The 144,179-nt window shown below is 42.6% G+C and overlaps 2 protein-coding genes, 1 long non-coding RNA gene and 1 pseudogene across 6 annotated transcripts; 3 read left to right on the forward strand and 1 right to left on the reverse strand.

The window, feature by feature from the left end:
- Nucleotides 1–9,760: 9,760 nt before the first annotated feature.
- Nucleotides 9,761–77,237, forward strand: ATF7IP2 (activating transcription factor 7 interacting protein 2). Its single transcript, XM_081132286.1, has 11 exons — nt 9,761–9,817; nt 35,771–36,621; nt 37,801–37,925; nt 42,723–42,857; nt 43,977–44,075; nt 50,627–50,787; nt 63,211–63,281; nt 64,572–64,633; nt 64,985–65,054; nt 75,038–75,123; nt 75,742–77,237. The coding sequence occupies exons 2-11, from the start codon at nt 35,781–35,783 to the stop codon at nt 76,153–76,155; spliced, it is 2,064 nt and encodes a 687-aa protein (XP_080988412.1). The 5' UTR covers nt 9,761–9,817; nt 35,771–35,780; the 3' UTR covers nt 76,156–77,237.
- LOC308554498 (cofilin-1 pseudogene) lies at nt 28,314–28,744 on the forward strand (annotated as a pseudogene). Its single transcript has one exon. The product of its transcript is annotated as a cofilin-1 pseudogene (transcript).
- Nucleotides 77,238–98,254: 21,017 nt separating the features above from the next.
- Nucleotides 98,255–131,999, reverse strand: EMP2 (epithelial membrane protein 2). 2 transcript variants are annotated; one of them, XR_013998375.1, is made up of 6 exons: nt 131,696–131,999; nt 111,895–112,034; nt 109,370–109,466; nt 105,277–105,423; nt 100,084–101,717; nt 98,255–99,658 (listed from the first exon to the last, which is right to left on the reverse strand). XR_013998375.1 is itself a non-coding variant. In XM_081131263.1 (5 exons), the coding sequence occupies exons 2-5, from the start codon at nt 111,970–111,972 to the stop codon at nt 101,530–101,532; spliced, it is 510 nt and encodes a 169-aa protein (XP_080987389.1). In that variant the 5' UTR covers nt 111,973–112,034; nt 131,696–131,999; the 3' UTR covers nt 98,255–101,529. The 2 variants fall into 2 exon arrangements, 1 of the variants encoding a protein (XP_080987389.1); XM_081131263.1 differs by having other exon boundaries at nt 98,255–101,717.
- On the forward strand, nt 131,898–137,299 carry LOC308554252. 2 transcript variants are annotated; one of them, XR_013998377.1, is made up of 5 exons: nt 131,943–132,146; nt 134,902–135,010; nt 135,797–135,918; nt 136,040–136,135; nt 136,778–137,299. It is a non-coding gene; the product is annotated as an uncharacterized lncRNA (long non-coding RNA). The 2 variants fall into 2 exon arrangements; XR_013998376.1 differs by lacking the exon at nt 135,797–135,918 and having other exon boundaries at nt 131,898–132,146; nt 136,778–137,296.
- The last annotated feature ends 6,880 nt before the right edge of the window (nt 137,300–144,179 follow it).

Consider the following 144,179-nt stretch of genomic DNA (forward strand, 5'->3'; position numbering starts at 1 on the left):
GCACTGGCCAGTGTGGCTCAGTTGGTTGGAGGCTCGTCCTGTACACCGAAAAGTTGCCAGTTCAAATCCTGGTCAGGGCACATACACAGTTTGCGAGTTTGTACTCTGAGTGGGCATGTACAGGAGGCAACTGATCAATGTTTCTCTCATACATCAATGTTTCTCTTTCTCTCTCTCTCTCTCTCTCTCTCTCTCTCTCTCTCTCTCTCTCTCACATACACACACATACCCCTTATCTCTAAAACATCAGTAAAGTACATACTCAGGTGAGGATTAAAAAACAAAGCAAAACAAAAAAACCTCTCAAGAATATTCAAACACATGGAGGCTAAGTAGTATGTTATTAAACAATAAATGGGTTACTAATGAGATGAAGAAAGAAATCAAAATTTTCCTGAAAACAAATGAAAATAAACACACAACAACCCCAAATCTATGGAACACAGTAAAAGGAGTCCTGAGAGGGAAGTTCATAGCATTACAGACCTACCTCAAGAAGCAAGAAAAATTTTAAACAAACAATCTAACCCTAAAACTAAAAGAACTAGAAAAAGAACAAGAAAAGCCCAGAGTAAGTAGAAGAAAGGAAATAATAAAGATCAGCATAGAAATAAATGACATAGAGTCTAAAAATCAAACAAACAAAAGATCAATGAAACCAACAGCTAGTTCTCTGAAAAGATAAAGAAGATTGATGTACCTTTAGCCAGACTCATCAAGAAACAGAGAGAGAGGACCCAAATAAAATAAAAAATGAAAGAGAAGTAACAACTGACATCATAGAAATATAGAGGATTGTAAGAAAATACTATGAACAACTATATGCCAACAAATTGGACAACCTGTGCTAAATGGACAAATTTCTAGAAACATACAACATTCAAAAACTCAATCAGAAAGAATCAGAAAACATAAATAGACCAGTAACATCTAATGAAATTGAAGCAGTAATTAAAAACTCCCAGCAAACAAAAGTCCTGGACTGGATGGCTTCATAGGCAAATTTTACCAAACAGTCAAAGAACATACCACCTATCCTCCTCAAACTATTCAAAAAAATTAAAGAGAAAAGAGGATTTCCAAGCTCTTTTTACAAGGCCAGTATTATCCTAACTCCAGAAACAGATAAAGACACTAGAAAGAAAGAAAATTATAGGTCGATATCTCTGATGAACATAGATGCTAAAATCCTCAACAAAATATTAGCAAATCGGAACCAGCAATACATTAAAAAGGTCATACACCACTACCAAGTGGGATTTATTCCAGGGATCCAAGGCTGGTATAATATTTGCAAATCAATAAATGTGATACATCACATAAACAGATGAAGGATAAAAATCACATGGTCATATCAATAGACGCAGAAAAAGCATTCTATAAAGTCCAGCACCCATTTTTGATAAAAACTCTCAGTAAAGTGGGAATAGAGGGACCATAGCGCAACATAACAAAGGCCATATATGACAAACCTACAGCCAACATCATACTCAATCAACAAAAACTAAAAGTGTTTCCTTTCAGGTCAGGAACAAGACAGAGATGTCCGCTTTCACCACTCTTATTCAACATAGTACCGGAAGTCCTAGCCACAGCCATCAGACAAGAAGAAAAAGCAAAAGGCATCCAAATTGGATAGGCAGAAGTAAAACTGTCATTATTTGCAGATGACATGATATTGTACATAGTAAACCCTAAAGGCTCCACCAAAAAACTACTAGATCTAATAAATGAATTTGGCAGAAGTAGCAGGATACAAAATTAATATCCAGAAATTGATGGCATTTTTATACACTAATAATGAACTTTCAGAAAGAAAACTAAGAAAACAATCCCATTTGCCATTGCAACAAAAAAATAAGGTACCTAGGAATAAACATAACCAAATTGGTAAAAGACCTGCACTGGGAAAACTGTATGACATTGAAGAAAGCAATAGAGGAAACCCTGGCCAGGTGGCTCAGTTGGTTGGAACATGTTCCCTTACACCAAAAGTGTGGGGTTTCAATTTCCACTCAGGGCACATAACCAGGTTGCATGTTCGATCCCCAGTTGGGGCACATACAGGAGGCAACTGATCAATGTTTCTCTCTCACATCAATCTCTCTCCTCCCTTCCTCTCTCTCTAAAAAATAAATAAATAATATAATTTTAAAAATAAGAATTGGTGTTAATTCTTCTTTAAATAACTGATAGAATTCATCATTGAAGTTATCTGGCCCTGGTCTTTTCTTTGTTGAGAGATTTTTGATTACTGACTAATTTCTTTTTTAGTTCTTATAGGCCTGTTCAAATTTTCTATTTCTTCATGAGTCAGTTTTGGTAGTTTATGGGCCTCTCTGAAGTCCATTTCATCTAGGTTATGTAATTTGTTGGTGTCCAATTTTTCATAGTGTCCTCTAATAATCCTTTTTGTTTCTGTAAGAACAATAGTAATGTCCCCACAATCTTTCCCAATTTTAGTAATTTCAGTCTTCTCTATTATTCCTTTGGTCAATGTAGCTAAAGATTTGTGAATGTTGTTGATCTTTCCAAAGAACTAATTTTTTTGTTCTGTTGATTTTCTCTATTTTCTGTTCTCTATTTCATCTATCTCTGTTCCAATTTTTATTATTTTCTTCCTTCTTTTGTCTTTTGGTTTGTTTTGGGAACTTTCTCTAGTTCCTAAGGTATAATGTTTGTTTCGTTATTTATTTGAGATCTTTCTTTTCTTTCAATGTAGGCATTACAGCTACAGATTTCTCAGAGCACTGTTTTTGCTACAGCCCATAAGTTTTGGTATATTGTTTCATTTCCATTTGTCTTAAAGTATTTTATCCTTTCCCTTGTGATTTCTTTGGCCCACTGACTGGTTTAGAACATGTTGTTTAAGTTCACATATGCATGAATTTTCCAGTTCTCTTTCTGTTACTGATTTCTAATTTCATTACATTGTGGCCAGAGTAGATACTTCATGATTTCAATCTTATTTTTAAATTTTTATTATTATTCTAGAGAGAGGAAGGGAAGAAGAGGCAGTGGGGTGGCAAGAGAGATGTGAGAGAGAAACATCGATCGGTTGCCTCCTGCTTCAGTGCCCCAACCCGGGATTGAACCAGCAACCTAGGTATATGCTCTGACCAGGCATTAAACCTGCCACCCTTTGGTATAGGGGATGACGCTCCAGCCAGCTGAGCAACACTGGCTAGGGCTGATTGCAATCTTTTAAAATGTTTTGAGACTTGTATTATGGCTTAAAATATGGTCTATTCTGGAGAATTATTCCATGTGCACTTGAGAAAAATGTCTCTTTCTGCTGTTTTGGTATGGAATGTCCTGTATATGTCTATTAGGCCTGTATAATTTATACTGTTGTTCAAGTCCTCTATTTCTTAATTGATTTTTCTCTTTAGTTGTTCTATCTATTGTTGAAAATGGGGTATTAAAGTTTCCAATGATTGTTGTAGGATTCCCTATTCTTCCTTTCAATACTGTCCATTTTTTCTTTGTGTACTTTTTAGCCCTGTTGTTAGGTGTGAATATGTTTATAATCATTATATCTTTTTAATGGATTGACCTTTAATCAACATGCAATGTTCTTGTCTCATGTAACCATTTTTTATTAAAAATCTATTTTGTCTGATATTAGTATTAGTATAGCCACCTTACCTCTTTTTTTGTCACTACTTGCATGGAATATCTATTTTTATCTGTTTATTTTCAACCTACTTATGTCTTTGGGTCTAAAGTGTCTTTGGATCTAATGTCTCTTATAACATGGTAGGATCACTTTTTAAATCTGTCAGTTTCTCTCTGTTTCTAATAGCAGAGTTTAGTCCATTTACATTTAAAGTAGTTACTGATAAGATAGGCCTTATTTTTGTTATTTTGCTATTTATTTTTTCTCTTTTTATTCCTTATTCCTCAATTTTCCATTACCTCTTTCTTTTGTGTTTACATGGTATTTAATATGCACCATTTTTATTTCTATATCATTCCTCTTCTGTGAAGAATTTAAAAGTTATTTTCTTAGTGGTTACCCTAGGGGATTATAATTAGACTCTTAAGCTTATAACAATCTACTTCGTATTAATCCCATCTTAACTTCAGTAGTATACAGAAACTTCTCTTATATAGCTCCTTCCCTCCCTCTGTATGCATAAATTTTATCTTTACACATTGCCTTTACTTTATTTAAAGTCAACTGAAAAAATAAAAAATAAAAAAATTTAAAAAATAAAGTCAACTGATTTGTAACTGTTAATCACATCTACAAAACCTTCGCAGTAACATCTACAATAGCGTCTGACCAAACAGCTGGACACCATAGCCTTGACAAATTGGCACATAAAATTTAACCATCACAATAATCATACCCAAAAAAGTTCTTCAAGATAATATTTTTATTCTATAATTTAATGTTGCATTCATAATCAGTAATTATGTTATCTATAATTATCCCTTAAGTAAAATCTAGCCCTATTTTGATGCATACTTGTGGAAATGATAAAATAAATGATATGTTGAAAAACTTTTTCTGAATAAATGAATCCATTCACTTTCATTTTATGAACTTTTATTAAGTACCTATTTTATACCAGATAATGGAAATAGCATTATATAATGATAATGAAAAAGAGTGGCAATGATGATTTTATTAGTAATAGTAATTATAAATTTTTATTAAGCACTTATAAGAGTCAGGTGCACCTTACTTCATATAATATATAAAAGACAAGTCACTGCTCTCAAGATGTTCATAATTAGTGGGAAAAGACAAATGAGAACAGAGACAACATGGTATAATAAGTACTATGCTATGGGTAAAGGTGAAACCACTTGACTTGAAATGTGAATAGATATTAGCCACATGAAGAAGAGGAAAGAATATTTTTCCACATAGTTGGAGCAACAAATGTAATTCCCAAATCTTGATATAATATGATATTATTAAGTCAATAATAATATAGCCTCTGGAGAGGCTGGAGATCAAAGGACTACAAGTGAGAATAGTAAGCTAAGCAGGGGTTACTTTTCCAGAAAGTTATCACAAAAGTGTTTTTGCATTTGCTGTACTTCCAAATTTCTCATATGGCTTCTAAAAAAGATCCAGTAACAACTGGTATAAAATAAGCATATGACACTGAATTCTTATGTTATAAAGTACTTTGTGGCTGCTAAAATTCCCTAATGAAGTAGTGACAGTGTGTACATGTTTTCAAAGCAGGAATATTGACGACAGGTTAGGGTAAGGTAGAATAAAATGGCATTTGGTAGTGCCAATTCAGTAATCACATAAATAGCCTTTAGAAAAAAATAGTAACAAACATTTACTGAGTGCTTACTGTGTGTTATATACTCTATTAAGCACTTTCCATGGCTTTTATCCATGTAATTTAATCCACACAATAATTCTAAAAGATTACTTTTTACTATGTATGTCACCCCAAACTAAGTTTAAGAAAGTCACTAAATGTTCTATTAATTGCTCTATTAGCATATTTTCCAGGAAATGATTGGGCCCCTAGATAACTCCTGCAGAAACCACTAAAGCAAACCAAAAAGAAAACAGGCTCAAACTGGTTAAGACAGCCATTATGAACTTAAGGTGACTGATAACTCATTGTAACAGTAAAATTCCCGCCTCTGAGAGTAGTTTGGACGCTATTTTCTGTACATGGCAGACATTTAGAAGCAGGACCTGCTGCTGCGCCTGCACCAACCTGACACCACCCCTTACATACTACACATACTGAGACAAAAATTTCCATCATGAATATGCATTAATTTGACAGGATAAAAGCACAGAGCCTCCCCAGTTTGGGAGCCATGGCTTTGGAAATGATCACCAGTGGGCTCCTTATTTGCTGCAAACAAATCTTGCTTTGTGTGGTGTAGACCCTGAGAAAGAAGATACCTGAAAAAGGGCTCCTGGTGGCTAAGGGGCTCGAATTTGACAATAGACCTTAATAGCCATTTCTAAATAGGGGCCTCTCCCCTAAGCTGTGCTTCAGGGAGAAGCTCCTGCTAAGCTGAACTGCTTTCCCGCACTGTGCTCCTGCCCTCTCAGCCAGTCCTTACAAAGGAGCTCCTGGAATTGTATTCAACCAATAGGACTGAGGCTCTCCCATCCAACTGGAGCTTCACCAACCAATCAGAGTGGCTCCACTCTGGCCAATCAGGACGGTGCTTTTTGGACCAATCAAACTGTGAAGGTTTGGAGTCCTCATTTGCATGAGGACACACCAATCAGGGGCCAGGGATGGGGACTTATCTCTATATACGTTAGCCCCCCCCCCCTTTGGAGAGTGTGCTTTTCTTTTCTTCTGGTGGCTGGTTTCCCCAAGTGGAGTGGAAAAACCAAAGGCATCCTTCCAGAGCAGAGCAGGCAGAGCAGAGCTGAGAGGGGCCTCACCCGGGGCTGCCTCACGACCATGCTGTTCCACAGCTGTGCTGCTTCATAATTGAGCCAGAACACTCTTGAGCTGTTTCCCCAGCTGTGCTGTATCATGATTGTTTGTACTGAATAAAGTTTCATTCTTGACTGCACCCAAAATTGGGGATTCCTGTTGGTGTTAAATTGGCACCAATGACCATCAGTTGACAGTGGTAACTACCCTTGGTGTACTGTCCCAAAACTTTTAAAATATATATTTATTGATTTCAGAGAGAGGAAGGGAGAGGGAGCAAGCAAGAGAGAAACATCACTGATGAGTCATCAATTGGCTACCTGCTGCATGCCCCCTATTAGGGATAGAGCCCACAGCCTAGGGAATGTGCCCTGACCAGGAATCCAATCTCGATCTCCTGGATCAAAGGTTCATGCTTAACCGCTGAGCCATGCCAGCTGGGCCGTCCAATCTTTGCCTCACCAAGAGGCTTACCTGTTCTCTGTTTGGTAGCATGTGTGTCATGCATTATTGGTAATTTCACTTTACAGATGGAGAAACTGAAGCATGGAGAGGTCTATCACTTAGGGTACAATCATGAAAGTAAAAACCACTCGATATTTCGAGCATTAATGGTATTTAGTACAGAGAATTAGGTGCTTAAAAGTCTTTGGCAGGACTGGAGGAGCCACTGTCACATTAGTTCTCATTTGTGCCACTGCTCCTGTGCTCCAGAGAATAGGGAAGTTGCTGTTGCTGCTGCTACTACTGCCACTCAGAGGCCAGAAAAGTTCAGAAAGCCACTGTCGATGGTCTTCTATCACAGCTGCCTTCTATCCGAGAGGCAGGGACTAGCAGGGAAGAGAACCAAAGCCCAATCCAAAAAAAACCACACAGGACAATAATTTGTGTCATTCTTCCACTTTCCAAATCTCAGGAAGTGCATCCCACTCAACAAAATGTAAACAAATCCAGAGCAGGGGCCATAAGGGCCCCCGAGGAATGTAGTCCCCTGGATTCCACTACTGCCTTAGGGAGAGCTGAGAAGGGTATGAGAACTAACATTAGTGTTAGTTTTCTGTTGTTGCTGTAACCAATTAACAACAAAGTGGCTTAAAACAACACCCACTTATCTCACAGTTCTATCAATCAGAAGCCCAGCGGACTCAGCTGTGGACTTTGTTTAGGGTCTCACAACCTGGGGAAGAATCGGCTTCCAGGCTTGCTCTGTGGGCAGAATTCATTTCTTTACACATCGTTTGCGGGTAGTTTTTATCGAGCGCTCTACTACCAGTCAACGTAAAATGTATAAATACGTTTCCCGCATACAATGTGTTTAGTGTGGTTTATATGTGGGTACTTTTATTCTCAAGCCAGCTCCCACAGGTAGATTCCTTCTCATGCTTCAGATCTCTAGGAAATTCCTTTCTGCTGTATCCCTATAACTTTTTTTATTTTGCCTTTAGTGAGTGGTTCATGTGATTACATTGGGCTCACCTGGAAAATCCAGAATAATTCCTCTGTCTTGAAGTCAGCTAATTAGCGACCTTCGTCACATCTACAAAGCCCCTTTTGCCATGTAATGCAATATGACCCTAAGACTAATGCCAGGGAACAAAGTTCACGGGAGTCAAAATTCTGCCTAGCACAGTCCTCACTGGAAGGAAACAACCAACAGGAAGCATTCCAACGGGAAAGACTAGGGGATTTGCTCAAGACCGTTCATGTTACTTGGCTTTATCAATTTTACTAATAATACCAAGTGTCTAAGTCTCTGTTACCCATGTATTTCTTAAAAAAAAAAAAAAATCAAATAGCAAATTGAGAGACTTCATAGTACTTCATGTGGTGTGTTAAGGAATTCATTTAAATAAACTGGACAAGTGCTTAGTTCAGCGCCAAGAACTCAATAAATCACATATTGTTGTTACTCCCATTTCAAAGGTAAGTCATTGTGGTTCGGAAAGGTGACCTAATTTGCCCAGGTCACAGCTAAGTGACCTAGCATGGCTTCCGGTGGCGATTGCCCAACTTCAAATGTGGACATACATTTAACACACTGCATGCAGTGAGCTTGGTTTACATACTTCCCAGTCAATTCTAATTATTCCTGTTATTTAAACGCCACACAAGATATCCTGTTACCCTAAAGAGACACGAGGTTTCAAGAGGCTGCTTACTATTGACTGAATAAAGTCCAAAGCCCTTATCTGGCTCCAGTTCACTCACAGCTGACCCTTGAACAACTTGGGTTTGAACTGCTGGGTCAACTGGACTCTGGTCAATTGAAAAAAACAAAACAAAAAACCTGCAGGTCAGTGGACCGAGGCCCTTCAGACCCGTGGCTCAGGGGTCCAAGGCAGCCGTCCTCCGCTCGCTCTCAACAACCCCCTGTAGGCCTTTCAATTATATCCGACATCATTTTCCGAAAGAAAAAATTGTGCGAAGACTGACACTGTTTGACATTTTTGCCAGTTTCCTTAGCGTTGGACAGACGACACCTAGATTCTCACATTCTGGAAAATTTCTATAGAACCCTCCTGAGACTAGGAGAACGAAAAAGGCAAATATCTTCCTGCTGCTAGGGAGGGAGCCCTGACCTTGCAGACCCCCCGGGCGGTATTTTGGCACCCCGCCGAGCCACAGTGTGTTAATTCGGTTAACGACCTAGACTCCTGGATTGCGGGGCCTTGTCTCCTTCATCTCCGAGCCGGTAGAGGCCGCAGTGCCCTCCGCCATGAGGGCTTTATCGCAGTAGCTGCCGGTTATAATTCCTGCCCGTAGCACAGAGAGAACTCCGCTACTCCTTAGGGCCCCGGAATCACCAACAGGAGGAGGGCCTGGCGGCAGGGCGGGTCTCAAGAACTCTGAGGAGCCCTAGGGTGGCAGGTCCCTGGGGCACCTGAGGAAACGCAAGAAAACACAACCAGGCCTGCGCCGCTCCCCTCAGTCGCAAAGTTTAAGGAGCTATGGAAAACTCTGTCATCAACCTAAGTGATATTTAAATGCAATACTTAAAATATCTGAATTGGTACGCTGCGGCCTGCCGGCGGTTACTTTTGTGAATAAAGTTTATCACGGATTTTCAGAAGACGTCCCAACCCTCGCTCGAATCCCTCGAAAGGGTTAGTTCCCGCGCTCGGTCGCTCCACTTGACCGTTAGGCCCGAAGGGCTGACGGGAAAAAGCGCTCAGGTACCAGAACTCTCCGCGCCCCTCAGACAACTTCCATCTCCACACCGCCCTTCGCCCCACCCACTCCACCCGGTCGTCTCTGATTGGCTGGGCTGTCCGCACGTTCGTGCTGCCATTGGCCCAGGCTCCATAGGGGTGGACCCAGGAAGGCTTAACCTCTGCCCAGCCCCCTCGGGAGCGTTACTGTGCGCGGCGGTGGCGGTTGGATGCGGTTGTGAGGAGAGAAACGGTAGGGGCGGCGTGGCGCCGCTGTAGGTACGTTGGGGCCGGACGCGAGCCCCGGGTGAGCGGCGGTTGGCCGCGGTGCCTGTTTTCCGGGCACCGCGAGCATCTCTGAGGGCCCGCCGAGGAGTCCTCGGCGCGCCGCGCGAGCAGAGGGCGGTTGCGGCTGGGCTAGCTGAGAGGCGCCCCCAGACGCGCCGGGGCTCCGAGCTGGCCGGGAAGACGCCGCGGAGGGCGAAAGGATGCGTCTTCACCCGGTTTCCGAGCCGGCCGCGGGTTAAGTGGGAGTTGTGTGTGGCTCCAGGTGTAGCGGTCCGGCGTGGGAGTCGGAACCGCGGAGGGACATCGCCCCGGGGGTTTCTACTTGTCCAGTAAGTAAAGCTTTGGGCTGTACTTGACTACTTTTAGGCGCTAGTGGATGAAATGTAGTCCCCAGCCCGAGTTTTTGTAATTGGTTCCCCAGTTTCCTTGAGTTGTTTTAATAATAGCTGAAGGATCTGGTGCCAGGACAGTTAGCTGGATTTCACCAGTCGGCGAGGAAGCGTTGCTTAATACATGTAGTTAGGGACTAGGCAATAGAACATCGGGAATAATATAAAATTCTGAGCAATATGCAAGATGCCTTTGTTAATGAAGGAACCTGGAGCACAACCGTGTAATGTGCACCTGTTGAGCTGCCCAGGCTAGGGATGCTATAATTTAACGTTGAAAGCTGGGTACAAAGATGATCTTTAACAGAGAAGTTCATATTTGTAAATTGGGGGCGTGGGGAGGGAGGATAAAAAAGACCGTTTCCTTATCATCCCTTCCCCATCTCCTTTCCCCAGTTTCCACAAGTTCAAGAATGTGCCCAGTACAGAGGAAGCCATTCTTTTGCTTTGTCTCTCGAAAACCTTGCTATACTTGAAATCTGACTTTTACTTTTCCATGTCGCTCTGTTGAGGATGACGTTTCTAACATAAGCCGGCACAGGTTGCTTGTTTTATGACAAACCAGGTGTTTGCTTGCTTGCTTGCTTGTTTTTGGCTTATACCCAGCAGAGGTTTATTTCTCACCGTTCTGGAGGCTCGAAGTACCAAGATCAAGGCGCCAGCAGATTTGCTGTCTGGTGAGAGCCTGCTTTCTAATACATGACCAGCTAGTTTTCATTGCTCTGAAATCTTAGGAGTGGTTAAGATCTAGAAGAATTACATCATACCCACTTAAACAGACTGATTTTCTAGACTGGGACTTAATACTCTTTTCATTATGAATATATTGTCATATATGCACTTGGAAATGACCTGCAACATAACTATTTGCAGAACAACTGGGGAAGAACATTCAAGATAGATAATTTATATCTCAGGAAAGCTATTTAAAATGTAAAAATTAAGCATATGAATGAAGGACTAATTACACTGAATTAAGCTTTTGTGATTTATGCAGCCTTAGTTTACCCTTCAATTGATTTTTTACAAATGTTGAATCTGACCCTACTCAAATTAGTCTACTTCACTCTCAGTCTTAATCTGCAGATTTATACAGACCACATCCTAAGATTGACTTCTGCCTCAACAGAAATGCATGAACAGTGTCCTTTTGGAAATGCTTTGAGTCTTTTAAGAACTGGTGTACTTAGATACACCAGTATTGACCCTTGTATTTTACCTCATCAATTTCACTGTACTTCCTGCTACTTAATATCTTTAATTCTGGCATGAAAATATTGCACCATCCCTGCATCTTTGCCTGTGCATATCATGTATATCATGTAGTTCTCTTTTAGTGTGTGTATAGATGTATTTCATTTGATGTAATCAAATTTTAAGTAACATTGGGTAGTTGTTAAAAATGAAAATAAACTTTATAACGTTAAATGCACAAGCGTATTAGTTCTCATTAAATTGAGTGAGATTATATTAAATATAAAATACAAAGAGCCATATTCTTCTAATTCTGTCTCATATTCTTACATTATTTAAATACTCTGTTCTCTGAGGCTTTATTAAACTTCAGCCCCTACTTTTAAAGTGCATTACTTACCTCTCTTCAGCTTAACCAGTAAGTAGGACAGAAAGATTGTAGTCAGGCAATAATGAGGAGAAATCACCACCATTCTCTGGGTAGGGCAGATATAATTTGAATTTTTGAACTCCTACTTAAATTGCAGAAGATTAAGGGATCTATATATGAAGATCTTTCTAAACTTAATCATTAATTATATTGAGATGTTAGAGGTGGTCTCTGTGCCCTGGGTTCTTGTCTTGCTTGTAGGAAAGAGTTCAAACAAGAGATAACAAATAGCGAAAGCAGGCAAGAGTTTTATTTGCAGAAAAGAGTTTTATTTGCAGAAAAGGAGTACACTCAGATGGCCTGAGCGGGCATCTCAGTTGGACAAAACCGAACCAAGTGCCCTGCTCACTTGGGAGTTCAGAGAATTTATACCCCTTAGGTTGATACCCCTAAGCAAGAAATACTAGGCAAAAAATATGTATCTACTTAAGCTTCAAGACTGCCTTACCTGGATACTGTGCTGTGCTATCAGACCACATCCTAGAGGAGGTTTTAAATCTGCCCCTCTGTCGTTCTTGGGTCTGCTGTTTTTGTGGTGGTGGTTTGGGTGGGGGGTTGGTTAGTTCTGGTTTGTCAGGTCTCTCACTATCCCCTCCAGGCCCCAACTACCTCTTCTAGCCCATGTCTATCTGGCTGCCTACTCTAACAGAGACACTGTATGTATCTACTAAATGTGGTACTTTTGAGGCTCTACAGTGTGTAGTGCTGCCGATATGAAATAGCTTATGGGATGGCTATGGCAAAAGTTGGTGATGCTTTTTGTTAAGGAAAGAATAACCTTGGGTGGCTTTGCAGGGGTTTCTTTTTAAGTTGAGTATTCATTTAAGCAGCACTTAATGTGAAATTCAGATAAGTAGTTTTCTTGGAGGAAGGCTTTCTTGAAGAGGCCATCTTTAAACCTGACTTTGAAGGATTGGAGAAAAAGGGAAAATGTTGATACATGGCAGTTTGATGAATTTGAAAAGTGAAGGCTAGGTTTATAGGAAATTAGATAAAATTTGATGGCTTCAGAAGAAACAAAATATAAGAAAAATAATACAATCATGATAATCCATCTGGTTATATAGAGAATATTTGCCTATAACAAAAGTATTGATTTAACTACAGATGTGATGGAAAAGGAGTATAAGGTGCAGAAAAGAGCTAAATCCTTGATAATGACTGATTTGTAATTCAAGAAATATGGCTGTGAACATTAGTTTAAAATATTGAGATTTAGCCCTGGCCAGTGGCTCAGTTAGTTGGAGTGTTGTCCGTACACCAAAGGTCACTTTGTTGACCATTATATATCCCTTAAGGTAAACCCTGTCTCTTAATACCTTATCAGATTTGTACTTGTATTAATATATTTCTTTGAGTCTTAAGATCATGAGTTCAAATACTGGCTCTGATCTGTTTCCTTGAATAAGTTAATATAACCTACCTTAGATCAAGTTTTCTTTTTTAATCCTCATCTGAGGATATTTTTTCCATTGCTTTTCAGAGAGAGTGGAAGACAGAGAGAAACATAGATGTGAGAGAGAGACATTGATTGGTTGCCTCTCGCATGCCCTCCTGACTGGGGTCAGGGATCAAGCCTGCAACCAAGGTACATGCCCTTGGCTAGAATCAAACCTGGGACCCTTCAGTCCACAGACTTTTGCCCTAACCACTGAGCAAAACCGGCTAGGGCTCAAGTTTTCTTAAGTTTTTACTTTTTAGAAAAAGTAACCATAAAAAATTTGGTTCAGTGGATTTTAGAAAAATATAACAAGAATTGCCCTTTATTTCATGTTTATAATGTATTAAATACTATCTGAGCAGGAAGCATTATTAGAGATAGAGATATTTCATTAATGAGGAAAACCCATACACCACCAGGAATAGAATAGACTCAATCAAACCCAGTGATTGAATCAAAAGAACTAGACATATCTATGGTCATAGTGGGCCAGCCATAACATTGCTGTTTAATAGCTGGAAGATTGTGAACAGCACAGCTAAGAAATTTGAACTTGTCATTGACATACACTGTATCCATATTAGAATACATGTTCTGTTCAAGTATATAGAGCTTTTGGAAAAACTGACCATGAAGCTAGCCTCAAATATTACAGGATTGAAATCATTCAGAGGATATTCTGATTACAGTGGAATTAAGCTAATTTTCAACAACAAAAATATAGGAAATCTACAGTTACTTAGAAATTAATATATTTCTAAATAATCTACAGATGAAAGAAGAAATCACAATGGAAATTAGAAAATATTGGTAATTACAACAGAGTTTATCAAAATATGTGGGGTTCAACTACAGAGGAAAATTTATAGCTTTAAGTGCAAAATTAGAAAAAGGACTGAAAATTAGACATGAGTTTTCATCTCAAGCCCAATGAAAATGGAATTGGAATGATGAAAGGGAACACTACATACAGTATAAAGTAAGCAAAGCCAAAAGTCAGTGCTTTGAAAGTATTTGATTAAATGGGTAAATTTATAGTAGTAATAATCAAGAAAAAGAAAAGCTCATCAAGAATAAAAAAGCATTATGGATCTTGCATATATTACAATAATATTTGAAAACCTTTATAAAGAATATTTGAAAACCTTTATAAATTTGAAATCCTGTTGGAAAATTTGCTATTGTGCTGAAATGTAAAAACAACTAAAATTAACAGAAGAAAACAATATGGAAAATACAAATGGTCCTGTATCTATTTTTTAAAATTTAATCATAATTTGAAGACCTTTATCACTAAGTTAACTCCAAACCCAGATGGCATTATGGTGAATTATTTCTAACACTTAAGGAAGAATTATACCATTTGCAAACACATACTCTTTAGATGATAGAAAAAAGACTTCCCAGTTTGTTTTATGAGGCCAGCATAGCCTTGATACCAAAACTTCGTAAAGGAATTTTACAGACTCGTCTTTCTCGTAACATCAATACAAAAGCCCTAAGCAAAATGTTAGAAAATTGAATGCAGGAACATGGAAAATAAGAAAAGGATTATCATGACTAAGTGATGTTTATTCCAGGAATATGGTAGATTTCATATTTTAAAATAAGAGAAAATATTCCTAGAGATAAAGAGGTACATTTTATAATAAAAGTGTCAAGTTATAACAATTAAATACATATGTACACCTAATAACATCACCAAGATATATGAAGCAAATAGTATTGGCAAGAATTGAAGGGAGAAATAAACATTTTAACAATAATAGTTGGAGACTTCAATACAGGTTCACTCATTTTCATAATAAATTGGAAACTAGGTAGAAGATCAGTAAGAAAATACTTGAATAACACTATGAACCAATTAGACCACGGAGACATCTTCTGAACACTCAACCAAACGGCGGAATACATTCTTCTCAAATGTATAGAACAATCTGTAATATAGGCCTTATGCGAGGTCATAAAAGAAACCAACAAATTTAAAAGGATTTAAATATAACAAAATACATTCTCTGACCACAGTGGAATGAAATTCGAGTTCAATACCAGCATAAATTGTAAGAAATTTACAACTATGTGGAAATTAAACACAAATAATGAATTATTCAAAGAAGAAACCACAAGGGAAGTTACAAAATACTTCAAGATGAATGAAAATGAAGGCATAGCAAAATTTTGGGATGCAGTTAAAAGTTTTTAGAAGGAAATTTGTAGTGATAAGTCCTATATATTAAAAAAGATCTGCCCTGGCCGGTGTGGCTCAGTTGGGTGGCATCCCATGCACTGAAAGGTTGCCAGTTTGATTGCCAGTCAGGGCACATGCCCAGGTTGTGTGCTCAATCCCTGTAGGGGGCGTGCAGGGGGCAGCCGATTGATGTTTCGCTCACACAGTGATGTTTCTTCCTGTTCCTCTCTTCCTCTCTCTCTAAAAGTCAATTAAAAAAACCTTTTTAAAAAGAGATCTCAAATCAATAACCAAACTTTTAACCTAATACAAAGAAGAGCAAACTAAGCCTAACTCAGCAGAATGAGAGAAATAGTAAAGATTAGAGTGGAAATTAATAAAATCAAGAAAGAAAAAAATAACAAAAATCAAGGGAACCAAAATGTTTTTCAAAATGATCAACAAAATTGAGAAACCTTTACTTAGGCTGACCATTAAAAAGACTTATATTAGTGAAATCAGGAATGAAAGAGGGAGCATTATTACTGACTTTCCAAAAGCTAAAAGGATTATAAGAGAATACTATAGAACAATTCACTTGTATATCAATAAATTAAATAGATGGTATAGAGATAAAAGAGAAAATCTAAACAGTCCCATAACAAGTAAACAGATTGAATTAGAAAACAAAAGCCCAGTATCAGATGGCTTTATTGTTGAATTCTCCCATACATTTAAAAGCATGAATCCTTTACAGATTCTTTCAGGAAGTTGAAGAAAAGGAAGGAACACTTCTCTAATCATTCTGTGAGGTCAGTATTATCTTGATAAAGTCAGTGACATCACAAGAAAAGGAAACTACAGTATAATATCTCATTCGTATAGATACAAAAAAAAATCAACAAAATATTAGCAAATCCAGTCCAGCAACACAAAGGATTATACATCATGGCCTAGTGGGATTTATCTGAGGAATGCAAGGTTGGTTTTACATCCAGAAATACGTTATTGTAATGTACCATATCAATAGAATAGAGAGCAAAGAAAGACATATGGTCATGTTACTAGATGCCGAAAAAGCATTTTCTGTTAAAATTCAATATTCCTCCATGAAAAAAAACCATTCAACAAAGCAGATATCACTTGGAAATTACTTAAGATGATAAAGGTCATCAGTAAAAATTTCATAGCTAACATCATACATAATAGTTAAAGACTGAAGGTTTTCCCCCTAAATCAAGAACTAGACAAAGTTTGCCCACTCTTCCCACTTATATTCTACATTGAATAGGACAGTTATGCAAACATGAAATAGAAGGCACTAACATTGGAAAGGAAGAAATAAGATTTGACAGATGAAATTATTTCATGTCTAGAAAATCATGAGGAATCTACAAAAACTAGAGATTAAAAATAAGGTCAGCAATGTTGCATGACAAAAGATCAATATTCAGAATGCTACTGTATTTTCATATCGTTGTAATGAACAATCCAAAAATGAAATGAAGTTTGATTCACAATAGTATCAAATAGAAGTGCAAAGCTTAAATTCTAAAAACTACAAAATATTATTGAAAGAAATTAAAGATCTAAATAAATGGAAAGACATCCCATGTTCATGGATCAGAATACTTGATTGAATTAAGGTAGCAGTGCTCCCTAAATTGATCTATAGATTCAACACAATCCCTTCAAACTCCCACCTGGCTTCTTTGCAGAAATTGTTAATCTAATCCTAAAATTTAAATAGATGTTCAAGAAAATCAAAATTGCCAGAACAATCTTCAAGATGAAGAACTAGAGAACTCAAACATCCTGAATTCAAAACTTAGCAGAAAGCTACAATAATCAAGAATGTGGTACTGGCATAAGGCTAGACCTTATACATCAGTGGGATGAAATTGAGAATCCAGAAATGAACCTTCACATTTTTAGTCAATTGGCTTTTTACAAGATTTCCAAAACAATTCGGTGGGAGAGGGAATGGCCTTTTCAATTGGTGCTGGAACAATTATATATCTGTGCAAAAGAATACCATCAAGAAATTGAGGCCCTGAAAAAGTAAACAAGTGGAATTACATCAAACTAAAAAGCTGCTGTACAGCAAAAGGAATCATCCTCAAAATACAATGGGACTCCACGATATGGGAGAACATATTTGCCAAGAATATACATGTTATTTGGGGTTAATTTCCAAAATATACAAAGAACTCATACAACTCAACAAGAGGAAGACAATGCAATTAAAAAATGGGCAAAGGACCTTAGACACTTCTCCAAAGGGGACATACAGAAGGCCAAGAGACATATGAAAAAATGCTCAATGTCACTAATCAGAGAGGCAAATTAAAACCACAATGAGGTATCACTTCACACCTATCAGAATGGCTACCATCAACAAATGACAAGTGCTGGCAAGGGTGTGGAGAAAGGGGAACCCTAATACACTGCTGGTGGGAATGCAGACTGGTGCAGCCACTATGGAAAACTGTGGAGTGTCCTCAAAAATTTAAAAATGAAACTGCCATTTGACCCAGTGATCCCACTTCAAGGAATATATACTAAGAATCCCGAAACACCAATCAGAAAGAATATATGCATCCCTATGTTCATAGCAGCATTATTTACATTAGCTAAGATCTGGAAACAGCCCAAATGTCCATCAGTAGATGAGTGGATAAAAAAGCTGTGGGACATTTACACCATGGAATACTATGTGGCTGTAAAGAAGGATCTCTTACTCTTTGGGACAGCATGGAAGGCCTGAAGATTGTTATGCTAACCGAAATAAGCCAGGCAGAGAAAGACAAGTATCACATGATCTCACTTATATGTGGAATCTAAAGAACAAAATAAATGGATGAACAAGATAGGGCCACATACATGGAAGCATTAAACAGACTGACAGATCTCAGAGGGAAGGCAGGAGGGCAGAAAGAAATTAACCAAAGAATTTATAAGCATGTATGAAATGCCCACGGACAGAGATGATAGGTGAAGGCCTGGGGTGAGGTGGGAGATGGGTGGAGGGGGCCAAAGGGGGGGAAAATGGGAGATAAGTGTAATACAATAAAGTAAATTTAAAACAAGGAAATTGAAACCATGGCCGGGTAGCTCAGTTGGTTAAAGCATCATCCTGATAAGCCAAAGTTGCAGGTTCAATCTCCAGTCATGGTACATACAAGAAGCAACCAATGAATGCATAAGTGGAACAACAAATCAATGTTTCTCTTTCCCTCTCTCTATCCCTCCTTCCCCTCCCTTCCCCATCTCCCTTCCTCTCTAAAACTGAATTTTTAAAATATAAATTGAAAAGACACCCACCGAATGTGATTAAAAGTGTGCAAATCATATCAGATAAGGGTCTTAAATCTAGAATATGAAAAGATATATAACCTAATTTTAAAGTGGGCAAATGATTTGTATAGATATTTCTCCAAAGAAGAAGTGGCCAATAAGCATAGATACTCAACATCATTAGCCAAGAGGGACCTGCAAATCAAAATGACAGTGAGGTGCCATAGCACTCATACCAAGGTGGTTGTACTGAAAAAGATAATGAGTATTGATGAAGAGGTATTAAAATTGGATTCCTTATATACTTCTGATGTGAATATAAATTGGTCTAGACCCTTTAGAAAATAATCTGACTGTTCCTCAAAAGGTTAAATATAGGGTTATTGTATGACTCAGCAATTCCATCCTTAGGAATATACCCAAGGGAAATTAAAGCATATGTTTGCTCAAAAATATGTATGTCAATGTTTATAGCAGCATTATTCATAATAGCTATATTTGTTTTTATAGCAGAATGTTAATCCCAAAGTTATTCTTGAATGTATATATAATGTAAAAGTAAGCTAAAATCTGGGATATAAAATTCTAAATTCAATGAAAAAAGACACAAAAAGGGGTAACAAGAGGAAGGAAAAAATTTTTAGGTGTAAAGTATACTCAAATAATATTGTTTCACTCTTGACCTCAATGGTTAATGAAATGTTGGCTGAAGAATACTTTTAGAAAAATCTTTAAATATACTAGAGTCCATGGAATTGTAAAGAATATGTAGACCTTAAAAAATAAAAAGGACATTTTCATATTAAAGTAATATTGAGGCCTGGCCAGTGTTGCTCAGTGGTTGAACATCGACCTATGATACAGAAGATTGCTGGTTCAATTCCTGGTCAGGGCACATGCCCAGGTTGTAGGCTCAATCCCCAGTAGGGGGTGTGCAGGAGGCAGCTGATCAATGACTCTGTTATCATTGATGTTTCTATCTCTTTCCCCCTTCCTTTCTCTGAAGTCAATAAAGACATTTTTAAAAATTTTAAATAATATTGAGCTAACATAAAAAATAAAACAGCAACAAAGTTGTAAAAGTCAAAAGGCATAAAAACAAATGTCACACTAGCTGGTTTTGCCCAGTGGATAGAGCTTCAGCCTGTGGCCTAAAGGGTCACGGGTTCAATTCTGGTCAAGGGAACTTTGGTTGCAGGCTCCGATCCCTGCCCTGGTCTGGGCTTGTGCAAGAGGCAGCCAATTGATGTGTCTCTCTGTCCTCCTCCTTTCCACTCTCTGAAAAATCAATGGAAAAAATATCCTCAGGTGAGGATTAATGAAAAAAAAAGTCAATTAAAGCTTTAATATGCAATTTACAATAAATGTAATTGGATTAAATTTTATTAAAAGATTCATTAGGTTATTTTCCAAAAGTTTTAAGAGAGACATCTAAAACAAATTGCTGGGATGGGCAATACTATATTCAACAGCAGTTATATCATTAAGTAAAATACAATGAAAGTGATAGGTTAGATTTTAGTTTTAAAGTTTAATATTAACAGGATATTATACATCTGAAGGAAAAATGAAACTTGATGCCTTTCCCTATATGTTAAAATCAATTCTAGATGGATTAAGCACTTAAATTATAAAAGACAAATCTTTAAAATTTGAGAAAATATAGATGACTTATCTTACTAGCCTTTTGCTACAGGACAGTACTATGATTCATATGATTTCTGTGAAATGTGTCTTATTTGACAGCAAAGGATTTAAGCTGGTTGAGAAGAGTAGTTCTGGCGATGCCAGGGATCCCCCAATTAGACTAAGTTGTTGCTTTTTTTTTTCCCTCTTAGTATTTAATTAACTTTCAATCTCTCTACAACATGTAGACTGTTCCTTTACCTTTTAGGCAGTTTCTTAACTTCCCAGAGCCTTTTACTGATAGTTTTACTTTCACTAAATATTTTAATACAGAGGTTTTCCAGGTAAAGTACCTCTACTCAGGCTGCAAACTGTTAGGACCAATTATTTCATGTTGTTTATAAATTTTAAGAGTAATTCACTCTGAGCAGGCATTGCTGTTACAGGCATACCTCGTTTTGTTTTGCTTTGCTTTGCTTTATTGTGAAGGTGTGTGGAAACTCTGCATCAAGGAACTCTGTCAAAATGATTTCCCATCAGCATTTGTTCACTTTGCGTCTCTGTCACATTTTAGTAATTCTCATGATATTTCGAACTTTTTCATTATTGTATATGTTATAGTGATTTGTGATCTTTGATGTTTCTATTGTAATTGTTTTGGGGGCACCATGAACTGCACCCATGTAAGATGGAAAACTTAATTGATAAACGTGCATTCTGGTTGCTCCATTGACCAGCTTTTCTGTCTCTCTCTCATTGGTCCTCCCTATTTTCTGAGACACAGCGATATTGGAATTAGGCCAGTTAACACTGCAGTGGCCTTGAAGTGTTCAAGTGAAAGGAAAAGTTACATGCCTCTCACTTTAAATCAAAACCAAGAAATGATTAAGCTTACTGAAGAAAGCATATCAAAAGCCAAGACAGGCTGAAAGCTAGGCCTCCTGTGCCAAATAGTTACCCAAGTTGTGAATGCAAAGGAAAAAATCTTGAAGGAAATTAAAAGTCCAATTCTAGTGAACACATGAGTGATAAGAAAGCAGTGCAGCATTATTGCTGGTATGGACAAAGTTTTAGTGATCTGGATAGAAGATCAAACCAGCCACAACATTCCCTTAAGATAAGGAGTAATTCAGAGCATTGCCCTAACTCTCTTCAATTCTGTGAAGGCTGAGAAAGGCAAGGAGGCTGCAGAAGAAAAGTTTGAAGCTAGCAGAGGTTGGTTCATGAGATATAAGGAAAGAAGCCAGGTCCATAACATAAAAGTGCAAGGTGAAGCAGCCAAGTACTGATGTCGAAGCTGCAGCAATTCATCCAGAAGATATAGCTATGAGAATTAATAAAGGTTACTACACTAAACAACAAATATTCCATGTATATGTAGCAGTCTTATATTGGAAGAAGATGCCATCTAGGACTTTTATAGCTAGAGAGAAGTCAATGCCTGATTTCAAGGCTTCAAAGGACAGGCTTACTCTCTTGTCAGGGGCTAATGCAGCTGGTGGCTTGAAATTGAAGCCGGTGCTTATTTACCATTTTGGAAATGCTACTGACCTTAAGAATTATGCTAAATCTACTCTGCATGTGCTCTATAAGTGGAACAATAAAGCCTGGATGACAACACATCTCCTTATGACATAGTTTACTGAATATTTTAAGCCCACTGTTGAGGATTGCTCAAAAAAAGAATTCCTTTCAAAAATATTACTACTAATTGACAATGCACCTGCCTGGTCACCCAAGACCTCTGATGGACATGTACAATGAGGTTAATGTTATTTTCATGCCTGCAAATACGGCATCTATTCTTTAGTCCAGGGATTAAGGAGTAATTTCTACTTTCAGGTCTTATTATGTAAGAAATATATTTCATAAGGCTATAGCTGCAATAGATAGACTCCTCTAATGGATCTGGACTTCAATTGAAAACTTCCTGGAAAGGGTTCACCATTTAAAATGCCATTAAGAATATTTATGATTCATGGGAAGAGATCAAAATATAAACATTAACCCTGGCTGGTGTGGCTCAGTTGGAGCATTGTCTCGTGCACCAAAGGGTCATGGGTTTGATTCCCAGTCGGGACAGATACCCAGGTTGTGGGTTCAAGCCCTGGTCCGGGTGTTTACGGGAGGCAACCAATTGATGTTTTCTTTCTCACATCAATGTTTCTTACTTTCCCTCTCTCCCTCTCTAAAATCAAAACATTATCAGGTGAGGATTAAAATATATATATTTTTAATATATTTTATTAACAGAAATTTGGAATAGTTGATTCCAACCCTCATGGATAACTTTCAGGGGTTCAAGACTTCAGTTGAGGAAATAGCAAGGGAACTAGGATTAAAAATGGAACTTGAAGATGTGGCTGGATTGCTTCAATCTCACGATAAAACTTTAATGGATGAGTTGTTTCTTTTGGATTAGCAAAGAAAGTGGTTTCTTGAGATGGAATCTACTCCTGCTGAGTATGCTGTAAAGATGTTGAAATGACAACAAAGGATTTAGAATAGTACATAAAATTAGTTGGTGCTGGGTTTCAGAGGATTTACTCCAATTTTGAAAGAAGTTCTATGGGTAAAATGGTATGAAACAGCATCACATGCTACAGAGAAATCATTGATAAAAGGATAAGTCAATCAATGCAGCAAACCTAATTGTTGTTCTATTTTAAGAAATTGCCACAGTCACATCATCCTTCAGCAGTCACCACCCTGATAAGTCAGCAGCTGTCAATTTTGGGGCAAGACCCTACACCAGCAAAAGGTTTACAACCCACTGAAGGCTCAAGTAATGGTTAGCAATTTTTCGCAACAAGGTATTTCTTAGATATGTACACTTTTTTAACATAATGCTATCATATGCATGCTTACTACACTACATTATAGGGTAAACAGAACTTTTATATGCACTGGGAAAACAAAAAATTCATGTGACTAATTATTGTGATATTTGTTTTATTGTGGTTGTCTGGAACCAAACTTTAAATATGTTCATGATAAGTCTGTATATATATTCCCTCTGAGATTTTCATTCCTATTATATATTTTTATTATTGTACTGCTGTGGTACAGCTCCAGGCCCTCAGCCTGCACCAGAAGAAGGTTTCTCTACCACCAGTAGACCTCACTATTTCACACTTTACCATGGGGTTGGGAAGGATTTCTCAAAGAAGAGAGATTAAGCTTTAGCCATAAAAGGAAAAAAAAAAATAGGTAAATTTGTTTATATTAAAGTTAGGAGGAACAAGGTCAAGCCACATAACAAAGGAGATACCTGTAACTCAGTATAACAAAGGATTGACTAAGGATTGTTAGATATAATCTATTAAGTTCTATAAAAAAATTAAATGAGAGAAGACCACCCAATAGAAAAAAATGAGCAACCCATAACCAGGAATTTTTCAGACGAGGAAACATGTATCACCAATAAATATTAAAAGATGGTAGTAATATTCTACCTGATAACTGGCTCAAGAATGTAAGCACAGGACTTATCAGAGGAGAAGTAAAAATAGTACTAAAACATGAAAAAGAAACAAAGATGATAGTAATTAGGGGAATGCAAATTATAACAGTGAGATAAACATCTATATCCAAGTACATTGGTAAAAGTTAACTCTGGCAATACCAACGACTCAAGAGGATGTAAATAGGATAGTGGTAACTCTTACACATTGTCCATAGGATTGTAAATTGGTACAACTGTTTTGGAAAATAATTGGCTATCCCCAAAATTTGAATATTTGTATACCTTATTGCTACCCAACAAATCCAATCAAGAAATGCTTACAATCAGGAGCAAGACTGGGATGCCTACTATTGGTACTGTTATTCACAGTAGTATGGACATCCTAGTCAGAGCAATCAGGCAAAAAAGGAAATGAGAGGCATCCATATTGTAAATGAAGTAAAACTATTTGCAGGTGATATGACTATATGTAGAAAACTCAAAAGACTCCACCAAAAGACTTAGAAACAATAAAAAGATACATTAAAGTTTCATGGTACAAAACCAATATACAAAAATCCATCCATTATGTTCCTAACACTAACAATGAGATATCAGAAGTGAAATGAAGAAAACAACCCTATTTACAGTTGCAACAAAATGGATAAAATACCTAGAAATAAACTTAAAGTAGGTGAAGGACCTGTACACTGAAAACTATAAGACATTATTGAAAGAAATTGAAGAAAGACACAAAGAAATGCAAAGATATTTTATGCTCATGGATTGGAAGAAATCACATTGTGAAGTGGCCATATTACCTAAAATAATATACAGATTTAATGCAGCCTCCATCAAAATCCCAATGACATTTTTATAGAAATAGAACAAAAAAATCCTCAAGTTTGCAGGGAATGACAAGGAATCCAAATAGTCAAAGCAATCCTGACCAAAAAAAGAACAAAGTCAGAAGTATCACATCCCTGACTTCAAACTATGTTACAAAGCTACAATGAAACAGTATGGTATTGGTAGAAAATACACCAATAGAACAGAATTAGAGCCCCCAAATAAATGGGCAGCTATTTTTTGACACAGGAGCCCAAAAAAATGGAGAAAGGAAAGTCTCTTCAATAAATGGCATTGGGAAATCTAGAAAGCCACATGCAAAAGAATGAAACTAGACTGCTATCTGACACCATACAAAAATATTAACTAAAAATGGATTAAAGACTTGGGTGTAAGACCTGAAACAATAAAATACAGTCAAACCTTGGTTCTCGAATGTCTTCCATCTCAAACAGTTTGGTTCTCAACCAAGTTGTTCATGGAAAAAAATGTCTCAGTTAGTGAACAAAACTTCAGTTCTTGACCTGACAACCCTTTCATGCTGATACCTGTATGATCAGTTACACGTCTCTCAGGTGACAAAGGAGCAAATGCAGGAGTATGTGTCAGTTTACTGCTAAACCTCGCATTGTTAACATTTCAGGAAATTGCTGTGAATATTTTCATGTTTTTTAGCTTTTGTTGCTGTTTATTATTAAATACATACACTAAGTCACCGTGGGTCCTAAGAAGGTTGTTGCTAGCAACAAAATGAAAAGTTATGAAAACAACAATAGAGCTTAAAAAAAGAAGTAATTGCAAAGTGTGATAGAGGTGTTCACGTGTCTGATCTGGCCATGGAGTATGGCTTGGTGAAATTGATGATTAGCATAATTTTAAAATATAAAGAGACCATCAAGAGTGTTGATGTTGCTAAGGGTGTGAAATTGCTCTGGAAATAATGATCACAGGCAACTAAAGAGGTAGAAAAATTGTTGATTTAGATAAACGAAAAACAGCCAGTGATAGCACTTCGGAGACAATGTGTGAAAAAGGAAAGATGCTTCATGCTGACCTACTGAAAGACACCCCTGGAACAGGTGCTGAAAGTGATTCATTAAAGGCAAGTAGGAGTGGTTTGATAAATTTAAGGAAAGAAGTAGCATTCATAGTGTAGTGAGGCATGGGGAGGCTGACAGTTCTAATAGAGTAGCTGCTGATAATTTTGTGACAGAGTTTCAAGAATACTAGGTGCCGGGGATTTTGTTTCCCAACAGGTGTTTAATTGTGATGAGACAGGTCTCTTCTGGAAGAAAATGCCAGAGGACCTACATCACACAGGAGGAGAAGTCATTGCCAGAACACAAGCCAGTGTCAGGCTGACCTTATTGTTGCGTGGTAATGTGAGTGGGGACTTTAAATTGAAGCCTCTACTCATCTACCATTGTGAACACCTGTGAGTTTTCAAGAAAAATAGTCATGAAAAACAAGTTGAATGTGATGTGGAGGGCTAATAGCAAAATTTGGGTAGCCAGGCAATTTTTAATTGAGTGGATTCATGAAGTGTTTGCCCCAAGTATAAAGAAATACCTCCGGGAAATAGAACTGCCACTCAGAGCACTTCTTGTAATGGACAGTGCTCCTGTTTGGTGACCAAGTGGGTGCAGGAGTACAGCTTCATCACTGTTAGGTTCTTGCCACCTAACACAACTCTTCTCATCCAGCCCATGGGCCAGCAGGTCATTTCTGATTTTAAGAAACTACGCAGATTTACTATTTCAGAGGTATTTTGAGGTGACCTCAAACTAATTTAATCCTCAGGGAGTTCTGGAAGGAACAGTTTAAGATTTTCACCTGCTTGAGGCTCATAGACAAAGCATGGGGGGCAGTGTCTTCCAAGACCATGCAATCAGCCTGGAAGAAATTGTGACCTGAGTGTTGCTGAAGGAGACTTTGAGGGCTGTGAGAATGAGCCTATCTCTGCTATGGAGGATATTGCATCTCTGGGCAAGTCCATGGGCTTGGAGGTGGATGATGATGACCTGGGGGAGTTGGGGGAGGACTGCAGCACTGAGCTGACCACCAAGGAGCTCCAGGACCTTGAGAGGGAGCAGCAACAGACGACAGCTGAGGAGCTCTGTTCAGAGGAGCGAGGAGGGAAGGAAGGAGGATATTCCTACTTCACTAATCTAGGAAATGCTTGGGAAATCAGGAGAAATGCAAAGGTTTATTGAGAACTATCACCCTGACAAAAGAAGTAGCAAACCATGTGATATACTTGTTCATAACAGTGCAGTGTTTCATTTCACAGGCAAAAACAAACGCATTTGGATAGGTTTTTAGTGAGACAGAGGCCGAGTGAGCCTGAAGCAAGTTCCAGTGGAGCAAAGAGACAAAGAAAGAATCCAGGAGAACAGCTACCTGACGTTTTATGGAAGGGGCTCCCAAACAATAAAATATCCCCATCCTACCTCTCCATAGTCATGAATAGCTCTCTACATTAAAGGTAAGTTCTAGTAGATGCATAAATTTTCATTGTTTACTATACATTTCATTTCCTTTGTGTTAAATTTTCACATATTTCATGTCCTTTTTGTTTTTAAAGTATTTATAAATTAAACAGTACATTAGACAGGTACTGTACGTAAGAAAGGTTAAGTCAGGGAATTATTTGGGGGTACAGAATGAATTACTTCAATCTACATTACTTGTAATGGAGAAAAATGATTCTGTTTTTGAGGAAATGGCTTCTCCAACAGCCTTCCAGAATGAATTAAGTTTGAGAACCGAGGTTCCACTGTACATAGAAGAAAACCTAGGCACTAAACTTACAGACTTTGGTTTCACAGTGAATTTTGTGAACTTGACCCCAAAGGCAAGTGAACTAAAAGAAAAAGTAAATAAATGGGACTGCATCAAAACTAAAAAGCTTCTGCACAGGAAAAGAAACCACCAACAAAACAAAAAGACAACCAGCCTAATTGGAGAAGATGTTTTCAAGTGATACCTCTGACAAGGGGTTAATATTTCAAAATATATAAAGAACTCTTACAACTCAACCAAAATACAGAGTCTGATTTAAAAATAGAGGCTCCCAATAGACACTTTTCCAAAGAAGACATACAGATAGCCAACAGAGATATTAAAGGATGTTTAACATCACTAGTTGTAAGGGAAATGCACATCAAAACCACAGTGAGATACCTCCTCACATCTGATAGAATGGCTGTTATCAGTAAGACAGGAAATAAGCATTAGAGACTATGTGGAGAAGAGGGAACCCTTGCACACTGCTGGTGAAAATGTGAATTGGGGCATCCACCATGGAAAATAGTTTAGAGGTTCTTAAAAAAATTAGCACTAGAGCTACCGTATGACCCAGTTATCCCTTTTCTGGGTGTCTACTCGAAAAATTTGAAAACACTTATTCATAAAGATATAAGTAGCCCTATGTTCATTGCAGCATTATTCACAATAGCCAAGATATGGAAAGAAAGAACCTGGGTGTCCCTTTATGGATGATTGGATAAATAAGATGTGGTACATACGTACAATGAAATATTACTCAGCCACAGAGAGGATGAACTGTTGCCACTGGCAACGACACAGGCAGGCAGATCCCAGCAGCAGCTGCAGCGGCTCTCATCTTCTCGGGCTCTACTTGTCTCCTTTTTGCATCCAGAAACATGGCCTCTGGTGTGGCTGTCTCTGATGGAGTCATCAAAGTATTCAGTGACATGAAGATGTGTAAGTCCTCCACACCCAAGGAGCTGAAGAAGTACAGGAAGGTGGTGCTCTTCTGCCTGAGTGACGACAAGAAGAACACCATTCTGGAGGAGGGCAAGGAGATCTTGGTAGGTGATGTGGGCCAGACTGTAGGCAGCCCCTATGCCACCTTTGTCAAGATGCTGCTGGACAGACTGCCCCTACACCCTGTATGATGCAATTTATGAGACCAAGGAGAGCAAGGAGGAGGACCTGGTGGTTATCTTCTGCGCCCCTGAGTCTGCATCCCTTAAAAGCAAAATGATCTATGCCAGGTTTAAGGATGCCATCAAGAAGAAGCTGATGGGGATCAAGCGACAAACGAACAAACCATAAAAACCCATAGATACAGACAGCAGAATGGTGGTTACCAGAGGGGAAGAGGGTAAAGGGGGCCCAGTACATGGTGACAAGGAGATGAGGTTTTGGGTGGTGAGCACGCAATAGACTAGATGTGTTATTAGGTTGTACACCTGAAATGTATATAGTATTTGCCGATGTTATCCCAGTAAATTTAATTTAAAAATAGTTATGTGAAATAAAAATGTTCACAGCAGTGATGTTAGTAAGAAAAACAAAAGAGAAGTTGAAAACTGGAAATGACCCAAATATATTTCATAGATAACTGGATAAACAGATTTTGTTATATTGACTCATTGGATTATTATGCCATGAAAATGTATAAATTATTGCTGTATAGTATTATAAAACTGTATACTTTGCTCAAAAACAAGTAAAGTTAAGCTGTGTATAGTTTACATGTGGCATTTATAATTAAACTATAATTTACAAACAGCAATAGAAATATAAATTCAAAATTTTAAAATACAGATAACCTCAGGATGGGGAGGAAGGGGATGGGGGCATGGAATGGAGAAACACATAAATGGAAATTACTGGTAGTATTTGGTTGAATGGTAGGTGGTTCAAAGACACTGGTATTTTTATTAAGTTATTATACTTTATGATTAATGGATTTTGCCTATTTTTTGTATGCATCAAATGTAAAGGCGTATTTTCTCTAGTGTCTTAGGGATTTTCACTAGTTTGGGTTTTTTCCCAAAGGCTCTGAGAAGAACCAGAGCAGTGTGTTCACATGGTTAGATATTTCTGTAAGATTTATAAAAGTAAGATATTTTAACTGTAGTCATTTAAGATTGCCGTCTCTCTTCATCTTGATTTCTCCTTACTTTATTGTCACCTGGCAGCACAATGACTTCAGGCATTTTGTGATTGGAGATACACTTAATGTAGGTTTAATAGGATGCATTGGTGGCTCAGTCACAGGTGATTATTGTCTATCAACCGGATTGTGATAGGAGTGTAGTTTACAGTGCCCGACACCTGAAATACGTGAGTAGTGAAGAAGGATTGAGGTTTATGAAGCCAGAAAATAAGGGGGGAGATCCAATTATCTGATACTTAAAATTGTAAGTAGAGGATTTAGTTCTCATAGATTACAGTGAAAAGAGAACTTTTGTTAGAAATATACTCGATAACAGCATATTCAATTAAAATTTCACCATGTGTTTTTCTTTTTGTTAGGAACTCTGCCTTCAAACTAAAATAATTTTTATGTTTATAGGGCACAAGGCTGTAGCAGTACCAACAAGAAGTATGTCTTTAGGTGAAACTAATTTTTTAATACATCCAGATTATTAATTTTAAAAAATCATCTAGATCTGGTTGTGGTTCGCAGGCACAGCAGGAATGGGGCGCTTTCCCGCCCTCAGTAGGGATGTGTGACGTCCAGACTGGAAACAGTCTCAGAACTTCTAGTCCACTTGTTTCGAACTCTAGAGATAAGGAAACAGCTTCCCAGAGGGGCAGTGCTTTACCCTAGGTCTCAGGTTATGGAGCTGGGCAGTGAGAGAAGTGCTGTAACTCCCAAGACAGTGCTCTTCCCTCCTCCACCTGGTTAACTTGTCAAACAAAAGCCTGTTCCAGTGCAAATATTTGCACCTTAGAAAGGGAACAAATGGAGAAGATACCACTCTAGAAAGATTTAAAAGGTACTCCAACTGAAAAGAGATTGTGCAAAGTGTTACATCCAGAATCTTGTTGGTCTGATTGGATCTTTTTATCTTCCTAATGTAAAACCCTAACAAGATCCCTAATAGCTAGGCAGTAGTTACTTGAGTGACTGACAACCCGTGACATACTCCGTGACGTTGCCAAGAGCAAGTCAAAGACCATTCTGGTGAGAATGTAAGCCAAGCTGGGACAGGTTTCTCCTTCAACACTTAAAGAAGCCGACTATGGGAGAAACTGACTTTACTGCATTATGACCCAGTTGGTAAGATTCAGAAGAGTTACTCCACGTTAAATTTCAAATGCTTTCAAGGCCTGTTGCTCTTTCCAGACTGATTGATATAGAACATTTGGCACTGTTTTGGCCCTTTTGACACTAGCATTTAATCATCAAGTATGTATTGAATGTTTACTCTGGTGCCAGTCACTATCCCAGGTGCTGGGATATAGTAGGACACATGACAGGCTCAGTTCCTGTACTCTTGTCACTTAACAGTCTGATTTGGAAGGGAGAGAAAGAAAAAAATGTGAATTATTCTAAGTGCTGTGAGAGAAAAGCAGGATGCTGAGATATAGGACGAAGTTGGGGGGAGGTGGATCTCAACTTTAGATCGGCTAGATCAGGGACAGTCTCTCCTGTAGGAGACGGTTGACCAAAGATCTGAGGTGAGAAACCAGCCATGTAAAGAGAATAGGTTCTGTTGTTCTGGAAACAGAAAGAGATGAGTGTCTTGAGAAGGAGAGGGAATGTTCTGGGATCTTGTCTAACAGTGGCAAGTAATTAGGTCCAGATTTGAGTTTAAGAAGTATGGTTTATATTAGTTCGGGAGGGTAGGAAATTTCATTTCTATTTTATACCATCTGCTAAAATATCATAGTGGTAACTTTAAATGGTCTCATTATTTATAAGTATTTGTTCAAAAGGGACAAGTGTTCCCAAGGCCAGATTGCCTGCTCACAAACACAAGTCAGCACCTGACTGATGTTGGTGGAAGCGTATACCGTTTTGGGGTTTCATAAGCAGATTTATGCAAAATAAACTAGGCAAATTACTTATTTGAAAACTTGGGGCTATTCATTTTTCTGCCCTTGCTTTTAAATAGCCCCCTTATGATTGCTTCCTAATACGGTCTGTACAGGAGCTTCTGGGTTGGCAAACATGGAGATATTTGGGAGAGTGACAAGCTCCGAGAAGCTATGGAAGCTCTGTGCTCCTTCCCCATACCTTACCCATGCGTTACTTCCACCTGGCTATTCCTGAGTTACTATCTCCAGGTAGATAGTGTCAGAATTGAGTGGAATTGTAAGACATCCAGTTGGTGATCAGAATTTGAATTGGTATCAGAATCTTATTTCCCAAAATTAATCCATTATATAACGAAAGACAGGCCCTTTACTTCATAATCAACTTTTTCATTAAGAAGAACTCATAGACTCTGGCTTCTGGTCAAGATGGAGTTACAGGAAACGAATTTACCTTCCCACCTGAAACAACTAAAAAGGGACAACATAGGCGACCCAAGACAGTGATCTCTGCGAGAAAGGAAACGGACTAGCGCTTGTGAATACCCAAAGTGGAAAGTTGTGTGTTCTGTGCTTACCCATACAAGTCCTCATGTTTTCAGATGCTATGAATCCATCATAACACAAGCACTGTACTCTCCAGGCAATCCAAATCCCATCTGTAGATAAGGAATCTAATGCCAAGGATCCTATCAAGGACACACAGCTAAACATGACAAAGCAAAGATTTGAACTCAGGACTGTCTGACTTCAAAGGGCGGGCCCTGAACCACTTTATGTAGGGACCTCTTATTGAGAGATTTTACAGGAGGCTAAAGCCTGCTTATCGCTGTATGACCTCTGGTCGGACCTTAGTGTGAATGCTGGCTGACAGCTACATTCATAGCTGCCTTCAGTTTGTTAAGAAGGTCTTACAACCACTGTTCATTGTGCTGTATTTGTCAACATATAAGAAAAAGAAAAATAAACTCCTTCAAAAAAAAAAAATCATCTATGCTAGAGGAAAGACTTGGCTTATTCATTGTCTCTGTGGTAAATATTACAAAAATTATATTCATGAAGAGGCCATCAAATGTGCAGTGATATAGGAAAAATAGAATTGGATATTGTATCAAGATCTTAATGAAAGTATGCTATTTTTCTGGATTTTGTGATGTTTATGCATACATGAAAGATTTTTAAAATTTGAGTTTGTTGTGATTTCTTGTTCTAAATAAATATTCACCTCAATCTTCAGGTCTCCTGAAACTGTTCCTGATCAAATGATATATTAAATAGAATATAGTAAAAGCTTCAAGTAAGAAAATAGGTAATAATAAATGAAAAAATTAATTAGCTTTAATATTGTTATTTGTGTTTTAAAAGATCCTAGATTCTGCCTTTGACTTTGAGTTAATAAGTGCTGTGTACTTTGTTAAATAACCGATCTCTCATGTGTTATAATTCTTTTTGTTTTGTTTATATTATTCCTTTGAATGCCTTTTAATTTGGCAGTACTCCTTTGTTTTCTTAAATTTTTTTTTTCAATTACAGTTGACATACACTATGTTTATTTCAGGTACACAACATAGGTATTAGACAGTTATATAACTTACGAAGTGATCACTCCGATAAATCCCAGTACCCATCTGATTTCATACACTGTTAATTACAATATTTTTTTTAAGATTTTTTTTTCTTTTTTAATATATCTTCATTGATTTCAGAGAGAGGAAAGGAGAGGGAGAGAGAGACAGACAGAAACATGAATGATGAGAGAGTCACTGGGGATCGAGCCCGCAACCCGGGCATGTGCCCTAACCGGGAATTGAATCTCAATCTCCTGGATCCTAAGTCAGTGCTCAACCGCTGAACCATGCCCGGCCAGGCACAATATTATTGACTATATCCCCTATGCTGTACAATACATCCTCATGACTGTTTTTTAACTGGCAATTTGTACTTTTTTATACCTTCTTTTTCACCTATCCTCCCAACACCATTTGGCAACCGTCAATTTGTTCTTTGTATCAATGAGTTTGTTTCTGTTTTGTTTGTTCATGTATTTTGTTTTACAGATTCCACATATAAGTGAAATCATACAGTGTTTGTCGTTGCCTATCTGACTTATTTCACTTAGCATAATACCTTTTAAGTCCATTCACTTTGTCAAAAATGGCAAGACTTCCTTCTTTTTTATGGCTGAGTAATATTCCATTGTATGTATGTACCACATCTTCTTTATCCCTTTGTCTTTTGATGGACGCTTAGGTTACTTCCATATCTTGGTTGTTGTAAACAGTGCTTCAGTGAACATACGGGTGCATATGTCTTTTAGAATTAGTGTTCTTGAATTAAGGAAGTTGAGCATTTTTCATATGTCTATTGACTGTCTATATGTCCTCTTTGGAGAAATCTCTCTTTAGGTGCTTGGCCATTTTTAATTGCAGTGTTTGGTTTTCTTAGTGCTAAGTTATATGAGTTCCTTATATATTTTGGATATTAGCCCCTTATTGAATATATCTTCTATTTAGTAGGTTGTCTTTTAGTTTTGTTGATAGTTTCATTCACTATGCAAAACCTTTTCGGTTTGATGGAGTCCCATTGGTTAATTTTTTCCTTTGTTTCCCTTGCCTTCGGAGACATAGCCAAAAAATATTACTAAGAGCAATGTCAAAGACTTTACTGCCTATGTTTTCTTTCTAGGAGTTTTATGGTTTCGGATCTTACATTTAAGTCTAGTGAGTTCATGCGGTGGGGGCAGGATCACTCAAGAGGAACTCCTGGGACTCGTTATGGGCACTGCTCTTCCCATCACTTTTGCCCTGGGCTGGTGAGCCAGGTGTGGGGCTGGCACCCCTCACTCCTCAGGAGGAACCCCACAGCTGAGATATCCCTCTGATTCTTAATACCTACACCATGAGTGTGGGACCTGCCCATACCACATCCCTGCCCCTTCTGCCAGTCTCATTGCGGCTTCTTTATATTTTTACTTCTAGGACTTCTGTTCAGCTAGTCTTCAGGTGGTCCTCAATGGTTGTTGAATAAGTTAGTTGTAATTTTGATGTGGTAATGGGAGTAGGCAAATACAGCATTTAGCTATTTCGCCATCTTAAGTAGAAGTATTGCAGTATTCATTTTTTTTTTTCCTAATCAAACAATGATTTTATTGCTTGAGTACATAGACAGATTTATGCAAGTAGGACAGAGTTTGTGGATGTTTCATATGTCCAGTTGCAAGGGAGGCATTTGGTCTCATAATATCGAGCCAACCAGTGAATATAGGTCTTGATCAAAATTAGATGAAATTTAGCATCCTTTTTCATCTTCCTCTCATGATGCTTTTGAACAGCATTAGCTTTCTTAATTAAATAGTGGAGATACTCAGGAAGATCAGGAGCAAATTCTTTTGACTTAAGAATTCTCAAGATTGTATTGCCTGTTATTTGTACAACACTATTTGAGTCTCTCAGGATTATACTGATTTGTGATGGAGTCAGCCCCTTTTTTGCCAGTTTGTAGATCTGCTATTTCACATTGTCACTGGTCAACTTCAGCCAGGTGGGGATGCTGCAGCGGCAGGGCAAAGCTGACTAGGACAGGCCCTTTCTTGGGAGCTTGCATGGGACCCATGATAGTAGCAGACAAGCAGCAAAAAAAGAGCAATATTCCTTTCTTTTAAACCTACCCACGGTTCAGATCAAAGTTGATGTGGATATACTAAAATATTTCTCTGCTGTGTAGTAGATTTTTCTTAAATTATGAGAAAAAAATCAAGAATTAAGTATTATAAAACCTAAATTGGTTTTCTTATTTTAATTGGCATCATGTTGTGTATCTTAGTGCCCATTTTATATTCATGACTATTGGGAATTATTCCTGTAGTACCATTTATTTTGAAAATTTGAATGTTAGGAAAGCTTTTAAAAAGTGCCACTATGTGTAAAAATGGAGTGTTCTATATAAACCATTGTCTTTTGTTTTTATGCACAAATGCATCTAATCTTAGATTATCTGAAGTATAACCTGCTTAGATTATTTAAACCAGAAATTAATGGTTATAGCAGTAAAGTGGCATCATAAAAAGTGTCCAGATAAATTATCAGGTTTAGTAACAAGTAGAGGCTTACTGGCAATATAAATTTTGAATTTATACAGTTCAGATTTTTAGAAAGAAATTTAAATTATTTGTTCATTTTAGTAACGTGGGTTTTCAATAAAAATAATTATCCAAATGAAGAGAGTCTCAAAATTGCTTTAATATTGTAAATAAATGTTAGCTTTTGTCTGCTGGAGAAATGCATTTAAATATGGTATCTTAAATTCTAGGATATGAAAGATGGCAAGTCCAGACAGAAGTAAACGGAAGATATTAAAAGCCAAAAAAACAATGCCTGCCAGTTGCCGGAAACAAATAGAGATCCTCAGTAAGTCAAAGAATGTTGAAGCACTGAAAACAGCAGCAATTGGGAATAATGTGTCAAGTAACAATCAGAATTCAAGTGTTGGTGTCATAAATAACAAATGTAGACAATCTGACAATGATGTTTCCTCATTGGACTCTAACAAAAATTCAGCGTGCTCACAAAAAAGTAAAGTGTTTTCTCAGAATTTAATGAAACCACTAGAAATTGGTTTGGAAACAAGACTGCAGTACACTGAAGAACAAGTTGTATTCCCTTACCAAAAGCCAAGTAAAGGAGTAGAACTTCCCAGGAAACTGTCTACACAAGAGGCGAAAGATTCACAAAACACTTCTGAAAACCGTAACAAGGCAAATGTAACAAGATCCTTTTTTGAACAGCACAAAGAGGATTGTAACCGGAAATCCATTAGTAATCCACGCAGTGTATTGAGTGGTATAGTTCAAATGTCAAATTCTACAGTAATCAATACCTTGGATGATAAGAGAATTGACAAGATGGTTTCCCATTTAGAAACAAACTCCAATTCTGCATCACATGATAAAAGGCAAAATGACATTTTGATTTTAAGTTCAGACACCTATTTCGTTCCTGTTGATAAAATACCTGCAGCAGTGAATTCAGTCATTTCTAATAACTATACTGCTGACAGTTTGAAAGATGAAGAATCTTGTAGAACCTGTCTTTCCAGCATTTCAAATGGTGAAAGTACAGGCTCAACATGGCTGTCATCACTTGACACAGATAGTAATAACAGTAAGTGTATACTTGTACACCTTTTGGGGAAATCAAAATAATCTCTTTTGGGTTTTATAGTCTCAGGTATAGAAACAGTAGAGTACATACAGGGTGGGGCAAAAGTAGGTTTACAGTTAGGGAAACTAATATAGTAATAAATAATTATACAGGAATAAACTGTTTCGTGTACTCACAACTATAAACTTTTGCCCCACCCTGTATAGACAGGAAAAAATGACAATAATTATTTCAGAGTATCTTGTTTCTGAACCATTCTTGGTGGGGAGGGAAATGGTATCCTCTATATCCAAAAGGTAGTAAATTCTGTCAAGAAATCAGTCACTTTTTTTTGAAAGTACAAAACATCAAAAGGTGGTTTATAACATTTGTTTGGTTTATTTCATCTACATGTTTTCTTCTGAAGTTTTATTAGATTAATAGGAGGCTAGTTGAAAGAGAGAGTGGATTTTTAAATTGTTGGTGAACCCTTTTTTTTGTTTTTCATTGACCTGTAAGTCATTTGCTAAGTATGAGCTGATAGATAATAAGAATATATGCACATATACATACATACATGTGTTGAGTGTGTATGTGTGTATGTGTGGAGTGACAGAGAAATGCATCAAATAATTAACCAATGAAGTTCTAGGGTTATAAAATCATTAAAATAGCTAAAGTATATTTCATTGGAAGTAGGATGTTTTTGTAGATTAATGAAATATAAGAAAAAACTGATTTTATAGGATAAATTTTGTGTTCTTGTCTAGGCTACAGAGGGATCATTTTTAACAAGATGAATTTAAAATTGCTTAAAAATAGGATAATCTATTAAAAATATGTAGGACTGTCTAAGTAACTCGTTATAAAAATATTGTGACCACTTAAGTAACTGTAAATAGAGAATTAAATGCTATAGTTTATTTAAGAAATTTCCCCCCCCAGTATTAAGTATATATTAAATGTGTATTAAATAGGGCTGAAGGGCAAGTATATCTGAGACCAGAAACCTACCTAGGATATTCTTTTTATTTTTAATTAGGTTGTTGCAGTTTTTTATAGAATTGCATTTTCTAAAAAATGCTGCCAGTGGTCACATTTGTTTTTCCATTTGCTTAGAGGGTCCCTAAATTAGAGAATTGCCCTGTTTCCTTCATTAGAAGGAATATTTTTTATCTCTGATCTTTCCATCTCCCCAAGGCCATAATCAAAAGAAGAGGATGTTTTCAGAAAACAAAGAAAATGTTAAGCGCATGAAAACTTCAGAGCAAATTAATGAAAATATTTGTGTAGCTCTGGAAAAGCAAACAGAATTGCTGGAACAGGTAAAATATTGGGACTTAAATATTTGCTTCAGAAACTTTTACTTCTGATTAGTAAAAAGTAGTGAAAGTTGCCTTGGCCAGTGTGGTTCAGTTGGGTGAGCGTCATCCTGTGCATCAAAAGGTCACTGGTTTGATTCCCGTTCTGGGCACATGCACAGGTTTCAGGTTTGATCCCTAGTAGGGATGCGTACCGGAGGCAGCCAATGTCTCCATCTCTCTCCCCCTCTCCCTCTTTCCCTCCCTTTCTCTCTCTCTCAAATCAATCAAAACATTTAAAAAAAAAAAAAAAAAAAGTAAAAGTTGCCCTGGCTTGTGTTGCTCAATGGTTAGAGCATCGGCCCACACACTGAAGGGTTGCAGGTTCGATTCCCTGTCAAGGGCATGTACGTGGGTTGCGGGTTTGATCCTCAACCCCAGTTGCGTTGAGTGCAGGAGGTAACCAATCGATGTGTCTCTCACATCAGTGTTTCTCTGTCTACCCCCTCCCTCCCTCCTTTCCACTCTCACTAAAAAAATCAATGGAAAAAATATCCTCGGTTGAGAATTAACCAAAAAAATGGTAAAATTTCATTGATCTTCACAATGACTTAGTACAGGTGACTTTCATTTGATGCAAAGCTGGTATATGAAAACTGAATTAGCCAATGGAGGTATTAGGAAAAGATAATTATTTACATTACCAAAATATATCTAGTTTCTTGAGAATGATCCTGTGCAGAGTAGAGTGCTCTGGTAGAAAGAGAATGGGCTTTTCAGTTAATACTACATTCAAATCTCTTTGTGAGTTGGATACTGCATGGCCTTGAGCTTTGCTGAAAAATCTATTTTGTACTGGTCATGAGGTTCTTTGGTCTGCATTTATAGCTCTTTGTAGACATCACAATTGATCACTATTTCATAGACTTAGACAACCCAGAAGTTCATTGCAAAGTCCTGTTAACATTCAGGTTTACTTGCTCTAATTTCCAAGTTTACACAAATATGCTGTATTATCTGATATTTTGCTTTATAGTATCATTAAATGCATGTTTTGCTTTCATTTTGCCCCATTTCAACATTGTATTACAGTTTCCATACATGTCTGATCAGCTCTGAGTTTAAGTGTAATGAGCTTCAATTTTAGTAGGTCCTGTTTTGAGCACCATGTTTTGTTATTTTATTGTATTTACCACTAGAATACCACAACTGAAAGTCATTAAGCAGTAAATTAATGCCTGTTAGCTGTAATGAAACAAAAATGTCCCAATTCAAACTATCCTGCTAACTATATCAGAAACAAAATCACTACTGGTTTTTGAAACAGACCATTACAATTATATAGTTACATATTATAAGAATGTGTAGTCACATAATACTTAAAAGTCTTTTTGAAAGATGGATGCAGAACCAGCTTAACAGATGAGTCAACAGCTTTTCCCTTTCTACTTCTAGTTTTGTTCCAGGAAGACCAAGAGAGACACTAATAAAAAATATGTAAATGTTCTATTGTTTGCAGGGAAGGGGTAGCAGAATTATGATAAGCATGGATTTAGTTTTTGTTTTTTAATATATCTGTATTGATTTCAGAGAGAGGAGGGGAGAGGGAGAGAGATGGCAACATCAATGATGAGAGTCATTTATTGGCTGCAGCCCGCAACCCGGGCATGTGCCCTGACCAGGAATCAAACCCCGATCGCCTGGATCCTAGGTCGATGCTCAACCGCTGAGCCACGCCCGGCTGGGCTGGATTTAGTTTTAAAAAAATGGTGGAGATCATAGCTGTTCCTTATTCCCAGTGATTAGTAGCCGAATTCAGAAATAAGGTCTGATAGGGGCATATAAACACAAAGTCTAATCTTTCAAAGTTTTAATTTCACTGGCATGAAAAAATCAGAGTTTTCATTCACTGTTATCTGCCTCATAAAATAATTGATCTAAGTTGACACAGAAAATAGTCCTTGCCAGGGATGTTTAGGGAATGCAGTTTATTTTCCCACCCACCCTCTCCCTGGAAACTTCTTGCACATTCTCCAGAGACAACTTGGGTTTAGCTGATTCCTATCTTTTTACCTACTTCTAAATAAGTAGGCTAGCTTAGTCTCACTTTATGTTTTGGTTCCTGTCCAAACAGTAAACTTTCTAAACCACATCTGTTTGTTTTTCCTGTTTGAATCCCAGTGGAATAGGGCCTCCCATTCTGACATTGTTCTTTCCTACTGAGAGAGTCCTGGAGCAGTTGACTCTCCTTTTGCGGTTTCATAAGGATTTTGGCCTAATCGGTTCCAATTGAATTACTGAAGTAGAGGGTTTTTTCTTCTAAAATCCAAGTTAGTCACTCCACCCACCATCTTAGATAATTGAGGTACATTAGGGATATATAACTGCGTCTTTCTCCAATCTTTAGACCACTTTGCCACCTGCAGATTGTATCTAGGACTTCCATCTGATTTTGTAATTTGAACACATTACCATTGGCAGATGACATTCATGAGGTATTTGTTGGAGATTATTGTGTCTTCTGAGGAACACCACCACTAAATGAGAACAAATGTCCAGTCTGACCAAGAGGAATCTACCCTTGGTGGGCATTTAGTCCAAAATAACCAAGTTAACAGTCTGTTTCCATCTGAATCACCAGTAGTACTTGTTTAAATTGTGGTTTCTTTAGCTCACTGGTAGTTGAAGTCTGTTGTTTTATTGTTTTATTTTTTCATATATCTTTATTGATTTCAGACAGAGGCAAAGAGAGGGAGGGAGGGAGAGAGAGAAACATCAGTGACAAAACAGTCATTGATAAGAGCCCGCAACCCAGGCATGTGCCCTGACGGGAATCGAACCCCAATCACCTGGATCCCAGGTTGATGCTCAGCCGCTGAGCCACACCTGACCAGGCAAAGACTGTTATTTTAGGCTACTCTTTTCTCAAACTTAACTGATAAAAATCATTAGTGATGCCTATTAATTATACAACTTTCCAGCCCCCACCCCCCCATCCAGGAAATTCTATTTGGTGAATCCAGGGGAGGGCCTAGGAATTTGTGATTTTTTTTTTTTTTTAATCCTCGCCCAAGGATATGTTTCTCGTTAATTTTGAGAGAGAGAGAGAAATGTGGACGTAAGAGAGAAACATCGATCGATTGCCTCCCATAAGTGCCCCAACCAGGAATCGAACCAGAAACCTTTTTTTGGTGTGCAGGACAGTGCTCCAACCAACTGAGCCAGCCACCTGGCTAGGGCAGGAAGTCGTGACTTTTAATAAGTATCCCATGTAATTCTTCCTCACCAGGGAAGTTTGACAAATACTGTGTGGCCTTTGCTTGTTAGCAAAACGGTATTCCCATATACAAAACACATAGATATTTCTCCAAGGTTCACCTGGGTATGAACTTCATATACTGACCCCAGCCAGTGAATTTGTAGGTATGCAGTAATCCACACATGGGAGACAGGTAATAGCTGTCGGTAAAAATAGTATGTGTTTCTGAGCATTTTACATAACACATATTTTAAGCACTTACTAATTTAATCAGATATTTAAAAGTTGTGAAAGTAATAATCACAGTCATGTCTAATGTTGAAAAACTATTAAAGAAATGTTAATGAAGCATTACAGAAGAAATCACGTAGAAAGTAGTGTTGAAGAACAAGAACAATTAAAAAGGAAAAGGAAAAACGTTAGGAATAATCATAAAATTACTGAATATGACTAATCATCCAGGTGCTATCAATATAAAAGAATTTAACATACAAACTTTATGTTCCAATTTTGAGCACCAAGAAGCAAGATATTAGGGTAAAGTTGTAAATATCACTATTGAATACCTAAATGTATTATGACAGGTTTTGTTATTAAGAGAGACTGACTAATTCTTATCAAAGTTGCTTACAAACCATACACATTGAACAAATAACTAAAGTGGATATTTCTGAATGTATGGCTAATTAAAGCTGTTTATATCAGTGGGCACTGAGATTAATTATGCTTCTTGAAAATAGGCCAGTTTGTTTTCTTTAAAAAAAAGTCAGATAATCAAATGCATCAGTGTATTATGCTATAGCTACTATGATCTGTTAGAGTAGCATGCATTATGCCAGATAACATTAGTTACCATGTAATTGCCCCTGGCTTTTTTTGATTTTAATAATAAGAAAGTCACCCCCTTAAAAACTATGCAAATAAGGGAGATTGTCTTGTGTATTTATTTCCTTCATATCATTCAGTGTTTTCTATCTTATGGAGCTCTTTCACGTGTTGTCTTTTTATGTTCTTATTAAAATCTTGTGAGAACCACTCATTCAGTATTGTATCATCTACCCATTTGTGGACAAAGAAAATGAAGCTCAGATGTTGTGACTTCCCAAAGGTCATATAGCTGTTAATGGCAGGATCAATGGTCAAACTTTCATAACTTGCTCCATCTCTACTACAGACCAACCAACCATTTTCACTGGGCACTGATTTTCAGATAAGTGGAGTTCCTTTTTATGGAATAGATTTAAGTTACGGTCATTAAAAAATATAAATGGGATGTAGGCTTTTATTGTTCCTTTAATATGTATTATGGAATTCTGCTGAACTATAGGAAACTAAAATTAGCAATAGGAGAATAAATGTATAAGGTGTGTTCTGAATTTGATATTCAACTTTTATAAAACTTACTGGTGTATTAACATAAATATAAACATAAAAATATAAAGTATATTTTATTGGTTACAGAAAATCCAGGAAAGAGCAAAGCTATTTTTAAGAAGTAAAAAAATAAAATTACTTTTTAACTTGAAATATGGAGTGTTTGGGTTTTTATTTTAAAATTCTAGGTCAAACATTTGATTCGACAGGAGATCTGTAGTATAAATTACAAACTATTTGATAACAAACTGAAAGAATTGACCGAACGCATTGGGAAGACACAGTGCAGGAATAAACATGAAGCAATAGCTGATGAACTCTTCGTAAGTTTCTAATTTCATTTGATTTTGTTTGAGTCCTTTTAAAAAGTACAATTTGGTGATATTTTATATGTTAGGAAAGGCAAACAATAAAGTCAGACCAAAATATGATCCCTGGCCCCAACCCTGATGTACTAGATTTCTGTAGGTAGAGAATTCATTATATCTGGCCCTTCACAAATACTTTTAGAAATATCAGCTATTCTGATATTGACAGGCTTAATACATAGGCAATTTCTGTTCATTCAAAATACAGGTGTCCCAAAAAGATGTATACACACTATAAAATCAGTGTTTATTAAAATATATTTTATTTTCAAAATGTAATAGAATCTATAGCTTTCAACTGTTAAAATATGTATACATTTTGTTGGGATACCCTATATATTCTGTATTAGAGCTTGTACAACCAGTTTCAATGTTTGGGGGAGAGGTGTTTACTCTTCTAGGGTTACTTGCTGATTGGTGTTTCTACCAACATTAATTTTATTGTGGACCCCAATTAGAAGTTTGGTGTTTTTATCTTCCATTATAGAATGTCATACTAGCATCAAACATGATTTTTTTAATTGAGTTAACATTGGTTTATAACATTATATAAGTTTCAGGTATACAACATTATAATCCAGTATCTGTGTACGTTGTAGCTCACCACCAAAAGTTTAGTTTCCATCCATCATTATACATTTGACCCCCTTTACCCATTTCACTCTCTCTAACTCCCCTTCCCCTCTGATAACCCAATCTGTTGTTCATATTTATGAGTTTGTTTTTGTTTTATTTGTTTGTTTGAGTGAAATTAATACAATTTTGCCCTTTTCTGTCTGATTTCACTTAGCATAACACCCTGAGTGTTCATCCATGTTGTCACAAATGGCAATATTTCTTCTTTTTTAATGGCTAAGTAGTATTCCATTGTATATATACCACATCTTTATCCATTCATTAGTCAGAGGGTGCGTCAGACGTAATTTAAATCTTTGGCTTATATAAGAATTTCTCACTTATTTGGGTAGATAATTAAGTCTCACAAAAGTACTTTGGCAAATAGTCTTCCCTCCATCTCTATGATATATTATTTAGCACTCTGGTTTCATACTTGTTTTTCTCATTTTCTTCTAGGCAAAAATAGCACAACTTCAAAGACGTATTAAAAAAGTATTATTATCTCAAAGAAATTGTTTGGAACCAAACATGTTATCCAGTAATACAGCCTGTAAGGTTGGTATAAACATATAGGAATTTTAATAACTTATTGATCCACATTATAGTAGTTGGATTATAAGAAAGAAAGAAATTTCCAAACCAAGACAAAAGGATTAAAAGACAATAAATTGATACTTAGAATGTTTCTGTGAGTTTATCTCTGGGGAAGACACCCTTAGGTAGCCAAAAGTAAGTGCTACTTGCATTACTTTCATAAAGTGAATAGAGAGGTGATTTGTGATTGCCTGAATTATCCCCCTCCTCACCATTTTATCATGATGAAATATATACAGCAAAGTTGAGATAATTTTACAATGAACCCATGTATACTCAACACCTAAATTCTACCTTTACTATTTTAATATATTTATTTTTCTTATCTGTCAATCTATTATCCCCTGAACTATCTTTATATTTGGTACATTCATTAGTACAAATGTATTTTGTATGAAAATACACTTTGCCACGTACACAAAATATATATGTATGTGTGTGTGTATATATATGTGTGTGTATATATATAATATAAAATTGATTTTAGAGAGAAACATCGATGTGAGAGACAAACATTGGCTGGTTGCCTCCCGCACTCATCCTGACTGGGAACAGAACCTGCAAGCCTTTGGTGCATGGGACCACACTCCAACCAAGTGAGCCCCACCAGCCAGGGCCACATAAAATATTTAAGTAAGGTTTAGTATCTGTTTATATTTTTATATAAAATTCAAATATAATCTTTAGTATACATTCACTGGATTTTTTTTCTTGTATCTTTATTTACTTTGTTATCATTTTTATGCTAGCCTCAATGAATGAATTGGGAAGTATTTCCTCCCCTGTTTTATGAAAGTGTGTGTAAGATTTTTATTACTTCCTTAAATGTTTGATAGTATCCACCTCTGAAAACTTATCTGGGCAAGGAGCTTTCTTTGTAGGAAGACTTTTTCTTGAAAATTCAGTTAATAGGTATAGGGCAATTCAGATTTTTTTTCTTTCATCTTGTATCAACTTTGTAAGCTGTTCTTTGCAAGGAATTTGTCCATTTTATCTAAGTTGTTGAATTTGTTAACATAAAATTATTGATAAAATTAAATTCCTTTTTTAAATATTTGTAGAGCTGTAATGATATACTCTATTTCATTTCTGATACTGGTAAACTATGTTTTTACCTTAATCAGTCTTGCTAGAGTTTTAAAAACCTTATTAATTCTCCATCACTTGTATCTTTTCTGTTTTTTATTATTCTCTTCCACTTCCTTACTTTGGATATAATTTGTTCTTCTTTTTTCCAGCTTCTTAGGAGAGAAAGAGCATTTATTTTTAACCTTCTTTTCTACTGGAAAATATTTAAAGCTATATATTTCCTTCTAAGCACTGCTTTTCCTTAGCACCTTCTAAGCATCTCAGTGCAGACATTATAATATCATATTTGATATATTGTATTTTTGTTTTCTATCAGTTCAAAATAATTTCTAATTTCCCTTTTGACTCATAGGTTATTTAGAAGTGTGTGTTTAGTTTCCAAATATTTGGTACTTTTCTAGGTATGTTATTTTTACTGATATCTAATTTCACTTGGATCAGAGAACATACTTTGTAAAATTTCAATCTTGACAGTTAATTGACACTTATTTTGTAGCCCAACATATAGTTTCCCTTGGTGCATGTTCCATGTATACTTGAAAAGCATGTTGGGTGTAATGTTCTATGTCACTTTTGTGTTACTTGTGCAAAGGTGATTGATAGTGATAAATAATGGCCCCCAAAAGATGTCCAGGACCTAATCCTCAGAACCTATGAATATCTTACTTTACTTGGTAAAAGGATCTTAGAGATGGAGAGATTATCCTGGGAGTTCAGTAGTCCTAGGGTCCTTATAAAAACGAGTCAAGAAGGTCACATCAGAAAAGAAGATGGAAGCAGAGGTTAGAATGAATGCACTGAAAATGGAGGAAGGGGGTATGAGCCAAGGAATGCTGGCAGCTCCTAGAACCTGGGAAAATGAAAACAGATTCTCTCCTAAAGTCTCCAGAAGGGATGCAGCCCTGCAAACAACTTGATCTTGGCTTAGTGAAACTTCAAATTTCTGGCCTGCAGAACAAATATCTGTTGATTTAAACTACCCAGTGTGGTAATTTGGTATAGTAGCCTCAGTAAATTAATACAGAATGTGCTACCAGGGCGTGTGGGATGATGCTCTAACAAATAACTAAAAATATGGAAGTGGATTTGGAATGGGATAATGGGTAAAAGCTGGAAGAATATTGAGGAACATGATTTTTTAAAATCCTGGGTTGCTTGAACAGACTCTTTGTTAAAGACTGCAAGTGAGGGCTCAGAAAGGAAATGAGGAACACCTTAGAGGAAACTTGTATGTAGTCTTAGAGAATATTTAAATCTTCATAAAAAGACTTGGTAGAAATATGGACATTTAAAAAGCACAGTTGGCGCCCGGCCAGCGTGCCTCAGCTGTTGAGCATCAACCTGTGATCCATCTAGGAGATCTAGGTTCAATTCCCGGTCAGGGCACATGCCCAGGTTGTGGGCTCGAACCCAAGTAGGGGGCATGCAGGAGGCAACCAGTCAACGACTTGCTCATCATTGATGTTTCTGTCTCTCTCTCCTGCTCCTTTCCTCTCTCTGAAATCAATAAAGATATATTTTTTTAAAAAATGATAGCCACAGTTGGTGAGAACTCAAAAGGAAATGAGGAAAGGGATTCTTGCTACGTAGTAGCAGGAAGCTTAGCTGAATTGTATCCTACAGTGATAAGGAAAACAGAACTTGTAAGTGATGAACTTGGATTTTTATTAGGCTAGCAAGATTTTTTAGCAAAGTGTGGCAAGTTTGGCTTGATTTTTTACTTTTTATAGTAAAATGTGAAAGGGAAGAGACAAATTGAAGGTGGAACTGTTTAGCAAAACAAAACTAGGAGGACTTGATTTGAAAAATTCTGAGCCTATCCACATTGCAAAAAACTCTAAAATTAGGAGATTCTCTGTCAGAAAAGCATGGTCTGGAGAGAAAGCCAATGGTGTGTCAGGACAAGCTTTTGCAAGTGCTTTGGAAAGATCAAAAAGGTCAGAGTATTCAGTCACGCAGAGAGTTCTTTGAAGAGATTAGGCATTTGACTCTCAGCAGGCAGGTGCCCTGTTTAGATTTAGTGTTTAGGTCCTGGACTCTGTGTGAGCTATAGTTCAATGACAATTTACTTTTCTTTTTTTTAAATTTATTGTTGAAAGTATTACAAATGTCCCCTTTTTTCACCCATTGATCCTCTCCACTCTGCACCCCTCCTCCCAGGCCTTTACCACACTATTGTCTATATCCATGGGTTATGCATATATGCATGTAAGTTCTTAGGTTAATCTCTCCCCACCCACCTCTGCCTTCCCTCTGAGATTCATCAGTCTGTTCCATGCTTTTATGTCTCTGGCTCTGTTTTGTTCAGTTTATTTTGTTCATTAGATTCCACATATGAGTAAGATCATGTGACACTTGTCTTTCTCTGACTAGCTTATTTCACTTAGCATAATGCTCTCCATATCCCACCATGCTGTCTCATAGGGTAAGGGATCCTTCTTTTTTGTAGCTGCACAGTATTCCATGGTGTAAATGTCCGAGGAGATACTTGATGTGATTTCAGTCTCCTTCAACTTGTAGACACTTGTTTTGTGTCCTAACATGTGGTCTGTCTTTGAGAATGTCCCATGTGCACTTGAGAATGCATAGCCTGCAGCTTTGGTGTTAAATGTTCTGTAAATGTCAATTAAATCCATCTGACCTAGTGTGTCATTTAGAATCACCGTTTCCTTGTTGATTTTTTTGTCTGGAAGATCTATCCAGTAAAGTCAGTGGAGTGTTAAATTCCCCTACTATGACTGTATTGCTATCGATCTCTCCTTTAAAGTCCTCCAGAAGTGTGTGCTTTTTTCAGCCTATGTGTGTCTTTTGTTCTGAGGTGGGTTTCTTGTAGAGAGCATATGTTTGGGTCTTGTTTTCTTGTCCATTCAGATACCCTGTGTCCTGAAATTGGAGCATTTAATCCATTGATATTTAAGGTTATTATTGATAGGTACTTATCTATTGCCATTTTCTTTCTATTTCAACTTATTACATCAGTCCCTTTAACATTTCTTGCAATGTTGGTTTGGTGGTGATAAATCCTTTAGCCTTTTTTTGTCTGGAGAGCTCTTTATTTCACTATCTATTTTAAATGATAGCCTTGCTGGATAGAGTAGTCTTGGTTTCAGATCCTTGTTTTGCATTACCTTGAATACTTCATGCCATTCCCTTCTTGCCTGTAGAGTTTCTGATGAGAAATCAGCTGACAGCCTTATGGGAGCTCCTTTGTAGGTAACAGATTGATTTTCTTTTGCTTCCTTTAATATTCTCTTTGTCTTGAATTTTTGGCATTTTAATTATGATGTGCCTGGGCATGGGCTTCTTTGGGTTCTTCTTGCTTGGGCCTCTCTCTTCCTCCTGAACTTGTGTGACTTATTCCTTGACCAGGTTAGGGAAGTTTTCTGCCATTATTTCTTCAAACAGTTTCTCTAACCTTTGCTTACTTTCTAGATCTTCTGGCAGTCCTATGATGTGAATATGGTTACATTTCATGTTGTCCCACAGCTCTCTTAAACTGTCCTCTTTTTCAATTGTTTTTTTCTTTTTGGATCTCTGATTGAGTGATCTTTTCTATCCTGTCTTTTAATTTGCTGATCCGATCCTCAGCTTCCTCTAATCTGCGGTTTATTCCTTCCAATGTTTTTTATTTCTATGTCAGTCTTAATTCCTTCATAGTTTCCATTTCTTTTCTCATGCTGCTGAGCATCCTTATGATCAGTATTCTGAACTCTATATCTAATAGATTGCTTATCTCCATTTCATTTAGCTTATCTTCTGGAGAATTCTTTTGTTCTTTCATTTGGGGCTTGTTTTTTGTCTCCCCATTTTGGCTGCTTGTATGGATTTGTGTCTATGTATTAGTTAGACCTGTTAGGACTCTCAGTCTTTCTGGATGGTCTCTAGTGCAGGCCAATGTCAGGCGCTGTTTGTGACTGGCCTTGAGTTCCCTGTTTGAAATTTTCTGCACTCCACAGCTTATGGTTCCCTCTGCTGGGGCTGGGTGTGCTTGGACAGGACCAAGATGCGCACCAATGTTTGCTTTTCTAAGCCCTGGGTCCAAAAACAAATCCGACAATTTACTTTTCAAAATCCTTGTAGTGCTGTTCTGTTTGGCTTTATTATTCTGGCTCCACTGGATCCTCCTGTTCAATCCCTGCAGGTGCTGTCTGGACTTCCCAGTGATGTTGGGTGGGAAATTCAGGAAATGTTGGCCTATGGTCACTGCCACTGCAGTAGATTGGGCCTGCAGCTAACCCAGATGTGGAGCAGCGACACTGCTGATGCTTCAGTAATATACACCCACTGCTGTACCAAGTATGGGATGATGGCTCCACTGACACTACAGTGGATTTGGCCCACTGCTCTTCCAGGTGTGGAGTCTGGGGATTGGTTCCTGGCTGGCTTTTGTTAACATTGCTACTGCAGCTACTTAGGGTCACTACTGCCCCAGGTGTCAGGTAGGGGACCCATCTGACACTGTTGCTGCAGTCGTTCTGGCTGCTGATTCTGCAGGTATGGGGTGGGGGACTAGCCAACCCTGCTTTAGGTTTTGGGAGAAGACAGGTCCCTGGCCTTTCTGGCACCCAGTGCAGGATATATAGATAAAATGAAAACTCAGGGAACTCACTCTGGTGGTGGTCCTCAATCTTGAGGTCCCCAGGGATCTACCTTCCTTTCCACCTTTCAGAGGCATTTTTGATTATCTGTTGAATTACTTCCAAGGCATTTAGTTGTGCCTAGAAGAGGGGAGAAGGGAAAAGTGAGCCTGTGCCACCTTGTCCTGGAATTAAAAGAATACCAATATTTTTTGCTTTTGTTTTCCAATGTTTGAACCTGTTTCTACATATAAAATCTGTACATGTAATATAACATTTCAGAATTCTTCCTTTGTGTACCTGCATTTTTGTTCATGTTATCCATCAGAAAAGCCCATGAGTTGGGAAATCAATTGATCCTTTTGTATTGATTAATATACACAGATATTTTAAATACTGAAAGTTCTCAACTAAAGCATGGACTAAATGTTACAGCTCCAAGTTTTAAACAAAACCCATTGACTAGAAGAGCAAGTTGAAATTTTATCAGTGCTTCTGACTAAATAGTGAGGTTTACTGAATGTCTTAAAAATTCTTCTGGCACACCGATTGAAAATCGCTGACTTAGGTGTTTGCTTTTCCTTCCTTCCGTTCAAGCTAGGAAGTTCATTTGTACCATCATTATTTTAATGTCTTTGAAGTATTTTTTTTAATTCATTTTGACAGAAACAGCTGTCATCGTCATCATCTATTGAAATACATATAATTTAATATATGTTTTGCCATCTGTATGTGAGACTATTTTGAGAACAGTTTCTAAGTTAAATTTTCCCTATTGTCTGTTTTGTGTAGAAGAACACAATTGGTAACCCTCCCCTCAACTGCTTTTCCTTACCCACTTAACAGGTTGCAGATTCAGAGATTCTGAATTTGAATAAGAACCCAGAGTCAAATAATAGTCCAGATGAAAGAAAGACTTCTGTGAACTCTGAACCTTCTAACCCTTCAGAAAAAGCAAGTTTAAAGATTGATTTGTCACAGGATCTTGATGAGGCTGTTTCTGAAAGGTAGGCATTTCCACAAAAATACATAAACTTATTTATCTAAATATATGCTTGTAAACATATACCCTTTTGTGAATTAAGCATAAAATAGCTTAAAGCTTCATATTTATAAGAACACTTTTATTATTATTATTATTATTATGAAATGGAAGATGCTTTCCATCTTCAGTATGGTGGATGACTGAAGTGATCAACTGGAGCACTCCAGTAGTTTCCAATTCTATACATGGGAAAATTAAGGCCCTATAAAACAGTGGTTTAAAAAAATTACACAGAGAAGTAAATAAGAATAGAGAAAAGGTGCCTAAAATTACACATGTTGAAAGTAGTATCATGATAACTTCAAATTAGAGTGAACAGGTTAAATTATTGGCATAATTGGGTCACAAAGGAACCGAGACACCTTATCTCCAATCTAGTCTAAAAGATTTGGGGCTTGTAAGGAAGAAGTACTTTAGTTTAACAAAGAAATGTGATTGGTGATTCTGGCCTGGATTAATTTTCAAGGAGGTGAGGGTGCATTTTAATGAATTATTTTCTCTTTATTTGTAATTCTCAACTGTTTGGAGCTTTATAATGTTATTTATTTATACTTAACATTTACTCCTTAAATGTGCTATGGTTTTGTGCTTTATATGTCAAATTACATCTCAGCTTTTAAAAAGAGGGAAATACATAACCAAATAAGTGAATTAAATGATGGCCATTGTTTAAAGAACCCACCCTTTCTTCCAAATAACTCTGCATACTCAAGTATACTATAAAACAATGGCGAAGATCTACACCGTTTGCAGTAGATGCTTGATGTTTCGAGATACATGTGCAGTTTTGACTCTTCGGAGGGGAAAAACTAATATTCCATGATATTGAGGCCCACATTTTAGTTTTAAGTCAGGAAGCTGCTATGAAGAAGGCATTTATTTAGTTGGTGAAGGCAAGAGTCACATTTCATTGAGCCTTTCTTGTTTCCACTTGTTAATGCATGTGCTAAACCTCATAAAGTGACAAAAAAGAAAAATGCTGATTACAAGTGAAAAAGTGAAGACAAGACACCATTAAAAAATACCATTTATTGACTGATACGTCAAATTTAGCAATGGCTTCTATCTATGATAGGAACAATCCACCTTAACCCCACCATAACGAATAAAGAACCTACAGTTTTGAAACTGTTTCAGGCAGCACTCTCAGCCCATGGTGAGTGTGCGAATAGGTGACACAAATGTACAACTTGACCCTGATGGATGAGTTCAATGGTGAGTTTTATAAAATATTTAAGGAAGAAACACCACCAGTTTTAAACAAACTACAGCAGGTTCTCAAATAACACCATTTCATTTAACCTTGTTTTCTTATGTTGATGAAATGCTGTTAGAATTTAATTGTTTATACCCTGTTGTAAAATTGGTTTCGTTATAGTTTTTTGTTGTTTTTTTTTGCTTAAAGTCACAGAACCTATTGACAATGTTTCGAGGACTTAGTGTATTCCAAAGAATAAAAAAAGAGGGAATATTCTTCAGTTCATTTTGAAACTAGATAGTAAAATCTAGTATAACTGTGATACTCCAATATGAAAATTTAAAAATACAAAATTTAAAAATTTTACAGAAATGGAAAATTACAGTCCACTTTTGTCCATAAAATAAATTCAAATATGCTTAACAAGATACTAGTAAACCAAGATTAGCAATTTGTAAAAGTTGAGTTTGTCCCAGGAATGCTGTAAGTTTGGTCCAACAACAGAAAGTTAATGTAATTTGCCAGGAGAAGAGTCATCAGCTTACAATAAATGTAGGAAGAAGAGCTTCTACAAAAACACTAAAACAAATTTGATGGTGAAATATTGTAAATATTCCATTTGGGATACAAAATAAAAGGATGCCTGCTATCACCAATTTAACATTATACCAGGTATCTTGCCTAATGCAAAAAAAATAAAAATAAATAGAGAAAACTAAAGATATATAAAGAATTCAAAAAGAAGGAACAATAAATATTACTATTCTGGGATGATTCAGAGCATGTATGTAGGAAATCCAAAGGAATATACAGACAAATTATTAGGATTAATATGATTTTAGCATCCTAGCCGGTTTGGCTCAGTGGTTAGAATGTCAGCCCATGGACTGAAGGGTCTCAGGTTTGATTCCAGTCAAGGGCATGTACCTTGGTTGCAGGCTCCGTCCTGGTTGTCGGGGCTCATGCAGGAGGCAATCAATAGATGTATCTCACATTCATTCTCTCTCTCTCTCTCTCTCCCTCCTTCCCTCCCTCCCTCCCTCTCTCCTTCCCCCCCTCCCCTCCACTCTCTATGAAAGGCAATGAAAAAAATATCCTCAAATGAGGATTAAAAAAAAATAAGATTTTAGCAAGATTGCCAAACTCAACTATATAAGAAATCAATTGTGTTCCTATATATCAGATATAAACAATTAAGAAATGAAATTTTTAAGAATTCCAGTAGCACCAAACATATAAGGTACCTGGGAATACATTTAACAAGACATGTAGTAACTGAGGAAAATTAGAAAACTTTGAAAGATATTAAAGAAGAAAATGGAGAAATTTAGTGTGTTTATGGTTTGGACAATGAAGTATAAAATGTTTTTACTTTTGTTTAATTTATAGAGTACCATTTCAATCAGTTTTTCAGTGTATAATTTTATGGAACTTGACAAGCTGAATTGATTCTAAAATGTATATGTAAATGCAATAGGTTGAGGCCAAGATGTTTAAGTAGAGAAACAAAATGAAGGGGGTTGTTATGAGATGTCAAAACGTTACAAAACTGCAGTAATTAATGTTATATTGGTAAGTATAGGATAATGTGATACTGCCAAGTAGAGCAGTATAGCAGAGTCCAGAAACCTATACATCTATATATACATAGACATATATGTGTGTGATATGTGATGGAGATTGTTTGGCAGATCATTTGGGAAGTGACTGACTTTCAGTAAATGGTGGTTTTAATTTGCTATTTATGTTGGGCGAAATATGAAAAAAAATGGATCCCTATGTCAGGCTATACGTAAAAATCAATCTCATGGATTAAAGAACTATCTAAAGGAAAATTATGAAGCTTTTAGATGGTAATATAGAACGTCTTCATGAACTTCAGATAAGAAAAGATTTCTTAAGACACAAATACCCTTGCTGTATAAAAGAAAAGATCAATTTTACCACATTAAAATTAGAAACTTCTTTTCTCCAAAAGCACAATAAGGATAGTGAGAAGACAGGAAGTCTATCTGGTACAGTAATCATTCATTTAGCATTACTCAAATATTTACTCTTTCTGTTGCTCTTCATTTCTTCCTGTATTTTTATCTTTGCATCTGGGATAATTTTGCTTCTGCCTGAAGAACTCCATTTATTTATTTACTTATTTTTTATTTCTTCTCAGGATAAGTTCTCTCAATTATTTATCTGGAAATACCTTCATTTTGTCTTTATTTTTTCAGGATATTTTAACATAGGTATTGAATTGTAGGTTGACAGTTATTTTCTTTCATCACTTTAAAGATGTCAGTATGTTGACTTCTATAATTTCTGTTGAAAAGTTAGGCAGCAGTCTTATAGTTGCTTCTTTGAAGGTCATGTCTGTATTTCTCTAGCTGCTTTTAAGATATTGTACTTATCTTTGATTTTTATCAGTGTGATGATAGTTGTGGGATATTTTGTTTTGCTTTTTAATTTATCCTGATTTGGGCTCATAATCCTTGATTTTGTGGCTTGATATCTTTCATCATCCTTGGAAAATTCTTAGCCATTATCTCTTCAGATATTGCTTCTTCACCATTCTATTTTTTCTCCCCTTGTGATATTCTAATTACATACTTCTCTGTATACTCCACCTTTTCTGTTCTCCATGCTGGTGTCTGGATATTTTGTACTAACCTCTTTTCTAGTTTATTAATCCTCTCTTCAGCTAGATCCAAGTGGCTCTTAAGTCTATGTAATGAGTTCTAATTTCAGTTTGTTTAATTTTCCGTTCTCCCCTTTCCTTTGGATTCTTTTTTTAAAATTGAGAGAAAGAAACATCAATCAACATCCATCGGTTGCCTTCCACACACACCCCAACTGGGGATCGAACCTGCCACCTTTTAGTGTATGGGGTGATGCTCTAACCAACTGAGCCACACCGGCCAAAGCCATTGGATTCTTTTTTATAGGTTCAAGTTCTCTAATGAAATTCTTCATTTTGTCATCCATATGTTAAACATTTTATCACTACTATTTTCTGATGCATTTCTCAGGACTCTTGTATCTGGGTTACTTTGAATTCTATTCCTATTTGCCATTTTTTACCTTTGTCCTGTTTCTTATTACACCTGCCAATTTTTTATTTGAATCTTGGACATTATGTATTGAAAATTGTAAAGGCTCTAAGTGATGTTATCTTTCATCAGAGTGGATTCACCCTATACTCCAGCAGAGAGAGGGACACAGCCTCTATCGATGCTTTTAAAATATGCCTACACACCCAGCCGGGCATGGCTTAGTGGTTGAGCATCGACCTAGGATCCAGGAGATCAGGGTTCAATTCCGGGTCAGGGCACATGCCCAGGTTGCGGGCTGCAGCCGATCAGTGACTCTCCCATCATTGATGTTTCTACCTCTCTCTCTCCCTCTCCCTTCCTCTCTCTGAAATCAATAAAGGTATATTTAAAAAATAATAATAAAATAAAATGAAATTGCTGTTCTTTTAAAAAATATATATATGCCTACATATTCTTTGATACTCGTCCCTTTAAAAAGGTGGAGCCTAATTCCACTTCTTGGATTATACTTAGAGACGGCATATAGAATATAACAAAAGTGACAGTGTGTAATTAGATCATAAAAGACATAGCTTTCTTGATTTTTCTTGGATCAGTTACTCCCGGGCAAGGTAATTGCCATGATAGCATGGCAATAAGCATAGGTTACTTGAGGAAATCAAGCACCCTATGCAGAGTCCCACATGGTGAGGCACCCTGCCAACAGCCATGTGAGTAAGCCATTTTGGAAGCAGAACCTCCAGCCCCAGTCATGCCTTCACATGACTACAGCCCCTGCCAAGTCAACATCCTGACCGCAACCCATGAGATTCTAAGCCAACACCCCCCAACTATACTGCTCCCTACTTTACCCACAGAAACCATGAGGCAATAAATGTCTATTTCTTTAAGCCATATGTTTTGGCATAAATTGTTATTAAGCAATAGATAAATCATACAACATTTCAGCCTAGTAGGAAATGGAGCAGAACTGAGGCTGATTTGCAGTCTTTATAAGACAGTCTATTCTGATTTTCCCCCATTCCTATGGTATAACCCTTCAAGAGTTACACTGAGAAGCCTGGGGTGTTTCCTGTGGCTTCCCCTCTATTGCTGGTCTTGTATTCCAGTTTTTTCCCCCAGGATAGTTCACTGTGATCTCAACCACTTTCTGGTTGGCTTCTTAGCATCCCTTCACAAGTGCCTGAAGAGGAACACCAATGGCAAGTTTCTAGTTACTTCTCTATACCCTCCTCCTCTCTGGGATCTTAGTTCCTCAGGTCCTGGCTTCCACCACAGCTTTCTGATCTCTTCAAACAGATATTTAAGTTTCCTTTTTCCTAAAGAAAAATTTTAATATAGCTTCTCAAATTGTTTGTGTCGGGGACAGGGAGGCTACACTACATAGCACTGTATGTACTTTTCTATACATAAAATTTATTTTAAAATTTTAGAAAATATTTAAGAAATAGAGGAACTTATAAAAAAGAAAAATTTTGTTCCCCTCATTATAAATCTAGAGAAAGCCAGGTTTAATTGTTTTGTCTGATGGCTCAAGTATTGAAGGAATTAGTGCCATTATTAACTATGTATGTATTATAATGGTTGCATTTAGAAGTTTAAGGATTTTTCTTTTTAGAATGTGAAAAGCAGTAACAGCTGAGCTGAAGAAGCTCACAGAAGAGAAAGCTTATGGACCAGAACACATATTTGATAAAGAAGGAACTTGCTTAAATGGGAAGAAAATATCTTTATGTACAGTCATTTCCAAAGACAAAAAGTAAACGTCAAGGTCTAAGACACCCAAGAACAGACCACTTCACCAATGTTGTTTTAATGAAACATTAGTATTGTCTAAAAAAATAAGTTTTGCATTGAATTTCTCATGAAGAAGTGTTTACAAAGATACAAAGGAGAAAAAAGTTACCAGCTATCATATTTTAAGAAATTTCCTACTGTTTTACATATGTTTTTCCTCTTTATTCTTTAATAACATTTATTTAACCTTAATAATAAACTTGTCCCTCTTTTATAGATGAGCAAACTGAGGCAGATTTCTAGCCCCCAAACAGTCAGCTAGTAAAAGGAAGAGTTAGGATTTAAACCTAGTCAATTCTGTCTCCAGAACCCATAGTCTTAAACTACTATATTATAATTTTACCTGGAGAATTTTAATTACTAATTTTAGACAAAATTTTTTCTCCAAGGCAAAATGCAAGTAGAAAACATGTTAAGTGCATCCAGAGGACCATGAAAATCATCAGTATCCTTAGTTTTCCTCCCAGATGTGGTTCATTTAAAAAAGAGCCATCATCATTGACAGTAGTCAGTGGTATAGTTTCATGAAAGTTACATATCTTTAACTGCACATGGAATTCTAATTAGATTCCAGATTTATAGACGGATTCCTCCAGATAAAGATTAACACACACACACACACACAGAGTTATTAACAGAGTTAATGTAGGATACCTACTGACTACACAATAAGTGTATAGCTTGATGAATTTTGACAAAGCCAAATACATTGTGAACTATCCACCCAGATCAAAAACATTACCAATGGCATCCAGTCTGGTTTATGCCACATTCCCAGTCACCAATCCCACCCTTACTTAAACCAAACTAAGCAACTGCCGCTAACACCATAAGTTGTTTATGTTTGCTTTTCACCTTAATATAAATGGAATCACACTCAGTGAACCCTTTCTTGCCTCTTTAGCCCAGTATGTGTTGTGAGATTCATCCAGGCTGTTGCTTAGCAGCAATAATTTATTGCTATATAATGTCTATCATCATTGCTATATAATGTCCATCATATGAATACACCACAATTTACCCATTCACAACTCTTGATAGGCATCTGGATTTGCAGATGGAATAAATGATGACCACTAATTTTACTACAAACATTGTTTTACATGTCTTTTGGTGAATGTACTTACTTACATTTCTGTTGGGCATTTGCCTATAAATGGAATTGGTAGGCCATAGGGTATGTGTATTTTCAGGTTTAATAGATACTACCAAACACTTTACCAAAGTAGTTGTACCATGTTTGTTACCCTCCCACTGAAAGTACATAAGATTTTTACTCCATATTTTTGCCGATACTTGGTATTATCTGTCTGCCTATTTATTTTAGCCACACTGGTGCGTTTATAGCATCACATATTAGTTTTAATTTGTATTTCCTTCTAATAAAGAAATTAAGCACATTTTTATGTTTGTTGGCCATTTGGACATCATCTGCATGTTTTTCTTTTGAGTTGCCTTTCTTTTTCCATTCTTTTGTCAGATATGTTTACTATAAGTATCTTTTCCCACCCCAAATCTTCCCACTTTCACAAGAGTGTCTTAATATAAATTGACTCTTCTTAATTTCATTGTAGTCATTTTCATAGATTCTACTTTTCTGATGTTCTTTTTGTTTTAACTATATTCTCTATCTTTCCTCAGTATTCTTAAAACTGTTAATTGTAGTTTAATGCCATTGTTTTATAACTCTAGTATCTGGATCATCTATATATGTTTCTATTGGTGTTCTGTCAGTTTCTGATCATTGGTTTCTGTCTATTGGCATACTTGGCAATTTCTAAAAAATTGGTGAGGCTCTGAATATAGCATCTTCTTATAGACAAGATTTTTCTCTCCTCTGGCAGATAGAGCAAGGCCTGATACCTAATCTACTCAGGGAACTGTAAATTGAGACTTGTTTTCATTTTGGTGATGCTCCTCCTACTCTTGTTCATTCTGGTTCTTAAGACATAGCCCTCTGTGGATTCTAGCAAAGTATGAAACTACAAGAGGCTAGAGAAAACCATTGAAAAGGATGCCAAACATGTCTTGGCAGTTTTACAGGGGTCAGACATTTTGCTCTCCAACTGACTATAATGAAGAGACTTACAATATCATGGAAAAACAGGCAGAGTCCTTATTAGATGGGTGTAGCTATAGGGGAGCTAAATTAATTAGTCTTGGACTAAAGACTGCAGTGGACCTACCAAAAAAAAAAAAAACTAAAATGACTCAAGGAATCAAATGAATTCTGAACAATTCATCAGCAGAAAACAAAAGTCCAACACTCTTTGAAGGGATGAAACATCATCCAACTGTAAATTTTACAGTGTCTGACATCTAATCAAAAATTACTTTATAGTCATGGAAAGTAACAAATAACCTGTAACAAGGAGAAAACTGAAATGATGAAAACAGACATAGAAATAATATGGTTGATGGACATAGCAGACAGCATGAAACTGCTATTATCAATGTAGTGGAAAATGTGAACATGATGAGAGAGAGATTTTTTTAAAAGACCCAAATACCCAAATTGAACTTCCAGAGATGAAAAAGTCCATAAAGTGAAAAGTACATTGGATAAGACTAACAACAGAACAGATAATTATTGATTTTTTAAATCAGTGAAATAGCAATAGAAACTTTAAACAAAAGCATGAGAAGAAAAAGACTAATAAAAAAATGAACATAGCATTAGAGACCTATGAAACACTGTCAAGCAGTCTAATATGTGTATCATTGGAGTATCTCTAGGCAGGGGGTGAGGGAATCGGAAAGATTGTTCCTAATTTGGTGAAAACTCTAAACCCATAAATGTAAAAAAATAAATTAATTAACAAACTTAAGCAGAAGAAGAGTAAAGATAAAACATACCATAATCAGATTGCTGAGAGTCAGTGGTAACAAGAAAATCTTAAAAGGAGCCATAAGATCAGGAGACTTCTCACTGTAACTATATGCAAACTAGAAGACATCTCTAAAGTATTGAAATGGAGAGACATCTCTAAAACATTGAAAGAAAAACTGTTCATTCAAATTTCTACACTCGGTGAAAATATATTTCAGATGTGTAGAGGAAAAAAGGATTTTTCACACTAAAAAGTGAAAAGAATACATGAGCAGCAGACCTGCACTACAAGAAATGTTAAAGGAAGTTCTTCAGGCAGAAGGAAAATAATACCAGATGGAAATTTAGATCTATGCAAAGGTAAAGTAATGAAAAGTGCTGGAAATAAATATATAGGATAAATACAAAATTTTCTGTGTCTATATAGGATATATGTGTGTGTGTGTATATTATACTACCTCTATAATATGTGGTGTTTTTATATATATATATATATATATATAAACATATGTTTATATATATATATAAATATGTTTTTATATATATATAAACATATATATATATATGTTTTTATATATATATGTAAAAATATGTCATACTATTTCTCTATTTTTATGTACAAGCAATAAGCAGTTGGAATTTGATATTTAAAATCAGTACCATTTACAATAATATCAAAGAATGATACACACAGGGATAAAATTCCTAAAATATCTGTAAGACATAACTTTAAAACAACAAAGTAGGCTTCAGATTTCCGGTCCAGCATGTAAGGAGTCATCCCTCTATTCTAACAACAATTGAAAAGCTGAACAAACTAAAAATATCAACAACTCTTCTTAGATCCATCAGAGAACTAGAGTCACAGAGCAAACTTCTGCCCCCCAAATTGGAAAGACAAACAGGCAGAAACTGAGAATCACAACCTACTGGAATTGGAACAGAAACCCATAAGCAGAAAGCTCCACAAGAACTAGTGGAGGTTTCTGCTTGTATGAAAATCTAAAACTCTGGGAGTAGGAGGACAGTTATAGGGGGACCCCACAGTTTTGTGAGTTTTACCTCCAGAAGCTCCTCACAGTGAATATTGGAGAAAAAAAATCCCCTCATGTTTCCAGCAGGTGGAAGGTAAAAGGAACCTTTTGAAATACCCCAGCCAGAGCTCTCTCTTAACACAGCCTGCCTTCAGGAGAATCTATTATCAGAGCTTGACTTACCTAGGGGAAAGGAAATACCCAACTCCTGCTCCTGTGGCCTTCCACATGGAAGAAGGAAAATACCCAATTCTGAGCCCCTCTAGCCAAACTGTCTCATCTAAGGAGGGGAGGGGAGGACAGGGAGGGTACTGAAGTTCACGTTCCAGGGGCACAGACTCCCTAAGAGACTGAAACCTAATTATGGACTAGTAGAATGCTTCCCCTCTTCCACATCTTACCACTACATTACTAAAGGCCTGTTTCTGAAGCAGTATAATGTTATATATGAAAGTGGACTCGAATTAGTTGTAAATGTGTTTTGCAAACTCTAGGGCAGCCACTAAAAAAAGAAGTATGATTGATAATGCTAAGAAAAAGCAAATGGATCATACAAAATGCAGTTTTATTTATAATTCCCAAAACTTGGTGGCAACCAAGATGTCCTCCAGTAGGTGACTGGATAAATAACTGGTTTCTTCAGACAGTGGAATATTAACAGTGCTAAAGAAGCAGCAGCAGCTATCAAGCTGTGAAAAGACATGGAGGAAACTTAGATGCATATGACTAAGTGAAAGAAGCCAATCTGAGAAGGCTACGCACTATATGATTCCAACATATGGCATTCTAGAAAAGACAAAACTGGAGACAATAAAAAGATCAAATGTTGCCAGGGTTACGGGAGAGATGAATAGGCAGAGCATGGGATTTTTAGGTCAGAGAAACTACTCTGTATGGTACTTTAATGGTGGATTCATGTCATTGGGATGATGCTCTAACCCGTTGAGCTACCCAGCCAGGGCTGGTGGTTTGTTTATCTATTAAGTTTATCTTTTACAGTTTCTATACATTTGTCAAAACCCATAGAATGTACATTAAGAGTGAACCTTATTGTAAACTATGGACTTTGGGTGATAATGATGTGTGAGTGTAGGTGCATCAGTTGTAACAAGCGTACCACTTTGGCACAGGATTTTGATAGGGAGGGTGGGGAGCCAGGGTATAAGGAGAACTTTCTGTACTTTCCACTCAGTTTTGCTATAAACCTAAAACTGCTTTTAAAAAGTTTATTAATTTTTTTAAAGTACAAAATATTGCTGAGAGACATTAAAGGAGACCTAAAACTATATAGTGAGATATGCCGTATTTACAAATCAGAGAATTATTTATGTAACTTCACCAAAATTGTTCTGTAAATTTAATGCAATCTCAATCAAAATCCTGGCAGCATTTTTTGTAGAAAGTAACAATCTGATTGAAAACTTACGTGAAATGAAGACCTAGAAGATGAAAACAATGTTGTAAAAGAAAAACAAGTTAGAAGACATAAACTACATGAGTTCAAGACTTACTTTCAAGCTATAGTAATGAAGACAGTGGTGTTAGCATAAGTATAGACACATAAATCAATGGACAGATTAGAAAATATACTTATAGCCCATTGGTTTTCAACAAAGATGCCAAAGTAATTTAATGGTGAAAAGAGAGTCTTTTCAACAAATATTGAAATAACCAGAGGAGTAAAGTGAACCTCAACTCTTATCTCACACCATATGTAAAAATAGCTTGAAATGGATTATAGATCTAAATACAAAACCTAAAAATTAAAAACATCTATAAGAAAATGGTATAGAAAATTTATCTAGCAATTTTATGGGCTTAATGAAGTTTGTGTCAAGATTTTCTTAACAAAAATTTTGATTTAAATGTCAATTCATAAAAGTGGTATCAGGGTCAAATGGGAACAGAAGACAATCTTCTAACTCAGGGTATTTCGTAACCATAATCAGTATCATTTACCATCAATGCCTCAGTTTAGTAAATGTCTGGTAAATATTGCTACTATAGTGATATAATGTAGTTGCAGAATTAATTTTTAATAGCTTTGTTCTAGTTCTGTATAAGTATCTTAATGGGTTTCTTTGATTTATATGTTGTTTCGTTTTCATGAAGGCAAGTGTATGTGCTAGAGTGACTTTTTATATTTCACACACTTATGTATATTGTATACTTAGATATAATGTGTTTGGATTCATTGTAAGTAGATCTCTACTGAGTGTTAAGGGCCTATCATTATTGTATGTCCTTGACTTTTGGTCATATAATTGGTAATACATGGAGTTTCTTGGGTATTTGGTTTTATTATTTCCATTCCTTCTCCCCCCCCCCCACCCCCACAGCCTCCACCCCCCACAAATTATTAGATTAAAATATGTCATGTGTGAAATGTTAAGTTAGAAGAATTCTAACCATTGATTGTATGTTTAAGCCTAATAATGCATGCTTAGTTCATTTTTGTTTTTAATTTCTTTTATCATTTTAGTAACGATGATGTTATGCTGATTTCTGTGGAAAGCCCTAGTTTGATAACACCAATTACATCAAATCTAACAGGTATCTTAAGTTGATAAAAATGTGATCTATCAAATCAGAAAGCTTCAAATCAGTACTTGTTTAGAGAATTGAATATTATCTTTTAATAAAATTCTACTCTCAAAAATGTTTTATTTTTTATTTATATTACCTAAATAAATAAATGACTTCTCAATATAATTGAAGTTTCTTTTTAACCCTGTTTATCAATTTATGGCCTTTTGTTTCTTTACTGTTTGTTTAATGGCTTTATAAGTTATAAAACTACTTCCCTTTCATATACATTATTTTCACTTGTTTGTTCTGGTCTGTGTTGGTGCTTTTGTTTTTTAATTTTTATTTTATTGATTTTCAAGAGAGAGAGACATTGATTTGTTGTTTCACTTATTTATGCATCCATTGTTGCTTCCTATATGTGCCCTGACCAGAGATCCAACCCACAATATTGGAGTATTGGGATGATGCTCTAACCAGCTGAGCTACCCGGCCAGGGCTGGTGGTTTGTTTATTAAGTTATCTTTTACAGTCTACTTAAAATTTAGAGTTTGGCTATTCTTTTTTTTTTTTTTTTAATTGATTTAGAGAGAGAGACAGGGGAAGAATAAACATCGATTTGTTGTTCCACTTACTTATGCATTCATTGGTTGATTCTTGTATGTGCCCTGACCCGGGATGGAACCTGCAACCTTAGCGTATTGGGACAATGTTCATACTTATGTATACTTATTACACTTTAACCTTAAATTTCCAATAAATTTCCTTCAAAATAGCTCTCTTGTTGGCCCATAATTTCCCATTCAGAATTCTCCATTTCCTTTTCATTTTTTATGATATATTAGAGTATTTGCATCTTAATTTCAGAAAGTTTTGCCTCCACTTATACAGCTACTTAATTGCCCTTCTGGTGTTAAGACTGTGAATAAAATAGTTTAAGTTATTTCTGAGGCTTTCTTACTGGTTCTATGAAGAATGCTCAGCCATCTCAGGTAGTGAAAATATACTGACTAAAAAATGTGTACATTTCCAAGTTTATTTCCTCAAATGCTATTACAGATAGATTTTCAAGAATTACTAATATAGTTGTAAAGTTACGGAAGGACAAAATCTTTTGAACCAAAATTAGATTTATTTTTAACTTGCTCCTCAGTCATTGGAATAGGTAAAGCCGATTGAGTTACTCCATGATTGTATAAGAAACGGCTAATTAATATTCCGTTATTACTGTGTTCAGCAGTCATATATTAAAGTTCATAAATATTTAATAGTTTAATAAACTTGTCAAGTGTTCATATTTTAATAATTTTCTTTCAGATACTGGAAAAATTACATCAGGAAATTCTAACAATTCACCTAATGCTGATACTGAAGTTATGGTAGGTAATAAATATTGCCTTTAAATGTTGTTTATTTGAATATGTTAGTTCTAGTAGTTAGCATAATCAGGTTCTAGTCTAGCTTACATTAAAACCAAACAGCTAATGATAAGCATATTTTACAGTCGTACTTACCAAATTAACTTATTTGGACTCTGCCTAGTCATATTCTCAGAAACTGTACAGTATTTTATGAGGTTCTTTTTCACAGGATAGTTAAACCATAAAGACTTATAGAATGTTCAGTCTCTAGCTTCTATATGGTAATTTAAAATGATGAACTTTATTTTTTTAAAAACGTTTTTCTGCTATTGAGGCAAAAATTTTTACTTTTTTAACCTAACTTTTTAGACTATAGAAAAAAAGAACCTTGATTCTGTGATTGACCTGACGAAAGAAGGCCTATCAAACTGCAGCACAGGTAAAGGATTTGTCTTTCTTTTTTAAAAAAGAAGGAAGGGTGACAAAAAATGCATTTGACCTGTTTATGAAGTTTGTTTTAGTGTGTGTGCTTATAGCTCGACACGATTTTTTCACATGTATAGATTCATGTCACTGCTACCACAAATTACACAACTGTTCTATCACTACAAGATTCCCTCATGCTTAACCCTTTTATAGGCACCCACTTCCTGCCCCCAGTGCCTAAACCCAGACAGCCATGAATCTGTTTCTACCCTTATGATTAGGTTATTTCATGGATGTTATATAAATGTGAAGATGCAATGTGTATCCTTGTGAGATTGGCTTCTTTCATGTAGCATGATTCCCCATGAAGGTTATCTAAGTTGTTGGGTGTTCTAGTGGCATTAAATTTTAAAATATATATATATATATATCTTTTTTGATTTCAAAGAAAGAAAAGGAGAGGGAAAGAGAAACATCAGTGATGAGCGAGTCATTAATTGGCTGCCTCCTGCACACCCCTAACTGGGGGTGCAGCCCACAACCCGGGCATGTGCCCTGACAGGGAATCAAAACTCAGTCTCCTGGATCCTAAGTCAGTGCTCAACTGCTGAGTCAGGCCCAGCCGGGCAGTGGTATTACTTTTTATTGCTGAGTAGTATTCCATGTTATGGATGTATAGTAGTTTATGTATAATAGTTTATCCATTCACTCAGTGAAAGATATCTGGGTTGTTTAGTGCTTTTATGAATTTTTTTTTACCTATGGGGCACACGTTCGTTTCCTTAACTATAACAATAGCAGTTGTGAGAGGATGCTAGGGCATAAACAAATCCAACAAAAGGCAGTGGGCCAAAAAAGGAGAGACTTTATTCAAATAACAGTTTGCAAACCTTTGAAGACAAGGCCTCAGGTAGAAGGAACCAAAAGTGCTCTCCCAAAACAAAGGAGAGGCCATTTTTTATGGAAAATTTCCCACCCGTGGTTCCCTTTTTAGCCTGCCTCATGTAAGTGAAGTTTCCAAATTGTACAGTTTGGATTGGTCAGTATAAATTCAAATACGGGTACATTTTATACAGTTCTGATTGATCAGGGGCAGGTCATAGTCTATTGGTTGGATAACATGGCAATAACAGAATAAAGAACTTCTCTGCAGTAATTAACTCAGGCAACAGCGTAAACACACAGGTCATAGTGTGGGGAAACAGAATTCAGCTTGTGGTTCTTCCTCTACTTCAGAGGCCCCTGTCAGTAAACAACTAGATTCTTAATTTTGACTTTAGGCCCAGTAAACCATGGAGAGTCCAAGTCCATCTGAGTAGACGAATTCCTTCTTGGGGTTCACAGGTATAACATGAAAATGTAGAGGGAGAGTGACAGCAGTGCCCTGTTTCTCAGATTTAAACACAGAGAAATAAAATACAATCCCCTGGGGCTGGAAATCAATTATAAGGTATCATCTCTTTATAACTGTACTTGAATGACTCTTTTTAATGTTTTTATTGATTTTAGAGAGAGAGGAAGGGAGGGGGAGAGAGAGAAACATCAATGTGAGAGAAACACTGATCAGCTGCCTTCTGCATGCCCCCTACTGGGAATTAAACAGCAACCTGGGCATGTGCCCTGACTGGGAATCGTACCAGCAACCTTTTGATGCGCCAGACAACGCTCTACCAACTGAGCCATGCCTGCCAGGGCTGTGGTACTTTTTTGATGAAATATTTGAATTCCACTCATTAGCATTAGTAAATTATGTAATATTTTTAAATGGAGATTAGTATAGGAAGCATATAATCCAGTTCCTTCTCCTTTTTCAACTGTGGATCCAACAAAAGTTGGAACCATTGGAATCTCCAGGTACCTCATAATAGAATTTTAAAACCCTTCAATTTCCAGTTTCAAGATGAAGATTTGAAAAATAAATTGGAGTAGTCAGTTACTTTTTAATGATTACTATTACTAAGTTGTTTCTAAACAACATAATATAGGATTTTGAGATACAGTAAAATAAAAAGTAAGAATGCAGATTAATTCAGTGCCTAACGAAGTATATCATACTTCTAATTTGGGTACTTCAGTTTGAAATCTAGCAATTAGAAAGAGAAATCATGCTAATTCATGATGCCAACTCATGGTAATGTCCGTTTATCTTTTAGAATGTCCAATTCTGACTAAGAGTCAGGTCAAACTTAGACCATATCCTGTTTTGTCCGAGAATCAGATCCCCTATGCGGCGGAAGAACAATCACTCCAGAGCTGATAATGTAACAGCAAAAGGGACTTTTATTCCAGCTAGCTGGGGTTCGGTCGTATCCAACGCAGTGGAATTCTGACTCGAACCCCGATCTAAATTTACCACAAGCTTATATAGGGCTACAGTGAGCAAGCGATCATTGTCAGTTACAAAGTTACATGGGTTATAAATTCTTTAGGAAGGGTGGGCTCAGGATGTTTCTCAACCACAGGTGCCTGAAGCTGGAGTGCACCTGGTATTCGTCAAACTCACCGATTTAAGTTAATTCCTGGAACTGCCTCCACCCTCTGCAGTTTACTGAGTCACTCATGTATGCCTTTTGTCCTGCCCCGGGGCCTAGAGGCCTGCCTCTGTCTTGGTGGGTCCTCACATTCCCCCCTTTTCTTTTTCCTCATAATGAGGAATCGTCCTCATTCGTATGAGAGGGTAGGGAGTGGTACTGTTGCCGTAGTACCATTAACTGGATGGTATTAACCCTGTCTTTGACAAAAGATATGAGTTTGTTAAAAATGCAAGGACCGACAGTAAGTAATAGGAGCAGGATTATTAATGGTCCTGCTAAGGTTGAGATAAGGATGGTTAGCCAGGGCGATTTATTGAACCAAGACTCAAACCAGCTCTCCTGGGCTTCCCGTTCCCGTTTTCTCTTTTCAAGCCCCTCTCTCACCTTGGCCATTGACTCTTTCACTACGCCGGTGTGGTCGGCGTAGAAGCAGCATTCTTCTCCTAATGCCGCACATAGGCCCCCTTGTTGGAGAAATACTAAGTCGAGGGCCCACTGATTCTGTAAAACCACCTCGGATAGGGAGTTCAGAGACGCGGTAAGGTGGGAGATGGATTTCCCTATTCTGTCTATATCTTCATCTACGGCGGCCCTTAGGGAGCTTAGTCCCTGATGGTGAGTGGCTAGAGAAGCAATGCCCGTTCCTGCTCTCGCTAGCCCTAACCCAAATAGGGTGGCTATGGTGACGGCAGTAATTGGTTTGTGGCGCCTCCTTGGAGAGGCAGGGGATTGGGGCCCCCAGTGAGAGAACATTTCTTCTGGGTGATACAGTACTTTGGGGAGTACCGCAACCATTACGCAATACTCACTACTGGCATCAAAAACATTCTTGCTTAAACATGGGGTCAGCCCTGTTTTAGAACAAACCCACCATCCCCCAGTCGCTGGTATGGTCCACTTAGCTGTTAGAGTGGCATTGATTGAGCTACATAACTTGCTTAGCTGAGGGTACGGTTCCTACACACATTCCTCATCCGGACACCTCCTGGAGGGTTAATCCAACCCTCCTGTCCCCCCAGTTACACTCGGTAGGAGATGCGTCCTCCGAGGTGTTAAATGTAGAATTTAGACCAACAGCTTCATAGAAAGGGGGCCGGATATCATAGCAAAGCCAGCAGGAGGTAGTTACATTTGGGTTGGAGGTATTCAGAGCGGCATAAGCAGTTGTTAGGAGCTCCCAAAGGGGCTCGTTTCTTTCCCCCGGGGTGGTGGTGGGTGGAAGTAAACTTATACATTCTTTCTGCTTATCTTAAGCTTCAGTGGGTCCTCTTGATGGGGCTCAACTCTCCAGCTGGTTCGGGCGTTCTCTTGTTCCCGGGCGCTGGCCTTCCTGATGTGGGAGTGGTGGATCCAGGAACCTATACTGTCAACCTTGAGGGCAGTGGGGGTCACAAGAAGCACAACATAAGGCCCTTTCCAGTGAGGTTCTAGGGTTTTTGTCTGATGTCTCTGCACCCATACCCAGTCTCCGGGCTCAATCCCATGTTTTGGGTCGGAAGTCGGCTCCAAATCCCTATGTGCTGCCGCGACGGCAGGCCAGATCTCCTTCTGGATAGCTTGTAATGCCTTGATGGCCTTTGTAAGTTCAGCCAGTTCTGACAGAACCTCCCCCTTGGGTTCTGGTCCGGTGGGGTACACCGGGGGGGGGGCCCCTACCATAAAGGATTTCAAATGGCGTGAGGTTAAGCACATATGGGGTATTTCTAACCCGGAACAGGGCATAAGGTAGGAGCGTGACCCAGTCCCCGCCAGTTTCTATTGCCAATTTAGATAAAGTCTCCTTGATTGATCTATTCATCCTTTCTACTTGCCTGGAACTTTGGGGATTATAATGTAGTTTCCAATCAGTCCCCAAGATCCGGGACAGACCCTGTATGATTTTGCTGACAAAAGCAGGGCCATTGTCTGAACCTATTTTCTCAGGCACCCCGTATCGTGGGACGATATCGTCTAAAATTTTCTTTGCTACTATGGAGGCAGTTTCTCTCTTTGTGGGGAATGCCTCAGCCCACCCAGAAAAGGTGTCAACTAATAGATATTTATATCCGTACCTTCCTGGCCTTACCTCTGTAAAGTCTATCTCCCAGCTTACCCCCAGCTTCCACCCTCTCCCCCTCCTACCTGAATGTTGATGGGTTACTTTTCTAGACTTCATGACCTGGCAGGCACGACACTGGTCGATCGTTTCTCTGAGAGTCCTTCTTTGATGGTGAAACCGGAGCTTGGCGGTCTCTAAGAGGTAGTCCATTTTCTTTTCTCCTAGATGTGTAGTCTGGTGCAGATGTAGGATTAGATGTTTTCCCAGGTCCTCTGGCAGCAGCAGTTTCCCTTCAGGGTCCTGATACCAGAGGTCCGACCCAGCCTCGGCGCCTGCCTTCTGAGTGACCCACTGGATATCGTCCTTGGAATACAATGGGGTGGGGGGTGGCTTACCCATGCCTGGTGGTGGGAGCTGCAGACTCAGAATGGTAGTTGTACCGCTTTTCGCCACCTCACACACCGCAGCATCGGCCGCCCGGTTTCCTGCTGCCTCCGGAGCTCCTCCCTTCTGATGGCCGGGGACACGTACGATGGCAATGGCTTTCAGTTTCTGTACCGCCGATAGCAGCCGTAAAATGTCCTCCTTGTTTTTAATCTCCTTTCCTTCAGCAGTGAGGAAACCTCGCTCCCGATAGATTGCCCCGTGGAGATGTGCAGTCCCAAAGGTGTATCGGCTGTCTGTGTGAACAGTGAGTCTCCGTCCCTCTGCCCGCTCGAGGGCTTGGGCAAGGGCTATCAGTTCTGCTCGCTGGGCCGATGTGCCTCTCGGTAGCGCCTGGGCCCAGACTATTTCCCCTTTCTGATCTACCACTGCCTCTCCCACGTATCGCTCCCCTCGCTCTACGTAGCTGCTCCCGTCTGTATACCAAGTCAGGTCAGAATTGTTTAATGGCCGGTCCCGTAAGTCTCTTGGAACCGCCGTCACCTTGGCTAGGATTTCTGAGCAGTCATGTAGCGGGGCTTCCAGATCAGGGAGTAGGGGGGCGGGGTTCAGGGCAGCCAGGGCTTCAAACGTGACCCGGGGCGGATCTAATAGGAGGCCTTGGTAGTGAGTCAGCGGCATTGGATAGCCACTTACCGGGGGGTTGCCTTAATATTCCCTCTATTGCATGGGGGGTGGTGATCGCCAGTTGCTGTCCGAAAGTCAGTTTGTCAGCGTCATGTACTAGTGTCGCAGTGGCAGCTATGATCCATAAGCATGGAGGCCATCTTGCCGTGACGGGGTCCAATTTCTTTGACAAGTAAACAACCGGCTTTCTCCAGGGTCCCAGAATCTGGAGCAATACCCCCTAAGCTACCCCCTTTCTTTCATCTACAAATAGCTGGAAAGCCTTGGTCGGATCAGGTAGAGTTAAGGCCGGTGCTTCCAGTAGGGCCCTAGTCACTATCTTCCCCGGCCACAAGTACCCGAGCGGCCTCTCTGGGCTTAAACTCTGTGCCCCCTTTGCCTGGCCCTCCGCGGGATGGGCACTCTGACTTCCAATGTCCTTTTTTCTTGCAGAGGGCGCATTGATCTCTCCCTAGTCTGGACTGTCGTGGGCCTCGGCCAGCCTGCCAGGGTTTCTCCTGCCTAATCTTTTCCAGTCCCTCCCTGGCGCCTGCAAAAAATATCTTGGCTAGTTCTTTCTGGTGTCTTCGATTTTCCTTAACTTGAAATTCCCTATCTTCTTGTCTAATTTTCTCCATTCTCTCCTGATCTTCCCTCCTGAGCCTGTCTGCTCGTTCTTCTGGTGTCTCCCGGTTGTTATACACTTTCTCTGCTACTTTTAGTAAGTCCTGCACTGACTGTTCCCCGAGCCCCTCTATCTTTTGTAACTTCTTCCTAATGTCAGGGGCTGCTTGGTTCACAAAAGCTAAGACTACCGCGGCCTTGGATTCTGCGGCTAAGGGGTACATAGGAGTATATTGCCTGAAGGCCTCATAGAGTCTCTCAAGAAAAGCTCCCTGAGTCTCATTGGCTTCCTGCCTGACTGCATTTACCTTTGCCAAATTAGTGGGCTTTCAAGCCGCAGCACGGAGACCGGCCATTAGAACCTGGCGGCACACTCGAAGACGCTCCCTACCTTGATCTTGGTCGAAATCCCAAGTGGGACGGTCCAGGGGAAAGCCTTCATTAATGAGGTTAGGTTGAGTGGTGGGCCGCCCATCAATGCCCGGGACTAGCTTCCGAGCCTCCGCCAGGATCCTTTCTCTCTCTTTGGTTGTGAAAAGAACCTTTAAAAGCTGTTGACAGTCATCCCAAGTGGGATTATGAGTAAAAATGACAGCAATTAATTCCTTGGGGTTCTCAGAGAAAGGCGCATTCTGGGATTTCCAATTGTAGAGGTCACTGGAGGAGAAAGGCCAGTATTGGTAGGCTCGCTGGCCGTTAGCCCCTACAGGACCAATGGCTCGGAGAGGAGAGGAGAGCAACTGTGGAGGAAGGGCCCTCTCCCTCTCCTGGCGCCGTGGTCTCCGCAGTTGTTCGGCAATGCTGTCCCCCCGGGGCCCTGAACTGGAGACTACAGCTTCTGGTCCTGCCAGTGGAGGAGCATAAGGGGGGGGAACCTCCTCTACATCTAGATCTACGAGGGAAGGATAAATGCCGTCATCGGAGAGAGTAGGTTTAGGAGGAGCTGATGGCGCTGGCACCGGGCCATGGGAGTCCGTAGGCTGAGTCTTCACGGTCACTGCCAGCACCTGGGCTCCTGTTGGTTCGGGAGGCAAAAAAGGTTTTAACCAGGAAGGGGGGCTTTCAACCATCACCTGCCATATGAGAATATATGGGAATTGGTCAGGATATCCGTGGGGTCCACCTCGGTTTACAATTTCCCGGACCTTCTTAATTGTGGGGAGATACAATGTCCCCTCGGGTGGCCACCCTACCCCAAACGTCGGCCATTCTACCGAACAGAAGGTCTGCAGTTTTCTCTTATGGACTTTCACGCCATAATTTCGTCCTTGGGACCTAAACTCGGAAAAATGGTCAACAAAGACAGAGAGTGGGGTGGGCTGGGTCTGTCCCATAGCCAGGTCCCAGATGAAGGGTCCAAAGATACCTAAACAGAGCAAACTTGTAACAAAGGCTACAACAAAAATTCGACACGACGTAGACGACAGTGAACAGAAAACAAAATGCCAGCGCATTCCCGTAATTTCTCTCTCTGACCCACTCTTACCGAACGGCGCCCACCATTCTCTAGCGGGTTCTGGAGCCTCGGGGACGTCTCCCCGGCTCCCCCGGCGGCCTTCCGCGCGTCCGCACAGGCACACTGCCAGGATTTATGGGACCTTCCTAGGCTCCCTTGCCTAGGGTCACACGGATCGCTCTATCGATCCACTCGGGCCTCTCGACCCCTAAGAGTCACCCCCAAGTAACCGTGGCTCCCTACAGAGTATGTCCCTATATCAGCAGTGGAGGGTTGCCTAATCCTCCGCCTGGGGATCCCAGGCGAGCCCCCAAATGTTATGTCCGAGAATCAGATCCCCTATGCGGCGGAAGAACAATCACTCCAGAGCTGATAATGTAACAGCAAAAGGGACTTTTATTCCAGCTAGCTGGGGTTCGGTCGTATCCAATGCAGTAGAATTCTGACTCGAACCCCGATCTAAATTTACCACAAGCTTATATAGGGCTACAGTGAGCAAGCAGTCATTGTCAGTTACAAAGTTACATGGGTTATAAATTCTTTAGGAAGGGTGGGCTCAGGATGTTTCTCAACCACAGGTGCCTGAAGCTGGAGTGCACCTGGTATTCGTCAAACTCACCAATTTAAGTTAATTCCTGGAACTGCCTCCACCCTCTGCAGTTTACTGAGTCACTCATGTATGCCTTTTGTCCTGCCCCGGGGCCTAGAGGCCTGCCTCTGTCTTGGTGGGTCCTCACAATCCCACATTCCCAAGCTTGGTTAATATTATCACCAGCTCACCCAGTTTCCCAAGCCAGAAGTAAAAGTCACTTTTGACTTTTTTTTTTTAACAGATCTAAGAAGATCTGCTTCATTCCACTATCTAGTCAGTTTTCAAGCCCATCAGTACTGCCTCCTGAAAAGCGAACAGATCTGGTTTATATATTTACTCATTTCAGAATTCCATCACCTTTAGCCTGGTGTATTGCCATAACTTAGTAACTAATATTTTCACCCTACTTATTGCTTTTAATGAGACTTCCAAGCAACAAACTAAATATTGTTTCTTATATACAAATCTAGTTGTGTTTTTATCTTTAGGATAAAATCTGAACTTAAGATATATAAATCCTTAATGACTTAGACCATGAAAACTTTCTAGCTTTATTTCTACAAACTGTTGAAAGAAGGAATGTTAGTTATGGACAACCATATTTGTTTAAAAAATTTTTTGTATGAAACTGTACACTTGAAAATTTAAAGGTTATTTGTGTCAGCTCTTGTGTGATGATTAACATACAGATTATGATTTTACAAATCTAGTTCTAATTAATTAAACAGCTTAAAAAGGTTGTACAGACTCCTATAATTATAATCATAAAGTCATTTCCTCTTCCAAAAAGGTTTTTTAGCACCAGTAAATAAAGTGACTAATTAAATTTGAAACACAATGCAGACTTTTAATTATCCTTGTCCATCAAAATTAAAATACAAATAAAATATTTCACTTGGGGAAATGCAAAAAGTATACTAAACAGTTATATCATTACATACATAATGGATCTAAAATGGTTTTACTGCTTATTAGATATGTTCGGAAGTTATTTCTGAAATGTTTGAAAGTTAGCTTTTGCCCAGCCCTACAACTTTCCCACATGAAGCCCCTTTCGTACCATCGCCATATATATATACTCTCCCTAGTTGTTTTCAAACCATTCTCAAGCCCACTAAACCCTCTTTCTCTCCCTCACACCCACATTTTTCCTATTTTCCCCCTTTTCTTTCTTCCTCTCACCATCCCCCGTCCACTCTCCCTTCTGTCCCTCCTCCTTCCCCTTCCCCTTCCCCTTCCACAGTCCACAATTCCTATCGAGCTAATTCCCTCCAGGCTAACACAGACCTCAGCAATAGATTCCTCCAGCCTGCATGATTTTTCCCAGGACTGTGTGTTGCACATATTCAAACAAGATTGTAAATAGCTTTGTGTTTGCAGACATCCTTATTGACCTAACAGAACAGAATCCACCTCTAGGACCACTGAGCCGGGAGCCCTCTCCTATGTGTAATTTTTTCCTGGTTCTCAGTTATATGATAACTGAACTGTTTACCTTAAGTGGAGAATTCCTGTCACATTAAAGGAAAACTCTCTGTATTTGGTAACTTTGGATCTTGAATGTTTATCAAAAGTTACCTTCAGTTTTATAATTTTAGTTCACATTTAATTCCACCCACAGTGTAAACTATTCTTTCCTTAAAGTCTAAGGGATTGATTGTTGCAGATAAATCTAACTTCTTAAACCTTGTGTTGTTCACAGAAAATTCAGTATCCTTGCTGGAATCATCTATGAAATCTTTTTCAATCTCAAGAGAGACAATCCCAGTGGCGCAAAATGCAACCGAGGTACTGATATGAAATGCTCTGTAAGGGATAGTCATTCCAAATTGAGTGGACATGGAATTGCCCATTTTACTCATGAAGAAATATTTGGGTCACATTTTAGCTTAGAAAGCATTTTAATGTGCTTTTAAAAAATGTGTTATTTTAACTCTACTTACACAATTAAAATAACTTAATTGAATTTTCCAGAAGGTACAGAAATTAAAACAAATACATTATTTTACTCAACAAATTAGAAAAGATTTTTAAGAGTAGTAGCCATTGTTGATGAGAGTGGAGGAAAATGGGTGTTCTTGTACACACACTTTTCATGTAAATTAGCACAGTGTTTGGGAACACAATTTGGAAATGAAATGGAATATTACCCAGAATGTCTGGGACGTAACCCATTCTGGATTAGTGTGATATTCCAGAGTGTAGAAATCTTAACTCCAAAAGAAGCTTAAGCCTAAATAGACTGGATCCAGCCTTACATATTCTTGAAGCATCCTTTTGTTCTTATGATTCTGATAAATGGATTGAAGAATGGGAAATAATATATTGTAGAACTGCAGTTGACCACTTTAAAATAATTAGAACCCACCAATTCAGCTTGCTGAACTTTTTATAAATGTGTTTCAGGTTCTTGAGTCCTTTGAGCATCTGCCACCTCTCCCAGCACCGCCACCACCATTGCCTGAACTGGTAGACAAAGTCCGAGATACACTTCCTCCCCAGAAGACTGAGCTCAAAGTGAAACGGGTGCTGAGACCCAGGGGCATTGCCCTGACTTGGAACATCACCAAAATCAATCCCAAGTGTGCTCCTGTGGAAAGCTACCATCTCTTCCTGTGCCATGAGAACCCTGGTATAAAGTTAATTTGGAAGAAAATTGGAGAAATTAAAGCCTTACCACTCCCAATGGCATGTACTTTATCACAATTTTTAGCTTCCAACAAATATTATTTTGCTCTCCAATCAAAAGACATTTTTGGGCGATATGGACCATTTTGTGATATAAAATCTATCCCTGGGTTTTCTGAAATTCTTAAGTAAAAGAAAAGACTTCAATAATTATATATTATACTACATTTTTTGTTTTTTTCATATTTAAGTTGTTTGTTTACAATGTTGTTCTAACACTATTTGCCAGTTAAGATTGTGAGCCCTTTGTATAGGGACAGTCCTCTTCCCTATGTTGTAATGGCCTCTAGTTTCATGAATTTCTGATTCAATAAGTACTTCTAATGGATATGTTCCAAAACATACACTATCATGGATCCTCATCACTAAGCTGTGCTGTGTACAGTACTTTCAGTGACTACAGAGCTGCTGCTGCTATCAGAAGCCTTAGGATACAAGCAGCCATCATTTCCTCTGTTAACCAGCTTTTGGTGACCTGCTTGTGGTCAGTATAGGTACAGGGAAAATCAGCTCTTTACTGAGGACAGATCATCCCTGGGGTGCATCTCCACCACGATTTTATGAAAATAAAAGTCTGTCCATTCTTTTGAAATTCTAAGGGCTATTAATTTGTGCCCCTCCTTCTCTTTTGTTATATCAATCATTTGGGGAAGTAGTCTGGAGATTTTCCCTAAATCTGTTTGTATACTTATACATGTAATAAAATTAGATAAGCATTGTGTGCTGTGTACACAAGACATAGAGTATCTTTTATAAAAGCATTATCCAACCCACTGTTTCAGTTGAGGAAATGGAATTGTCAGCCTTAGAGTTAAGGCTTTAATTTGCTGATTCCCTATTGCTACCCGTATTTGCTCATTTCCTAGCTGCCATTATTACTTGAAGAAAGGACATAACACTAAGGGGCTCCAATATATGTGTCCGTGCATACCTCTACCTGAGGGAGCACTGAGGTGAAGCTGAGGCCAGCATAAGTAGTCCAGTGAACTCACCAAAGTGAACAGGATAAGTGTAAGTAAGGGCCCAATGGACAAACCCTGGGATGCTGAGGAAACCGAACTGTTAGTGCAAAAGGTGATCTGTTCAGGAGGCACTCCTGCCTGGTACATAAAGTTCAGGCCTCAGAGGTGCTGAGATTTTTAAAAATGAACAGGAACTAGTTTTCCTTGGCATTCTGTGAATGCCTTTACATCTTCAGTCATAAATAAAGTTGTTACTTTAAAGTCTCCTGTGTCTTTCCCTTCTAAAACATTACAATTGACAGGAGCCAGGTCCTGAACTGAGTGATGAGATGAGCTGCTCCCCGTGAGGTCCCATTTCGGGCTCAGAGCAATGGAGGGCATCCTGCAGCACAGGGCAACAGCTTCACTTTGAAGAGGATTGTCCCCTTGGGTTGACGAAGACTAATGTTCACTCGCTGAGAATAACAATGTCTTGGTGTGCATCACCGAAGCGAAACTGTTTCCAACCAGCGAATCTGCATGTTGATAGGCACAGTCTTAAGCAAAAGAACTTTCACAGTAATAGGTCGAAGGAGGAAAGCTGACTGCAAGCACCTTAGAGCTGGTAGCTCAAAAGACAATGTTTCTTGCCTTTTGGAGGAGCAAGATTCTGCACTTACATATTAGTGACACCAGAAGAGAGCCAGCCTAAGGACAAGAAAGATCCAGTGCATAGTAGAGAGAGCAAACACCTCGCCCCACCCTGTGAAACGCTTTATGTACTTTTGGTGGGAAAATGTTATGCCCCCTTTAAGCAACAGGATCAAACTGAGTAAATTGAGAAAGTTGAGAAAAGTCTGTGGGGTAGTTTATGGAATCACCAGGGAGCTGAGAGACTCGGGCTTGGGAAATAGGAAAAAAATAGTTTGCAACAAATGAAGTTTCAAACCTGAGAGTTTATGTAATTTATATTCTACCACATAATATGTTAAGACATTTGTCCATTTTAAAGATGGGGAAATAGGCCCAAGGAGCTTAGATGGCTTGCCCAAGTCACAGACCCAGCCCGTTCAAACCCAGGACCATGGTCCTGGATTCCCACTGTATCCACCACACTGCATTGCCTCATGGAGGCTGCACAGGTGCAACAAGAAGAATTCATGACTGTCCTTGCTGCCATGTGGCCGCAGAATCAAAACCGGACGCAAGGCAGGTGTGGAAGCTGCAAGGTGAACAGGAAAGCAAACCTCTGGCATTTTTGGTCAATGAGGGGTGCATTCTGCTGCCCCTGACACACATAAGGCAGGTGTGGTAGCTTCGCATTGTGTCCATGTCGCTAGGCTGAAACTGCCTTTCACAAGAGATCCTTCCTAGCCTAGTTCAAGATTAGCATTGGTCAAGAGACACTGCATGTGATTCAGAAGCCGAAGTGGAACAGCAGTCATGCTTTATGTTCTGATGGTGGATACAGGGCGTCAGAACCCAGCAGCTTGTGCGCCCTTGAACTGCTAGCTCATGGACCTGTAGCTCCTACAGCTTCGCCCAGAGCTGCCTTCTGCCTGTCCAAGTACAGGGCACTTACATGTGTTGCTCTGTGCTTTTCTAGGCCCATGATTCCTGCAGCTTTCAGGGTGGATATCATGACACAGGCTCACTTCCAGTTTGTTCTTGCTCTTATCCACAACCATTCTTCCTTCACCACTGCCACCTAGCTGACCTCTAGTGATTCCAGGCTCAATACTAGGCTCAGAGAGTACAGTCTGCCTAGGCTTCCCCACCAGTTGTGCCACATTGGGCCAAGTATAGCCCTATAATAAATTCCTTGTTCTATAGCTTCAATGGCTCCCTCACTGAGACTATGGGGTGTCCTCAGGCACAGGAAGAGCATCTTCACTCTGGATATTTGAGTAGGGCCCTAGCTGTCCAACTGTCCTACAAAGTGACATGTTTCATACATTGTTCCCATTGGGAATGGGCACGAGAACTAAACAAATAGACCAACGTAAAGCCACGCTAGAGCCTGCTGTGTGCCACCAGATATGAAACTTGGTTAATTGGTCATGAGATCAAGTCACAAGGAGCTTACAAAACAAAGAAAATTCTTGTAAAGATTACTATCAATATCTTGCTCATACCACAAACTTTACTCATACCATAAAAGAAAATAGGCCACAAAATACACATTTTAAAAGGTAAAACCAACTATTTTTTCCACTCTCTTTTCCCATACCAGTAATTTTTCATAGAAACTACAAACAGATATAAGCTCAACCTCTAGAGAAGGTTGGAGTCTCTCCCTCTCACTTTACTGGTGAGGGAAGACCGTGACTTTGTGGAGTGGCTTTTCTTGCTTGCCCTCTTTGCTCAATAAACTTGCTGCATCACTTCACTCCAAGGCTCATTCTTGAATTCTTTCTTGCATGAAGTCAAGAACCCTCTTGGTTCTGTGCTTGAGTCCCCCCTGTTACATTTGGTAATAGGCTATCTCCACCCCCCTCCCCTCTCTCTGTTTCTTTCCTAACTGGTTCTGCTGCATGAGACCAAGAACCCTGATAGAAATAGGGCGATGGCAGGCAGTCTCCAGGGCAGAGAGTCCCAAGCACCTAGCAATGGATACATAGCAACAAGCAGAACTGAGAGAGCAAGTATTAGAAATAATTATTGTTAATGAGAACCTCACCTCTGAGGCACCCTTTCCTCCCCTAGATCTGCTCCGTCATGCAGGTCAGATCCTCCCACTGGCCTTTTCTCCCCTGGCATGTAGCTAGTCATGCAGTAGACCCACCACCACCACCACCACCACCTTAGAGGAAAACAAGGGCGCTGGAGAAAAGCCCCATCTGACTTCCATACAAGGACAGGAGACAACAGGACACGGCACAATAGGTCAGCTAAAAGAAAGCAGCCCCCTCCACGGGGTTAAAAGGAGCCCACGCACAATCAGTGAAGACAATGAAACTAAAAGGACACACCTGGAAATCTGATGAATATTCTATTGAGATCCTCCCCTGGGACTCCCCTAAAAATCCCCACCCTTAGGATGCAGGACCCAGCACAGCTCTCTCTGTGGAACATGGCTGCATTTTTCCCCACCTTCTTCCCCAGGTGTGTTTTACTTGCCTCTCTCTTTCTCCTAAGCACCAAGGGCCCTTCTTTTGCCTCTATAACTTGTTCTCTGAGTCTATGCAGCTCAACTGGCTATGGCTCACTTCTACCTCTGATTTTCTAAATAAATTTCCTCTTATAGTTTGAGTCTTGGCTCTGAATTCTTTCTTAGCCAAAACTCAAGTACCAAGATTGCTGAACCCAGGTCCAATTGCTCATAACATTCTGATGCCATTTCACTGCCAATAGAGCCACTGTAAGGAATTAACAAGATAATATACTGAGGACAAAACAAGTCCTTATTAGTAAATGGTAGAAAGCAAATAATAATAGTAAAACCTTTGCTAAGGGAAAGGGGAATTAGAAATACCTTGTTTCCTGAGTAACTGCTAATTTACTGGAGCAAGAGGGGCCAGCAAGAGATGGACATAGAAGAAAATTATTTTTTAAATCCCCACATGTGAACACATTCCCAGTACGAAGATAGAGGCAGATATTGGAGTGAAGCAGCCACAAGCCAAGGAACACAGGAGCCACCAGAAGCTAGAAGAGGTAAGAGTCCTATAGAGCCTTTGGAGGAAATTCAGCCTTGCCAATATCTTGAGGCTGGACTACAAGCCTCTAGGACTGTTGTTTTAAGCCTCCAAGTTTGTGGTAATTTGTTATGACAGCCATAAAAAAATGAATACAGTAACTGGGGGTGGTGATTTGTTCCAAACACTGACACTGGGCCCTTACCCAGTTTGACATGGAAGTGGGTCCTCCTAGGTGCTCCTTGACACATTGGCTGGGAGGTGGCTTTGTGGTAGCAGTTAGACAGTCATGAGCAGAGCAAGAACGATGGGACAGGTACAGAAGGTCACCAGGGTGGAAAGCCCTGGGTACCTAGCAAAGGACAATTATAGGGTGGGACCTCATCCCCAGGGTGACTTTTCTTCCCCTAGCATATCACTGGTCATAAGGTTTGGACCCCCTGACCTTTCCTCCCTAGAGATAGCATCTAGGCCTTAGTATTTCAGCTTCAGGCCCAGAAATAGCAGCAAAACTGGACAAGCAACGCCTTGGCTGACAGCAGGACCAACTTCATTGAATAATGACCCCCTGCTGTGGCACTGCCCAATCAATCAGTGGAGACCCTGATCCTGAAAGGACACACCTGGAAAGCTGCTGAATGTTCTATTGAGATCTTCCCCTGGGACCTCCCTTAAACTCTCCACCCATAAAAACTTTAGACAGACTCAGGGTACTCTCCCTCTGGGGAGTACACCCTCACCTTTCCCTCCCCCTCCCCCCTCCCCCCTCCCCCCTCCCCTCAGGTGTATCACCTTTACCTTCCTCATTTATAAGCTCTAAGGGCCCGTCCTTTGCCTCTATAACTTGTTTCCTAAGCCCATTTCTCTATGAATTATTTCTTCTTCCTCTGTGATTTTATAAGTAAACTTTCTCTTATAGTTTGAGTCTTCGGTCTGAATTCTTTCCTAGCCAGAACTCAAGTACCAAGGTTGCTGAACCCAGGTCCAGTCTGACCTCATCAGTCTAACACCTGATGCCATTCCTGCTGCCTCCAACAGCTTTACTCACTATGGGGGCCAATAATAATAATAATAATAATAATGATAATGATAATAATAATACTTTTCCTCCAACCTTCTAAGTTCTTCTAGCTGGGCCAATAATCAAATTAACAGACACATGACAGGCCCTTGACCCATGACCCTTCTAAAACCATAGACCTTGTGGACAAAAAGCAGCCACATACTAAACCTGAAAAATTCAGGGCAGGCCTGTGTGGCAACCTTGCAAACTAAGAGACCTAAAATAACCACCAAGGAAGGTCTGAAATTAAAACTTTTTTTTTTTTAATTTTTTTATATCTTTATTGATTTCAGAGAGAGGAAGGGAGAGGGAGAGAGAGAGACAGAAACATCAATGATGAGAGAGTCATTGATCGAGCCCGCAACCCAGGCATGTGCCCTGACCGGGAATTGAACCCTGATTGCCTGGATCCTAGGTCTAAGCTCAACGTCTGAGCCATGCCCAACCGGGCAGAAATTAAAACTTTTTAAACATAAGCAGTTTATTGTGGGTAGTCAGGCCCTAAGGCAGTATTTTTCTTTCACAAATGTTAAGTTTCACCTTAACTAAGCCTGTCAGATGTCTTTTGCATCTGAGATAACATACCTGATTAACACAGGCCTTTGCAAAACAAAATAATTTCCCCTTTCGCCAGGCCCTCAATGCACCAGGACAGAGACCAGAAATCCTCTCGTTGTTATTGATACCTTGTTAACTGTTGACTGTTAACTATCCTGCACCCACCTATGTAAAAGAAGTATCTATCATTCTGCTTTTTTTTTTAATATATTTTTTTTTATTTCAGAGAGAGGAAGGGAGAGGGAGATGGAAACATCAATGATGAGAGAAAGTTATTGATCGGCTGCCTCCTGCACACCCCCCTGGGGTTCGAGCCTGCAACTGGGTAAGTGCCCTGACCGGGAATTGAACTACAATCTCCTGGATCCTAGGTCGATGCTCCATCACTGAGCCACACCAGCTGGGCTCATTTTACTTTTTATCAATCCCAGAGGTTTCCCTGCTTTGCTTTCTCCCACCTCCCTAATCTATCCCCAATGGATTTCATGAAACCCACTTACATCCCCTCCTTTGACTGTAATCTATAAAGCAAGGTGCAACACTGCCATTCTCGGGAGCATTATTTCAGTCCATTGAGATTTTGGCTCCCCTGCACATGTCGACAGTTTGGCTCAAATAAACTCAAAAAATTCTTCACAGCTTTGAATGTTTCTTACGTTAACAACCTTTTACTTAACCCACAGTAAATCACCCCACCCAAATCTAAGTTTATTATGCATACAGCTGTTGTACCCGACCTTCTCGAGACTAATTCACACAGAGACCAAGTTAACCATTTGGAGATTATTAGCCAGCAACTACGAGCGGACTCCTGCCCAAAACAAAACTCGTGGTCCCGAACAGTCTTCGCAGGGAGACTATAAAGGCAAAACCCACATTCTAGTTGGCTGAGGGGGCAGGTGGGGGCTAGCGAGGTGGCAGGCAGAAGCTAGGATAAGGGTTCATTAACCTTCCCGGTTAACTACTCCTTGGAATTTTTATGGGCGGAAACCTTTGACAAAGTTTACAAAGAGCTGGGGGAGGGGAAGAGGTCATTGTTTACCAAATTTTGTTGCTCTTGCGTATCTTCAAAGTAGTGGCTGGAAGGGTAGAAAGTGGGAGTGCTAAAATGGGAGTGCTATGCTTCACTATAACCTAGACCAAGCCAGTCCGTTCCTCCCTTTCAGTCTCAAGAGATTACAGGGTAGAGGAGGGGGTGGGGTGCAGCTCCTTGGTTTTGAGGGGGTTATACTGTAGGAGCTCCAACCCAGGGAGCACCAAGCTGTTCTTTGCTAGTTCAAAAAAACCACTCAGGGGACCAGAGGGAAAAGACACAGCCTTTATTCGTTACATCTGGGGAAGCCCCAGTGGCAGCCGGTGGGTGAGTCTCCGCACCCAGGCAGGGCTGAGCCAGGTCTACCCAGCAGCTGGCAGAGGGGAGGAAGAGGGAGCCGTGCTGGGGACGGCCTGCGTGCCAAGGCCAAACAGAGGGTGTGGCGAAGCTTGCCAGCCGGCAAGAATGTGGGGGACACTCGGGTCTGAGCTTCTCTGCTCCCTGTGGCTGCTGACCAGGCAGACGTCTTTCCGCTGACTGGGAGGGGGAATTGGGCTATCTGCTCATTTTACACTACAGGGGGGTTCAGGATATGCCACCCCAAAATAGGTCACTTTGGCATAAGGACGATCTATGTTGAGCTGAAGGCAACAGAGAAACAGAAGACCCAGGAAGAGCTCTCCGCCTTCCCCCCTCCACCTAAAATCAGAGCATAAAGCAAAATTAATGTGAATGTGTAAAGAAAAGGTGACAAATTTCCATCTGTAAAGGTGTTGCCCTCTCAGTACCGGGAAGATCCGAGATGACACAGAGATGAGTCTGCATAACAAACCCCGCTAAACAACCTTTACTGGCTGTGCTTTTCGTAGTCGCCTTCCATCATGAATCCCCTCTACAAGCCCCAGATCCCTTCCCCCGTGTCTGGTCACTTCTCCATAATTCATTGCCCTTTAAGTTTAAGCCATCAAGTCTCCCTTCTTTGGGGTTTCACTTATTTCTCTGAAACCCCTGTGGTGGCAAAAATGAGAAAATCTGTATTCCTTTTCTCCTGCTAATCAGTCTTTTGTCAAATTCCCAGGCTCCATTCATTCACAGACCCTAAGAGGGTCTCTGTGGAAGTGAATAGCCCTCCCTGCTGGGATCCAAGCATCCGGACTCACATGCATTACAATGGACGGTGGGAGATTTTAACAGGTTAGCTATTTAGACGTAAAAAGGGCAAAAATTGGTTAAAATTCAAACTTACCACTGAGGCAGGTTGGTAAGAAACTAGGAAAATTGCTGGGTGAGTGGAGTGAGGAAATGGCCGATCAAACGGCAGGGCCCACTGAGCAATTAACAGGCAGGTGATAAATTACAAGACTATCCTCCCTAACCAAAGATGCCTAAGAACAGATGGTTTCAAACACCTTAGTCGAGGAGACTGAAAATCCGACATCTTTAAAAATTTTTTTGTCACTTTAGAGAGAAACATAGATTTGTTGTTGTTGTTCCGCTTATTAATGCATCATTGGTTGCTCCTTGATGTGCCCTGACCGGGGATCGAACCTGAAACCTAGGTGTATCGGGATGACTTTCTAAACCAACTGAGCTACCCAGGGCAAGACCCCTCATATTTTCCCCCTCGGGGAGACAGATCTGAGCTTTCTTCCTGTCGTTTGGCTACCTTTCTGCCTGGCAGGAGGGGCTCAGCGGGTTGAGCGAAGTTCTCTAAGCCACGAAACTCGTGGCTCATTTATGAGGCAGCAACAGCACCTGGGAAACTACAAGACTGTTACGTATGTGGAGAAGTTGGTCATATTGAGAGTAATGGAAACCCATTGGAGGTTTCAATCCAGATGGGTGACAGGACCAGGCTGCAGGGTAGAGATCACCTGGTTGCCTTGTAAAAAACTGACTGGTGAATGGGCTCAGGGTGGTGGGGTGGGGGGATACCAGGGTGACAAGTTACAAGTCTATTGCAATGGTTAGGACAAGATGACAGCAGCCGGGACCAGGGTGGTGGAAATGATGTCCAGGTGTTATAGGTAGTTAGACAGACATGAGCAGAGCAAGGACGAAGGGCCAGGCACAGAAACGCACCAGGGCAGGAAGCCCTGGGTGCCTAACACGGGGCAAACTGGGAAAACAAGAACCTCGCCCCCAGGTAACCTTTCCGCTCCCAGGGTAACCTTTCCTCCCACAGCTTACTGCTGGGCAAGTGGTTTGGACCCCTGACCTTTTCCTCCCTAAAGACAACATCTAGGCCTCAGTTGTGTTTCAGCTCCAGGCCCCGAAAAGCAGCAAAAACAGACAAGAGATGCTGTGGCTGCCTCAGGACCAGCTGCATTGACTAATGACCCCTGGTGCTGACCAATCAGTGGGGACCACGACCCTGAAAGAGCCACCTGGAGAGCTGATGAATATTCTATTGAGACCCTCCCCTGAGACCTCCCCTAAGATTCCCCCTTGCAAGAGAGATAAATAGGCTCAGGATAAAGGACCCACTGTGTGCCCCCCACTAGGGGAGCATCCCCAGGCTATTCCCTTCCCCCTTCTTCCCTCTGAGGGGACCCCATGAGACTTGCAAGCAAGGGAGCAATGGGCAGCTGCAGCTCACCACAGGCCTCCTTTTCCCCCTTTTCTCTGACTTCCCAACGAGCCAAAGCAGCCCCGCCTGGGCTCTCCTGTTGCTGCTTCTGTGCACCTTCCTTGTTTCATTGTCTTAAGTATTTTTTTTGCTGCGGCTAATAAATTCTCATTTTGCTACGCTTTGTCTCTTGATTGAAATATTTTCTCCAAGAAGAACTGAGGTCTCATCGTCTCACCCTCAACATGGGGGCAGAAAAAGAAAAAATAATTCCCAGGGAGCCTTCTTTACATACCAGGCCCAGACTCCAGGGCCGTTATTCTGCCTCAAGGCCACTAAGGAGGGCAGAGTAAATGTGCACACCCTTCTCCAGGATAAATAACATGGCAGAAGAAAATGCAGGCTGACCAGAGAAGAAATCACTGAATCATTTCTCTTCTTTGAGGAACATCTGATTTTTTTTTAAAGGAAATTTTATCTGACTAAATTATTTTAGTTTCTAATCAAGATTTTAATTGAATATAGAAATGTATACAGCCCAGGCCAATAGCCAACTGTTGAGGGCTTTAGAATGTTTGCATCTTAACCTCCCGCCTTCAGTGTCACAAATTCATTCCTAAAAGACCTGAACAATTTTGGGCAATGGCCACCAGGTGGCAGTCGTGCCTCTTCTCCACATTTCTGAAATTGAAATTAAAACTGCTTTCTGTCCTTTTTGGTGTTGAAGCCAACTGATTGTCACAACGCTGCTAAATCACATGTTTGCTATATGGTGCCAAGGTAGCTGTCTTTCAAAAATATCCAGGTACACCACGGCCCTTTCCTTCCAGACCTCCACACTGGTTCTCAGTTGATTTTGATTCTCTACTTGATTCACAAATTGTACCTGGAATTGCCTTAACAGTTGGTTGGCTTTTCTAAATTTAAGAGTTAGAAGCTCTTTCCTGACTGTGTTCCCCGTTCCGGAGTGTCAGTTCTACCTAGAAACAAAAGCCCCTGCAGGTCGATTCCTTTTACCATCAGGCAAATCATTCCCTTTTCGCTTAATTCATTCGTCCACCCCTTCATCAAATTGAAACTGAACGATGAAAACTAAAGGTAATTCATTTCAGCTGAAAGCCCAATGCAAAAGGGAAGACTAAAACCTCAGTGAGACCATGCAAGCAACTTATTCTATGTTATCTTTGATGAAATGTAAAGCTTTTCTGATGGACTAAGTTCAATGTAGCAAAATGAATGGCAGTGACTCCCATTACCACCCCCACCTCAGCTCTTCCCCTTTCCCGATGACAAATCAACACAGAATGAAGCTTTCCAGAACATTGTAGCACCATGCAGACATAAAGAAAAAAAAGTCAGAGTTATGAAGTGGACCAAAACTTAAGCAGCAGGGCGATTTATAGGAGAGACCCAGAATTTCATCCCAGACTAGAGGCTAGGAAAGGGGCAAAGAGGCAGCAAAGGGACAGGGGCTGATGGAGACTTGATAAGATGCAGCTGCTCAAAGGGATAGATGCCAACGGAGTTCTCCATCCTCACTGCCTAAGGAGAGAGTCTAGGAGAGAAACACTGACTGGTCTGGCCTAGGTCACAGGCCACAGGACACCTTGATTGACCTGCCCACCAGCTTGCCCCCAGGGAGAGAGAGGTGACTCTCCAAAAAGAATTTCGGGTGTTGTTACCAAAGGAAGGGCACTGCATATTAGATGGCCAAAGAAAGCAATAAGCACTCACGTCAACATGATTAACAGGTATTTTGAAAATCTGCGGGCCATAAGTAGATGAGAATTCCCTTTTTAAAATTTATCATTTTTGGTTGAACTAAGTGAAGTCAGGTCATTGCATTTCCAAACCTCCTCTGAGGTCCACCCTGTGTCTATCATACTCGCTGAGACAAAAATGAGAACCAGCAGAGAAGAAAGGACGTTCAGGCAGGTTGGGTCATCACTGCCTCTTAATTTGGGCTGCCTGGCCTAGTTTACAGGGGGAGCATTCTGTGAAATCTTCCCAGTTTTGATCTACTGACGTCCTTCAGCTCATATTCCTGGAGAGCTTGTGAAAACGGCAGATTCCTGGTCCCCACCCCTTAGGTCTCATTTAATGAGTCTGGGATATGGTCCAGAAATCTGTATTCTCTGGACATAAAAATGACCAAGAGTCGTATGAAAAAATGCTCGAGGTCACTAATCATCAGAGAGATGCAAATTAAAACGACATTGAGGTATCACCTCACACCTGTCAGAATGTCTGCCATCAAAAACTCAACACATGACATTTGCCGGCCAGGATGCGAAGAAAAGGGAGCCCTAGTGCACTGCTGGTGGGAATGCAGACTGGTGTAGTCACTATGGAACACAGTGTGGAGTTTCCTCAAAAAATTAAAAATGCAACCGCCATTTGACCCAGTGATCCCACTTCTAGGAATATCTCCTAAGAATCCTGAAACACTAATCAGAAAGAACATATGCACCCCGATGTTCATAGCAGCACAATTTACAAGAGCTAAGATCTGGAAACAGCCCAGGTGTCCCTCAGTAGATGAGTGGATAAAAAAGCTGTGGCACATTCACACCATGGAATACTACGCAGCTGTAAAGAGAAGGATCCCTGACCCTTTGAGACAGCATGGAGGGACCTGGAGAGGATTACACTAAGTGAAATAAGCCAGGCAGCGAAAGACAAGCATCACATGATCTCACTCATATGTGAATCTAATGAACAAAATAAACTGACGAACAAAATATACCCAGAGACACTGAAGCATGGAACAGACTGAGGGGTCTCAGAGGGAAGTGGGTGGGGTGAGAAGAGATTAACCAAAGACTGCATATGCATAAATGCATAACTGGTGGACAATAGTTCAGTGAAGGCCTGGGGAATGGGCAGGAGCGTGGGGGAGGGGCCCGTAGGGGGGAATGGGACATCTGTAATACTTTCAACAATTAAAATAAATTTTTTAAAAAAATTTTATTCTCAGCATATTCCCCAGGAAATTCCAAGGCAGGGAATCCATGGACCACACTTTAAGAAACTACTTTTCTCCCACCAGCACATTATAAAGACTTTTTCACATACAATGAAACAGAACTCTAGGCTAAACTTGAAACCAGTTGAGCCGCAGGTGAAATGTGACAAGTTGATGCATTTTGCCCCATTTTTGCCCACTGGCTCTCTCGCCTCCTTTGCCAGACAACAAGCCAGGCAAGACCGAGACCAGAACTGGAGGCTGAGTCACCCTCCCTTTAACAGGTACTCTGGTTACTGTGTCAACTCACCCAGAAGCAGGGAGGCTGGAGTCGGCAGGTCAGGCCTTCTAACCAGCGGAGGGAACTCTGGGAGGTTCCCTGTCTGCAGCTCATGCTAAAAGGGGCACCACAGCTTGAACTCCCCACAACCTGCCTCTCCCATCCGTCCCCTGGGAAAGCCCAGGCAGCTGCTCCACGAGCTGGCTCTACCCTTTTCTGCTCTGCCAGTGCCTCTCCTCCCAGAAAATCCTTCTTCAGGTGACCTCAGCCGCCACCACCTCCTCCAGGAAGCCCCTTCTGATTTAGTTCCACTGTTTGTGACCTCTGCCACCTCTGGATCCTTAAGCACTTCCCTGAAGCACCCATTTGACCCTGACTTTTTAAAATTAGGATGGTAAAAAATAAACCACATAAGGTGAAATCTCCGCTCCTAAGAAGTGAAGTGCAGGGTGTAGTGTTAACTATTGGCAAGATGTTTTACAGGAGCTCTCTAGAACTTTCTCATCTTGCAAAACTGAAACTGTACTCTTAGAGCAGCAAGTCCCCATTATCCCTTCCCTGCCCCTGACACTCACCATCTACCTTCTGTTTCTGTGCCATTGACTATTCCAGGGACCTCAGGTAGTGGAATCAAGAGATGGAAACAATCTAATGTCCACTGGCAGAAGGATGGATGAAGAAAACGTGGGATGTATATACAATGGGATATTATTCAGGCATAAAACAGGAAATCCATCATATGCTACAACACGGGCAAACCTGGAGGACATGATGCTAAGTAAAATAATCCAGACATAGGAGGCTAAATACTGCACAGTTCTGAGTATCATTTGATTCCACTTGAGTCATAATGTGGAGCAGAGACAGGTTCTCCGCCCAGGTGCATGTTAGGATCACCTGGAGAATCTTAACAACTTCCACACCCAGGCTGTTCTCCAGGCCAATTAAAGGGCAACCTCAGTGGGATCCAGGCTTCAGAAGCTTCCCAAGTGGTTCCGGCATGTGAGGTCGAGAACCCAGGATTTGGAGTCAGAAAATCTAATTTCAAGCCTTGAATCTACTTGGTAGGTTGCTGTGGCCCAATGACTTGACAGTAACAAGAAATTAATAGCCTTCACTGAGCACTGACTGCATGCCCCCTGCCATTTCTGCCAGGGCTATTCCCATTTTCCAGGAAGCAGAGGCCCAGAGACATTGAGCAGTTTGCCCAAAATCACACAGCAGGGAACTGCTGGACCAGATTTAAATGTAGGCAGCCAGCTCAGCCGGGTCAATGTTTCCTCACCATCCGAATGTCACACCATATTTATTCTGAGAAGGTCTGGGGGGATTTCAGGGTCTTTTTTCAGGACAAAGGCTGCTGTGGGTGACAAAGAGGAAAGGCAAGCTCCAGGAGAACACACCCCAAACGACTCAGAGGACAGAGGTGAAGTGGTGGCCTTGTAATACCCAGTCCCCCAACACCAATTCAGGGTCTGGCTGGGAATGTAAATGCCCTTCTGGCTGGCATCTCATCTCTCCATCGGCACCCTTACCCACCATTCCTTTCTGGGTGAGGCGGCAGCATGTCAGAGCAGTTTAACTTCCCCTCCTGGCAAAAAGAAAAGCCCCTATGTTTAAGGTAACCCTGTGTTAAGGTCACATCACACGTCCCTTTCCTCGAATGTGTGCATGCCACTGGTGAAATGGCACTGTTGTTCTTCTGTGGTAGTCAGGCAGACATGAGCAGAGCAAAAACAATGGGCCAGATACAGAAGGTCACCAGGACAGAAAGCCCCAGGTGCCTAGCAAGGGGCAAAACTCGGAAAACAAGGACCTTGCTCCAGGATGACCTTTCCTCCCCCAGCACATCGTTGGCCGTGCAGTTCAGACCCTCCCCTGACCTTTCCTCCCCTGGCCTGTCGCTAGTCCTGCGGTAGAGCCCGTTGAAGGAGGAACAAGGGGCCTAAGAGTGGCCTCGCTGTCACTCCCACGTGGGCCTTGCACGACCACTCCCGTGGGCATTAACCCCTAAGGGTATCACCAGGCCTCAGCTGTGTTTCAGCCCCAGGCCCCGAGAAGCAGCAGAATCAGACGAGCGATGCTGTGGCTGCCTCAGGACCAGCTGCAGTGACGGATGGCCCCCTGCCCTGGTGCCGGCCAGTCAGTGGGGACCAGGGCCCTGAAAGGACACACCTGGAAAGCTGATGGACATTCTATTGAGACCCTCCCTTGGGACCTCCCTTAAAATCTTCACCCTTAAAAGCCCTTAGGACAGAGGCCCTAGTGGCTCTTCCTCCCCGAGAGGCAAAGCTGAGCCTTTCACCTCCCCTTCCCTCTTCCCTCCAGGCTCGTTTCCTTTACTTTCTCTCTCCTAAGCTCCAAGGGCCCATACTTTTGCCTCTGAAACTTGTTTCCTGAGCCCATTTCTTCTATAACTCACTTTTTCTACCTCTGCTGTGACTTTCTAAAAAAATCTTTTTCTTATACTTTGAGTCTTGGCCCTGAATCCTTTCCTAGCCAGAACTCAAGAACCGAGGCTGCTGAACCCAGGTCCGGTCTAACACCTGGTGCCGTTTTGCGGCCAACACTACTCTAAGGGGAGAATTTCATTTTGGTTGCTCTGGTCTATTTGTTTTAGTTGATAGCAAACATTGATCAAATGTGCAGTTTAAGTTTGGGAACCAGGACCATCCATGCCGTTTTCCTGGGTATTCAGAGATATGCTGGGGGCCACAAGAGGTAGGCCGTCATTGGCTTTGCCCTGCTTCTGTTGGTGTGAGATGGTTTGGGCCAGTCAGCTTCACTAGCAATTTCCAGCAGCACCCTCCTAGCCACCTTATGGTTGCCAATCATCGTATTTCCTGGTGTATAAAACCCTATAGCAGTGGTCCCCAAATGAGAGCAATTAGCCTCCCCTCTCCAGGGGACATCTGGCAATGTCTGGAGACATTTTTGGTTGTCACAATTCTCGGTGTGTGTGTGCTACTGGCATCTAGGGGATGAAAGCCAGAAATGCTGCTAAAAATCTGACACGCACAGAAAAGCCCATCACTATTGGCCCCAAATGTCAATTGGGCTAACATTGAGAAATGGTAAATTCTACGCTGACATCCAGTTGCAAACTGTAAATCTGTCTCAATGTAGCAATATTATAGTAACTAGAGGCAAGATCACAAAAATCACATGGCTAAAAATTAATAAATTGAGCTCAATGAAAACAGGTACCTAGCAATATTCTGGTCATAATGATTTAAATGGAAAGTAACAAGGAAGGTACCAAACTCACATTAGCTTCTGTCAGCTGTGTTGGATTTGGCTAAATTGGATGTGAAAGGATGTAAATCTTTGCTACAGTATTTTATTCTGTTGTGTGACCACACATCACCACTAGGAGGTGGTAGCTTACTTGCTTGTTCACTCTGTATCTATGAAACTGTTTCTGTTCTACTTGTTCATTTATTTTGTTTTTTAGATCTATGTTGTCTGGTGTAAGTATTGCTACCCCAGCTTTTGTTTGCTTCTCTGTTTCCATTTTTATGAAATATCTTTTCCCATCCCTTTACTTTCAGTCTGTGTGTATCTTTCAATCTGAAGTGAGTTTCTTGTAGACAACGTATGTAAGAGTGTTGTTTTGTTATCCATTTAGCCTCCATATATCTTTTGATTGGAACATTTAATCCATTTGCATTTAAAGTCATTGTTGATAGATATGTATTTATTGCAATTTTAATATTCATATTTGTTATCCTTTTTTTCTTCTTCTCAAAGAAGACCCTTTAACATTTCTTGTAATATTGGTTTGGTGGTGATGAACTCCATTAGCTTTTTCCTGTCTGGGAAACTCTATCTGTTCTTTGCTTCTAAATGATAGCTTTGCTGAGTGGAGTAATCTTGGTTGTAGATCACTGCTTTTAATCACTTTGACTGTTTCTTGCCAATCCCTTCTGACCTGCAAAGTTTCTGTTGAGAAATCAGCTGGCAGTCCTATGGGAGCTCCCTTATAGATAACTAATTGCTTTTCTTTTGCTGTTTTTAATATTCTCTATTTGTCTTTAACCTTTGGCATTTTAATTATGATGTGTCTTGGTGTGGGCCTCTTTGGGTTCATCTTGTTTAGGATTCTTTGCACTTCTTGGACTTGCATGTCTATTTCCTTCACCAGGTTAGGGAAGTTTTCTGTCATTTTTTCACATAGGTTTTAAATTCCTTGCTCTCTCTCTCTCTTCTCCTGCTGGCACCCCCATGATGCAAATGTTGGTATATTTAAAGTTGTCCCAGTGGATCTTTATACTATCCTCACTTTTTTGGACTCTTTTTTTTCTTTTTCTTTTTTACTATTCTAATTGGGTGTTTTCTGCTTTCTTGTCTTCCAAATCTCTGATATGATCCTCTTCTTCATCTACTCTGATTCCCTGTAATGTATTCTTCATTTCTGGTAATGTAGTCTCCATTTCTGACTAGCACTTTTTTATGTTTTCTATCTCCTTGTTGAAGTTCTCATTAAGTTCATCTACTCTTCCCCTAAGTTCATGGAGCATCATCATTATAACCAGTGTTCTGAACTTGCATCTAGTAGATTGCTTATCTCCATTTTGTTTAGTTCTTTCTCTGAAGTTTTGTTCTGTTGTTTCATTTGGGACACATTTCTTTGCCTCCTCATTTTGGCTGTCTCCCTAATGTAGTAGGTGTCCTGTAGGGTCCAGTGGCACAGCATCCCCACTGACCTGAGCTGGGCCCATATCCCCATGTGGGCTTTGTACACCCTCCTGTTGTAGTTGAGACTTGATTGCTGTTGGCACCTCAATGGAAGGGATTTACCCCCAAGTCAATTGGCTGTGAGGACTGGCTGTGACCACCATGGCAGATCAGCTGTGCAGGGGTCAACCCCATGGAGCAGGACTTACTTCAGCAGGGCTCATGTGCTTGCTGAGTATGTCCCTTGAACGTGTCCCTTATGAAGGTGGTTAGGTGGTGCTTTAACATGGTCTGAAGCTGTCCACTGGTTGAACTCACTCTGACGCCTCCCAGGAGGTCAGTTGCCACCTGTGCCCTGCACTGGGCCACCCAGCATGAACTACAAAGTGATCTGAAGATGACTGCTACTTGTGCTGGGTTTCAAGGTGCCTAGCAGAGGCCAAGCTGCAAACAAAAGCCAACTGCTGCTAGTGCTGGGCCTGAGGCCACTTAGTGAGATGTACATGGCATGCGGAGGCCAGATACTGCTTGTTTGAGAGAGTTTAGGAAAGTCCAAAGCAAGAGCCAAGAAAGGCTGTTTGTATGGAAAAGCCACTGGAAATGGCTTGGGTTGGGCCCACAAGTTGGGTGGTGCAGGATCTCAGGGAATCACCAGGGCATGGTGAATGGTGTTAGCCAGATTGATGGAGACTCAGATATAGTGCTTGCCTGCTGGCTCTGTCACGGGAAGGTTCAGCAAAAGAACAACAGCCTCTGTCAGCACTTCTGTCTGGGAGAAAGTTGCCCCTCCAGCTCTTGCCTTGATGCCAGACAACTCAGTTCTTCCTTATATGTTCCTGGTGCCCCAGTGCTGGAACTCAGAGAGAGCGAGCCCAAGCAAGTCTGAGCTGGCCCTTTAAGAGGAGCGCCTGGGACTCCAGTGGCTCTCCAGCTCACTCAGCCACAATCCCCACTGGTTTTAACAGCTGAAAGTCAGGGGGACTTATTTTTCTGGTACTGCACCCCAAGGCTGTGGGGCTGGGAACTCCTCGCTCTTCAAGTGGGACCTCTTCTGAGATATTCCTCCAGATTTTTATCTGCCACATGTGGGTGTGTCGCCAGCTCATTCTGCATCTCTACCCCTCCTACCAGTCTCAATGTGGCTGCTTCTATATATCCTTAGTTGTAGGACTTCTGTTCAGCTGGATTTCAGGCAGTTCTGAATGACAGTTGTTTCATAGTTTAGTTGTAATTTTGATGTGGTTGTGGGAGGATTTGAGTACTGCATTTATCTATGCCACCCTGGTGCTGATTTTCAACTCACTTTATAGTTTCTTTTTGAATAAATAAACTTATATGAAAAAGTTGATTTAAAGAAAAATGTTCAGTAAATAATAATGCAGGCTTTCCACACCTAAATCAAAGAGCATATAGGTAGGATATGGATAGAGTTTGGGAAGCACTAGCTTAGCTGTGGGTAAATAGGGAACTAATTTCGGATGGGATTCACAGGCATTCACCATTCTGTTGGACTGACCAGCACCTGAACTTCTTTTGTTGGAAAATTCCCTTCCTTCTGAGACTTAGTGGATTTTGGAACTTAACTACATAAACTAAACTAAAAACTAAACTAAAAATGCCTAGTAGTCATCTTCCAGCCTCCCTTGCATTGGGGGCATGGTCATGCGACTTCGCCAGACTCTGAATCCAAACAAAGGAGGGCTAGCAGGGATGATTTCTGTCAGAGGTGCTGGCTGTGTAAATCGAGTTCCTGGTGCATGTGACACCCACCGTCTTGTAGTGTCAGTCGTCTCCTTACCAAACTGTTCTGTGGAAGAATCTGAGGCAATCAGGGCAGGGTTGGCTGCATACTTCCAAGCCTGTATGCTACCTGATTTTCTTTTAATAAATTCCTTCCCTGTCTAAATCAGCTCCAGTCACTGTTGCTTACAACTAAGAACCCTAATCCTAAATTTGGGTGCTACAAGCAACAGACAGTCTAATGTAGAATTGGCCAAGGGGAGGTGGCAGAGAAGAAAGCAGGGAGGACCCGCATTCCAGGCTGGGAAGCAGTGGCCCTTGCATTGCTATTGTAAAGCATTTGGTTTACACCAAGGTTTGGCAAACTTCTTCTGTAAAGAGCCAAATAGTAAACATTTTAGGCTTAATGGTCCATATGGTTTCTTTTGCAACTACTCAACTCTGTCTTGGAAAGTGGCAAGGAACAATATGTAAATTAGTGGGTGTGGCTGTGTGCCAATAAAACTATACAAAAACAGGTGGTGGGCTGATATGGCCCACAGGTCATAGTTTAACCTTGGTTACAATTGCCACTTATTTTTCCCTGGCCAGTGTGGCTCAGTTGGTTGGGCATCGTCCTGTGCACCAAAAGGTTGCCGGTTCGGTTCTGGGTCAAGGCATATGCCCAGATTGTGGGCTGGATTCCCTGTAGGGGGTGAGCAGGAGGCAGCCAATTGATGTTTTGCTCTCACATGAGTGTCTCTCTTTCCCTCTCCCTTCCTCTCTCTCTAAAATCCAATAAAAAATCTTTAAAAAATGAAATAAAATACAAAATAAATTGCCACCTATTTTACACCAACCACATACCTGTGGATGTTATAGTATCAGAAGAAGTTGTAGAAACACATTGGGATATGGCCATGCTCATCTTCTTAGAGGCTTCAGCACACTCCTATAACAAAAAGTCAATGTTGGGGCAAACATGGTCCATCTAATGGCAAAATGGAAGAAAAGATGGCTTTACTGAGATTCTTTTTGCCTGACACCTACAATTTAAATTGATGGAGAATTCAAGAATTTGGAGATTTGCAGGGATGGGCAAGGCAAGTTGTAAACCAGAGGTAGAATTTCATACTCCAGGACAAATCATGCTAGGCCACAAATATTTTGTGAATGAAAAAAATAATTTCCCAAATGGAAGAAATATAAAACAGTGCTCTGGAGTGACCACATCCACCTGTCACATGGACAAAAACCAAAACACAGAAACAAAGAATATGGACAGTGGCCCCTGGAAGTTTAGTTTGCAACCCCTGTATGGAAACAAGGAAATGTGGATTCCCTAGATAGATAGCTTTTACTACTTTTGACATTCTTAGATAAAAATTAAAGATCTCTTGATTCTTTTTTCAGTGAAGTCTGCTATACAGATAGTCTTATTTTCACCATCACCCAACCCTTTAAAGCAGAAATACAAACTAAAGAACAGGGGAAGCACTTTGTACAGTATATAACTGTCTAACCACTATTCTGCACACCTGAAACTATGGCAGGATAGTAAAAAACTAGAGAGATTCCTTGACAAGTGGAATAAGGGAAAGTGAGACAAAATAAACAAGGCCAAAAAAATTGAGCAATTTACAGCCAACTGATGAATCACAAGGTCTTATCTTCCTGAATCAAGGACACTTAAGAGAAATAGTTTACACATTCCAGAATGTCCTGGGGCAGACTGGCCTTGGTCTGTCCCTCTTCAATGTTTTTTAAAAATGAAACTAATGAGAAAATAACCCTGACCCCTCTATACCCACATTTTGATGAATCAACATATTGAAGGACATACCTGGAAAGCTAATGAATATTCTGTTATGACCCTCCCTTGAGACCTTCCCTAGGATTCCTGCGGGCCAAAGAAAGATAAAAAGCCTCAAGATAAAGGACCCAAGGTGTGCTCGCAATAGAGCACGCCCATGCCTTGTATCTCTGCTCTTTTTCTCCTAAGGGTCCCCATGAGACTTGCAACCAGGGGAGCAGCAGGTAACAGCACCTCATCCCAGGCTAACCTCCTGAACCTCTCTCCAAGGCCCCCTTTTCCTCTGACTATCCAGTGAGCTAACAGCAGCCCCACCTTGGCTCACTTCTTTTATTTTGACTTTTAGTTCTCAGTGAGCCAAAGCAGCCCAGCCTAGGCTCTCTCCTGTTGCTTCTTCCTGCCTTAAGCCCTTCCTTCGTTTCACTGTCCCCAGCTTTAATAAACATACTCTCAAAATCGCCCAGACTCATTCTGTGAAATCTTTCCTGCACGAAGTCAAGAACCCAAACACTACCAGCCGACCCAAGGGCGGACCCTTTTGGGGCCCAGAGCCCATACAATAACAAAACTATTACAAAGTAATGTTCAATGTAAACTGTAACTGAAAAAGAAAAAATAAAGAACAGGCCTGACTACATAATATGTGGGGACCATTGCAAAATGAGAATGTGGGGCTGTTTGCTGAAATGCCATTAAGAACTTGAAGAAGGTGTTGGCAGATCATTAACCAAGTGTGGGGCCTTTCGAAGCACAGGTCCTGTGCAGCTGCAGGTCGTTCACCCAGGAAGCTGCTCCAGCCAAAAGGCCAAGGGAGCGGGAGGCTGTCCTGTGACGGACTGTCAGGCATCAACTGCTCACCATAAAAACCACATCAGCCTACTGAGAGATCAGATGACCCTCCTGCCACGCAAAATGGCAGCATTTTAACCTGACACTGGCACAGTCGGGCACATTAGAGTCTGTCGCTCTGGGCGATTTGGTTTTCAACTTTATTTTTCATGTACAGTTTCAGATTATACAAAACATAGGAAATGCACTATTTTAAAGGCGCATTAAGTAGAAAGTGTCTAACTACCCTGAAATCACATTTGTCCACAAACCAACATTCACCTCTAGGCCCTTCCCTGCATCACCTCATCACCGCCACTCCCCCAATATACAAAGCTGTCCCATGTGCTGCAACGTAAGTAGCCTTTCCACTAGTAGCGAGTTTAGTAATTCCCCACCCAGGCAGACTTTAAGTGATGCTGCGCTTCTATCTAAGCTACTGTTTAGTGTGTTTGCACACAGGCGGGGGGGCCAGGTGTCCTCGGCACCCGTTAGAGCAGAGTCCCCGGACCTCGGCCCGCTGGTTAGGGACGCGCACAGGCAAATAACCTGTCGCAGAGTATGGCGGAGTGCGGGGAGGTCTCCAATTTTCCTGTGTTCAGGAATAAATATATACATTCACTCAGAGCAACAAATCCATTTTCCAAACTCACTTGACAGAGACCCAAAGTAATTTTAATGCAAATAACAAAACGAGTTAGTCTGTCTCCATCCACAGCCCCTCAGTGAAAGAATTACAGTACTGTATAAAAAATGTCCTAACATGCGCAAACAAGTTCCTTCAAATACAGTTGTTACCAGTAATATATTTGGTCCTAATATTTGCTTCTTGGATGCCTCGGTTACTGTTCTTTGTTGTTACTGAATAACTGATAATAAGCACCGAGTGAGAGGGCTGATTCTGCCTACAGGTAAGAAATTTGGGTATGTTCTCCCTGACGCCATCACCTCTTTCCCAACTTCACAATGTGGGGGAGGCAGCTCTCATGATTCACAAAACCTTGGCACCGCGATGGACGTGGATACTGGATGCTATACAGTAGTGGCAGCCAGCCAGGGAGATCCATGGGGTCATTTCAGATTCTCACGCAACCCTGAAGTTTTGGAGAAGGAAATCCATGCATTGCCTGGGCATGAGGCTTACCAGAGGGTTGGAGGTTTCCATTGTGGCTACCAGGAAACGACACCTTTAGACCCACCTTCCTCCAGAGGCTTCTATAGCATCCTCCAAACCCCAAGGGTGTGACCCGCTCAGACCCACCATATGCCTAATGAGTTTCCCAGGAGGTGGCCATCTGTCCTGTCACTGGCCCCATGTTACCCTGTACTGTGCTGGTGGCCTCTCTGGGGGGAAAGTGTCCTGTCTCAGGGAGGATGTCTGGATTTGTTCACCCCTGTGTTTTCCGAGCCTCACAGAGTGCCTGGAACACAGTGAGCATGGAGTACTCTGTTGAAAATGAATGAATGAATGAATGAATGAATGAATGAATGAATGAATGAATGAATGAACAGAAAAACCCAATCCTGCACTGAAACGGAGTCCACAGGGCCCTAACACTACTCAAAACAGACGCCTCCCCAGCTCCACTGGAACTGGGCTGATGGCAAATCACCGTGCCTCTGAGCAGGTCAGGTGCAGAAGCACTTAAGTAGCACCAGAGCTGATGTGGCAAACAGGCGGCACGCCGGCCCAGGCATACCTCAAAACACCAGAGGAAAGAGTGAGGCGCAAAGAGCTTCTTCAGTGGGGCGCTTCCCAGGCTCAGCACATTGCCACACACCTCACAGTGCTTTCACACCTAAAGACAAACTCCCCAAAGCTGTCTGGGAATTGTCGGGAGCACTCGCTCGCCCACCCAGACCCTAGCAAGGCAGGCTCCCCCGAGTGGCTCTTGTGCCCACTAGAGTCTGAGAACCAGAGCAATCTGGGTTGCTCTCACTGCCTCACTGGCTATCAGGACCCTGGGACGCTCCACAGAACTAAATAGATGCTGCCCAATAAATACCATCTGCACAGCTGAGTGAGCGATATTTAGACTGATCTCCATGCCTCCAGGAGCATTTAAAGATAGGCAGGCATGCAGCAGGTTCCCTCCCACCCCACCGGCCTTGCTTTTCAATCCTGGGTGGTGGTCTTTGCAGCCTTCATCACTGTTTTTAGTTTTCCTAATTGGTTTTTAACCCATCTCCTCCATTAGACGATGAGCCCCATAAGGAGGGATTGCCTTGACATGGTGTCCCCATGCCTGGCACATGCAAGCCTTAAACTGATGAATGAATGAATGAATGGACGAATGGACGAATGGGGGATGGGTCTTCTGAGGCTCTAGATATGGGATTAGTAGAGGCCAGCCAGCTTAGAAGGCAGGTCAGGAAGAGAAGGGAGAGGTCTTAGGGCTATAAGGAGGCTGCACCCCCCCGGGGGGCTGACTACTGGGATGCTCGGCCTGGGACGGGAATTTGGGTGGCCCAGGTGAAAGCAGCTGTGGAAGACAGGGAAGAGTAAAGAGCTGCTGGAGGCCAGGGCTTTGGTCTGCAGTGGAGTCTAGACCCACCTCCCCAGCTTGATATGATGTGATGTTTAACATTTGTGAGGCAGTTCTGCTCCTCCGGCTCTGGGACTGGTCCTCAACTTTAAGGCCCATAGCATTGTAAGCATCACAGAGGAGCTTGTTAGAAATGCAGGCTCCTGGGCCCCATCCCTGAAGACTATGTAGGTGGGGGGTGGGGAACCCAACAGTCTGCATTTTATAAGGTGTACTAGGGATCACAAGATGAAAGTCTCTGTCTCAGGGTGAGCCCACATCTGACCCCCCTTCCCTAAGGCAAGCAGGTGACATTGTCTGCAAATTTGGGAGGCACTTTCTGGACCTAGCCCCTTACAGGCAATTAGGGGCTATGGTCTGGATATAGGCAGAACACCGGGGTCCATACCTATTTCTCACATGGAACTTGGCTAAACACCTGAGGTTTCCTCCCTCACCTGGCCGCCCCTTGCCCCACCTTCCACCACCACCACCGAGAGATTTGGGAAGGGAAAGCTGAGGTGAGGGGGGCTTGGTGTGGCCCAAGCCTAAGGGGAGTTGTCCCCCCAGACCTGGCTCTCTCAGTCTCTTGTCATCACATCACACCCCAATGGTTAAGAAACACCCTGCTGAACATTTTTGGATTTGAGCATTGCTGGCGTTTGGCTTTGTCCTGTTGAGACTTGCAGACAGGCGGGAGTTCTGAATTCCAGCCTTCACAGTCTATTCTCTGATCTCAAGAATGCAAAAACTTGTCTCTTTTTTTTGGCTTTTAAAGGAAACAATATGTTTGCTAGAAAAACCACAACAAAACAAAACAAAAAAACCTGATTATATACAAAACGGTTATCTGAATGTAGATTCTGTACTGGGTGAAAGCTGCCGAGCTCCTAACGCCTATTTGCGCTTCCTCAGTATCAGGTACATGAGGCCGCTGATGAAGGTGAAGGCGAAGGCCACCCACGCCAGGATGAAGGAGTAGCCGTACGTGCCGTCCCTGGTCTGGATGAAGTGCTCCTCGTTCTGGCTGTGAGTGTCCTGGAGCCGGTCTGTGTAAATGGAAGCTGCGATCATGACACACAGGCCTGGGGGAAGAAAGTGAAGACAGCGGTAAATCACGGGCCACAGAGCTTCCCCGGTACCTGAGGGGGCTATTAGAGACCAACTTAAGCTTTTATTACCACATGGATTTATTTTAGTCTATTGGAAGATTATAACTAGTATTTTGTGGTAGAATATCACTGCCTCCCCTGTCATTTTGCTTCCATTCTTTTTTTTTTTTAGATTTTTACTCTGATTTTATTTTTATTACTTAAAAGGTTTCTCCCCAAAGTCATGAAAAAGCACTGTGATTCATACTTATGACTGATTCTAAATTGACAGAAATTTTTTCAAAACTTCGCCATTTTGTACAGATTTTATTTATTTTTTATGTTTCTTATCTTTATTGTTGAGACCATTACAGATGTCCCCTTTTTACCCCCACTGATCTCCTCCACCCCACATCCATCCCACCCCAGGCCCTCCCCACACCAATGTCCGTGTCCATGGGCTGTGCCCATAAACATACAAGTTCCCTGATTACTCTCTCCCCACCCACACCCCCTCCCCGCCTTCCCTCTGAGACCCCTCAGTCTGTTCCATGCGTCTATGTCTCTGGATCCACTTTGTTCATCAGTTTATTTTGTTTATTATATTCCACATATAAGTGAGATGATGTGGTACTTGTCTTTCTCTGACTGGCTTACTTCACTTAGCATAATACTTTCTAGTTCCCTCCATGCTGTGCCAAAGGCTAAAAGGTCCTTCCCCTTTACAGCTGCGTAGTACTCCATGGTGTGAATGTCCCACAGCTTTTTATCCACTCATCTACTGATGGGCCCTTGGGCTGTTTCCAGATCTTAGCTCTTGTAAATTGTGCTGCTATGAACTTAGGGGCGCATAAGTTCTTTGTGATTGGTGTTTGGGGTTCCTTAGGATATATTCCTAGAAGTAGGACCACTGGGTCAAATGGTGCTTCCATTCTTGCTAGCTGAACCCAATTTTATTTGGGCAGCCATGAGTCCAGCCCAGAGGATAAGTCACAACTGATCTATGCCAGGAGTCAGCCTGACAGTAGTTTAGGTTTTGCAGGCCCTATACAATTGCTGTCCCCAACTACTCAACTCTATACTTTCCCTTGCATATTACTTTAGATACTGCTAGGTCAGGATGGAATGTCTGGAGCTGTGGAAGCCTTTTGGGAGCCACGAGAGGGTTATCACTGACACTCTGAAGATGATGGCATAGAAGGGTGAAAAGAGTGGCAGCTTGTGGTACTGCTGCTGAGCTGCCAAACCAACTCTGGCACCTTCCACCTCCAGGCTACTTGTTACATAAAAAAAGTAAAGGTCTTTGTGGCCTAAGTCATTGTTAATTGGAATTTTCTCTTACTTGCAGCCAAGACCATCTTCAATGACTCACAGACATTAATGCTAGGGTGAGGTTAAATAACCTGGTTTTCCTTGGGGGACCTATTGCCTCTCCTGGCCAGGTAGGACTGTCCCTCAGGGTGCTCAGCCCTTGTCTACCTGGGGGGTGAGTGTATGATAATCTCTGCTGATCAGACTGTTTCTGGAGACTTGATCTAGAGCAAAGTCACACTGTGATCTGAGTGACACTGTGATCTGAGTCACACTGATTCTGCCAGCTTCTCCCCAAAACAACTGCTCATCAGTTCCTGCTGCCTGGATCCTCTATCCAAGACCTAGTTTCCAGCTTTTCCTCTCATTCTTGAGAGCTGCCCCAGCATCCTGTCTCTTACGTTAGAGCACCTGTCGCTCGCACCTGAACATCACTGACTGGTATAGCATCTAAACACTGCAGGCTTGGGTCCGGGGGGAGGGGAGGGGGCAGGTCCTCGGACCAGAAAATGATCGAAGGAGTTATTGTGGATGGGAAAGGGGATGTGTGTGTGTGACTTCTGTATCAGGGGAATTTTCCTATGTATATTATCAAAGTAATTTGTGTTGACTAAACGGCTTAGAGATAAACAGACAAATGGAGACAATGATAGAAAGTAAACTTGAAGGGGAAACTCCCCAACTCCTCTCCTCTGGATGTTAAGTGACGATATTCAATTGCCTTTAATGGTGTGAGTAGTGAGGTGTCCATACCTCTTACTGGGAGATACAAAGAAAGAAAAGGAAGAGGCAGAGCAGAGGCCCCTCACTGGTAGCCTTGGGCAAGTCATTTCACTTCTCTCGGCCTCGCTGGGTCTGGTCACCGCTCCAGGTGCTGGGCTCATGGGGGAGAACACAAGTCCCCAGGTTCTAAGCTGGCAGAGTCTGATTTAAGATGTCAGGATGGGGCTCTGGGGTCTGCACTTTAGACAGGTCCCCAGAGGGATCCTCATGGACTTGGGGCTCGGGGATCAAGTGACCTTCCAGGGTCTTTTATAGTCGAAATGCTTTAATCCTCTGCCTGTGCCCTGGATGGTCAGTTAACGTGCCCCAAGAGGATGCTGTATGTGACCGACCATCCAGCTATGCCCAGGACTGAGGGGCTTTTGGGGATGCAGGACTCAGGTTTAAAAAAGACAGCCTGGCCGGAGTTTGCCAATTCGATTCCAGGTCAGGGCACATGCCTGGGTTGCGGGTTTGATCCCCTGTTGGGGAGAGAATGGAAGGCGTCCGATCAATATGTCTCTCTCACGTCGCTGTTCCCCCCTCCCCAGCATCTCTTCGGGTGAGAATTTTTTTTAAAATAGTAAAACTGAGACAGTCCCAGGCACACAGATCACCCTAGTGTCTGGTAAGATGCCTTGGGGCAATGCCAAGGGCCTGGCAGGTCTGGACCTGACTCTGGGCTGCAGGGAATGAAGTCTGGGCGATAGACAGCTGGCTGGAAGGAGGTGGTAATTAGAACCAAGCAGCAAGTGGTCTCTGAAATACAGATTTTCCCTCCTCAAGCTTCCCATTGACTCCAGCTTGGAAAGTACAATGGAAGGAATGGGCTTCCAGTTTTTGTCATCAGAAAGCTTTAACTCTCTACTTGAGAAACAACTACTGATCATGTTGTGCACAAGGCTTCTTCATCTGATTTCAGTCCCACTGAAATTCCTAAGGAGAGAAAAGTGCTCCCAGACGCCTTTTCTCTGTAAGTCCCTCCTGGATTAAGGCTGGGTCTTGCTCATCTCTGTATCTCCAGCAGCCTCCAAACCTGGTCCAAAGTGGGCACCTCTAACACCAACCAGCCCCAAAAAAACCTGTTGATGGCTTCCCACCAGCTTGGGACAAAGACCCCCATATCCTAGAGCGCTTACAACACCCATGAAGTCGGGCCCCAGCTGCCTTTCTGGCGCAGCTCGCACCATGCCACCCCCCATCTCTACACTCCAGCCCCACTGGCCAGCGAAGTCTCTCCTGTCACAGGCCTTTGGTCACGCTGTTCCCTCTGCCTGACACACTGTTCCTTCCTCTTTGTACAAGCTCAGGAAGGACGCCTTCCCTGACCCCTAACTAAATCCAAACTCCAAAATGTAAAATGTCCCACAGCGGCACCGTGGCACAGCAGCCAGCTTCTCCTTCCAAGTCTTTACCTGCCTCACTCCTCCTGGCTTCCACTCGCGGTGGCTGGGAAGGGAGTACCTGTGGTTTTACTTACATGACATGAGCTGGATGATGGAGGTTAACACAAATCTCTCTCCCTGCTTGAGGCGGAAAAGCTGGAGCAGGAAGATCAGGAAGGCGATGCAGCAGAGGATGGTGGACAGGATCATGGTGGCCTGGACTGCCTGCATCGTGGAGTAATCTGTGGGGAAGGACAAGAGCACACGACTGAGGACCGCAGGGCCCCTGGGTGCAGTGACAGTGACAGCTCCAGAGTGGGGATGACGAGATTAAACTGCAGGGTGTCAGGGTGTCATCTGCACAGCGTGAGCACAGAGCGGCCACGGAGTCCTCCCAACCCCCCTCCCTTAGTATCCACTTGTGCACTTGGCCCGACCGTCCTGTGTCCTTATCTGGAAAACAGGGCAAGAGCCACCTGCTCGGCATTCTTCCTGGCCTGGGTCACTGCTCCCACATGCTTGGCTCTCAGATGGGGGATTTTTTAAAAGCACAAATCCTCGGGTTCTAATCTGGCAGATTCCAGTTTAAGAGCTAAGGAGGGGTTGGTGAGGACTGTGTGTCTGGGCTTTAGAGAGACCTCAGGAGGGATTCTCGGGGACTTGGGGCTCACAGGACTGAGTGCCCTTCTGACAGTGCATTTGAGAGAGTGAACCTTGTGCTGGCTCCTTAGGAAAAGAAAAGCAAGGATTTTTTCAGATTGGCCTTAGAGTGTGGGGCGTGAGAGGTTGGGATTTGGTGCAGGGGAGTTTGAGCAGAGAAAGGAGACAGTCTTGGGGGTGGGTGCTGCATGGGGAAGGACACAGATGGAGCCATACACTGAAGATGTACAGAGGGGTCACGTGCAGGGACTGGAGCCACCTGCGTGGGCCTCAGTTTCCTCACCTGCAAAATGGGGATAGTAATAGCTCCCGCCTCAGCAGGCTAGGAGAGGGGGGTGAACTCACCCATGGAAGGATTTTAGGGTGTGCTCCTCAAAGGGAGCCCTGTGTGAGGGCTGAATGTTATCACCAGGACATAGGTAAGATGGGCAGGGGGTAGTGCTCAGAGTTGCAGAAGGAAATCTAAGGAAAGCCTTCCTTTTTTTCTTTTCCTTTTTGCAATCTTGCCTAAAAAGTGACTAGAGGGAGGCCTAATGTTAAGTACTTAATGAAATGTTTACAGCAGTGGCTCTTAGTGCATTCTGGCTGCACATTAGGATCAGCCGGGGAGCATGGAGCCCCCCCCCATTGCTTACTGAGAGGAATGCAGCCAGACACACACCCGCGCCCCCAACACACCACATGACCCCATCTTATGAAGTCCAAGAACAGGCGAAAGGGAACTATAGTGACAGAAGTCAGAAGTGGCTGCACTCCGGGCAGGGGGTGGTAGGAGCTGAGTTGAACGGGGCCGGAGGGAACTTCCTAGGGTGTTGGAATGTTCTTTATCTTGCCTTGGATGGTGGTTACATGGGTGTATACATAATTGTCAAAACTCTTTGAACTGAGACCTTAAGAAGTCTGCCTTTTCTTGCTTGTAAATTACAGCTCCTTTATAAAAACATCCGGGAGGCTACACCGAGATGAAATAATATCGGAACCTCTGGTGGTGTTTGGGATCGGGCATGGAGGGGGGTCTCACGTTCAATGTAGGGCCAAGATTGTGACCCTCTGGCTTTGAGCAGTGCTTCCTAAATTTGCCCAATTCGAGGACCCACCTGGGGTTTATTAAAACTACAGACTCCTGGGCCTCTCTCCCTGAGATTCTGCTAACAGTCATCCTGGGGTGGGCACCAGGAGTCTGTGTGTTCAGCAAGTACCCCAAGTGACAGGGCAAATATGGAAAACACGGCTGCTGTGGACTGAATGTGTCACCCCCAATGCGATGGTGTTAGAAGGTGGGGCGTTTGGGGGGTGAGTAGGTCCTGAGGGTGGAGCCCTCAGGAATGAGATTAGTGCCCTTGTAAGACGAGGCACAATCACTGGCTTCCTCTTTCTGCTCTTTGCCACGTGAGGACAGGAGAACCAGGCTGTCTGCAAACCAGGGAGCGCATCTGTTCTCATCAGACTCCAGGTCTACCTGCACTTTGTAAGATAGAAATAAATGGCCGTCGTTTAAGCCACCCAGTCTATGGTTATAGACTCCCCAGGCATATTATGACAATGGCTTTAGGAAGAAAGGACACGTTTTCAGAACAGGGCTCCTCAAAGTTGGAGGGTGGGTGCGGAATGTACCACTGGTGGCTGACGAGCTCAGCGCAGGGGAGTCCAATCAGCGCACCAACCAACGAAACTCACCTGGGGAGAGGGATGCTCGCTTGGCTCTTGTTTAAATGTGTCTGAGGACCTTAAGGAGTTCTCCACTTGGTACTTTAGCAATTTTATAACACCTGCTAATATCTGGGTTTGGGGGTTGTTTTGTTTTTAACAAGGAAAGAACCAGAAACAGTCAGGACTTTCAAGAGGCAAGTGCATTTGGCGAGGATTTAATAACATTTGATTTTCAATGTAGCATTTTTAATAAATTTCCTTTTATGGCAAGTGATTCCAGATTATCATTTATGTCGGGATGTAAAGTTCCTTTTAAAATAAATGGATGTAAGGGAAAAGTGGACTATTTTGAAGTAGGGGTCAGCATGTATTTTCTGTAAAGGCCATAGAGTAATAGGCTTTGTGACCATACGGTCCCTTGTTATATTTTGGGGTTTTTTGTTTTAACAACTCTTTAAAAATGTAAAACACATTCTTAGCTCATTGGACTTAATTTGGCTGGTAGTTTGCCAACCCCTGTTATTTTAAGGAAAAGTAACAGGGAATTAAATAATCCCACATAGAAGATATGGAATGCAAATAGTAGAGGCTTGGAAACATCGCCACGGGGCACAGCCAGCTCTCCCCGCTGTCCACACACAGTGGCGACAGCCCCGGCTCACAGAGCACAGGGAAGAATGATTGTTTCCAGGGTCAGGGGTTAGCATGGTGGATAAACACACTGAGGGGTGTGTGGCAGGGACCACTTGATGTGGTTTAGAGCGCAGGCTTCAGAGTCCATCACATCTAGATTAGAATCCTGGCTCCATCATTTAGTCCTAGATGTGTAACCTTGGGTTTCCGCTCTGTGCCTCAGTTTCCTCATCTTAAAACAGGCCAATGGGCCCTGCCGGATAGGGCTATGAGATCACTTATGTAAAGGACTTAGCCCCGTGCCTCGCGCAGTAAAGCTTCAGCAAAGGATGCCTTCTACTGGTACTCTTCTGCTTGTGTTATGAATGTTGATATTTTTATTGACAGAATGGTGAGACTTTAGGAGCCAGTGAGCAGGGTCCCTTGTTCCTAAAAGGACTGCAAGATCTGACAAACACATAAAAGATGCCCATTAAATTTGAATATCAGATAAATGACAAATAATTTTTTTAGTACAAGTATGTCCCATGTTAATATTTGGGACATACTTAAACTAAGTTATTTATGGTTGATCTGAGATATCAAATTTAACTGGGCATCCAGTATTTTATCAGGCACCAGGACCCACAGTGCCTCTTGCATCAGTTCCACAACTTAAAACAGAGCCACCCTCTCTGGAGTGGAGGAGAGTAATTGGCACATTAAGTGGGATGCTCTGCATTTGCAAAGCCCTTTGGTACTTTGGCTCACGTGCAGAGGCAGGCAGGGCAGGTGCAGTGCGACTACCTCCATCCACAGCTGAAGATACTGATACTCTGAGCCCTCAAATGACCTCCCCAAGGGAAGGTCACACAGCTCACAAAGGAGCCAGCTATTGAGATTCAGGGAAGTGACATAAATGCCAACAGAGTCTCTGAGTCTATGGAGAGGGGAGGCTTGGATAAATGAGAAGAAGAAGAAGATTCTAGATGGGGGCTGAAGCTGAGAAAGTATGAGAAAGGGAAGCTCTGCTTGGCCAAAAAACAGAGAAGGGTGGGCCCAGCGTAGGTGGGGTTGGTGCCCCCTCCAGCCTCTGGCTCCGCCACACCCCTCCTGTCTCCAGCTGCTGTTGTCCCTGCTGCAGCGGCTGAGCCCCAGCCTCTAGGATGCTGGGTGAAGGAGAGGGGGAGGCGTCAGAGGACAGGGAAGCCTTTCTCCTGAGTGGTCTCTTTTTCATCAATACTTCTCAATCAGCTTCACACTCACAGTTAAATCTGTCGTCGATTTCTGTACAATTCGTGCTGTTGATCGTGTCACAGATTTTCCAGACACCTGCAAAAAATCCTTCTCCTACCCACCAGGCCTGTAACACAAAATGGAAACACCGGGAAAGGCTGATTGTTAATTATGAAAACACTGACTCCTAATTAGGTGTGAGGCACAGGGTAAATGAATATTGGGGACCCGTGTTTCTCAGTCTGCAGTGCGCACGCTTGCGAGCCACGTGGGGATCTGATTAAAACGCAGATTCTGATTGGAGAGGCCTGCAGTGGGGCCTGAGATGTTGCGTTTTTAACAAGCACCCAGGTGATGGCCATAATGCCGGTCTGAGTGAAGTCGGGATGGTCCAGGCCTTCACTGGGTGGATGGGAAGGGATGAGGGCCGGTTGGTGGAATAAACAGACTGATAAATTCCACAAGAGCTATAGGGCTGACGGCAGAGGGGGTGCTAAAGGGATGAGGTCGGTGGTGGCGGGGAGCCTGTTCTGGATGAGATGATCAGATGAGACTTTCCTGCCTTCATTCCAAATGCTTTCATTTCTGTCTGTTCTTGTGCTGTCTCGACTCCCAGAAGGCGGTCCTTCTGCTTTTTGTTCCCCCGAAGACTGGAATCTCCCTCACCCAGACTGGAATCTCCCCCACCCATTCATCCAGTCCATAGACATTCACTGAGCTCCCACTACGTGCCCTGCCACAGTGCCAAACACAGTTCCTAACTCATGAACACCCGTGAGTCACTGACTGGCAAGAATGCCCATCTGTGTCTCCCCAGTGAGTGCCATAGTAATATGACTACGCAGAAAAGGTCCATAGGATTAAGTGGAGCTGTGGCTGATGGCTTTTCTGCCCCTAATATCTATCCTGTTCATTACGTCTGTGACCATTTCAGAACCCCAAAGGACCAGATGCAAGAAACAGAAAAAGGAGACTCTAAAAGAACATTTAATGCCATTTATTACACCAAGCGTGGGCCCTTCAGATAACGGCAAGGTACAAATACTTTAACCCACGGCCTCAGTGTGATCCCTGCCCTACCCACTCACGGCAGTTCTTTGAGAGCCTGCAGGAATCCAAGCCTGATTACTGCACTTATCTGTCCTTTCAGCAATGGTTCAAATCCCGGCTCTGCCACTTACTGCAGTGTAAACTCCAGCAGGTTCCCTAACTGCCCTAAGCCCAGTTACCTCATCACAAAACAGTGTTAGTTATAAACTTCAGGTGAAGATCAACTGAGATGATGCACAGAAAAGGGCCTAGCCCAAGACCTGGCCAGAGTAAGCACTCTCCAGCTCTCCAAGTGACAGGTGGTGTGATGGTCTATGTTATTATCGTTATGATTAATCACCAGAAGTCTACATGTAGGCAGAGCTGATGGCCACTTGTAAGGTGCATTTTTAAAAAATACATTTTTATTGATTTCAGAGAGAAGAAGGGAGAGGAAGAGAGAGATAGAAACATCAATGATGAGAGTCATTGACCAGCTGCCTTCTGCACGTCCCTTACTGAGGAGCAAGCCAGCAACCGGGGCATGTACCCTGACTGGGAATTGAACCATGACTGCCTAGTCCATGGGTTGATGCTCAACCACTGAGCCATGCCAGCCGGGTGCATTTTTTAGCCCTTTGAGCAGTGTTTCTGACTCTAAATGTCTCTGCAGTCTGAAATGATCAGGATTGAAGCCAGGCCTTTGGGTCGTGGGGTGGGCCTTAGAGGATCTTTGGTAAAAAGCTTCATTTCCTGCTGGGAGGGATATTAATCTATGCCAATAGGTTATTTACCAAATACATTCCTGCCATCTGGCTGAGAGTTGGAAACTAAAGGAAAAGAGTTAAGTTTTTCACGGGAGCACGGACAGAGTCAGGAAAGACCCAAGCATAGGCTCTGCTGGGGAGGCCTGGCCAGGCAGGCCAGCAACAAGGGCTCCTGTCAGTCAGGAGATGTCAGAGGCAGGAGGGGCAGAGATCACCTGGGATAGGTCACCTGGGGTATCTAGGGCAGTAGTCCTCAACCAAGGATGATTTTGCCCCCCACGGGACATTGGGCAATGTCTGAAGTCTTTTCTGGTTGTCACAAATAGGGGTGGGAGTGCTGCTGGCATCTGGTGGGTAGACACCAGGGATGTGGCTAAACCTCCTACAGTGCACAGAATGGCTCCTGCAACAAAAAATGATCCAGCCCAAATGACACCAGTGTCAAGGCTGAGTCATTGACCTCCGGAGGGCTGAATTTAAGCCAAGTCCTCAAAGAGCTTCCTACAACCAAGGCATCGTGCCAGGCTCTGTGGGGGAATCAGGGATGAGAGGACCAAGGTTCCTGCCCACCTAAATGTGGATGCTCCAAACCCCAAACCCCAACACTTAGGCCAGAGCCCTCAGGCCCAGGCTGAGGAGGCGGGCATGCCTTGGTAGGCAGGACGACCCCAAACTGTAATCACCTTGGGGGAGTTCTTAATCCTGCTACTGACTGTGGGATCAGGGGCTCTGGGACGGCCGGAAGGAACGGGAACTTACATTGTCGATGGTGGCGATGAAGAGCAAGGCGGCGGAGGTGATGTGGAAGATGATGATGAAAGCCAGAAGCACCAGCATTTTCACAGCGCGCCGCAGGGCAAGGACGGGATTCGTTGAAAGCCGAGAGAGCAAGAGATGTGCTAAAGACGGTGTAAGAAATTCGAATTTGTCAATGACAAAATGAAAATGAAAATCTAGCAACTTTTAATGGGGTTTTAGAAAATCCCAAACCGCACTCCCCGCCTTTCCTCACTTGCAGATTTTATCAGACAAAGTCTAGCTTTCTTTCCAAAGCTGTTCTTTGTTGCATCCAGACACCAAATATTCCTTGTGGAGGACTTGGGGTAAGGGCCAATTAGAATCCCTAATTCAGAAAAGCATCGAACCTCTCCGGCCTGCCAGGGGCGCTGAGGCAGGAAGGGGGAGCTGTGTGGGGGCTAAACTGCTGTCTGGATCTGCCTCCCACCTGGCAATGCTGTGGGAATGTCTCGGCACCGGAGGAAACTCACCCTCTGAGTGGTGTATTCGTTATCACAGTCCCTGCTGCGTAACAAAGCAAAAGTGATCATGATACATAAATATCTCCTAGTGATCTGACCATTTATAAAATTAATCCCCACTCAAACAACCTTCCTCTTAATATCGATTCTCATCTGAACAACATCGTAGCACAAAATGCGAATACAGTATATGGCACCCAGCTGCCATTCATCTTTCCTCCCTCTGGGCACTGGAAGACTGCATCTCCCAGCCCCCCTTGCAGTTAGGTTGGGCCTTGTGACGAATCCTGGCCCATGGGCTGTAAGCAGCACTGGCAGGCGTCGTTTCTGGTCTGAAGCATTTCCTCCTTGAGAAGCAGGTGTGAGTTTTCCATGCTTCTCTCCCCCCCGATGAAGTAGCTGGGATGGTGGAGCCACAACATGTTGAAATAGAATCATTAAAAAAGCCTTTTCCTGATAGCAACTCTCCCACCTAGAGAGTTGCACCGTACAAAACCCTCCACCCTTTCTCTGTCACCTCTCCCCTCCGACCATGCTCACCCTCCCTCCCGTATTCCCCGACAAGGCCACTCTCTGAGACCCAGGACTCCTGAACAGTGACGAGCCAGGAGCTGTGTGGCTGCAGAGCTCAGTCTGGGCGGTCCCAGCTGCACTGCTGTGCATCACCCTTTGGAAGAACCCAGTGAACCAGCTCAGAGATTCTTCCAATTCTTTTAAAAAGAACAAATCCCCCTTTGTTTAGGCCTGCGTCATTCTTAGCTGCCACCATATGCTGCCTCCAAAGACATGCGTTTCTGACCCTCGTAAAAAAGGAGAGAAAAAGGCACATGCACCACACTGACATTACTTGAACACCAGCTGGAAAGCCAAAATGCCAACCACATCAGGCAGGGCCATCAACTTCAGGGTAATAATGGCTTTATATTGTCCAGCTCAGAGGACACAAATGCCTAGGGACACATAATTAAGACTTTCTGGGAAAGGAAAAAAAAGGCTTTAACTCAGTCTTCCCCCAAGTGTGGAATTCATGTTACAAGGCATGATGTTGGGTGGGGCATCAAATAACACTGAACCATGTAGGGAGAAAGTTGTCATAAATTCTAAATTTTCTGAGTCCGCCAAGGAGAAAAGATCCAGTTTGGTGCTAGTCCGTCTCTAACATGTGCCATTTTTTAAAATAACAGTAGTAAGCAGAACTTTGGGGCTGGCCAGTGTGTAGCTAGAATTTAACAATGTTGTTTTGATATTATAATGTTTATTTTAAGGTTCTCCCCTTTTAATTTTTTAACTTACTGATCGATTTTAGAGAGAGAGGAAGGGGAGAGACAGACATCGATTTGCTGTTCCTCTTATTTATGCATTCACTGGTTGATACTTGTATGTGCCCTGACGGGATTGAACAGGCAACCTTAGTGTATCAGGATGATGCTTTAACCAATTGAGCTACCAGGCCAGGGCTAAGGGTCTCTCTTTTTATAGAAATATCATTTATAGTAGAGATATAAAGTCTCCTCAAAACAAATTTATTGAAATTTTAAAAGAGTTGAGTCATTTAAGAAAAATATTATATAAATAAAAGGACAGGTGGTCTTCAGTGTTAGCAAAAACCCCGGGGGAGGTTCTCAAATGCCTAACGTCTGAGACACATTGCTTTAACACCTGAGAGTGATTTCAGCTGGAATACCAGACACTAGGAGTAAGCTCCTGCACAGAAAAGGGTAAGTTTTTACAAGGGGTCAAGTAAGGTCTTGAGCCCAGTGTAAGAGGAAGGCCTTGGGGAACACAAGGGGGACTAGAGTTTGCTCTGAAATGCTCGGCATCCAGGAAAATTGGGGAAAAGAGAAGTACTCTCCCATGGTGACATCTGGAATTCAGATCTAGTGACCACATCAGAGCTTTGGAGGAACTTATTCATAAATAGAGGAAATCCCTTGAATCTTTAAGAAGGATTAGAAATGACCCTTTACTCCTGCATCTCTAAATCAAAGTAAGTCTCCCTGTTCCTTTCCTACAGGCAACCACTCTCTCCAGTTTCCTATGACCCCTTCCAGAGAGATTTGTTAAGTGGGGACACTTACTCCCCACCCCTCATGTTTCCCTCGAGAGGGGGCTGCACCAGAGTAACACCTGGGGCTTCATGCCCCGTCCTTCACTCACTCCTTCGCTCCTGACAGGGAGACATCCAGTGTTCACTTTTTGGATTAGTGGAGCTCGGCCACCATGGGGCAACTGTGCAGCGCCTTGTCCTTCCCAGGTCCTCCTTCTGGACTAGGGAGTGGGTGTGTCTGCTCTTCCAGAGTCCCAATTTCCCTTGGCTGGAGAGGCCCCAGTGCTAGGGAAGCTGAGAGCTACAAGAAGAGCATTTGGCCACAGTCTAAGCTAAGTCAGCCTAGCCTTTCTCATCGAATAATATTCCTCAGAGATCATTCTTTTCCATATGGATCCCCCTCACTCTAGGAGTGGCTGCCTGGTGTTCCCTGGTGCTAAGCCACAATGTACTCAACTAGCTCCCTGTCCATGCCCATTTCGGTCATTTCCAGGCTTTTGCTACTCCAAACTATACCGCCAGTGAGCATCCCTGAACTGACTTCTTTGTGTGGTCAGAATCCTAAAAGTGGAGGTGCTGGGTCAAAGGACATGAACATTTAATTTATTACATTTTAACTTTTATTAAATTCAAATTTGATTTACTACAAAGCATACTGGAAACTGTTAGTGCTGTGTCAGCCTTGATATTCAGAGCATCTTCAGGGGGTAGAAAGTATTGGACTAACTCTTATGCATGGCCTGGATAGGCGGACAAGCCTTGATGTCATATCTTTGACTTATTAACATCCCTTATTTCCCCCAGAAGTATAATTCTGGCCACTATAATCCAGCCTCTGCCATCCCCATGGTTCTTCCCAGCAGTGCTCAATCCTTCCCACAACACACACCCATGTTTTACTTCTGCGCAGGGACGCGGTGGGCCCTCTCCGGAGATGCTAAAGAAGAGACAAGTCCCTGGGCTGGGTACTGGATGAAGGCGGGCCCATCGAACCCAGGGTGGCATCCAATTTACCCTTGCCATGCACAGAAAGTTATTTTTCCTTAAAAAAAAAAAAAAAGTCATACTGATTGCTCACCCCTTGTCCCTCCTTTGTCCTTGCAAAGGACCAGCCTGGCCTCAGTGCCCTGGAGCAGAGTTCCCTGGAGCACTCTCTCCCTGCCACCGCCAGCTGGCTTTCTCTCACATTGTCTAGGTCTCAAACATCCCCTCCTCAGAGAACAGTACCCACGCCCCTTCCAGCAATGTCCATCCCATCATTATCTACTCTATCCCAGCATCATCTATACCATCCCCCTGGTTTAGTTTCTTTGGAACACTGTCACTGTCTGAAAGAATCTTATTTGTTCACTGGTCTATTATCTGTCTCTCCCTCTGTTCCCCACTGTGCCCAGTGCACTGAAGCTATCTGCAGTCCTTTTCCAGTTCAGGAATATAGAGCTGTAAAGGGCCTTGGAAAACTCAAAGCTCGGATTGTCCAAAGATGGGAACTGGGAGGCCACGACTCACTCCAGTCCCACCGTGAAGCAGTAACAAGGCCAGGACTGCACAGTCCCCTGGGACTCCAGTGTCCCTTTCAACCTCAATGGGAGACCCCGCAAGGGCACATGACAATCTTTCAACAGTCAATGACCATTTCCCAAAAGTCTCTGTTGTTTTCAAGTACAACTTTCCCCAGGCAGTTCAAACCGCGGCTGCTTTCCTTTTGGCGATTTCCTCAGCAGGATGTTGTAACAGGCCACCTGGGTTTGGGCGTTCACCTGTGCAAAGGTGGCAGGCTGCGCTAGACGAGCTTTCCCAGTTCCTGTCTAGAAATCTAAGTGTTACGACTGGCAGAACTTCTCTTTTAAAAAAATGTTTTGATCTACATAATACGTGGGATGATTAAGAAAGGAAGGCTAATGGAACCAAAAGGCATATGATGGAAAAACCACAGCCCTCTGCCCTGCCCCAGTCCTGATTCTGGAAACACTTGTCACCCTTCCAGCTGTCTTTTTTCCTCCACAGTTCCGTATTTCCAAACAATATTCATGCACTTCCATTTCCCGACTCATCTACTGTAAACATTACTGACTTCCTGCCGAGGGGAGAGTTTCCTCACCCGTCATCCCAATGCCGTCTTGTCATACTCACGTCAGTAAGTGTCATCTGCATTACGACCATGCCAGCTGTAGACTGCAGAGCCAAACAGTGTACTATGATTGCATTCTTTTTCTTAAAAATCTCTTCTCTAGCTAGTTCCCTGTTCTCCGTCTCTCCATGGCCCCATCTATTGCCCACATTTCTTCAGTTCTTTCCATAGAACCCCAGACGCAAAGCAAATGCACGGTTTCACCTGCAAGCCTGCAGTTAGACTCATCTTTGGCAACGTACTTGACCCAGCCAGTCCCTCTCTAGCTCTGTCCCCCTCTGCTGTCTGCCATGTGCAACCTCGGCAGCTGCTGCTGGCCCAGAATGAGTAAGGCAAGCATTCTCCAGGGGAGGCTAGCAGACTGGCTCATAAAGGTGGCCGGGGCACATGATGCTGGCATAACCCCAAGAGATAAAGGAGATAAGGCAGATCCCTGGGGAGGGGATGCCCAGAGGCGTCATCCCACACGAAACAAAGCTCCTTCTGATGAAAGGTCGAGCTCCAGTTTACACAGCCTGTCTTGTGTTGGATCTTCAAGTCAACTCTCTGAAGCTGGCAGAAAGAGGTCTCACTACCCCCATTTTACAGAGGGCAGGCTGAGGCTGACAAAGGCTTCAGGTGACTTGCCAAAGTTCGCAGGGCTGGGACACCAATCCATGGTTTTCCAACTCCAAATACAGGACACATTTCTACAACCCTCTTCCCTGCTCACATGCTTAGGCCTGATGAAAGTCACATGGTGGCCTAATTAAAATCAGGAGAGAGGGCACAGGCCACACCATTTTTGTTTCCCTTCCTTTGGCTGGATTTTCCTCAAGCTTAGCGCCGGGCAGGAGAGATCTGGGAAGGCAGAGTCTCTCTGCATTGGCCTGTTAGCTAAAGCTGAGCTATGGCAGGGCTAATTAAGAGAGGGCTTGATGAAGCAGGGTGCCTTAGTCTTCATTTGGAGCTTCCTGCCTTTTTAAACCTATGGGCTCACTGGGGAACCTGAAGCATGTGTTGTCTTTGTTAATCTACTCTGAGATTGGTTTGGATCTTGGATCCCTAATCACTACAAGGATTCATCCTGACATGTAGAATGGACTACGGTCTGTTTCCTAAATTTATTACAACACACCTCCTTTCTACCCAGAGACTCAGGTGGATCTGGCGGAGCACTCTACCTGGACTCCCCAGCCTCAGTTTAGGTGCATTGTAGGAGCCATGGAAAAGTATCTTCAGACTGAAAGCCTAAAACTCTCCATTTTATACACTACCCATTAAAGAACCACAGAAAATAGTACAGAACACAGGATGTTAGAGCTCATGATTTAAATTGTTTCTTAAAATGAGAAAGAATCAGTAACCAGAATAGGAGCAGCAAATGGGCTTCCACTTCCTCTGGGCATGGGAACTAGAAAAGCGGGGGGGGGGGGGGGGGGGGGGGGGGGGAAGGAGGGTAAGGGGAGGAAGGAGAGAGGAGGAGGAGGGAGAGAGGCATTGGGAGGTGTATATGGGGCCACAGAAACACCACACACAGAATGGAGTATTTGTGGCTCAGTGAATTTCAAGTTCTAAAGTGATGGTTGACAGGATGAGGGATGGTAGTCCCCAGAAATGTCCATCTAGACCTCAGGTAGCAAACAGGATATACCAAGAATTGTCATCTCCTTGCTGCCTCCTAAGTAGAGGTGCTGTCCTGCTATGTCTTGGTGCAATGTTTGCTTAAAAAGTGTGTGTGTGTGTGTGTGTGTGTGTGTGTGCTGCACATCCAGCCCTGGGTGTGGAGAAAGTCCTGCTAGGGTCTCACTGGGCCTCCATCCGACAGAAGCAACATCTGATTTACCACTGATGGTGAAAGGTCACCACCAGGATCTTATAGGTGGGGAGAAGGCCATGGACCTGCCCTTACTGCTCTGGCACCTTCCTTTTAGCCAGCTGCCTTCCCCAGGGGAGAGAATACACTGTTAAGATGACCACTCGGCCCACCTGATTCTATTCCCACCCTCGGGAGTTCTGCCTACAATTTACACCATGGCCCATTCTCTGCCTGAGTCGGAGCCCCTTCCTGGAATTGTAGGCAAAAGGACAACCCTGAGGTGTGGAGCCTTTCAAAACAGACCTGAGAGGTTAGGCATCTGGAGGTCTGGGTCATTTCCCTCAACCCAGAAGTGCTCCACATACAACTCCGTGGCTCAAAAGACCAGGGAAGCTCTGGGCCCCGCTTCTGGATCCTGGGGAAAGCAGGCTGGTAAGCCCCTGCCCAGCCACACTGCCAAAGAGCCTCCCAGGCCCACTCTGGAGCTGGCAGTTCAACCCCAGGCTGGCTGGAACCTAGGCCCCTCCCACTGCCCACAGCACTCGGAAGGGACAGTGGCTCTGGCCTCTGTTTTCAGCAAGGCAGAGGTCAGCTCAGCCTCCTGCCCTGGTATCTAGACAGCAGCCAGCCAGAAATATCCAGATGTCCAAGATGCCCTGGGAATGGTGGAAGCCCCTTTGCCCTGGGTTGGCCAGCTTTGTGCTTACTGTGGCTGGGACTACTGGGCACAAAGACAACACTTGGCTCCGTCCAGAAATGACAAGAGGTAAGACACTGGAATTTGGCAGTGCTTCAGGCAGAAGCCACAGAATGGTTCTGCCTGCTCAGCCCGGGTCTTTCAGTCCACTGAAATAATAATAACCACAACATCAACATCAGGCACTGTTCTAAGCTCTCTACCTGCATTAACTTATTCATTCCTCAGAAAAACATTATGATGTAGCCGTTATAATTAGCCTCATTTTACAGGTAAAAAAAATAAGGTTCAGAGAGGTTAAGCAACTTCCCCAAGGCTGCACAGCTAGTAAAGGCTAGAGCTGGGATTTGTACCTAGGCAATCAGGCACCAGAGAAACCACCATCTTGCCCAGCCTACATATCAGTTTCTCTTCCCTTTTGGGTGCTGTTACTTTAAGGCCTAATGAGGAGATTGGTCCAAAGTACTGGGGCCATTACTTCACAAAGTAGGACGCTCTTTGCGAAGCAGGCTGGGGACAAGGGAAGCAGAGAACACAAAGTCACCCATGAGTCCTGAAAGTGCCTCCCTTCACTGAGCGCAGGGTAAACACCTGTCAGGGAGCGGCAGCCCTGTCCTAAGGATGGGCAAGGACTATGATGCACATTTCAGGTGACAAATTAAAATTAAGGGATTTGGCCACATCATTCAGTTAGCAGGAGGGGAACTAGGAACCAGGGCTCAGACCCCAGCCTTCTGATGATCACTAACTGTTTTCAATGGAGTAATTATTCTCGCAGTGAACACTCATCGAGCCTGACCATGTACCAGGCTCTGGTGACACACGGATGACTAAGGCAGGCTCCATGTCCCCTGGGAGCTCCCAGGTGCAAGAAGAACAAGCATGTACCAATAAATAAATACGATGTGACGACATGTGTGCTGTGAGAACACAGAGGGAGATGTGACTGGCCCTGTGTTGGGCGGGGGAGGGGGTGCAGCGTTAGGGCCTTCCCAGAGGAAGTGACATCTGAGCTGGGTGTCAAGAATAGGCCAGGCAGGGCTGTGGGGACAGGGTGTTGCAGGCAAATGGAGCAGAATGCTCCGAGGCACCCGTGTGGGTTGGGTGTGTGCTGGGCAGGGCCCGGGGCTGAGCCAGATCTCCGCTGGGCCGGAGCTTAACGGGCCTTGGAAGTCTGAGTGTTATCCTGGACGCAGCGGGAGATGGGGAAGGTTTTTCAGGCAGGAAAGGAACAAGATCCACCTCTACAAGAAAAACATTTCTGAGTCAGGCGGACGGGTTCGAAGGAGGCGAATTGGGGGAGCTGCTGGGGCAGCCCCGGTGAGAAATGATGAGGATCTGGATGGAGTCAGGAGCAGGGATGTGGGCAGAAGGGAGAGCCGAGAGCTCTGCAGCTGGCAGAATCAGCAGGGCCTGGCCGTGGCTGAGGGACCGGGCAGCGGGCTCTGGGCAGTCAGGTTGGGCCAGAGTGGACGCCGGTTCCACTAATGCACTTGGGTTGGAGCAGGAGGAGCATTTACAGGACGAGGGACAGAGTTTGTTTGGTTTTAGAAATGTCTGGTTAACAATGGAGGAAAAGTGTCAGGCAGGTGGAAATATGGGTGGGGCTGTCACCTTGTCTCCTACCCACACACCCGTGACGCTGGGAACAGAAATCCAGCGTCATAAATGTGTGGATGGGAGACAAAGCCACTGGTAGGCAAGAAATATTACCTGAGGAGAAAGTGCTGGAAGAGAGGAGAAGAGTTTTGAGAAAAGGCCAACAAAGGAGATGGAGATGTGGGCACAGCATGGGGAGAAAGCCAAGAGCGGGTGGGGGGACCCAGAAAGCGAGAGGAGAGACTAGGGAAAAAACATCATGATGGAAAATTAGCTCACTAGTAAACTCAGTAATAATTTTGGTGCAGTAAACTACCGCCCTTCTTTATTTCCCTCCTTGCAGCTGATGGTTACATTGCAGCTGTTTACTCGGGTATCTATTACTATCTCTCCTGCTGGTGTCAGGGGCCTGGCATGTTTTGAGAGGATGGGACAGAGCCTAGTTTATAGATGGTGCTCAATACATATGTGTTGAATGAATGGCTGAAGGAGCCAGGTTTCAAGGAGCTACAGAGTGAAGAAGTCAAGAAGTGGAGTTAGATTTTTCCTTCAAGGCTGGCAGTGAAAGAAGGAAGAAATATTTATCAGGCGCCTGGAGTCCCTTCCCAGACGGCTTTGCTGGTGAAGTTGCCACACATGTAAGGAAGGGTAATACCAACTCCCATAAACTCTTCCAGAAAATTGAGGAGGCGGGAACACCTCCCAACTCATTCTATGAGGCCTGCAATACCCTCACCTCAAAAGCAGGCAAGACACTGTAAGAAAAATACAGACCAACATCCCCTATGTTCATAAGCACAAAAGGTCTTAATACAGTTTTAACAAATCGAATCTTCCTAGTAAGGGGTGGAATGCATTTCCCCACCCACTGATCCTGGCTGCTCCTGAAGGGCAGGAGACTCCATGAGCAGAGAGATGAGCTTTTCCAGCAAAGGCCACCCTACCCCAGCCAGCCCCCAGCCGACCCACACCCACACTGCCCACCTGCAGAATCATGAACTAAATAAATGTTTTCTGTTTTAAGCCGTTGCATTTCAGGATGGTTTGTTACACAGCACGTGCGAACCGATACGAGGGAAACAGTGCTTTATGAGACTCAGGGTTCCTCAAGGTCAGAAGCCACGTCTTACTCATCCCTATATCCCCGGTGCCCAAGGTTACTCAGCACATACTTGTTGAATGTCTGCTAGTTTAGGCAGCTCTTAAGAGAGCTAATAACTACCGTTCTGCCAATGACTGCTGCCTGACCCCTCAATTAAAGAGCTCCCTGCTGGCTGCTGCCATCCAAGGAGCTCCCTGTAATTATGCCACCTGGCAAACCCACACCCCGGCCCAGAGGGCTGGTACTGTACCTGCGAGCGCACATGTCAGTGTCGGGGTGAGGAGGATTCGGATTAGGCGGCCAGGGGTGAGGCAGGTGTCAGACTCGGGGTGTTCCCACCCTCACAGCCACTGGGTGAGGAATATTCTTTCCTTCACAGAGCACCTTGGATTAGTGACTTGCAGGTAATTGGCAGGAGATCAGTGGCACTCACTTTTACAACCTAAGCGACAAGAGCTGTCCTTTCTCTAGATGGATTTTGCCAGCAAGTTAGAGACCAGGGATCACCGCCTACAACTCGGCCAGGCCTAAGGAGCCTCGAGACCAGGAAGCCAGGCCTCCGCCGCCATGTAGATGAACACGGGAAGGGAACGGAGGGGGGAAGACCGACAGGAGGTAATGTGCACAAAACACGCTGAGAGCCCAGGCGGAGCCAGGCTGGACTGTGGTCTAGCAGCTTCACCACTCATTGCCTCGGTTTCCTCATCTGTAAAATGGGGATGACAACAGCACACCTACCTCTTAGGACTGTTGGGTGATAACAGAGTGACTGTGCTTAGAACAGCTTCTGTATATAACAAGTGCTGTGTATGTGCACCAATCATGACCAGAATCACAGCAAAGGGGTTTCTTAGAACTGCCACCCCAGTCCCTTCTCCTCCCCAAGGGTCAGCGTTCTCTCCTCCTGTCCACCACCACCACTCTCGGGTGGCCGCCACCAAGTGGAAATGAACCACTAGAGCTGTCTCCAGGGTGGGGGGAAAGAAGTGCAAACAGAAAACAAGAAGCTCAAGGTATGCGGACAATTAGGGGATATTTCAGGCATGGTCCCCACTATGCTTATGTCAGTGTTTTCCAAATCAGTCATTCCTGCACCGCCTTCAGAATGTCAGGACTATCTGTGTACCACCCGTATTACTAGTAACTGACTTTTTAAACTCACATCTTCATAAAAGGAAACCTTATATCATGGCTGAAATGGAAAGGCAGCCTTGCCTGCCATAAGTAGGTGGTGCTGGGGAAGAGAAATACAATGAAAACAAAACAATGTCATTAGATTCCAGCTAGAAACTGTTGCTGCTGAAAGCTGAGTCCAAGCCAGCTTTTTTCTCTCTTTGCTGAAAAAGGATGTCGCACATGTTTGAAGAGTTTTAAAGACATATTTGCACAAAACTGAGATTTTCTCCTTGGAGAGTTAGAAGGGAATTTAAAAAGGAATACTTAAAGGATTCTATTTTATTTAATGCTGTGTGTCCAGTCCACCTAAAGCATTTGTGATCATTAATTTTATGTGTAAACTTGGCTGGGCCACCATGTTTCTGTGAAGGTGTTTCTTGGATGAGATTAACATTTAAATCGGTGGGCTTTGAGGAAAGCAGATTGCTCACCATCGCATGGTGGGCCTCCTTCAATCAGCTAAGGCCTGAAAAGAACAAAAAGGCTGACCTTTCTACTCGAACTGCAGCATCAGCTCTTCCCTTAGGTCCTGCCAGCCTACCTGGCAGATTTTGGACTTGCCAGCCTCCATAATTGTGTGAGCCAATTCCTTACAATAAATCTCTCTTTATAATACACATCCTATTGGTTCTGTTTCTTAGAGAACCCTGCCTACCATAGCACTTCTCCAGCTCATACAAACTCAGTAACCTGAGAGCAGGTAGGTCATGCCCCTTAACTGGGGGCTTGGAGAAACTGATAGATAGGAAGGGATTCCTTCCGAGAAACACTCAAGACCAGGACAGATGCTGAGCCAACTGGGGAACCATCCCCATGAACTTGAAATCACACTGTAGCATTTCCCCACTGGCATGTCCGGGAGGCCGGTGAGGTCACCCTACTAGAAAGAAAGGCAGTCCTAACACCTCCCCTTTCCAACTGGGGCAACTCTGATGACATTGTGTCTGCAACTATGACACTGTCCAGCCGTCGAATTGGCAAACTGAACCCATACAATGAGAACTGTGAACTCAGGCAGCTTCAACTGAAAGGCACTGTGTGATCAAGCAGAACCACCCCTGCCCACAGCCTCTGCCTGGGTCCTTTTTATAGCATCCAATCTCTATCTGTATGTGCCCTGAGACTGGGGACCTCGCCACTTCCAGACACTGCCTCTGGTTTGGGGGCCCTAAACTTTAGAGCAAGGTTTTCCAAACTTCAGTCATTTGCCTACCACCTTCTCGAGATACCACTATAGGATTTCACGTCATCGTTGTCTTTAAATAAACCCACTCTCTAACAGAAATACATGTGTTTTAAAAAGAAATCTGGCTCCCTGGAAATGGAAACTCCGCACCACTTGCCACAAATAGAGATTGACTGTAAAACAGCCTCTCCCCTAACCCCCTCCAAAAGTTTACAAGGTCAGATTCTATGCTGTCGTCTGCGGAAGAGTTGAGCTGAAGGCCTGCTCTGTCTGGTGAAAGAAAGCAAACTAGAGGCAAAGAAGCATCAAAGTTTAGCAGCAACTAAGAGTTTCCCTTTGATGGAATCAAAGTTTAAAGACAATGAAAAAGGGAACGACGTTCTCCCTGGGTGATTTCATGTAATCACCTAAAATCACTCCAGCATTGTGGCTTGCACCCTGCAGTAATCAACCCAGTGATTCCAATTCTGTCTCTGGTGGCCCCCACCCAGGGAACCACAGTGCCTTCCCTTCCTTCCACCCCGTGCCTGTCCCAGGACCTTTAGTGTGGCCTCACTTAGACCCAGGAGCCCTGAACCCAGTAGCTGCTCTAGACCTACAGGAATTCCACCAGTGGAAGCTTCTTAGGAAACCAGGACAGGACTGGGCATTGAATCAAAATGAAGACATTAGAACGCTCAGACACTATGGAGAGCAGTCTGGCTGTTCCTCAAACAATTAAACAGAGTTACCACATGACCCAGCAATTCCACTCCTAGGAATGTACCCAAGAGAAATGAAAACGCATGTCTAACAAAAATTTGCATGAATGTTTATAAGCAGCATTATTTACAATGGTCAAAAGGTAGAAACAACCCATACGTCCATCAACTCATAAATGGATAAACAAAATGTGTCACATCCATACAACAGAGTAAGATTAGGTCATAAAAAGGAATAAAGTACTGATATGTTACAACATAGATGAGCTGTGACGATATTACTCGAAGTGAAATAAGCTAGACTCAAAAGGCCACATAGTGTATGATTCTACATTATTTATATAAAATGTCCAGAACAGGCAAAAAGATCAGTGGCTGACTAGGGCTGAGGGGATGGGGAAAGGGAGATGATATCTAAAGGGCACAGGGCTTCTTTGTGAAGTGAGGAAAATGTTCCCAAACCAACTGTGGTGATGGTCGCACCTATCTGTGGCTATACTAAGATACACTGAATTGTACACTTTAAAGACTCATTTAAAAAGAGATTTCAAAGAATGAAATGGGGGAGCTCTGAGTTTCCTGGGGGCTGGTATTTCCACACCTCCATCCCCTTGGATCTGACACCACAAGGACGCCTAAGAGTCCTTCGCAGCCTCTGGTGGGAAAGGGAGGGTAGAAACTGCAGGTCAGGAGGCCTGGCCTTGAACTGATCTGAGGAAGGAGCCTTCCCAGCCCCCACAGGACCCAGAGGCCAGACACCCTCATCCCACACTTTCAACCAACCACCCAGGCCCAAGGCCTGGGACTGAGCCAGCGCCTCACTTTCCAGGATGTCAGAAGAGGGGAGAGTGGGTGGCCCCATTCCCTAGCCATCTGTTCTGAGTACACAGAGTATACAGTAGGTGCTACTCGAGGACATGAGGACATGGACCACCCAGTCCAGGCCCTCACAGAGTGCCCAAAAGAACTCAGGGATGGGTTAGCACCCCAAACCTCAGTTAGTGCCCCTTCCTCCTCCCCAAGGGACCCAGCTTGCTTCCCACTCAGGACAGCAGGATGTCTGCATGAGCCATTCCCCCTTTCTGGAAAGCTCGTAGATCTTGGGGTATCCGCCTCAACTCCAAAGTCCCCTCCTTAGAAAAGCTTTCCCAGACCATCCAATCTGAGTGGCTCCCGTTTTATTTTCTTCAAGTCACTGGACATCATCTGCTATTTTCTTACTGTCCTCTATTCACTTTTTTGTCTTGTCCCTTTGGACTAGAAGCTCCCTGTGGGCAGGGATTTATGTCTGTTTGGTCACTACTGTGTCCCTGATGCCCAGCACAGTGCCTGGCACCCAGTGGCAACCTCCCCACTCCAGGCCTCCCCAGGAAGGCCCAGGGCAGGCAGGCGGTGAAAGTGGAAGAATCTCCAGTGAGCGGGCCTGAGAAGGCTCAGCGTCCTCCTTTCACTCTCGGGGAGGGGAAGCATAATTCTGCAGCCAACAGTCACTGCAGCTGCGGGTGGGCTCGTCATCCAGGAAAGGGGACCTGGGTGGGACGCCAATCCTGTCAACACCACCACCATTATCATTTCTGCCTGTCTACGTACTAACTGTACTATCCATTACCCAGAATTGTCTTTAAAACACATTAGCTTAAATAAGTTAATTTTAAAATGTGTATTATGCAATAAATGGAAAATCGGTATTACTTGCCAAGTGATTGACGTTTTAGTAATATATTTTAAAATAAATATGAGCGTATTACCATTTTTAGCATTGCCTGTATGTTAGAGAAATCATCTCCAAATGCCTGGGTGTGCAGACCATACTCTGGGCGTGTTGGAGATTAAGCTTCTGTTGGGCTCTGGTCCTAGAAGAATGTGACCCTGTGTCATGTTGATATAAATGGACGCTGACCATACCACTTGGGCCTGACGTGGCTCCAGGCAGAGCCAATGGCAGGAGGGAAAGGGAGGAGCTGCTCGATCCCAATTCTCTCTCACGGTCCAGAAACCCTTCCCAAACCCCCTCCCTAGATCCCTCCCTGCAGCCTCCAGCTGGCTCCTCATGGGGTGGGCTGAAAAGCAGGAAGCTGCCTAGGACCCCAGGGTGACTCCTTCTCTCAGTCAGTCATGTGGCAGAGATCTACTGAGCACTCACTGCATGCTCAGCTCTGTGCTGGGTGCTGGAAATACCCTGTGAACTCAACAGATGGGTCCCTGCACCCAGCAGCTCTTGCCTCTCTTATGCCAAGACCATCAGAAACAATGGGACTGAACACTATTTGGGCAGGGGGTTCCCGTCCAAAGCAGGATCCCCAGCATGCCTTTCTCCATTCCGCACGCCCCCCAAACAGAAGAGAAACAAGGTGGCTTTGGCCAGGGTAGGGTGGGCGTGTGGGCCTGTTCCCTGTGGCCAGACAGTTGAGGGGATCTTTGGGGCTATCGGCGATGGGGGACTCTGGACAAAGAATGCTCGTCTCCAGGACACTCACCAAAACATCTGTAGCAAAGGAGTTTTCTTGGCCCAAAGGACCAGGATTGCTTCCAGGGGAGAGCACAGACGTCTGCCTTTAAAGAGACGGACGTGACCGCAATACATCAAACGGAGCAGGGTCTGTGGGGTCCACAGACTTGGACTCAAGGCCTCACAGTTGCTGTGTGTGTTTAATCAACATTTTTAAGACTCTGTTTTTGCATCCATAGAACAGGGATAATAGGGGTCTTCACCTCAGGAGGTTGTTACTCATTTTAAATAATATGAAAGATGTAAGGCACGTGCCCAGTAAATGCTGTAATAACAGCAACGGTCATCATTGTCACTGCGCCGATGACACCGGCAAGCCTAAGTCATTCTTTCCTACTCTCAAACACCAACCACACGCAGGTCTTGTCTCTCCGGATTCTCTTCAAAGCCCAGACTCCCATTCCCAGTGGTCTGCTGGTCACCCTGCTGGGATCTCGTGATGGCGCTAACACACCCCAAGTGTACTCACTGTTGCCCCCTCTTTCCCTAATCGACACTTGTCTATTAACAGCACCTGGACGGGGAACCCATCACACCCATGAGGCGTCCACAATGTGATATTCCGAGGGGAACACTCCATGGGGACTGACGGCACCTCCGCATTCAAGCCCCATTACTTGTCCCTGGATTGCTGCACAGCCTTATCTAGATTCTCTGTCCACGGACACTCCACCATGCAAAGCTCTTCACCCCCAAACCTGCAAAACGCCCCTTATTATTACTAAACTTCAGGTACACAAGTAACTTGTAAATATATTCTCTGTTACAGATAAGACTGGAGTCCCTGGGCCCACTGTTTCCACACCCGTTTCCTCCTCTCCCCTCTCACCAGAGGCAACCACATCAATCTATTTTGATATATCCTTCCAGACATTTTTCTTTGTATACATGTAATACATATGAATTACAGGAGTACAGACGAAATACAGCTAGTATTTATAAATAGCATGTTTTCCCACATATTGCTTTGCTACTTTTTTTTTTTTTTAAATTCAAACATGTCTTAAAGATCTTTCTATATTGGTACACAGAGATGAACCTGCAGCCAAGTGCTGGGTGACTTCAGGCAAGTCACTCCACCTCTCTGAGTGGCCCTAGCTGTCACAATGCAATGTCCCTGAAATTCTCCGATATCACCCCACGGCTGCCCTGAATGCAGACAGCTCTTACCCCTCCCAGGCATCCACCTAAGGCTCTGCTGCCTGGGAGAGCCCAAGTGACTGGTACAGAACAACGTCACACAGTCACCACCAGCAGCCTCACTGTGGGTATCAGGTTACCAACCCGGGGGATCATGCTGGGTGGCAGCTCTGCCTCTGATATTTTTAGACACCCCCCACCCCACCCCCACCGGCCTGTCCCTAACAAGAGCCAGATGCATCAGATGATTCCCGCCAAAGTTGGTTGTCGAAATTGCAGTCTTTAAGTAACTCCTGCAGGAAGCCAGGCTCTACCACTCCTGGGGCCAGGAGGGGAGGCTCCTCTTCCCACCCACCCCGTCCCATTCCTTCCCTGGACAAGCTGAAGCCAACAACCAAGAGTCAGGCCCCTAGTCCTGTCTATGGTGCCAGCTGTCCTTTTTCCCCATTCCAGCTGCTTCTGCCAATCGCCCACTTTTCCAAACCCAGCAAGACGTCCCTGAGTCCCTCCTCCCACACAGGAGTCAGGTCACCGACTACCTCTTCCGGAAGGATTCTGCTCCCCAGTTCCCATGCCTGGGACCCCACTGCACCTTTGGGCAATGGCTGCCACCCCCCACACACTCTGGGGAGCCCATCCTTACCCTGATTTATCCCCCGGAGCCTGTGTCAGAGGCCCCACTTGTCCACAGAGCTGGGCAGTAGCCACATGTTGCAACACACACAATTTTCTGCCCCCCAGAAGGTGGCTGGACTCCAGCCTCCCAGACAAATCCCGCCAAGCAGCTAGCAATCCACTGCCATCCCATCTGGCCTGGAAAGGCATTCATATGTTTTTGTCTCGACAGACTTCCCTTCTTGGTCATGTCTGGCGGGGTTGACTATGACAAAGAAAGGCCTTCACTCTGACCCCGTCAACCAGGAAGGCCGCAGAGGACAGGGGCGGCGGCATGTGCCTGGGATGAAATATTGGCCAGTTGAGCCTCCTTGTGAATCAATCACCTGTAGCTGGAAAATTGATAGTGTGCGCACATGCACGCGGTTTTAGCTCCTGTGAAAAAAGATATCATGTGAAAGGCAGAGAAAGGAAATGTAGGTGAAACATCCTGGGAAGAAAGGGCCTTATAAATTAACTTGTGTAGTGTGAAGGGGGTGGGGGGTGGAGAGGACTGACTGGATGTGCCCTATATTTACAACTAGATGCCATGGAGTCCTGCTTGCCCCTCAAGAGCTGTGTCCTGATCTGGGGCCCTGCCTGCCAGAGAGGGCACGGTCCCTCCCCTCTGGGTGGGGCAGTGCATTGTCAGCTCCCAACCTCCCTGCCTGGTTCTGCCCTCACCCACCCTGCTGGCCACCTCTGTGGCTTCCAACACAAACACCTGTCCCTGGGTTTCAGGCGAATCAGAATTTCCCCACTGACAGACAGACGCAGGTCCAGGCTGTGTGGCCTGCTCTCTGCCCCCCCCCCAATTCCAGGCGGGGGTAGAGATGCCAGATCCAAAAACCTTCAGTGGGAAAACAGGTTCTGCACCTTCCTGCCACCCCCACACCCCTCCCTAGGCTGTGGGCTTGGCATCTGGGCCCTGATTTCTCCAGAAGGGTCTCCCCCATTCCCCACAACCCATGTGGGCATCTCCAGGTGGAGAAGAGGGGGGGTCTTGCGGGGGGAGGCAGGTGGAGGTTCAGAGCCTGGCTCTTGGCATCACTAATCCAGCCACCTGAGATACTGACTTGCCGTCTCTGGCCGGGCTCTGCCCACCTAAGAGCGAGAGGCTCCTGGAGAACCGGGAGAACTGCAGAGCGTGGGCGCCCTCGCACACTGCAAAGGCTCTACTGGCTTTGGTTTCCATCTTTGTCCCTTGAGGACTCCTGGGGAAACCAGGCTCCTGTCCCTTCCTCATCCTTCCACTTCCTCATCCCAAGGCCAAATTCCAAGGAGAAGTGGCCAGCAACAGTGAGCGGCCTCTGGGATTTCTAACTTATCCAGTGCAGAGGTGGCTGAAGACTTTTTTAAAATTATGGTGAAATACACATAGTATATTTTAACTATCTGTAAGTGTACAATTCAGTGGCATTAAATTCATTCACCATGTCGTTGGATAACCATCACCACAATCTATGCCCAAAATGTTTTCACCCTCCCCAACAAAAACTCTGCACCCACTAAGCCATAATCCCCACTCCCCTTTCCCCAGCTCCCGGTAACCTCTACTCTACTTTCTGTGCCTTGGAATTTGCCTACACTAGGTACCCCTTGTAAGTGGATTCACCCAGTATTGGGGCTGCTTGTTTCTTAACGCCCTCTCCAAGGCCATTACCTTCTCTCTGCCTGTCACTTTTCAGGCTGATCTCTGCATTTTGGACACAGATAAGTTAAAAGATCACCCCTCTACCACCACCACCACCAATCCCACATACACATCTTTGTAACCTGGGAGGGAGCAGTACCCCTTTCTCCAAACCTGAAACTAGGCTGTCGGCTTTGTTCCAAAGTAAGGGGTGGGTTCTGTGGCCTGGAGGTAGGGCTTTCTCTGTGGGGTCTCCCTCCAGTCCAAGTGCCCCAGACTAACCTCCATTTATGAGGTCCCTATGTAGGCCCCAAAGGAGGACCTCCCCGGAGTGTATTAAGCACCCTGTATAGTCCACACCTGAACTCTAGCTCCCTCTTTTTCTGGAACCCATGGGTGGGGCCCTCAAAGCCCTGAAAGCCCCCTGAAGGCTAAGGTGGAGAGCTTTGAGGCTCCTCCACCACCCCAGACCAAAGAAAAGTAGCTCCACGCCGTTGGGGGGCGCAACGGAGCAGCCACCGGGGCAAAAAAGGGTGCGCTACTCCGCACGACCCACTGGCGGGGCCTGGGCGCAGCAGTCCCACGCGCCCGGTGAGGCGGGGGCAGGGCTGCGAGGCGCTGTGGACCCTCAAGCAAGGAGGGGGCAGCCCTGGACTCCTCCCCAAACTTTTCCCGCCGGCCCGGCGCTCCCGAAGAAAGAAGCTGTCCTGGGGCGGGGAGGTGGAATTCCGGTCCCCCGCGAGCTAGCGAGTGAGAGGAACCGGCGGGAAGTCTGCACCCTCGTAATCTGGCGCAGGAAGGGTGGATTTTCGGCAAGGAGGGGCCTCTCCCCCCACCCCACCACCAGCAGGGACACCCCTCCCCCCGGGGCCACTGCATGCACGGCCCCACGACCTGCGCTCGCCCCCCGGGCGCAAACCCAACTCACCCGGCGCTGGCTGCGGGACCGAGCGACGGGCTGGGGCGCGAGGCGGAGTAGCCGGGCTGTTTTGAAGCTCTGAGCTGGGACTGCGCGCCCTGCCTCCTCCCTCCTCCCTCTCGATGGCGCGGAGCCTCCTCCCCACGTCCCCCTCTTTTCCCGATCCCGCCTCCCGGGGCGTGATGTCAGGAGCCGGGAGCGCGGAATGGGAGGGGCCCGCAGGAGGCGGGTGGGGGACCCGCAGAGAAAGGCCGGAGCCCCGGGAGGGCGTCCGCACCCCCAGAGCCCGCTTCCTGCGCGGCGCTGCGCAGTTTAGGGCGGGTTCGCTAGCGCAGCTGCGGGAAGCTGGAGGACCGGGCCGGGACGCCCCGAGCTGGAAGCCCGCCTTCGCCGCGCTCGCCCCTGCGGGTTCCCAGCCGCCGCGCCGCGCCGCGCCGCCCCTCTCCTCTCTTCCCTTCTGGTAAGGGTGAAGGACAGGCTCTGGAATTCGACCCCCGGCTTTAGGACCCCTTCTCTGACACTTCCCTTAACTTTCTGATCTTGCCTGTAATCTTAACTGCCTCGGTTTCCTCTCCCTTCCACTTAGGACCTCGGTTTCCTCTCCCTTCCACTTAGGACCTCGGTTTCCTCTCCCTTCCACTTAGGACCGCTTTCCTCGGGCGGTTGTAAGACCTGAACGTGAGAACACAGGCGCATAGAAAGTGCTCAATAAATGTTAGCTCTGGTGTTATTATCTGACGTAGTCCTGACCTTGGTGGGAGGTGGAAGGGCAACAGGGAACCTAGTCCTAGGGATCCTCCAGAGTCCCCCATTCACTGTCCCCCCCCCACTCACCTACCCTCACACAAACCACTACCTTTGAACCCACAGTCCTGAAATTTATTGTCTCTGGAAATGACAAAAAAGAAGGAACTGCCTTTCTTTCCAGCCTCAGTTTCCCCATCTGTGTGTGGGGGGGAGGGTGAGAAGGGGCGGGGGAGAAGAGAAAGATTCTCTGTACTAAAAAATTGAAGAAATTGCAAAACAGGGTCACAACACATTACAGTATGTTTTCAAGCTTTTAATTGAACAGTTTAATGTTATTTGCACACACCCAAAATACAGGGCAATAGACTTTTGCCACTAACATGAGAATTAGAAGCACTTTTAAGAAATGCTAATTTGTTGCTCAATTGTTAGACCAGCTGGAAGGACGTGTTTATATTTTCTCATTCCCTTTCTCAATCCTGTTGGGGAGCTCTCCAAGGGGACAGCCTCCTGGGTCTAAATTAGAGGTCCTTAGAAGATTTGAGGCCCCCTCCAAAGGGATCCCCCCTGCCCCAGGTCCTGAGGTTTCCCAGTAGGTCCAGTGTCTGACCTGTCACATGTCTTTTAATTCTGAAATTCTATGGCTACTCAAGACTCATCTGCCAAGCAAGAGATTCTTCTTGGGGCTGCAGAGGAGACAGGAAGGTGCTGATTTGAACTCAGGTCCAGTATAAAAGGGAATGAGAATGGCTTCTGCAGAGGAGGGTCAGGAGAGGCCCACCCACCAGCAGGGACAGTGGTCCCTACCTGTCTCACAGCCACAGAGAGGACAAAGAAAACCCAGAAGGCTCTCCCAGAATGCACAATCTAGGTGGGGCTGGAGCAGTCTTACCATTTGCTGAACACTTACTCTGTACCAGTTACTTTATAAACATTACTTTCAGTATAACACAACAGCCCATGAAGAAACTGAGGCTCTGAGAAGCTACCTAAGAAACTTGCCCAAAGGCCCTATGTGAGGGATGGAGTGTGGATTTAAACTTGGATCCACTGCAGCAAACCCCACCCTCTTCTTATTATATAGCTACTTACCAAATGGTAACCATGGCCAAGCCATTATTTCTGCCATTTCCTTATGCCACCTGAACTAATCTTCACTTACCATTTTCCTTTAAATCAACTGTTTATTTAACTATATTTTATTTAAAAAAATTAATTGCTTTTAGAGAGAGAGGAAGGGAGAGAGAAACATTGATGTGAGAGAGAAACATTGATCGGTCACTTCCAGTATGCACCCCAAGACTAAACCCACAACCTGGTCATGTGCCCTGACCAGGAGTCAAACTGGTGACCTTTCGATAAACAGGACTACGATCAACCAACTGAGCCATGCCAGCCAGGGTAACTATATTTATTTTAAAAGGAACTTCTGTATCATCATGGTAAACAGGAAACCAGTGCCATCACCAGAAATAAAAGACAAACATACTAATCTAAACACTACCCAAAGAAAATAGTGTTAGTCCATTCTAGCCAGATACTGTTGCTTGAAAGAGCCCGTAAACCTGAGGTTTAGGAGCTATTGCAAAGGGAGATCAGCAGGTATAAGAGAGGGGTTAGACACACGCTAGTCCAGAAGGAGACTTTCTCCTTGTAATCAGAACTATCATGAGATCATTGAAAAGGGAATTGCATTCTCAGTCCCTGATTCAAAGCTATGTGATGCCTCCGCCCTCTGTCACCTAAAAGTACCTCCCATGTGCCTGCTGGTGGGGTGTGCCCCACCCTGGGAAGAACCTGGCCAGACACCAGGTTGCCTCTCCAGGACTCAGAGAAAGGAATGGGTGGATTGCTCCTCTCTCTGGTTTCAAAACCCTCTCCAGAGCTCCACTTCCCTGTCCTATTCACTGGCTAGTTGTGCTTCTTTAAATATAAGCCTCTCTCCAATAAGATTGGAGGCCGAAATCTGCTTCCTAACCACTTGTAGCCTCACTCCTAGTGTTTCAGTAATAAATGTGAAACCTCAACATGGTGTGAGGGAAAAGTAAGACTGTTCGATTGAATTTTGGGTCCCAATTCTTCATCCCTCTATAGTAATATATATATTCACACTCCAGACATAGCCTCCTGGCAATTGGAGCACCCTTCCCCCCTTAACCTTGAGCTAGGCCAGGTGACTGGCTTTGGCCAATGAGTTATTAGCAGACTACATTCTCAAGGGCTGGGAATGAGCTTGGGCGGTGGGGTTTGCCCTCTTGTGCTTTTGCCATTTCCATAAGCTGAATATACCTCTGGTAGCCCATTGGCCCCAGAAAAATAACAGAGAAGGGGAACAGAGCTACCCTAGGTGAGTGGCAGCACTTTCATCTGGGACACAGAGCTGCTCCAGCCAAGCTGCAGACACGTGACTGAGAAAGGTATGTCTATTGTTGCGTGTCACTGAGGCCTCATGGGTGTTTGTTTCACAGCAGAAGCTGGTTGATAAAAGGACCACCTCTTGTGGAGAAAGAGAGAGAGAATTAAAAGGAAGGCATCTGAAGGCGTGGAAGGCCAGTGTTTCAGGGTTGGGGAGAGAAAGTAAGTGAGAATTCAGTTAAGCCAGATTCCTGACCCACAAACAATGTGAGTTAACAAATGTATGTTGCTTTAAGCTGCTAAATTTTGGAATAATTTGTTACCCAGTAATAGATGACTAATACATAAACAAATAATAATAATTTAATCTCCATTGACTGAGATTGGGGAGGCTGGGTTCTAGTTGTAGCCTTTGCATCAGTCACGACACGCTAGGTTATGCCATGATAACAAATGATTCCCAAATCTCTCTGGCTTACAACACAAATGTTGACATATCTTGCTCATATTACATGTCCATTATAGGTTGATTGTGACTATGTGTCCGTATCATCTTTACTTTGGGACATGGGCAGATGGAGCATTGCTGGGCTCAGGGAAGTGGCAGGTTAAGGGATGAACCACACATGGCTATTAAAAGCTTCCACATGCTCACATTTCATCGGCAAGGCAAGTCATAAAGCCAAGCAGCAAAAGATCTCCCACTAGCCACTTGGCAAGTCACTTCATCTCTATCTTTGAATTTGGCTTAGCTCTAAATGCTTCTGGATGTAGGAGAACAGCAAGCACACTCAAAGCAACATATTCTCTTGGCTACTCTTGCAAATAAGCAGGATTCTCCGAACCAAAGGCCCTGCCACCAGCAGGTCTAGGCATGGCTCTGCTGGCTGCCCCCCCACCCTACGAGAGGCAGCTGGGAAAGCCCCTCGTGCCTGCTGAATTCCTAGAGCGGGGTCTGAGAAGTATGCCCTCTTGAGACCATTTCCTCCTTGTCACCCACCTCCGCAGGCTGGGCTGGGGACAGGATGGACATAATGGTTTCCAGCTGACACAGAGGCCTTTGTGTCTTCTCATTCAAAGCTGGGAGCTCTGGGTCTCGTTGCTGCTCCCTGTCATAGAACTTCCTGCAGGTACAAGAAGGGCTCATTAGGCTCTCATGTATTTTATTTATTTATCTATTTTATTTATTTATTTATTTATTTATTTATTTATTTATTTATTATTTTTTTAATATATCTTTATTGATTTCAGAGAGGAAGTGAGAGGGAGAGAGAGAAATAGAAACATCAATGATGAGAGAGTCATTGATCAGCTGTAGCCCGCAACTCAGGCATGTGCCCTGACCAGGTATCGAACCCCAATCTCCTGGATCCTAGGCCAATCCTCAACCGCTGAGCCACACCCGGCTGGGCTGGCTCTCATGTATTTTAAAATGTTTTTTGTGTGTGTGTGTGTGTTTTTAAAATATATCTTTATTGATTTCAGAGAGAGGAAAGGAGAGGGAGAGATAGAAACATCAATGATGAGAGAGTCACTGATCAGCTGCCTCGAGCCCACAACCCGGGCATGTGCCCTGACCGGGAATCGAACCCTGATCGCCTAGGATTCTAGGTCTACGCTCAACCGCTGAGCCACGCCTGGCCGGGCTCATGTATTTTAAAGTAACACATGTATGTCCCTACCGGGTTGGGCTCAGCGGTTAGAGCATCAGCCGGAGGACTGAAGGGTCCCGGGTTCTATGCCAGCCAAGGGCACGCACCTCGGTTGCAGGCTCCACCCCTGACCCCTGTCAGGGCGAGTGCGGGAAGCAACCAGTTGATGTGTCTCTCTCACGCTGATGTGCCCCCCCCTTTCCAATCACTCTGAAAAGCAATGAAAAACAATATCCTCAGGTGAGGATTTAAAAAAAAAGATAACACACGTAAAGCACCAAGCCTACTGTGAGCAGAAGAAACCTAAGGGGTGCTGCCTGCGTTTTTCCCATTACAGAAAGGTTTGGCATAGTGACCCCCAACATCTGGCTGCTTGACTGCAGTTCCATTTTCTTCAGGAGGTTTGGCATTGTGGGGCCAGAGCTTCACAGCTCTCCCAGATTTGAATTTCCTGAAATACAGTCAGAAAGAGTGACAGGAAGCAGGACGCTCCCACCGGTGTCATTACCACCAAACATCTGGAGCCCGGGATGGCCCATGGGCCATCGAATCATGGAAGAACGTGTTTCTCAGTGTGGAAGGCAAGCAGAGGCCAGTGCTCTGGATTCATCTTCTGAAAAGAATGGAGCACAATTTAACACTGAACAGGAAAAGAAGGAAAAGAAGCTCCTGTTAGGAATCACGTCTCTCTCACTTTCCCGGGGTCTGAAGTACAATCATGAATACCATTCCATCAGTCGGAAAACGTCCTCTCTACTTTTCTATATATTTTTAATGCCCCACCTCAAGTCCTTTCCTCCATCCTTTCTGTCAAACGATTGCTCAGGGAAATAAAATTCTCCAATTATGTATTTGACATATACTTAGTGTGACTCTCCCATGTGCCTGACACTGCTCAAGGCACTAGGGATGGGGCAGTGAAAAAACTTGTCAAAAACCCCTAGATCTCATGGAACTGGCTCCCAACACTGGTCAGTTCTCCTCACTATTGTGCCTGACACTGATACTGCTTTGGTTCGGTTTGATTTCTTTTCTGATATTCTTGAGTATCTTTGTGCGTGGGGGTTGTCTCCTAGGTTGTAAGACTATGGAAACATCCCCTAAGCTGAGTGACCCTTGGCCCAGCCAGACAAACCCAGTCTCAGGACTCAGGCCAGACTCACAAATCCTCATGGATCTTTGGGGATGGGGAAGGAAGGACGTCTTCCCTTTCCACTGGAAGACATGCTCTCTCTCTCTCGTTCTCTCATGATCTCACAGTTCAAAATTCAAAGAATGACAGGGCAGGTAGGAGGTGGGGAAACTTAGAAATTCTCATCCGTGCCTATGCTTCCAGGCAGGCAGGTATTCAAAGCATTCTGGGCGAATGAGACTCTTGATCTTGAAGTCCTTGTACCTGAACAGTCTGGAATTCCCTCCTTATGTGGGATTCAAGTCCTTCTGGACACAACCAGTTTCTGTTTGCCCTTGTTTATTGCTCCCCTGCATGACATCCCTTGAGAGACAGTGGCCCTGGATAAGGCAGCCTCACCCTCCGGGATCTGGCCTCTGCCTCCAGCAGCCAGCACAGAAGAGGTGCTAGCAGAGGGAATTTTCTCCCATAACACTGTCCACAGCCTGTAATTACATTTTAAATGTTTGATTCATGTGCTTTCTTACCCCCTGTCTTCACACTCCCTGAGAGCAGAGGCCAGACCTGTCTTGCCCTTGGCTTTGTCACCTATGTCTGGCACGTAGTGGGTGATCAGTCAGGGCTTCTGCTAGTCTTCACAATGCCTTTGTGAAGGTTAGAAAAAGGTGCCCCTTCAGAACTGATGATTTAGGAATAGGTGCCCCCTCAGTGCACACAGCTTGGCGTAAAGATGGCGCCTTCGTGTAAAGGGAAAACATGTCCCTTCCTCCAGGCAAATACAATCCCAAGCCTGGCATATGGCCTGGTGAACAGTCTGTAGGTAACACCCCCTTGGCTCTCAGGAATTCTGTGCCATCTACAAACCATGTGACAAGAAAGAGGAGCACTGGATCATACCTATTTGATGAATGAATGAATGAATGAATGAATGAATGAATGAAATGCAACTCCTTGGGGATGTGTGATGGTTTTAAAACACGCCTGCAAATTCTTTGACACTCAGCCCATTGAGAGCTTAGGCTCCTCGACTGGTGTCTAGTAGACCAAGAGAATATGGTGGAATTGAGGCTTTATGATTTCCAAGGCTGGGCTGTAAGTAGCCTGGCTGCATCTGCCTGGTTCTCTGCAGCCAGTGATCTGAAGACAGTGACTAGCAGAAGCAGACACAGCTGGTGTCCTCATGAAGTTTGCAGTCTGGTGGGTGGACTATCATTGGGATGGTAGTTTACCATCCAAAGTCCGACACTTTTGAGAGTGAAAGGTATACTATTCATAATTGCAGCGGGACAAAAATCATCAATAGGAACTGTCCCAGGGAAACAGATGCACAATGGCATCACCTTTGCTAGAATGAATTGATGAATTAAGTAATCCCTCAATTCAATGTGAACACGCCACCGTAACAATCATGCTATGAAGAAAGGGGAAGCCGGTGCTCTGTGAGCCCAAAATAAAGGGGATTTGACCCAGGCAGATACATCAGGGAGGGCTTCCCTGAGGAACTGGTGCTGGAGCTTAAGCCTTAGACCTAAAGGATAAGTAGGAATTGGCTTGGCAAGAGGGAAAGGAGGGGGCCTCAGGTAGAGGAAGCGGCACCTGGTTAAAGGCCTTCTGGATGGGAACGTTGTGGGTAGGAGGGTCTGAAAGGAGCCAATGTGGCTAGAAAGGGGAGAGCCAAGATGAGGTTGGGGAAGGCAGTTGGGCTGGGTAGGGTTGGGGGCTTCATTCTAGGCGATGGAGCACTGTAGAAGCACCATTCCTTTCTGCTGTAACATGCTGAAGACATCATCTGAGGAAGAGGGAGATGGATGCTCCCTTGTCACATCAAAGAAAGCAGCATTAGTCAGCAGCAGCCATTCTTGTTTAAGTCTTCCACTGTTAGAGGTTTGAGGTTACATGACATGCCTTATGCTCATGACCTGATGTTGCTGTAGAACTGATATTACATTAAGTATCAGCAGAACAGAACATATGATGTATTTTTTGCATGTCAATGAAGGAATGACCAGTGCTTGTTCCACAGAGAACGGAAATTGGAAGTCAAACACCCTTTGCATTCTAAAATAGGGTCTCAAATGTTTTGTCATTTTCATTTAAATTGTTAGGAAGCTTGGAGCTGTTAGTTAATCTATCTTCCAATACGCTGTGTAGCATAGCACTGAATAAATGATGCACATTGCCAATGGATGGAAGATCAACTAATAGCTCTGCTAGTAAGTGATTTATTTTTTTTCAATAAAGTTGCATAAACAAACGAATAAAAAACTAGCAACATGGCCTGACTGCCTGCTGTGTGGGAAGATTAAGGAGGGCTGGGATGGGCTCAGGCAGAGAAAGGAGGTGCGAAAGGACAGTAACTTGGGATCCAAGATTCCACTCACACTTTTGAATGACACAGGACCTTGGAGAAAAAAGTTCCAAAGGTGGCTCAGAAGTCCCTTCAGGGATATGTAGAAGGAAAATAGTGTTGCATAGAGGTCTGGAGAGTCTGGGGCTCAGAAGAAATGGTCCATTCGAGGGTCCAAAAGTGCAGATGTTTCCTAAAGAGCCTGGACTTGGGGACCAGTTGGCTCGATTCAGGTCATAAGGAAGGGTCATTGGGCAGCTTCTTTGTGGGCTGCACTTTGTGGCGGTATTGTTGGCAAGAAGAGCATCAAAGGGGCAGGAGTGGTTCCCTGGGGCACCTGGTCATGTATGAAGCCTCCTGTATCTATGCTATCTGGCTCCCAAAGGGCTTTCAGGCAGCTGATGATCAAAGACACTCACACAATAGAGCTGACACAAAAGGAAATAAAAACTATGCAGACTGAGGAGGAAGCAAATATATGAGCCCGGAGATTTTGAAAGGTGAAAGCATATATGAATCATCTGGGGAATGAACCTAAGAATCATGCAAATTTCTGGGGCCTGCTTCCAAAGGTGTTGGAACTGTAGGCCTGGGCTTTGCATGTTTAATAAGTTCTTTCCCCATCCCCAACTGCAAAGTGATTCTTATGCCTGTGGTGTGTGGACCACCCTTTGAAAAATATTGCATTAGTCCTTTAACTAAATGTGGTCATAGTCATTGAGCATCACATTTAACATTTCATTTCCTGACACCGTCAGCACATGGTGAGTTGACACCTTGGCTGATGGAAGGCCACCTTACTTTCCCACAGAGGTGGGCCCATGGAGAGAACCATCAGCTCAGCTAAACTACCTTGTCCTGCAGTTGCAGCTTTCTGCTGCTAGAGAGGGCTTTGTGAGACTCCTTGGGTGGGCTTAGGGACAGATGTTGTCACCTAGGCAATGTAGAGCACCCGTCATTGGAAGAGCCAGTCCAGGTGTGTTAAACTGCTGGGATGTGTGTGGCGAACTTCCCATTGAGAATGGAGACAAGCTTGTGAGGCAAGGGTTAACTCTTCCTGGGAGAGCCCATCTTCTTGCTGGGAGAGATCCCGGGCAGGCATGGTGGGATCATCTTTGTTCAGCCCCCTGAGGTCTAGAGAAGCCAGGTCATGTAGTCTGTGGGACCTCTGAAAGCCCAGTGTGCTCAGCTCAGCTCAGCTCAGTTCAGTTTCTGGAGCTTCATTAGTTCTGCGCTCCTTGCAATTGTCCTATTTCTTTTTTTTAAATACATCTTTATTGATTTCAGAGAGAGAGAGAGAAACATCAATGATGAGAGAGTTGTCATTGATTGGCTACCTCCTGCACTCCCCCAACTGGGGACTGAGCCTGCAACCCCAGCATGTTCCCTGACTGGGAATTGAACCGCGATCTCCTGGATCCTGGGTCAATGCTCAACCGCTGAGCCAGGCCCAGCTGGGCTGTCCTACTTCTTTATTCATCCTGTCTTGGGTTTCAGTAGCACCCTTCCTTGCTCTCAGGCCAGATTTATTGAATCATAATCTGCATTTTAACAAAATTGTCAGATGGATCACATGCGTGTTAGAGTTTAGAAGGGCTGCTGTCCCTATTTCTTCTTCCAACGACTATTTATCAAGGGCCCCCAAGGGCCAGGCTCCATACTAGGTGCTGGGAGATGAATGAAAATGACATGGTCCCCCACCCAGGGGAGGGTACAATTAGTCATGAGATAAATAAGTAAAGAAACAAACAAACATATAATTACAAGTGAAAAATATCAGTGGTCATGAATTTAATTTTTAAAAGTTATAAGGCAAGACTTGGAGAGGGAGTTGTTGTAGACAGAATGGTCACAGGAACCAAAGGGGGAAGGTTTCTCCGAAGAGGTGTCTTTTAAGCTTGGAAGGTTGTCATGGACTTAGGCTGGTTCTAAGCGGTCAGGTTTATACTTCCCAAAGTGAGGGACCTACACCCTGGCAGTCCTAGAGATTACTTCTTGGAACTAAATACATGGCCATGGAACTAATTACATTGAATTACGGAGTAATAATGCTATTCTCTGATGACCATAAGGAGCAAGTCTCTGTTGGGTGCTTTAAGATGCCTTCAGCACCTGCGGATGAAGCTTGGTGGTTATGACAGGGACTCCAGGCTCTGCACCTCGGTGCTAGTCTGCTCGGGCTTCCACAACAAAGGAACACAGACTGAAGCCTTAAACAACAGAAAGGTAATTTCTCACAATTCTGGAGCTAGAAGTCCAAGATCAAGATGTTGGCAGGGTTAGGTTCTTCTGAGGCATCTTTTCTTGGCTTGTAGATGGCCACCTCCTCCCTGTGTCTGCACAGCATCTTCCCTCTGTACATGACTGTGCCCTAATCTCTTCTTATTAGGACACAGTCATATTGGATTAGAGCCCACCCTAATGGCTTCATTTTAACTTTAATTTCCTCTCTAAAGATCCCCCCCTCCAGCCCTGGCCTGTGTGGCTCAGTGGTTGGAGCGTCGGCCTGCACACGGAAAGGTTGAGGGTTCAATTCCCACCCAGACCAGGGCACATACTTTGGTTGCAGGTTCGACCCTGGCCCCAGATGGGACGGGTGCGGAAGGCAACCAATCAATGTGTCTCTCTCACATCAATGTCTCTCTCTCTCTCTCTCTCTCTCTCTCTACCTTCCTCCCTCCCTTCCACTCTCTCTAAAAATCAATGGAAGAGATATCCTCAGGATTAACAAAACAAAACAAAAAGACCCCCCCATCTCCAAATTCAGTCACATTCTGAGATACTAGGGGTTAGGGCTCCAAAATATGAATTTGGGGGGTGGAATACAATTTAGTCCATAACAATCTCCCTAGTTGTGCAAACATTCATACATTTGCCAACCTCTTTGTGTCTCAGTTTGCCCCTCTGATAAAAGCGATGAGGGCATCCACCTCATAGAGCTATAGGGTTTAATAAGTTAGCACACATGAAATGCTTAGAACAGTACTTGGCACCCAGTAGGCTCCATCAGGGCAACAGTCATTATAATGTGTGGCACATAGTAGGTGATCTGTTGCATGAATAAAAGAATAATATCCATTTTAAAGAAAGAGTGTCCAGGCCTCACTTCATAAGTCTGGTTGGGCAAGAGCATTGGGGTAGAATTGAAAAACATTGCTTTGCTTTTGTGTGGAAGGAACAAAGTTTCCTGTACCCTCAAGGTTGTTCTGGCTGGTCTAACAATCAGACAGAAAGGAGACAGATGGCAAGGGTAAATAACCAAATTTAATACAAATATATGTATTGGAACCCTACATATATGAGAGAGTCAGAGACCCCACCTGCAGGAGGGGTTCAGAGGCTGCAAGGGGGATTGGGGTATGTAAGCCATCCTGAGCTAGGGAGGAGGTGAGGTGCCTTGGGCGCTTCAAAGGGTCACTGCAGAACGATAAAAGCAGATGTTTAGTAAATAAAAGTCTGTCCTGCCATATATGGGTCTGAGTGGATGGTGCTGAGGTCTGCTGAAGGCGGTACTGAGATGTCCAAATTCAGGAAGCCTTGTTCTAGAACAAATCTAGGTGATCAAGAGCAACTACACAGAGGAAGAGAGTGAATCTTGGAACCTCTTCCCAAGTGTGGCCCCGAGATTTTTTCCTGGTGCATCTGCTGATCTTGCCCCTTTGCAGCCCCCGCAGAGGAAGCCACAGTGTCCCCAAGGCAGCTTTAATGTCTCCTGTCTTTCATCTTTCCAGTCTGTCCAGTGCCCACCCATCTAATGCCCTCAGGGTTGGATACAAATGCCCCCAGGAGACATAGGAGAACCCAGGAAGCCCCCTTGAGCCAAAATACCCCTCTTCTACATCCAATCCCACCCTGGGCTCTGCAGAGAATGTTTTTTTGGCTTCTCAAGTTGTCGTTGATTAAAATGTAAAAATTCTTATTTGGGCAATCTCAATAAGCCATTATTAGTCATTAGCTACAATCAGCCATTAACCCTTTAGCTAGAGCCATTGTCAACCAGCTTTAGAAAGTGACAGGATAGATTATAAAATGGAAAGGGCCCAGAGGGGTGGGGCTCATCTCTGCATTCCCTAGGCAAGGAAAGTGAAATTTAGCTAGGACAAAAAGCAAGACTGTGCTTAGTATTTCCCCTCTAAGCTCCTCCTCCTTATGCTGATTTTATCGAGCATGTACTAAGTGCTAAGCACCTTACATGCCCTAGCTCATTTAATCCTCACAACATAAGGAAGTAGGTACTACGACCCCCACTTTACAGATGAA

Source organism: Miniopterus schreibersii (genome assembly GCF_964146895.1).
Source record: "Miniopterus schreibersii genome assembly, chromosome: 3".
Lineage (NCBI taxonomy): Eukaryota > Metazoa > Chordata > Mammalia > Chiroptera > Miniopteridae > Miniopterus > Miniopterus schreibersii.

Bases quoted from the DNA above. Each gene is read 5' to 3' on its own strand.
- ATF7IP2 (XM_081132286.1), top strand. From the start codon at position 35,781: ATGGCAAGTCCAGACAGAAGTAAACGGAAGATATTAAAAGCCAAAAAA. The intron at 37,926-42,722 runs GTAAAATATTGG...TTAAAATTCTAG, and splicing joins AAACAGAATTGCTGGAACAG to GTCAAACATTTGATTCGACA. The intron at 44,076-50,626 runs GTTGGTATAAAC...CCCACTTAACAG, and splicing joins CCAGTAATACAGCCTGTAAG to GTTGCAGATTCAGAGATTCT.
- EMP2 (XM_081131263.1), bottom strand. From the start codon at position 111,972: ATGCTGGTGCTTCTGGCTTTCATCATCATCTTCCACATCACCTCCGCC. The intron at 109,467-111,894 runs GTAAGTTCCCGT...TTTGTGTTACAG, and splicing joins TCATCGCCACCATCGACAAT to GCCTGGTGGGTAGGAGAAGG. The intron at 101,718-105,276 runs GTAAGTAAAACC...TTCTTCCCCCAG, and splicing joins CATCATCCAGCTCATGTCAT to GCCTGTGTGTCATGATCGCA.